At 48.9% G+C, this 144,179-nt stretch overlaps 1 protein-coding gene across 1 annotated transcript; it reads left to right on the forward strand.

Moving 5' to 3' along the window:
* Window positions 1-5,570: 5,570 nt before the first annotated feature.
* OCEL1 (occludin/ELL domain containing 1) lies at window positions 5,571-112,333 on the forward strand. The gene is made up of 6 exons (XM_086946806.1): window positions 5,571-5,744; window positions 13,229-14,490; window positions 22,448-22,638; window positions 56,080-56,251; window positions 111,330-111,380; window positions 111,905-112,333. Exons 2-6 carry the CDS (start codon window positions 13,414-13,416, stop codon window positions 112,022-112,024), a joined length of 1,611 nt encoding a protein of 536 aa, XP_086802932.1. The 5' UTR covers window positions 5,571-5,744; window positions 13,229-13,413; the 3' UTR covers window positions 112,025-112,333.
* Window positions 112,334-144,179: the final 31,846 nt, after the last annotated feature.

Raw genomic sequence — 144,179 nt, forward strand, 5'->3', positions numbered from 1 at the left:
AAACTTGAGAACTACCCACATATGTCTTTCTTTTATAGCCTAATTCTTGCAGCACGTTAGTTATTGTCCCTAAAGTTTGTGTTTCCATGGAGGACAGGTGTCGTGTACACATAAACTGGGTGCTTCCTTGGGTAGGGACAGAGATATACCTCTCCGAGGGCTTTAATGAGGGCAGCGCATGTAAGGGGTTGTCCTCTAATTATGTCAGTTTGGATGGGAGGGTATTTTACCCAAAGCTAAGTGGATTTCTTATTGAAATCTGAGGTGCTACCTCTGAGCGAGGAGCCCTGTTTTTGTCTGCGCTGCTTACATTTTGTTTGTAGTGTTACTCCTTTTCCTTGAGCTGATCTGTAGATGGTTCAGAAGGCCTTAAACATTGATCTAGCCAGATCAGGGAGCCATTGAGGTGCTTGTGGGCATAGTGTGAGAAGGTTGCCTGGCATATGCTGTCCGCTATTCTAGGGGGCACATGGCACCAGTCCAAACGACCCTTATTGATGGTAGGTTAAAGACAACCTTATTAGAAAGCTATCCTAGTGGTAGCTGTGGAGAGCAGCCTTCAGGCTAAGTCTTGAAGGAATGTAGAGCAGCTTGTTTTACCAGTGTATAATCTCATGAATGAGTAAATGAAGAGAACCACGACAGGTGTATAACAAATATATGTATTTGTTCTAAACACATCCCTCTAGCAGTAAACTTATTTAAGCTTTTATCTCACAAGTACCCTCATTTTTAGAACTCTTATCAATGGCATCGACCAAACTGATAGTTACAACAAGCGTGGGAATTTCTCCACGCTAATGGCCTCTTTCTTGGGTGCTGATACTACGACACACCCTGGCCCCTGTTATCATACCTTCAAAGTTGTCCTGGTGCCCAGTCGCGGCATCACACAGGCATTGGTGGGACGGTGTCTAAAGCCCTAGGCTCCATGTACAGGTAGTGTGTTTGGTATTGACATCAGGTATATATGAAGTATATGTAGTTGTTCTAAACACATCCCTCTAGTCCCTTTACCTTAAAAAGGCTCTGTTGCCATGTTACAGCCGACGGGGTTAATGCCAGCTAGGGCTTAGCATCTGAGGCCAGGAACCCTACCCATCGTACAGCGCTATTGCACGACATTTCACACTGTGTATTGTCCTGAAGTAATCATTAAGGGGCTATCGCATTTATGGTGGACTACAGGTCTAGGCTTTCATGAAGGTCATACTACCAGGCACCCTCACGGAACACTTACAGTTGGAAGTGTTAATGAGTATGCATCGGGCGCTAATTTTTTATCTAAAACTTAGCATGTGATGGCAATGTAAGACGAGCACGTATACGGCAGTTATCGCCAGAAACACTGATGGTTTGTGTTTATCTTTTCCATTTATGTATGGCCGGGCCCATGGTGGACATCCGTGAAGTGCTCCACACCACAACGGCGGCAACAGGTGGACAGCCCAAGGGATGCGTACGTCAGGTAGAGGATGGCAAGCAACAACGCAAGTCTCATGGCCGAGCGAGCAAGGACGCAGGAGGTGCCAGCACAGGGTTGATTGTTTTTGGTGTGTAAACCCTAGATTGGGCTGGCCGCAGTAATGTAGCGGGATGTTGCTTCACATAAAATGGCAGTATTTTCCTTAACAGGAAATTGTATCTCTACAGTAACGGCGCCTGCGCTCGCAGGGCCACCAGTGTCAGCATGGTATATTCATAGGTTACCAATTGGTAGGGCCAACGGTAGGGATGGGGCAGTGCACAAGGATGTGCAATGCTAGCCTTGGCAACCCCAGGAATAATAGGCCTATGCAACGCCTCATCACCCCTAGTCGGGAAGTGGGGACTTCCATAGTAAAGTAGTACCATACACTTAACATTTCCCAGAGCGTAGTGGCCAGGTGTGGGTGGTTAGCAGACTTCACAATACGCCAGTGGGAGGGATACACTGATAGTACCAGGATACCCCCGGTCACAGCATCTACAGGGACCCTCGACAGGCATGCCCCCACACCCTCAGTCATTATATGACATGGGGTACAATGATAGGGGTTTAATTTGGCAAAGGGGTTCTGGTGGAAGGGATAAATCGCACTGGCAAGCAAGTTAGCGAAATATAAAACCCAGACTGCACCATAGGGGGGGCTCAGTTTTTTCCCAGGCTGCAGGTAAAAGGGGGGGTGGACTCGGCGAGTGCACGGAGTCACTCGGTGAAGAATCACTCGGTAAAGAGGATCAACACTTGGATTGAGAAATTATTTCAAACACCTTAATTGCAGTATATCCCACAGGGGGGCATCTGAGGGGGACAATGTAGACTAACAGTCAGCTGATAATGAAGAGTTGACAATTATTGGAGGGGTTGTCTCTACTCACAGGGTGGGGGGCCCAGTTGACAGAGTCAAGGAATGCCCTATGACCTTTCAGCGGTTACCGGGGACCGTGATTGTATGGTCACAGCTGATACCGAGAATGCAGTAGAGAGGGGGGGGACTCAGTTAGCGCGTTGAATCACTCGGTAAAGAGGGTCAACAACAAGCTGGACAAGTTACTCAGAACTCCGGTCTTACAGACCATACCTCGTGGGTGCATCTGGGGGGAGCACTTCCACCTGCGGGACGGGGTCCATTAACAGAGGCGGGGAATGCCCCTTTTCATAAGGTATATCCTGGCATGGGTAGAGGTCTTTGGAGGTAAGTTATGACCTTTCTATAGGTAGGTGCGGGGGGGGGCCAGATAGTCGGTCAACTATGCTGGCCTGTGGCGGTAAGGTCATAATCGGTGAGCAGCATTTTAAGGTCCTTAGGGGGGGGCGGGCCCATTCACGAAAGGGCCGCCCGTCGGGAGGGATTGGTCTCTCCCAGAACTTCAGGGGCAGGATATGATATCCATTACTTAGAAGGGTGCGGGGGAGGGAGTCCACGCTTTCCTCAGGCTGGTAGCCACCCCTCACAGACACTATGACGTCATCAAGGTGCGCAAGTGTGGGCCCTCCTGTTATGGTTTAATGGAGTTCAGAGCGCACATGGGTGAAACGTGCCCTGGGTTGCGCATGCGCCATCTCGAACGTGAGAGCGTAGCTGTAAAGGATCTGACACCGGTTAGCGACCTTGCCGTCCGACTTAATTATTAGAATGCATTTAATTTTCAGGATGTTTAGATTTGGTTAGGAAACACGCTGTACTAGATATTTGTTAAGGTTAGCCCATCATACAATGTCAAAATGGATGTTAAATCTAATGTTCTGAAATGTGCATTTAATAATTGTCAAAATGTTTATTTTATTAAAATTTTCATTTTATTTCATATTTTAATAAATACGGCCAGGGGGGCCCTGTCCCCCTGACTTCCAAAGACCCATGTCTTGACTTGTTGAATTAAGCTAATGCATTTTGTGAAGTAAGGAGGGGGGTGGCCGGTAGTCCCAGACCATGAGAAAAGGGGGGGCCAATCGGCCCCCACGCATGCATGGCGGGGCCCGGCCCCTCCCATATCCCGTTCCCTTCGTGGTGGCTTGCCCCCGGCCCCTCAAGTAGTTGTGCACTTCCGGGCCGAGAGGGCGGGGCCGCGACCACGAAGGGGTTAAGAGCCTGGGGAGCGCGGGTAGCGGCCTCTTTGTGCCCGCGCTCCCCAGGCTCGCTCCTCGCCCCACCGTGGGGCTGTTTAATTTTCCCCACCCTCCATCCCCTTGGTTAGCGGAATCGGGGTAAAGACAATGGTAGGTATACTGTCTAGCGATGTCCAGGATCATAGGAAAGGAATGCTTGCTGCCTTAGGCCTTTTTCCCCCGTTTACAGGTGAAATGTGCATATGTATATGCTTTGTGCTTTGCTGTGGTTTTCTAACTAATTCTTTCCTTAGGCTTTTTTCCCGTTTACAGGAAAATGTACATATGTAGATGTGTTGTGCTTTGCTGTGGTTTTAACTAATTTTCTCCTTAGGCCTTTTTTCCCTCTTAGATAGCAATGTCGTATTTATTATGTGGGTTTGGCGGTAAGGTCATAATCGGTGAGCAGCATTTTAAGGTCCTTAGGGGGGGGCGGGCCCATTCACGAAAGGGCCGCCCGTCGGGAGGGATTGGTCTCTCCCAGAACTTCAGGGGCAGGATATGATATCCATTACTTAGAAGGGTGCGGGGGAGGGAGTCCACGCTTTCCTCAGGCTGGTAGCCACCCCTCACAGACACTATGACGTCATCAAGGTGCGCAAGTGTGGGCCCTCCTGTTATGGTTTAATGGAGTTCAGAGCGCACATGGGTGAAACGTGCCCTGGGTTGCGCATGCGCCATCTCGAACGTGAGAGCGTAGCTGTAAAGGATCTGACACCGGTTAGCGACCTTGCCGTCCGACTTAATTATTAGAATGCATTTAATTTTCAGGATGTTTAGATTTGGTTAGGAAACACGCTGTACTAGATATTTGTTAAGGTTAGCCCATCATACAATGTCAAAATGGATGTTAAATCTAATGTTCTGAAATGTGCATTTAATAATTGTCAAAATGTTTATTTTATTAAAATTTTCATTTTATTTCATATTTTAATAAATACGGCCAGGGGGGCCCTGTCCCCCTGACTTCCAAAGACCCATGTCTTGACTTGTTGAATTAAGCTAATGCATTTTGTGAAGTAAGGAGGGGGGTGGCCGGTAGTCCCAGACCATGCTCATTACATGGCAAAGTGGGCTGTCTGGGCGAGCAGCGGTCAGGCTGTGCCAGGCCCCGCAAGGGAAGGAAGACTGGGGTCATCTTTATTGCTTTAAGATCGATTTCCTGCGCGCCCTGCACATATAAACCCAGATAAAGCTGCGTTTCCGCGGCCTCGGAGTGAAAGCCGCAATAAAATAAAACACTCTCTTCCACACAATTTAACTGCAGCACGCGGAAGAGCAACTCTGGCCTCTTCACCGGCGAGGGAAAGAGCTGGGAGCGCTGTGACGTCACTACGGTATGTCACTGACAGCGCCATGACGTCACTTCCGTGTATCACACACACACACACAGCTTCTAGCACTAATCACACTTAGATGAATTGTCACCCCACTTAGATGAATTGTCACCCCCTCACGCTCGTTACGTCACTGTAGTATTACGCTTTCTAGAAAACAAATATAATTGACATTTTATTAGCAATGCATGTTCCCAAATGTATGTTCGGACTACCAGTACCGGAATGCAAGGGGGCAATCAGGAATGGCTGTTCTGCTCACATATGTCGTTCGCTAAAGAGCCAGGGCAGGCAGGAAGCACCAAACAAAGCAGCGCTATGCTTCCTCTGGTCCCCTCAAGCAGGCACTCTTTGTTGCATAGACAGGATAACAGAGAATGCATCATAGGTTAGGGTCAGAGGTCAGATTATGGGCCCCAAGAAAGGAGGAAAATAGGGATTCAAAAGAAAAGAAAAATTATCTCTATATGTTTCTTTTAAATGAGAGTGTGGGGAAGAAATGCTCCAATCTCATTCGGTAAACAAGAAGTCAGATAGAGCACTGTTTGACTGTGACGAATCACCCGCCGTCCCACTGGTGCGTGGTTGCAGTTAATATTTAACACCACGTTATAGATTAGCACAGGAAAACCACCCGAGGAGAAGGGGGGAGGTGGCCAGGCCCGGAGTCGACTGGAGGCATCGGCTGTGAGGACTTCAACACACCCGGGGGACGAGGGGCAGTCCGCAGACACAGCCCGGAGACCATCATGGCCAACACATTAAGGGGCCGGACTGCCTAAATATTGGCGATCCCAAGGAAGCAGAATGACAAGGTTTGTGCGGGGTCACGTTACGGGATTCACGAGCGGAGGGGTGGATGTTTGCATACGGGGTCCTGAAGAAGAGTTCAGTGAGGCCGAAACACGTCCAAGGTTGTCCTGTATAGGCTTGACCTGCACTTGGGGTTGATATCTGTTTACTGGACAATAGAAATAAATATCTTTTGCATGATGGCTTCTAATCCGAAAATAAAATGACCCTTTCTTTTTTATGTTGCTCATATTGTTGCCTCTCAGCCTGCTACTAAGCACTCCCAACTGTACCAAACATGAGAATTAATAATCCTAATAAATAAACCGTTTGCACTGGAGCACGCGTTACGCTCGCGAAAAAGATTATAACATAGTCCTTTGGTCAGAGTTATTCACTCACGCCACCCACGGTGTCCTTTCTGGACCCGAGTTAAAACAAGCATTGGAAATGCAATAGGTCTCGCATTAGGAAAGTTTGAGCGATTGGTATTGTAAATGACACTTTTTTTTTATTTGTGTTGGTTTTAAAAATAGCAAAATTAATAGCTTTGTCAGTTACAATGTCAATAGTTTTAACTTTCGCAAATGTGACACCTATAGCATTTGTAATGCAATATGTGTTGTATTTACGTGACTTAGATGTATTGATATTACAAATAACAATGGCTTTTAATTTTGTAAATAATTAACACTTAAATAAAAGTTATTGTAATTTATAATGGCAATAGCTTAAACGTTTGTAAATAACTTTTGTGAAGATTATGTTCAGTGTATTTTATTGTGACGAAAATCCAAGAACATTGCATTTGCACCTACACACACACAGCCACACACACACATAGATGTGGTGATGGTGGATCTGGGGGATGTGGTGGTGGTGGATGTGGTGGTGGTGGTGGTGGTGATTGTGGATGTGGTGGTGGTGATTGTGGATGTGGTGGTGATGGTGGTGGATGTGGTGGTGGTGGTGATTGTGGAGGTGGTGGATGTGGAGGTGGTGGATGTGGAGGTGGTGGTGGTGGATGTGGTGGTGGTGGATGTGGTGGTGGTGGATGTGGAGGTGGTGGATGTGGTGGTGGTGGTGGATGTGGTGGATGTGGTGGTGGTGGTGGATGTGGTGGTGGATGTGGTGGTGGTGGATGTGTAGGTGGTGGTGGGTGTGGTGGTGGATGTGGAGGTGGTGGATGTGGAGGTGGTGGATGTGGTGGTGGTGGATGTGGTGGTGGTGGTGGATGTGGTTGTGGTGGTGGATGTGGTGGTGGATGTGGTGGTGGTGGATGTGGTGGTGATGGATGTGGGGTGGATGTGGTGGTGGTGGATGTGGTGGTGGTGGTGGAGGTGGTCGATGTGGTGGTGGTGGTGGATGTGGTGGTGGTGGTGGAAGTGGTGGTGGTGGTGGAGGTGGTCGATGTGGTGGTGATGTGGTGGATGTGGTGGTGGTGGATGTGGTGGTTGTGGATGTGGTGGTGGAAGTGATGGTGGTGGGTGTGGTGGATGTGGTGGTGGTGGATGAGGTGGTGGATGTGGTGGTGGTGGATGCGATGGTGGATGTGGTGGTGGTGGTGGATGTGGTGGTGGTGGATGCGGTGGAAGTGGTGGATGTGGTGGTGGATGTGGTGGTGGATGTGCTGGTGGATGTGGTGGTGGTGGTGGATGCGGTGGATGTGGTGGTGGATGCGGTGGTGGATGTGGAGGTGAAGGTGGATGTGAGGTGTGGCACCACGGCTAGGGCGACTGACTCCGGAATCTGGGGATCACAGTTCGATCCCCGGCACCGGCGGCAGATTAGCCTAGCACCATGTGACTCTGGGCAATAGCTTGCTTAATCTTCCCAACGGCCCCCAGTGCCTAGAAACCCTTACGGGTGAGTGTGCGCTTTACAAATATGGATTATTATTATTATTATGGTAGATGTGGTTGTGGATGTGATGGTGGATGTGGTGGTGATGGTGGATGTGGTGGTGGATGCGGTGGATGTGGTGATGGTGGATGCGGTGGTGGTGGTGGATGGGGTGGTGGTGGTGGATGGGGTGGTGGATGTAGTGGTGGTGGGTGTGGTGGATGTGGTGGTGGATGTGGTGGTGATGGTGGATGCGGTGGTGGTGGATGCGGTGGATGTGGTGATGGTGGATGCGGCATTCCAACCCGTCACACAGCTAGTACTTGTGGTTTAGAACAACAGACATATGAACTTCGATTATTTCAAAAGCCAATTTCCAACATGAAAATATTACCTTGTCTGACACCGACTCTTCTCACTGTGGTAAGTGTAATGCCGATAGTTAAACAGCACGCAGGCTCCTGTGATTATTGTTGAGCACGTTTGGCCCACACCCTTATCAATAAAATACACTGAGAGTGTCGTGGCTGACCAACTGCCCAACACAACAGTAAGGGCACATAGTTAACTGGCTCTCGGAGTGTCAGCTAGTCTTGGATATTTTAACGAATGGGTAAAGTTACACCACAAGTCCCGACGTGCTAATTATAGACTTAAAAGTCCGAAATTGTTATGCATGGTTTTAGAAGCTGCAGCTCACTGTCAGGAGATGCCGGCCCCAGACCAATGGTGACCAACCTCAGACCACAAGAGGCACATTCTTATGGTTTCAAGTTTTCCACATTGGATACATTTGCGTACCATGAATTTGAATAGGATAACTCCCATTATGCCTCGGGTGTTCAGAAATCCGTGTGGTTACTCCGAATACTCCGGTTTCCCGGCTCCATGTGAAAGGTAAAGGGTTGGAGGCTTGCAGAATCCAGTGTAACAAGTAAACTAAGCACTGGAGTCTGACCGGTTGCTTTGAAAATAGTATAAAATAAGTGCTGGAGACAGATTTCAGTGTAAGTGATAAGCTAAGTGTTGGAATGTGAACATTTTCCATAAGTGACGGAGGGCATTGCTGTGGGGAGGGGGGAGGAGAAATGCGACACGGCGGGCAGGGGAGGGTGCGGAGCAGGGGTGTGGGAGGAGGGAGAGCGATGCGGCGTTCCAACCCGTCAATGAAATACACCGAGAGTGTCGTGGCTGACCAACTGCCCGACACAACAGTAAGGGCACATAGTTAACTGGCTCTCGGAGTGTCAGCTAGTCTTGGATATTTTAACCGAATGGGTAAAGTAACACCACAAGTCCCGACGTGCTAATTATAGACTTAAAAGTCCGAAATTGTTATGCATGGTTTTAGAAGCTGCAGCTCACTGTCAGGAGAGGGAGAGCGGATTAAGGAGAGTGGGAGAAGGCAGCGAGTAGTTAAAAGAACAGCGAACCAAGACGTAGGGCATTGCTGTGGGGAGGGGGGAGGAGAAATGCGACACGGCGGGCAGGGGAGGGGGCGGTGCGGGGGTGTGGGAGGAGGGAGAGCGGATTAAGGAGAGCGGGAGGAGGCAGCGAGTAAGCCAAGACGGAGGGCATTGCTGGGGGGAGGAGAAATGCGACACGGCAGGCAGGGGAGGGGGCGGAGCGGGGGTGTGGGAGGAGTGCGGCTGAGGGAACAGACGGCGATTTGGTGCCAGATTTCAGTGTAAGTGATAAGCTAAGTGTTGGAATGTGAGCATGTTCCATAAGTGACGGAGGGCATTGCTGTGGGGAGGGGGGAGGAGAAATGCGACACGGCGGGCAGGGGAGGGTGCAGAGCGGGGGTGTGGGAGGAGGGATAGCGATGCGGCGTTCCAACCCGTCAATGAAATACAACGAGAGTGTCGTGGCTGACCAACTGCCCGACACAACAGTAAGGGCACATAGTTAACTGGCTCTCGGAGTGTCAGCTAGTCTTGGATATTTTAACCGAATGGGTAAAGTAACACCACAAGTCCCGACGTGCTAATTATAGACTTAAAAGTCCGAAATTGTTATGCATGGTTTTAGAAGCTGCAGCTCACTGTCAGGAGAGGGAGAGCGGATTAAGGAGAGCGGGAGGAGGCAGCGAGTAGTTAAAAGAACAGCGAACCAAGACGGAGGGCATTGCTGTGGGGAGGGGGAAGGAGAAATGCGACACGGCGGGCAGGGGAGGGTGCGGAGCGGGGGTGTGGGAGGAGGGAGAGCGAACCGGCGTTCCAACCCGTCAATGAAATACACCGAGAGTGTCGTGGCTGACCAACTGCCCGACACAACAGTAAGGGCACATAGTTAACTGGCTCTCGGAGTGTCAGCTAGTCTTGGATATTTTAACCGAATGGGTAAAGTAACACCACAAGTCCCGACGTGCTAATTATAGACTTAAAAGTCCGAAATTGTTATGCATGGTTTTAGAAGCTGCAGCTCACTGTCAGGAGAGGGAGAGCGGATTAAGGAGAGCGGGAGGAGGCAGCGAGTAGTTAAAATAACAGCGAACCAAGACGGAGGGCATTGCTGTGGGGAGGGGGGAGGAGAAATGAGACACAGCAGGCAGGGGAGGGGGTGGAGCGGGGGTGTGGGAGGAGGGAGAGCGGATTAAGGAGAGCGGGAGGAGGCAGCGAGTAAGCCAAGACAGAGGGCATTGCTGGGGGGAGGAGAAATGCGACACGACAGGCAGGGGAGGGGGCGAAGCGGGGGGTGGGAGGAGTGAGGGAACAGACGGCGATTTGGTGCTGTGCACGCGCATTTTAGGTCAATGCGCTTGCGCATTGACCTAAAAGCCACGGGCACAGCACCAAATCGCCCAGTTAGGTAAAGTCTGTTGAAGACGCTATAGTCTCGCTCTGCTCAATGCGCTTGCGCATTGAGAGGCGAGACCTAAAAACATTTTGAAACTTTTTACTTCCAATGTGAGTGAACTGTTTTTCCAGAAAGGCATAGAACAGTGCCTCACACTGGCCATCCTTCTGTTCCTCCGATCCTATAATACAGCGCAAACAGGACAAAAATAGTTCCCCAAAAGGTGACCTCAAACGAGGGCAGAGCACCATGAAACACCCCGACACAAATGCATCTGTGCAGTCTACTTTGGAAAGCCTAATTCTGTTGCAATGTTCAAAATAATGACACAAGTGCTCTTCATTATCAATATTAGCAGTGGTCGTAGTACTTTCATTAGTATTATTCTTTAGTAATTCTACTCTCGTTATTTCATTACTTTTATTTTTCATAATGATCAGTTGCTCTATGTAGCTGGGAGCTCCGGGTTCGCCCACGCTTTGCCCTTTGCAATTGTAATTCTAATTGTATTTATATAGCGCTTACTACTCCTGACGAGGTGGTGAGGCGCTTTTTGAGGAGTAGCACGATAATGTAACCCAAAGTGGATTAGTATAGTAAAATCTAAGTTGTTAATTTGAGCGGTGGACATGGGAGCCTGTTAGTTGGATTTCATGGGATAAAGGAGGGATGGAGTGGGGAAGCGTCTAGAAAGTGTTATCTGGGAGACAGACCACAGTAGTAAAATTAGGCTTGGGATGAGTCAAAGGGGCGTCTTAAATCCCTGTTATTAAGTATTTGGGTGCTGGCAGCCCATGATGCACTAACAGATAAAGGTCTCCGGTAAACTGCTTACTATTTTTTAGTAACATTGTTTAATGTCGAGCCCTCATTTTGTTTTTAGCAGGAAGTATTCATCTGTCGTATGCCTGTTTCATTTGTGGGTGTGCCTAAGTGGCATTGGTAGGCCCTGTGTTGGCGCTGCTGGGAGTACACCCACGTGTGACGTCACACACACCTAGGGGCAGATTTATGATAACTGGCGCATCCCCAGGGATGCGCCAGTTATTTTGCGCCGCTCCTACGCCACTCATGGTGCGCCGCATTTACAATGCAGTACAAAAGGGGGTGGTGATGGACGGAGCATCTGAATCAATCAAACACTCACACCCAGTCAAAAGATCTGGGTTTAATCCATCACCGTTCTTTAGCCCACTCCGCCACCCCAGTTCAGACATGGCTATATGCAAATCAGTCTGACCCTGTGCCTCATGGGAACATTCCAGCCCAAACTGCCAAGCCATGTCTTCCCTGGACTGGAAACAAGCTTCCGAGGACCGGTTTCTGGCATTCCAACCGTCTTCAGCCCGGCTTGCTTGAATCCAGTGGCAAAGTGAGCAAGGGACTCACGTCTGAGCATACCCTGCCACACTTATGGCGGCCAAAAGCGGTACAAAAGGGGGTGGTGATGGACGGAGCATCTGAATCAATCAAACACTCACACCCAGTCAAAAGATCTGGGTTTAATCCATCACCGTTCTTTAGCCCACTCCGCCACCCCAGTTCAGACATGGCTATATGCAAATCGGTCTGACCCTGTGCCTCATGGGAACAGTCCAGCCTGAACTGCCAAGCCATGTCTTCCCTGGACCGGAAACAAGCTTCCGAGGACCGGTTTCTGGCATTCCAGCCGTCTTCAGCCCAGCTTGCTTGAATCCAGTGGCAAAGTGAGCAAGGGACTCACGTCTGAGCATACCCTGCCACACTTATGGCGGCCAAAAGCGGTACAAAAGGGGGTGGTGATGGACGGAGCATCTGAATCAATCAAACACTCACACCAGAAACCGGTCCTCGGAAGCTTGTTTCTGGTCCAGGGAAGACATGGCTTGGCAGTTTGGGCTGGACTGTTCCCATAAGGCACAGGGTCAGACTGATTTGCATATAGCCATGTCTGAACTGGGGTGGCAGAGTGGGCTAAAGAACGGTGATGGATTAAACCCAGATCTTTTGACTGGGTGTGAGTGTTTGATTGATTCAGATGCTCCGTCCATCACCAACCCCTTTTGTACCGCAATTACAATGCGGCGCACCATGGGGCAAAAACGGCACAGATGCGTGACGCATCTGTGCCGTAAACGTGGCGCATTGCTGGAGTTGCGTCGCAAGCGTGACGCAGCTCCAGCAAGGCTCGGGGGTGACCCATCTTTACAATGCTGCGTCAAGACCTACGCCTGCTTCAAGCAGGCGCAGGGTTTTGACGCAGCATTGGCCTCAGAGTGACTGAGTGCAATCTTATAGATTTCACTCAGCCACTTTTGCGAGGCGCACCTGCCCCGGAACGCCCACCCTGCGCCGGAACGCCCACAAGTGGCGCAGGGCTTTACAACGTGACGCTTTTGCCTAGATGCGTCACGTTGTAAATGGGTCGTAGGGATGCGCCACGTTTACGCCGCAGTTGCGTGACGCAAACGTGGCGCATTCCCAACATAAATCTGCCCCTTAGTGTCATTACGTACTCCTTCGTAGTTGTACATTACAATCATCCTGTGCGTGCTCTTACACTTGTGACATCACCAGTGTGACTGACTGTAAAGAAAGGACGTCACAGAAGAGTGTGTGCGTTACACTTACATCACTATGGAGCCCCACCTTTATTAATGTGGCGCACAATTGGAGTTGCCTTTAATGCAGTGACATCACTATGGGAGATACTGTTAATGCTGTAATGTCAATTTGGGCTGCCTTTAATGCTGTGACGTCACTTTGGGGCTGTTTTCAATCACATTACGTTATAATATTGGATTACTGAATGCTGGGATGTCTTTATTGCACATGTTGAGATTAGATCTTAACTGTTTCCTCAGTCACGCGTACCTTTTTTTCCTAGATTTGGATTTCCTGCCTCCCGTTCTCTGTACGTTCAGATGAGGGCATATCCACCAGGAGAAGGAGGTTCTGGCACGTGGCCATTGGACGTGGCAGGACACGTGGATGGTTAAGTGAGCCCTAGGGTGAAGGCCACTTGAGGCAGAACTCCCATCCAGGGCTGAGGAGGACAGGAAGAGGAGGGCAATGGTCAAGCAAGAGGCAGCCCAGGGCGGGGCAGCGAGGTGGTCCTCACAAATGTGGCAGAAAGTGTTCGGCCAGCCCACCAATTCAAGCTCTTCCTTTGACTATTATGACAGCTCAGCCGATGAGTCCAAGGGCCAGACGAGGACCACTGCTGGCAGAACATCCCCGCATTTGAAGCCCATTAGACGCTTCATCCCATCATCCTGGAAAATCTTCCAAAGAACCAAAGAGCAACCGGAAGAAGACTCTTGGGCCAGATATTCTACTAAAGGCTTAAAGTGCTCTCCTCCAGTAAGCCCGTTACTTGACCCCCGGAAAGGCCCTGTGGAATATCAGAGTGGGTCAGATAGTGACTGCAAGAAGCATTCATTGGTCAGTTCTAAAGATTCAGAGAAGAAAACAGGACCATCTCCATCCAGCTCCACGGATGACCTCCATGAATGGAGAAGTCAAGCATCCTTGAGTTACGGGGAGAAGGTTGAGGCTTACAATGCTAAATACTCCTACATGAAGTCTTGGCCCGGCCTCTTGAGGATCCTCGCAGGCGTCCAGCTTCTCCTCGGAGGGATGGTGTTCGCCTGCGTCTGTGCCTACATCCAAAAGGACTACCAGTGGTACAACCTCTTCGGCACCCAGATACAGACAAGTTATTTCGGAATGGGTGGGGGGTACAAGTACTATGGCCCAATGACACCCTTTGTGATGGTGGTCACAGGTCTCGCATGGATTGTCACAGTCATCTTGTTGGGCTTGGGGTTGACCATGTACTACCGGACCATTCTCCTGGACTCCCCCTGGTGGCCCATCACAGAGTTCGTTATCAACATCATCATGTTCCTGCTCTACATGGGAGCTGGCATTGCATATGTTAACGACATCAACCGTGGCGGCATGTGCTACTCCATCTTTTCCAACAACCCCCTCATTGTAGCCTTCTGTCGAGTGGAAGGGGGGCAGATAGCAGCCATTGCCTTTCTCTTCGTTAACATGGTGCTCTACCTAATCAGCTCCTTGGTGTGCCTACAAATGTGGAGGCACGAGCGGGCGCGGCTGCAAAGAGACGTCATTGAAAAGCAGGTAAGTCTAGGAATGCCGTGAAGTTAAGAGAAAAGCCAAGAATCTGGCACTTTCTCATCACTACCCCAGGATATCTCAGGAGGAATGAGGGTGGAAATACTTACCTGAAGAGTAGTAGTACAAAGCAGAGGACATATTGTGATGCACCCTCCTAAGGCGAGGCGTGGAACAAGCAGGAGGGATAACACCAATGCAGGTTCATGAATTGAATATACGGCACATTATGTCACATTAGCTCAACACGTAAGATACAGTAATGGAGCCATTATTCAAGGAAAAGAGGTGCCTCACATGCCCTGTATGCAGCATTGGTATTGGTTGGACAGAGGAGTATACTGCCCTATGTTCAGGTACGGTATTGGCTGGAAATAGAAGGGGCTCACTGCATTAGATCAAACATGGCATTGGTTATCCTGAGTTCAGGTTTCTTATCAGTTGGACAGAGGAGTGATCACTCCCTGGGTTGAGGGATGGTATTGGTTGGAAAGAAGAGTAGACCATCTGCCTTGGATGCCGCACTGGGTTGTCCATGTTGATATATTTTGATTATGTTTATGATCCTGAACAGGCGTAGGTTGGCCAGAGAAAAGATCAGGAATTTGGTGGGATGGAGGTCAGTACAATCACACTTTATATGATCATCGTTATCAGAAGCCAATAAGTGGTCATAGAATGTGCCTGGTTGGGACCCGCAGTGGTGGACTAGATTAGAAACTTCTGGTGGCCAGTGGTGCCTGGCACATCTCTTCAGTTATTCCATGCCTCTCACTTTGGCAATGGCTGGGTTATTTCTTATTTAGGTGTTATAGGGCCAAGAAGAATAAGCAAATGATTATGCAGCCTGTTTGAACTACAGTCGGCTGCTGGACCGCTGAGTGTTATAGTATTAGCATTAATGAGGGTGTAGAGGGTTATATATAAGTTTACAATAGTTTGTAATATCCATGCTAGTCTCAGGTCAGCTGTTCACAATTAAACTCAACAGAGAAACTTGTTAAGAGTATTTTCAGATGTGAGGAGTGTGTGCTGTTCCATATCTACATTAAAGAGGGATTCATGTTGCTGGTTTTATCCCCTTTGGAAACAGCCATGTTTCACCACTCATCTGAACAAAATGATTGTGGATGCTTAAGATTTTGGCTGGTAGTGAGTTTCAGAGCTTAGCGGCTTGTACTAAGGTCTTCTTATAGTAAGGTGGTATGATAATCTGTAGCACAAGCCTGGAGAACAGTCTCCTATTTTGTGGTATTGCTTGAATTTAATTCATAAGTAGAGTGGTCCTTTTCCTTCCGATACTCTGTGAACGATGTGAAATGCATCGAGCATTGCTCTTCTAACTATAGGTAGTAAGTGGAGTGATTCCATGACTGGAGTTGCGTTCTCTTGGATGAAGGTAGACATGGAGTCTTGCAGTAGCATGTGGATGAATCTTATTTTGTGTATGATGAAACATAGGTTGGCATGTTACAGGCTGTTGGCATAGTCACGCTTGGAGATCATAAGTGTGAGGAAAGATTGTAGCTTTTGTTGGCACTCAAGTCATGGAAATATGCGTCACAGAGTTTTCATTGTGCAGAAGGTGCTCTTTGTAACCTTTTTGGACATATGATGTAAAGGACAGGTCTGAATCTATATGCAGACCTATATTTCTTACCTCTCCTGAGGGACATCACATTGTTGGACCTATGGCGATAGGCTGGTGTTAGCGCTGCTGTCCACATATGATCTGCCTTTGGAGTATTGGTCTTTAGGTAGGTACTCCTCATCCATGCATACAAGGCATTGAGTCAATCGTCTCATCTCAACTTGCAGAGATGAAGTCTTTGAGGTAGCATGTGTTAGTGTTAGATGCAATTGATCTGTTCAAAAGTAATAGGGCAGCCATTCTATTCTTGTCCACTGTGAGTTTTAGGTTATCCCATATGGCGATGAGGGATTACTCTGTGTCTGGTCTTAATCCAGATTGTTGGTTTGCCATTCAGTAATTTTCCTTGGTAAACTTGGAAATCTGAGTACAAAACTATTTTCCCTATGAACGGGTTGTTACATATTGGTGTACAGTTTGCTGCCCTGGATGGGTTGATGTTCTTGTTCTATAACACCTTCCTCGACTTAAAAAGAAGTGCCCTGACAGAGGGAAGTAGCAAGTACTCAATTCAGGAGGGTTTAAAAAGGTAATCCTGAATGCTGAACTGCACACCCCCAGCTCAGGGACATCTAAGAAGGGCTAGAGCTGAAACAGCTGCACTGGCACTTTGTGGTCATGTGGGGTTGAAGGTTAGGTTTAGTCTTACATATTTGAGAAGGGTGGAGGTAGGCTACGAGACTTCAGGATAGTGACTAGTTGGACAATTCACTAACTCTTGGTAACGCCTTATCTGGTAGAGATATGATCTAGAAACAGATAACTTATCTTTGAATTGCCTAGGCATCAGGCTGGATCCGGAAGACTTTTGCTCAAGCAGTACCTTTGAAAGTCAGTAGGTAGTGTCGGCCAGCTACATGTGACATCCACTGAGTCGCCCGTGCAGAAGGTGATGAATGCATCACCTATATAGGTGCCACCTCAAGGCACTTATTTCAGTTACTTTTCACGACTTTCCAAGCCAGGAGCACGGAGCCATGAAGTGCGCTCACAGTGGTGTGTTTAGAACAACTAGGGCCCTGAAAGGGATCGCCCTGACCTTCAAAACCTGTCAGCAGTGCGGGGAGGATGGGTGGGTCAGTAAGGAATCTGCAGCTAGATCCTGCCTCTACCAGATAAGGTGTTACCGAAGGTAAGCAACTTGTCCATCTGATAGAGACATCTAGCCGCAGGTTCCTTCCCTTTAAATAGATGCCCAATCAATACCATCCCCGGAGGAGGGACTGCAGATAAGGTTAGACCAGGAAGTCCAGCAGGAGAGAGTGTCCAGGCAGCAGTGTTCAGTAAACGTGGACAAGGATGCCCACATTGTTGCCTGGTAAATATCGAGGACTGAAACTCCATGTTGTAATGCTGTGGTAGCAGCCTTAGCTCTGGTGGAAATAATCCTTAAGCCTTCAGGAGCCTGTACCTTGGCAAGAGCAGAGGGCGACCCATTGTGAGATAGTGCTCTTCTGCACTGCAAAATCTTTCTTTGATCCAACGTACCCCACGAAGAGTTGGTTGTCCATCAGGAACTTTTTAGTGCAGTCAAATTAGAATGACAACGCTTCTTTTGGGTCGAGATGGTGGTCGCTCCTCCTCTGTAGAGGAGGGTGAAGGAGCATAGAAAGTGAGCCAGGTGACTGATTGCCCAACATAGAATGGTATTACCACTTCGGGTAAGACAGGGGACCTAGTGCAAAGCACCAACTTATCAGGGAAGATGGTCGGGTAAGGAGGCTTGGATGACAGAGCCTGCAATTTGCTCACCCTACTGGTATACGTTATTGTAAGCAGCCGGAGGGTGCAGTTGTGCAGAGGTTCGAACAGAGCACACAGCAGGAAGGTGAGAACCAGGATTCAAATAAAGAGGATTTGTTTGACAGCCTCAAGAAGGCAGACAAGGCCAAAAGGTACCCTTTAAGAGTGCCCAGGGTTGAGCCCTGCTCACAAGGGTCAAAATAAAGAGAGAGGGAAGCAGAAAGAGGATCAACATGCCTTTCTGTACAATATTTTTTAAATAAATTCCACCGGCATGCATATAGTGGTAGAGGAACGCCTGGCTGCCAAAATAACATTACAGACTTCGAGAGGAAGGTTGAATGCTGCCAACTGCCATCGCTCAATCTCCATGCAAGAAGGCAAAGAGTTGACAGGTTCGGGTGGCAGATGCTCCTCTGTTGGTGAGACAGCAGATCCTCCTGAAGGGGCAGCCTGATGGAGTATTGATACTCAGTTGGAGAAGCTCAGGATACCAGACTCTCCCTGTCCATTCAAGAGCCACAAGAATGACTTGGACCTTGTCGATCCTGATCTTCTTGAGCACTCTGGACAAGAGTGGTATTGGTGGAAAGGAGTAATGGAGGCCTGAGCTCCACTTGAGACGAAAAGCGTCATAGAGGAAATGCCTCCATGGAAACTCCAGCTCGCAAAACTGCTGGCATTGCGCTTTCTCAGGGGAGGCAAACCTATTTAGCCAAGGCTCTTCCTAGTTTTGAAAATGACCATGTGCCACCTCCAGCTGGAGATGCCATTCGTGGTCTGCTAGGCATCAACGGCTAAGTTAGTCCGCCCTGGCATTCAGGGAACTTGCCAGGTGTTGAAAGACCACGGATATGGCCTGCTGTTCCAGCCCTGTCCAGAGACACAGGGCCTCTTGACACAGGGCCCACGACCCCACCCAACCTGTCTGTTGTGGTACCACATGGTGGTTGTGTTGTCGGTGAACACCTGAACCATCTTTCCCTTGATGGAAGGAAGAAAAGCTTTCAATGCCAAGCAAATTGCTCAGAGCCCCAGTAAGCTGATGTGAAGTCTGGATTCCGCCGGAGACCAGAGTCCTCTGATCTCCACCTCTACCAAGTGGCCACCTCATCCCAGGAGTGACGCAGCTGTCACTACTGTGTGATCTGGTAGGGGAAGGGAGAGGGGTCTGCCTCTGACCCTATCGTGGTTGGTCAGCCACCACTACAGGTCCTGTACAGTTTCCTCTAAAATCTGGCCCATGTCAGAGAGATTCCCCTGATTCTGTGCCCACTGGAACTTCAGGTTGCACTGCAGAGCCCGCATATGACATCTGACATGTGTCACTAGCAGGATGCAGGAGGCCATAAGGCCCAGCAGCTTCAGAGTCAGTCTCACTGAAATTCAGGATAGCGGCTGAAACATCAGTATCATAGCTTGAATATCCTGGGCTCGCCGCTCGGGAGGATAGGCCCGGAGCTGCACTGTAAGCAGAACAGCTCTGATGAAAGGGAGTGTCTGAGAGGGCGTCAGGCGTGACTTTGGCGCATTGTTAGAGAATCCCAGTGAATGCACAAGGTTGGCAACAGTCTGGAGGTAGGAGAGGACAGTCTGGGGTGAGCTTGCCTTCAACAGCCAGTCATCGAGATAGGGGAATAATGGCACTCCTGATCTGAGCAGATGAGCTATGACCACGACCATCACCTTGGTGAACACCCAAGGGGCGCTGGTAGGGCCACAGGGGAGCACTGTCAACTGAAAGTGCTTGTGACCAACAGTGAACTGCAGGTAACACAGATGAGCAGGCAGGACAGGAATGTGAATATAGGCATTCTGCAAGTCCAACACTACCATCCAGTCTCTGGGGTCTAGGGCAGACAAGACCTGAGCCAGAGTAAGCATTTTGAACTTTTCCTTTTTCAGGAAGTAGTTGATGGCTCGCACATCTGGGATAGGATGTAGGCCCTTGTCCCTTTTCAGAACCAGAATGTAGCGGGAATAGCAAACACAGGCTACTTCTAGCATCAGAAACCTCTCTATCGCAGCCTCGGCTAAGAGAGTCCTGACTTCCTCAAGTAAAAAAAGTTCAGGTGGTCCTCCATCAGCTGGTCATAAGTTGGAGGCATGGAAGGAAGTTTAGTCTCAAAGAGGCGGGACAAGCCCCTTTGGACTATTTGAAGAACCCACCTGTCTGATGTGATGTTTTGCCAGTGGTGGAGGTGATGGCTGATCCTGCCACCAACTGACCGGCCATGATCTTGAAGGGTCGGACTAGGAAGGTTTGGAAGCTGCACGGGGAGAGGTGGACTGACTTAACCTCTGACCGCCTGACTCACGGGGAGGAAAGGAGCCCTGCCCATGACCGCCCAGAGGTTGTTGAACTTGCCCGGTCTTCTGGTTGGCATTTGGCTGGTGCAGCTGAAAGCCCCTTCCGTGCCCACAAAAGGGGTGAAAGATAGAAGGGGGACGGGTGGATATTGACAGGCCCAAGGACTTGGCCGTGACCCGTGAGTCCTTAAAGCGCTTCAGAGCCATATCTGCCTTGTCTCCGAAGAGTCGGGTGCCATAAAAAGGCATCTCCATAAGGGAAGCCTGGACATCCCCAGAAAAGACAAAGTTCTCAGCCAGGTGTGGTGTTGAACAACCACTGTCAAAGACATCGCTCTGCCCAGCAAGTTACTCTTATTAAGCCCACAACGAATAATGAATGTTAAACTGTACCACATCCCTCCCATCTGATACTGCTTGGGAGAGAATGGCCGGGGCCTCCTCTGGGACCTGTGGCAGCACTAGCAAATCCGTTTCCCACAAGGAGTGGGAGTAGCATCCCAATAGGCATGCAGTGTTCACTGACCTCTGTTCAAGGCTGACAGAAGAAAAAAGCTCCAACTAACCCGCTTCTTGGATTGCCTGTCCGGGGGTGCGGAAGGGAATGCTCCTTGTGAGGTAGAGGCTTGGACCACCAAGATCTCAGTGGTAGGGTGGTTGGCAAGAAATTTTGGGTTGCCCTGTACAGGGCGATGGCGGCGGGCGACTGTCCTATTCACAGGAGCCCCTGAGCTCGGCTTGGACCAGGTTCCCATAAGGAGATCAGTCAAGGCCTTGTTGAAAGCTGCAGGACCTCTATCAAGAGATTAGTCTTGATTTCCACAGAAGGGAGCTGAAGGTGCAGGGCTTTACCTGCCTCTCACACCCCCATGACACATGAACCTTTCTCCACTGTGGCCACAATAGGGGGAGAAAGAAAACCAGATCTGGAGAGGTATCCAGTCCACTGACCTCACCTTATTCCTCATACCAGCCCATTTCATGCTCAGACTGGTCTTGTAAAGGGTCCAGTGACCCCCTTCCAATCTTCCTCCATTTAAAGCCCTTCAAAATAAGGCTGAGGAACTGACCTAGGACCCAAGGGTGCCATCAACACCGGTAGGTGGCGATCCATTTCCAGGACATTGGGTATAGGAATGGGGCTGGTGCCACTGGGGGGCACTGGCAGTTTCAGAGTCTCGTGCAGGGGCTGGCACTCGGGAAGGTCACAGTGGCATGGCTGGCGGCGGTATGAATCCACCACTGGATCCATTGGGGGGCATTGGGCCGGAGTCCCTGGTGTGGAGCCCGATGGGGCCCCCTCTGAGCCTTTGGGGCCTGCATTCTTATGTTTTTTACGCCTCATACCATATTGACCCAATGACTTTGAGTAGGAGGTAGAGTACTTAGGACAGCCAGGGTGGTGCCCAGACATTCCTCAAAGCTTTCGGAGCCATGGCCTGCAGTCAGAGCACAACTTTGAGTCGTGGTTCCACCCCAGGCACCAGAGACAAATTAAGTGTGGATCTGTCACCAACATAGCACATTGGCAGTCGCCACACTGTTTGAATACAGAAGTCTTCTTTGACAAGTTTGGAAAAAACCTACACACTAAAAAATGTCGACAAAACATTGAACAATGCCTGTCAAAAAGAGAGGGTAGCTCTCTTCACGGATATACACTAGCTGACCCAGAAGCAAAAGAACTGATGTCAGCGAGCTGTGGTTGTACCTATATAGGTGACAAAAATGTCAACTCTGGCACTGACGATGCTGAGGACATCACACTGACCAATGCCACCTACTAGCGTGCAAGGGTATTGCTCAAGCAAAAGTTTTCTGGATCCAGCCTGATGCCTGGGGTATTCAAAGGCAAGGAATCTGTGGCATGATGTCTCTACAAAATAATAAGTAGCAGAGATTCCAACAGGTAAAATCTGAGGAGGCCTTGACCTTTCTGCAGGTAGAGCATGCACAGCTAGAGCTACACACAGATAAAAAAAAGTAGTCTAATAGACAACAATGGAACAGCCCTTTTCTGGAATCATTGCTTGGTGGATTTTATTTTTACTTATCTTTTCTTGCGTGTGCTAAGACTCACACATTTTTCATTAGCAAGCAGGTAATGAGAATTAGATGCAGCTTGCTGCACAAGAGGCCCAGCAGGTGCCATTTATAAAACCATTCATTCATGCCTTTTCCATTTGCAGAATAATGCTGAATGCCTGCAAATGTAATTGTTCTTTCTTACTGTGGTTCTTGTTTTTTGATTCCCTACAGAGACCGATTCTTATGCAAGAGAAGCCAAAACACATTGCTTTCCAGGATGAGGTAACTGCATCAAGGGGCTTTTCTGGCAAAGTCACCAAAACCCTAAAGTTTTCCGAGTTTGGAGCTACCCCGGAGTTACTCAATCAGCCGGTCCCCACAGGGCACATCCCAAAGCCACGTGTCTTGCCAGACTATGTACTGTAAGTCCATCTCTTGTTTAAAGAACTATTTGGGGTTTGGGAGGTCATCTTCCTCGTTCATCACAATGACCGCCTCTATACTGCTCTGCAGAGCTTTATGATTGCCATTGTCAGGGCCACTAGGATTGTGCTGTCTCTGTCTCTGTCTCTGTCTCTGTCTCTGTCTCTCTTTCTCTGTCTCTGTCTCTCTTTCTCTGTCTCTGTCTCTCTTTCTCTGTCTCTGTCTCTGTCTCTCTTTCTCTGTCTCTGTCTCTGTCTCTCTTTCTCTGTCTCTCTTTCTCTGTCTCTGTCTCTCTGTCTCTCTGTCTCTCTGTCTCTCTGTCTCTCTTTCTCTGTCTCTCTTTCTCTCTGTCTCTCTCTCTCTCTCTCTCTCTCTCTCTCTCTCTCTCTCTCTCTCTCTCTCTCTCTCTCTCTCTCTCTCTCTCTCTCTCTCTCTCTATATATATATATATATATATATATATATATATATATATATATATACACGCCTCCCAGCAGCCGACTTGTGTAATAAAATCTTTGAAAAGCAGAACATGGCGTCGTCTTCCTGTGCTTTTAGAATACATTAAGGACGTGGTCGAGTCAGTCCTTCTTCGACGACGCACTCTTCAATCAGGTGCTGCGGTGGTTGGTGACTCGGCAACTGGAGCAGTTTATATATATATATATATATATCTATACTACTATTATAAAGAGAGAACACAAACCTTTGAGCCAGGTAAACTACAAAAGTAATGCACCAATCACTACACCCAATACACCATTTGAAAGGGGAGATGTGGCAGAAGGACATAGGCTATAGATATGTACACCATATACGTTAAAAAAGCAAAAACGCCAAAAGTGGTAAAGTAGTCCCTTGGGGGCGTGGTCGTTGGCGTCTCAAACAACAAATGTGGGCGTTTACAGGGCCGTGCCAAGTGCAAATAACAAACATAGGCCAAGCGACTTCACAACACACTTACATATGCACACATAGAGCGGAAATGCGCTTTCACTGAATTTAGAACGCACAATATGCAGACATAGAGCGGAAATGCGCTTTCAATGAATTTAAATTCACACATACAGCGCGGTAACACCAATATACAAAAACAGCAGAGGTGCGCGCTATAAGAAATGTACACACATTTGTTGCAGTTACCCAGACAATATTGACGCCTTCGCATTAAAAACTGGGCGGGCCTTCCATCGACGAGGAGTGTCAAATGACGCCACACAGGGGGCAGGATTAATCGCATACTACACCAATCACAACGCACTAAAGAAAACACACACACGACTTCCGCTTACCAAAAAAAAGTCTTTAACCATTGGCCATTGGCCAACGACGTCACAGGGGGGTAAACACGAACAAAAAAAGCTGGCATTTCTTAACGGAGAAACGCAATCGACTGCGCATTCACGAGACTTTCCTCACATCTTGCGGACAAAATAAAACGCTTACAATAAGACATACGAATAACGAAAATAACACAACTGCCCATAATCACTCGAGCACTGCCAGGACTTCACCACACAATTGACAAAACAAAAGGGAAACTTCTTTAAAGGGATACAAAAATGAACACACAGAAAGAGCCTTCGAAAGAAAAAAAAAACATTAAACAGGTGACACAACACTTTCCTCACATCTTGCGGACAACATAAAACGCGGAAAACAATACATACGAATTATAAAAATAACACAAGTGGGCCAAATCAGTTGAACAGGGCCAGGACTTGCACGGACAACTCTTCTGCGGGGCGGGCGGGGGTTCTGAAGCAGCCTTTTGCTCCCGGACAACGTTGGGACGGGCTGCTAGTATATATATATATATATATATATATATATATATATACTAGCAGCCCGTCCCGACGTTGTCCGGGTAGGCTTTGCGAGAGTACTCAGCAGCATCGCCGCTCCTCCCCCACCAGCCTTGCCGCTCCTCCCCGCCGCAAAAAAATCCCAATCGTAAACTTCTCACCAGCATCACGCATTTTAAAATCTGTGCAAAATGTAGTTTATGTGAAAGTAGAGCAGAAACATCGTCACAAACCACGTCCATTCAGGATATTGAGTTCAGCCAGTACTGCGTGACAGAAAACACGTGCACACAACACACAGCTACGATTTCCGTGAACCACGGCCCACTGGCTTCTTCGGATCCTAAATTCGCTCCATGAGAACCCCACATATTTTCCAGCTGCCTGTCATACTGCGGTGTGCATATGATCGGATGGAGGGAACCGGGCTGCCTCCTAAGCAGACAGTGTATGTTTGATTACAGCCTTTCAAGTTCACACCATGGGCTTAAATGATGCCTTTTTGAAACCCAAGTCCCCTCAAGTTACACCCTGAAGGAGCTCGGGTGTACCAGCTATTGGACAATGTGCAGCATGCAGGCCGCTGCAGCGATTGACTCCACAGCCTCATAACGCATGGGTTTCCTTTCAAACATTTAGCGCGACAGTACTGACCCGCATCGCCGCTCCTCCCCCACCAGCATCGCCGCTCCTCCCCGGCGCTCCTCCCCGCGCTGGGCACTCCATCAGCTGGGCACTTGTGTCGGTCCCGCGCTCCTTCCAGCGCTCTGTCCGGACACCTAACGCCGCGTTTATGTAACGCCACACCCACACGCCATTGCGCCTCTGGAACGCCGCGTGCATATCACTGTATGCATACGCCCGGACTACTTTTCCCCTAACATTCTTCCCCCCCTAAATGTATATGGTGTGGTGCTGTGTAGCCTATGTCCATCTCCTGGACCTCCCCTTTCCAACGCTGTATTGGGTGTTGTGATTGGTGGTGTACTTTACGAGTTTACCCGCCTCAAAGGTTCCCAGTTCTCGCTAACTCACAGTTCTCTTATCGATATTCTATGCCAAGATGCATTGTGGGAACTGTGGTGTCTTCGTTGAAACCCTGAATGGGTGCACAAATCAACTGCTGGATTAAGAGTACTTGGATAGTATTTCTTTGCCACGCCTCTGAGGAAGAAGATTTATTTCGAAACGCGTCAGGCGGATGGTGATTAAGGGCTGTATGGATGCAGCTAACTAGACTTTGCCCATCCCTAATAAAGGTTTTTACCTTCAACGCTGGTGTCTGAGTGCTGCTTGTCCTGTGGGCACTTTGGAGCGAGAATCTATACACGGCGGCCCAGCCGTGAAGCGAGCACCACCCTAATACTCTTGGGGGCCGTGCGGCTCGGTATCCAACCGAGTTGTATTACGGGGCAGTAATTATGGATTGAGGGCAAGTTTCGACGGCGGAGTACTATCCAAGTACTCTTAATCCAGCAGTTGATTTGTGCCCCCATTCAGGGTTTCAACGACGACACCACAGTTCCCACAATGCATCTTGGCATAGAATATCGATAAGAGAACTGTGAGTGATGCACTTCCTTTGCCACGCCTCTGAGGAAGAAGATTTATTTAGAAACGCGTCAGGCAGATGGTGATTAAGGGCTGTATGGATGCCGCTAACTAGACTTTGCCCATACCTAATAAAGGTTTTTACCTTCAACGCTGGTGTCGGAGTGCTGCTTGTCCTGTGGGAACTTTGGAGCGAGAATCTATACACGGCGGCCCAGCCGTGAAGCGAGCACCACCCTAATACTCTTGGGGGCCGTGCGGCTCGGTATCCAACCGAGTTGTATTACGGGACAGCAGTTATGGATTGAAGGCAAGTTTCGACGGCGGAGTACTATCCAAGTACTCTTAATCCAGCAGTTGATTTGTGCACCCATTCAGGGTTTCAACGAAGACACCACAGTTCCCACAATGCATCTTGGCATAGAATATCGATAAGAGAACTGTGAGGGATACACTTCCTTTGCCACGCCTCTGAGGAAGAAGATTTATTTAGAAACGCGTCAGGCAGATGGTGATTAAGGGCTGTATGGATGCAGCTAACTAGACTGTGCCCATACCTAATAAAGGTTTTTACCTTCAGCGCTGGTGTCGGAGTGCTGCTTGTCCTGTGGGCACTTTGGAGCAAGAATATATATATTTATATATATATTTCCAACGCCAAGTCCCACGGTCCTCGGGACTCGATTTTCAAAAAGAGCACTCAAAGCCGCTCCAGCGTGGTTTCGCCAAGTAATTTTATTGCAGAAACTTGTTGCAGTTTTTTGGCAAGGTTACAAACGTGTTTCGGCGTTGCCGCCTTCGTCAGTGTAAACCAGCATTTTTTTGTTAAGTGATTTAAATAAAATTCATAGTGACAATCTGTCACGTGTTTCTAAAAGGGTAAACATAAAAAACGGCACAGAGCTTGTAATTACAACATTACTTATGGCGGCCATCTTATAGTGATGTCCGATAAATTGACTATGGTGTTTTGTGTCGACATTGTCGTATTAATTTCCAATTCTTCCCTCGGGTGCTCCTCGTCTCCACCGGGGTAGATCTTCCTTGCGCGGTTCCTCCTGCCCCTCCTCGTTTTCCTCTTGATGCTTTTGGAGGGTGTGTTGACGCCGCTGGCCGTTGTCTGAGTCCTCTTATGACCTCGTACTCCTCGAAAAAAGAATCGGATTCCAAAGCAAGTGTAGATGGCCCTGCTTCTGTATGGCGTCCGCCACCTTCAGCAAAAAAAATAAAAATAAATATATATATATATATATATATATATATATATATATATATATATATATATATATATATATATATATATATTCCTCCAATGCCGCTTTCTGACAAACGGGTCTGGCACATGCTTGAGTTTTCAACAAAGATTTAATATCACCAGGTCGCACATTGGCATCACGCGTTGTCATCGCCATCAGGCGCTGGCAGACGCATTTCGGCGGTTGCCTTTATCAATGCCGGATGTTGCTGAGGGTTCGGTAATTATGGAATTTCGCGGGGCTATGTTTTGTAGTCCTACCGAGGGTTCCTGCTGGCTGGTGATGGTCACCATAGAAAGAGGACAGGGAAAGTTCCTCTCCGCCAGTACTTGCCTCTTTATGCCAACAACCCTCGGATCTTGTGCAACTTGTCCCGCTGAAGGAAACTGGACAGTCCAAATTAAAAAGACAGGTACAGTGACCCTCTCTTTGCATACAATAATGCTTTCGGCTCTCCTTCTCCTTTATAGTTGCGGGAAAGTTTTTGTGGCGATATGTTTCTCTGCCGTACAACCCACTTAGCAGTCCATCTGCTCCCTCTCCCCGATACCTTTGCAACATCCAGGTCGGGGGGGCACCGCAATGTGCGGTTCATGCACGAAGACCAAAGTTTTGTCGCTTCAATGCGGAGCTCCAGAACGAGGGGCGTGCCAGATCAAGCTAAGCCGACTTTCGCTGCACATACTCCTCCAATCCCGCTCTCTGACAAACGGGTCTGACACATGCTTTAGTTTTCAACAAAGATTTAATATCACCAGGTCGCACATTGGCATCACCCGTTGTCATCACCATCAGCCCCTGGCAGGCGTGTTTCGGCGGTGGCCTTTATCAATGCCGGATGTTGCTGAGGGTTCAGTAATTGTGGAATTTCGCGGGCTATGTTTTGTAGTCCTACTGAGGGTTCCTATTGGCTGGTGATGGTCACCATAGAAAGAGGACAGGGAAAGTTCCTCTCCGCCAGTACTTGCCTCTTTATGCCAACAACCCTCGGATCTTGTGCAACTTGTCCCGAAACTGGACAGTCCAAATTAAAAAGACAGGTACAGTGACCCTTTCTTTGCATACAATAATGCTTTCGGCTCTCCTTCTCCTTTATAGTTGCGGGAAAGTTTTTGTGGCGATATGTTACTCTGCCGTACAACCCACTTAGCAGTCGATCTGCTCCCTCTCCCCGATACCTTTGCAACATCCAGGTCGGGGGGCGCTGCAGTGTGCAGTGCAGTCCATGCACGAAGACCAAAGTTTTGTCGGTTTAGATGCGGAGCTCCAGAACGAGGGGCGTGCCAGATCAAGCAAAGCCGACTTTCGCTGCACATACTCCTCCAATCCCGCTTTCTGACAAACGGGTCTGACACATGCTTGAGTTTTCAAAAAAGATGTAATATCACCAGGTCGCACATTGGCATCACACGTTGTCATCATCATCAGCCCCTGGCAGACGCGTTTCGGCGCTTGCCTTTATCAATGCCGGATGTTGCTGAGGGTTCAGTAATTGTGGAATTTCGAGGGGCTATGTTTTGTAGTCCTACCGAGGGTTCCTATTGGCTAGTGATGGTCACCATAGAAAGAGGAAAGGGAAAGTTCCTCTCCGCCAGTATTTGCCTATTTATGCCAACAACCCTCGGATCTTGTGCAACTAGGTCCTGCTGAAGGAAACTGGATATATATATATATCCGGCAATTTTTACATCTGTGGCATTGTTTTCTCCCTCTCTTTAATTATGTTTTATCACTATGTAACTCGTCACTACACTTACTTTTATATTCTTTTAAGAATAAGAAATCATGATGAAATTACTGTTTTTAGAATTGCATTTTATATTTACCTTTAATTGAATAATATGGCTTAGTTCCTGATTTTAATGCAGGTAATATGTATTTTCTAAGTGCATTCTCTTTTATCAATATAATATATATCATGAATTTTATCACTTTTTAGAATTGAAAGTATGCACTTTATAACAAGCCTCTTTGCACACTAGGCAGGGTTGCCTTAGCTTTTTGGTCGTTAGTATTGTAGCACTTTTTTGCCCTTTTTGCACAACTTTGCTCTCCCTTCTTGTGTCCATACAGACAAAAAGCAAGTCGAAATTATCATTACTTTTATTCTGTACGAACATGCATGTTGGTTTCCGCTTTATGATTCACTGGATTTGACCAGTTACTACACCAATTGTAATCATGAAATGTTCCTATGATTTGTTTTGTGTAAAATACTGACACAATGATATGTACAAAATGCATTTATGCAAAGGATTGTAAATATGCTAATTTCGAAGTGTGTTTTTTATTTCTTAATTGCTTTATCCTCAGCAATAGAACCATTTAGAAACGATTCTGTCTTCTTAATAATGGACACCCACAACGATAGTCTGTTGTCCATATAAGATTGGTCACATGACTATCTTTGGAGGCGGGTAGCAGGCGGGGCACTAATGCACTTTAAATATCACAAAAATTCAGCTACTCCCTGCATGTGAACAAGGGCTGCAAGGTCCGAAACGCGCTATGGTTGGTTGGTCCACGAAAAATTGAAAATAAACTTACCTGAAAGAATTTGTGGTCTGTCTCCTGCTTCGCCTGCCCTGGGGGATCGGAGGTGGTAATGCGGAGTTCCAGTATATATATATATATATATATATATATATATATATACTTTTGAAATCTCCCGCCCTTCTTTCAGCGCTCCCAGCCGGGCTCGTCACGGAAAAAACGGGAAACAGACTCTGTAGTAGTATGTGGTTCAGCAGGTTTTTTTTCAATTGCCACCACCGTCAGACGCGTTTCGGGTAACAGGTACCCTTGTTCATATATATATATATATATATATACATATACACACACAGAACTCCGCCCGATATTCCCAATGGTGTCGGAAAGACGAACACAGACCCAAAACTTCATGCAAAGGTTCTTTATTCCATGAATACACCCAGCACCACCGCCATGACGCGTTTCGGCCTTCAAGAGGCCTTGATCACATGACGCCATGAGGAATGAGCCACACATTTAAAGTGATAGTGCAATACCACGTAAATTAATGCAGATAGACATAGAAGAACTATTTCTTCTAATACATGTGCTTTTTGTAAACATCGTAGTACCAAACAAATTTAAACATTAGAGCAATTGTGCAAATACGCAGACAGTGCTGAAAGAAAAGAAAACAAGTTACTTACCTGTAACTACAGTTATCCAGTATCAATATCTTACATAGATTGACATGCCTGAATCATTCCCCGTCGCCGAGGCGGGAGTCCCACGGTAAATAAAACAGGAGTGTCAAAGGTAAATAACAGTAGTAGACCCTAAAGAAACAAGCATTTGCAATGCAATAGGTCTCGCATTAGGAAAGTTTGAGCTATTGGTATTGTAATTGACAAATTTTTTATTTATGTTTTGTTTTTGAAAATAGCAAAATTAATAGTTTTGTCATTTACAATACCAATAGTTATAACTTTTGCAAATGTGACACCTATAGCATTTGTAATGCAATATGTGTTGTATTTATGTGACTTACCTGTATTAGTATTACAAATAACAATGTCTTTTACTTTTTTTTAAATAATTGATACTTAAATAAAAGTTATTGCAATTTATAATGGCAATAGCTTAACGTTTGTAAATAAATTTTGTGAAGATTATGTTCAGTGTATTTTATTATGTCGAAAATCCAAGAACAGAAGTGAAATATTACCATCTTTTTGTTACATTTGTAATAAAGCTTGAAACATTGAGAGAACATATTTGAACCAGTTTTTGTTGAATGGTTGCACAGATTAATGCTTTGGTGGCGCTGAGTGATGTTGTGATGTCGAACGAGTGATGCTGTGGCGTTCAGTGATGCTGTGGTAGCGCATAGTGATGTTGTGGTGCCCCTGAGTGATGCTGTGGTGTGCTGAGTGATGCTGTATGCTATGCTATGTTTTGTTTTGCTATCCTATGTTTTGTTTTGTTATGCTATGCTATGTTTTGCTATCCTATGTTTTGATTTGTTATGCTATGCTATGCTGTGTTTTGTTATGCTATGCTGTGTTTTGTTTTGCTATGATATGCTTGGTTTTGTTATGCTATGCTATGTTTTGCTGTCCTATGCTTTTTTGTTATGCTATGCTGTGTATTGTTATGCTATGCTATGTTTTGTTATGCTATGCTGGTGAGGGTGAGTGAGGGTGTGGGAGGGTAGGGTGTGTGATGGTGAGGGGGTTGTGAGGGTGAGAGGGTTGTGAGGGTGAGGGGGTGTGAGGGGGTGTGAGGGTGAGGGGTGTGAGGGTGAGGGGGTGAGGGGGTGTGAGGGAGTGGGTGTGGGTGTGAGGGGTTGGGAGGGTGTGATGGTGAGGGGTTGTGATGGTGAGGGGGTGTGATGGTGAGGGGGTGTGAGGGTGAGGGGGTGTGAGGGTGAGGGGGTGTGAGGGTGAGGGAGGGTGTGTGAACATAGGTGAGGGTGTGTGAGGGTGAGGGTGGGTGAGGGTGAGTGAGGGTGTGTGAGGGAGGGTGAGGGTGACAGGGTTGAGGGCAACAGGGGTGAGGGTGAGGGGATGTGAGGGTGAGGGTGTGTGAGGGTGGGAGGTTGTGAGGGTGAGAGGGTGTGAAGGTGAGGGGGTGTGAAGGTGAGAGGGTGAGAGTGTGTGAGGGTGAGGGTGTGTGAGTGTGAGGGGTTGTGCGAGGGTGAGGTGTGTGAGGGCGAGAGGGTGTGTTAGAGCGAGGGTGAGAGCGAGGGTATGTGTGAGGGTGAGGGTGTGTGTGGGTGAGGGTGTGTGTGAGGGTGAGGGGGTGCGTGAGGGGATGTGTGAGGGTGAGGGGGTGTGAGGGTGTGGGGTTGTGAGGGTGAGGGGGTGAGGTTGAGGCTGTGTGAGGTTGAGGGGGTGTGAGGGTGACAGGGTGAGGGTGTGAGGGAGTGAGAGGGTGTGTGAGGGGGTAAGGGGGTGTCCTTCATAAGACATAGAAACAAAGAGGTCTGCGGTGAAGCAAGGGAGCCTTCAGTATACACAGCCTTGTATTTGTAAGTCGAAAAAGTATATACCATGGCTCAGAGGCACTAATGAGAAGCTCGTGGGAGAGAAGGGAGATAGAATAAGGAGGAAACAAGGGGAAATAAGGAGTGATGGAGGGAAGGAATAAGGGCTGTGACTGGCTGGAGAAAGAGCAAGGTACATGGGAAAAAGCGCCAGGGAAGGAGGAATGAGGGGCTTTTGCAGGTCTGGTAGCGAAAACCAGGGAGGGGAAGAGACGACGGCATTAGGGAGGGAATAGAGGGGGCAGGGGGCATAAGAAAAACTAGTTTCTTATGCATCCTTCTATGTCTGGGAATGTGTGTGATCTTGCCAAAAGCACTATGGGATTCAAAGGGGCTACTTGCAAGCTTGCTCTGACCTCCCTCTCTTTCTCTTAACAATCAGCAGTTGGCTTTCAGTGTCAGGAAAGAGTCGGGCATTAAGACTCCTCAGGTTGTGACGGAGACAAAGGGCACCAGAGAAAAAGCAAGGCTCTACACGTTGAAGAGGCTTGTGACACTGTCCATCAACTTATACATTGGGAGGGTGGCTGCTCAAGCTCTGAGTGCAATGATCAGCGACACCTGTCACAGAAGGAGCGACTGTCTTAATCACACACTGGACATCTCAAGGAAGGCAATCTGTCAGACTCGATTAGATGGCGTCCTGGAACAAGGCAAATATATCAGCTGACAATGGGTCAGGCATTCTGCTCAAAGGTGCGTTAGCCAGGCACCTTAAGCTTCTTCAAGAAACCTGCCAAGGGCAGTGATGTTAACCTACATATGGGAGGTTGCCAGCATGTGGACTGGACGCTTCGCTGCTCACTCACAGAAATGGTACTCAGTACCGTATATACTTAACTTCTCTCTCAAAGAATGAAACCCAAAGACATCTGACGGATAGGGTCTAATTACAGTCGTATTAGGAATCCTTCACTCTCATTCCAAGTGCCCCCATTTTTGAAAAGTACATTTAATATCGCACTCTGGCTAGTAGTTACACACTAGGTTCATTTATGCTTTCTAAGAGACAACTTGGGGTTTAGTCTCGGGCTTAATCTTTAGGCAACATAGAGTTGAACTATGTAATGCCAAGGAGACTGACAAGCTTCACTTGTTTCTTTACAGCGAGAAAGGCGACATGTGGACGAATTTGGATATTGGCCAGAAAATTATCATTTTTCTTAGTGGGAGATAAACCACTCCGGTGGGGGAGGGGGGGGAGTGTGTGCGCGCGTGTGTGCGTGTGTGCGCGAGGGACTGTGTGTGCGCATGCGTGACTATGTGTGATTGAGAGAGAATGCGAGGTAGGGGATAGTGTGCCTGTATGTGTGCCGTATGCCTGCGTGTGCATGCGCGTGCCTGTGTGTGTGTGCGTGCATGCAGAGGGGTGGGGGCTGCCTGTGTCTGTGTTTGAGCAAGGGCTTTGCACCGCGCATGCGCAGCTACCAGACGCTCGCTCCCGAGGTGAAATCTGACCTCGTCAAAGCGCGCGTCTGGTAGCTGTCCACATTCCTAAATACGGGCCACAAAAGGTCTGAACCAGACACTCTCAATGCTCACGCACTGAGAGTAGGTCTGCTCGACCTAAAAAGGCCAGAGGCCTAACTCTTAGTACAAAATACATAATTAACAGGGGGTCCAAGGGGATTATATTTAAAGACCAAGCAGCAATCCAGCCTCCATTCCACAGTATACAAAACAAAATGAAAACTATTGGTCTAGCAACTCAAAATGTACAGCTAAGGAACACAGTAAAAAAGCAGTTAATCCTGTGATAGTTTGGAAATGAATCCCATCAGCCCACCAAATGGCAGAACCTCATCATCTGGGATTGTGTAGCACCGGTGTATGATAGGCATCTCACCTGATATAAGTATAAGATGTCCTAACAAAACCCACCAGTGATGGGACGGGCCATATGATGTTAATTCTGTGGTGCTGAAAAATTTGCAGTGTAACTTAAATGTGAAAAAACGAACAAAGGGGCCTATTATGATGGCGGACGGACCTGAGTCCGTCCGCCACCATAGAGTAGGAGGGACCGTCCGCAGGGGCAGCGGGGGTCCCTCCGTGCAAATTAGGATGTGACCGCCACCCTGGCGGTCACATCCTGTATTTTTATCATTGCGGCGGGTGCTGCTTGAAGCAGCACCCGCCGCAATGATAAAAATGTAAGTTGTGCATTTGTGCAGGCAAATACAGGGGGGTACCATAGGTACCCCCCATGTGCACCCCCCACCCCCCCTTCACCCCTGGGGGCCCGCAACGGGCCCCCAAACAAAAATCCGTATGCCTTTGCACGGCGGAAATGCCGCCGTGTAAAGGCATGTTCCTCCAGACATCCTAATATGGCTGGCGGTGTCTGATAGACACCGCCAGCCATGTTAGTGCTTTTCCGCCGCGGACGGGAGGCGACCGCGGCGGAAAAGCTGCAGACTGAAAAACGATCCCCCAGCCATCCTAATCTGGCGGGGGTCTTTTTCAGTCCGCTGCGGTTTTCCCGCATCCTCCGGGCCGGCGGAAGCCACCGCCGGCCCGGAGGATGCGGGAAAACCGCCATCATAATCGAGTTCATATTGTGATTAAAATTTACTCTTATGATACCAAGGGTAAGTTTATTAGGAGAATATCATAATGTCAAGACTAAAAACAGAGTGTATTGGTAGTTTGACATCATAACTACCGTATGTTGACTTATGGCCTGTCCCATCACTGGTGGGTTTTGTTAGGACATTTTATACTTATATCAGGTGAGATGCCTATCATACACCGGATGGTGGGAGACCTGTGCTGATAAACTCCCACTTGCTCCATCATCTGTTAATAGAGGTATGAAAATACCAAACCTTAAGATAATACATTATTGCTCAGAAAAAAGAGACATGTATAGTAATATCAATACATGAACATGAAAGCCTTAAGCACATATTATGTATGTGTGTGTGTATATATATATATATATATATATGCAGAAAACTCCCTTCCAACGAAAAGAAGCAGAGGCCAAGTGGGGATTACAGGAATCGCTTTAATGAAGTTGAAACTCATGTAGGGCGGATGCATTTCGGCGTGGTAGCCTTCGTCAGCGCCTAGAGTCAATATGCGGGGTGTGGGCGAAAGGAGATAAAGAACACAGTCCTGCCGCACACCGATTGGGTAGCATCTGACTCCGCCTCCCAGATAGTCTTTCACTCACACCTGTTGGCCTCGAGGACACTGCATGCACTGCAGATCCCAGAATGCAGTTCTTCTGTGAGGTGGGTGATGCGGGGGGAATTGGATGCATGGCACGGTTTACAGGGCTGTCCGTTTTCGCTTGCACAGGTGTCCCGTCGAAAACTTCTAAAGCATTGTTCCCTCGGGTCCCCAGGACCGCAAAAACCCCGGAGTGCAGGAAAGATAATGTCGGGGGTTCGTCGGGTAATCCAGCTTGCCCAGCGTTGGAGCGTGGATGCTCCAACTCCGCTACTATTGCTTCCTGCTTCCGATGGTGAGCCTGGTAAGTTCAGTGTCCTGAAGAAAAAATTGCCGAAGCAGTTGCCAGTGAATCCCAGGCCAACTTGGATGCGGAGGCCTCTGTAGCGCGATACTGGCAATCGCGCATAAAAATGCAGAAAACTCCCTTCCAACGAAAAGAAGCAGAGGCCAAGTGGGGATTTCAGGAATCGCTTTAATGAAGTTGAAACTCATGTAGGGCGGATGCATTTCGGCGTGGTAGCCTTCGTCAGCGCCTAGAGTCAATATGCGGGGTGTGGGCGAAAGGAGATAAAGAACACAGTCCTGCCGCACACCGATTGGGTAGCATCTGACTCCGCCTCCCAGATAGTCTTTCACTCACACCTGTTGGCCTCGAGGACACTGCATGCACTGCAGATCCCAGAATGCAGTTCTTCTGTGAGGTGGGTGATGCGGGGGGAATTGGATGCATGGCACGGTTTACAGGGCTGTCCGTTTTCGCTTGCACAGGTGTCCCGTCGAAAACTTCTAAAGCATTGTTCCCTCGGGTCCCCAGGACCGCAAAAACCCCGGAGTGCAGGAAAGATAATGTCGGGGGTTCGTCGGGTAATCCAGCTTGCCCAGCGTTGGAGCGTGGATGCTCCAACTCCGCTACTATTGCTTCCTGCTTCCGATGGTGAGCCTGGTAAGTTCAGTGTCCTGAAGAAAAAATTGCCGAAGCAGTTGCCAGTGAATCCCAGGCCAACTTGGATGCGGAGGCCTCTGTAGCGCGATACTGGCAATCGCGCATATAAATGCAGAAAACTCCCTTCCAACGAAAAGAAGCAGAGGCCAAGTGGGGATTTCAGGAATCGCTTTAATGAAGTTGAAACTCATGTAGGGCGGATGCATTTCGGCGTGGTAGCCTTCGTCAGCGCCTAGAGTCAATATGCGGGGTGTGGGCGAAAGGAGATAAAGAACACAGTCCTGCCGCACACCGATTGGGTAGCATCTGACTCCGCCTCCCAGATAGTCTTTCACTCACACCTGTTGGCCTCGAGGACACTGCATGCACTGCAGGTCCCAGAATGCAGTTCTTCTGTGAGGTGGGTGATGCTGGGGGGAATTGGATGCATGGCACGGTTTACAGGGCTGTCCGTTTTCGCTTGCACAGGTGTCCCGTCGAAAACTTCTAAAGCATTGTTCCCTCGGGTCCCCAGGACCGCAAAAACCCCGGAGTGCAGGAAAGATAATGTCGGGGGTTCGTCGGGTAATCCAGCTTGCCCAGCGTTGGAGCGTGGATGCTCCAACTCCGCTACTATTGCTTCCTGCTTCCGATGGTGAGCCTGGTAAGTTCAGTGTCCTGAAGAAAAAATTGCCGAAGCAGTTGCCAGTGAATCCCAGGCCAACTTGGATGCAGAGGCCTCTGTAGCGCGATACTGGCAATCGCGCATAAAAATGCAGAAAACTCCCTTCCAACGAAAAGAAACAGAGGCCAAGTGGGGATTTCAGGAATCGCTTTAATGAAGTTGAAACTCATGTAGGGCGGATGCATTTCGGCGTGGTAGCCTTCGTCAGCGCCTAGAGTCAATATGCGGGGTGTGGGCGAAAGGAGATAAAGAACACAGTCCTGCCGCACACCGATTGGGTAGCATCTGACACCGCCTCCCAGATAGTCTTTCACTCACACCTGTTGGCCTCGAGGACACTGCATGCACTGCAGATCCCAGAATGCAGTTCTTCTGTGAGGTGGGTGATGCGGGGGGGAATTGGATGCATGGCACGGTTTACAGGGCTGTCCGTTTTCGCTTGCACAGGTGTCCCGTCGAAAACTTCTAAAGCATTGTTCCCTCGGGTCCCCAGGACCGCAAAAACCCCGGAGTGCAGGAAAGATAATGTCGGGGGTTCGTCGGGTAATCCAGCTTGCCCAGCGTTGGAGCGTGGATGCTCCAACTCCGCTACTATTGCTTCCTGCTTCCGATGGTGAGCCTGGTAAGTTCAGTGTCCTGAAGAAAAAATTGCCGAAGCAGTTGCCAGTGAATCCCAGGCCAACTTGGATGCGGAGGCCTCTGTAGCGCGATACTGGCAATCGCGCATAAAAATGCAGAAAACTCCCTTCCAACGAAAAGAAGCAGAGGCCAAGTGGGGATTTCAGGAATCGCTTTAATGAAGTTGAAACTCATGTAGGGCGGATGCATTTCGGCGTGGTAGCCTTCGTCAGCGCCTAGAGTCAATATGCGGGGTGTGGGCGAAAGGAGATAAAGAACACAGTCCTGCCGCACACTGATTGGGTAGCATCTGACTCCGCCTCCCAGATAGTCTTTCACTCACACCTGTTGGCCTCGAGGACACTGCATGCACTGCAGATCCCAGAATGCAGTTCTTCTGTGAGGTGGGTGATGCGGGGGGGAATTGGATGCATGGCACGGTTTACAGGGCTGTCCGTTTTCGCTTGCACAGGTGTCCCGTTGAAAACTTCTAAAGCATTGTTCCCTCGGGTCCCCAGGACCGCAAAAACCCCGGAGTGCAGGAAAGATAATGTCGGGGGTTCGTCGGGTAATCCAGCTTGCCCAGCGTTGGAGCGTGGATGCTCCAACTCCGCTACTATTGCTTCCTGCTTCCGATGGTGAGCCTGGTAAGTTCAGTGTCCTGAAGATATATATACCTGTACGCATGAATAAAGACAATGATAAATGATATTTTTAAAAGTACAGGGTACCTGAGAGTGGTGTCACAGAAACAGGTGGCGTAGGACAGCCTGTCCAACTGCCGAATCCTCTTGACATGCAGATTGAAGACAGCAATGTCTGGTGAAGGTGTGGACATTTTTCCATGTCGTAGTACGACAGATATTTTCTAGCGTCACTCCAGCGTATAAAACTGTTGACGCTGCCACAGTTCTTGTAGAGTGGGCCTTGACCTTCCTTTGCAATGGCCTGTTAGCCCTTGTCATGACAGAAATGGATAGTAGACGCTATCCAACGGACAATCATGGCCTTTGTGACTGCAGTTCCCAAAGTGGCTTGACCGTAGGCCACAAATAATTAGTCAGATTTTCTAAATGTGCCTGTTCTTTGTAGATAGAATTTTAAGCATATTTTGATGTCAAGAGAGTGTAAAGCTTTTTCTGCTGGTGTAGATGGTTTTGGAAAGAAAGTCCGCAACTTCATTGGCTCATTGAGGTGAAACTGTGACGGTACCTTAGGTATAAATGTAGGATTAGTTCTTAGAGTCACGTAATCCTGAGAGAAATGTAAAAATGGTTCCTTTATTGTAAAGGCCTGAATTTCACTTACTCTTCTGGCAGATGGTATAGCTAGAAGTAAAGCGACTTTCCATGTGAGAAATCTGAGCTCGGCTTTGTGGATGGGCTTAAATGGATGTTTCATCAATTGTGTGAGGACTGTGTTAAGCTCCCATTCCGGAGGAGGGGGACGCACCGGAGAAAATGCTCTGAACTGACCTCTCATGAATTGTTTAATTAATGAAGATGAACATAAGGAAGGCTGTGCAGCACTTTTTTATAATCTGGATAGTGCGGCTAAATGGTCTTTAACCGATGAAAAAGTGAGTCCAGACCTAGCTAGATGTAGTAGATAGGGAAGAATCTGTTCCGCAGAAGCTTCCGTTGGATGAACCTTGTTATTCTCACACTAGCAGCAAAACCTCTTCCATTTAGGATGATAAGTCTTAATTGTGCTTTGAGTTCGTGATTTAGCTAAGATATCACGACAATCCTGAGATATGTCGAGGTCCTTGAACTCTAGGAAATCAGGAGCCATGCGTGTAAATTTAAAGACTGAGGTTCTGGGTGAACCACCTGTCCGTTGTTCCTCGAGAGAATTGTGGCTGTTGGAAGAAGACGGATCGGCTGGTCCTGGGACAGCAATAGAAGCTCTTGAAACCAGTACTGACGTGGCCATCAGAATGCAATCAGGATGAGACTGCATCTTTCTGATTTTATCTTGCGTAACACTCTCGGTATTAGAGGTATTGGGGGAAGGGCATGGGCACAAATCCCTGACCATCGCATGGACAGGGCATTCCCTTTTAACACAACACAAATTTTTTTAAGAAAAAGGGGTCCAAGGGCAAGTTTAAAGACCCAAAACTAGATACACGTCCCCACTAATATCATAAACAACAAAAAGTATCTAGTGGTCAGAGAGAAAAGAACTCAACTCAAAATTTAACCTCGAACAGAACCCAATTTTTTATACTTATAAAAAATGTGTAAAACCCCAGTGCTCGATTGTGCCAAATTCAATACACGTGGGCAATAAAACCTTCAAGGGCAGATGAAGTTTACCCATCAGTTGCCGATCTGTACCGCCCTTTTTACATCATCTGGGAACTCCTTACCCAGGAATAAATATGTCCACAGTCTAAAGGCGTAATAGTGGCTGTGACAACCCAGTTATCAGGTGAATTAACAAATGGGTGGTGCAGATATAAAATTAATGTGAATTAGGCAGCTGAAAAAGCAGTGCAAGTGATGTGAATAGTGATATGATAAAATTGGATAGAGCTGGGTAGAGGTCTGATTTTAATGTTTTCTGTCAGCTCCTCCAAGTTTAAAATTAAGTGAAAAAAGGAACAAACAACAGATTTAACAAAATATCTGTTCAGTAATGAAGGTCAACATGTTTCTGCATAAAAGACTTATGTGCCTATGCTTTCGTCAGGACCTAGGTTGTTGCTACTGCTATGTAGTGAAATAATAACAAGAAAAATGAAACTTATATCACCTGAAAGTACAGGCTAAATAATCCACCACAATCCTGTTGTAGCGAGAAGTCCGAGGTAGAAAAGTGAGGATAAAGTAAAACATATTAGAAACATATCACAATACATTGCAATGTGACTGATATGCCATTTACAAATTAATCAAATGGTCATTACCACAAAGTTTAGTCAACACTCACCAAATCTTTGTGAGGATAGCGCTTCACCCAACCTGGCTGCAGCTCAGGTATAGAGGAGCACCGCTCTAATTAATAAAAACAACATGAAGACATTCAATAATTCATTGAGTTCGCATTAAGAGATTGCCTAAACAATGCCCATGACTGAGCTCGATATATTTTTTAAAAAGTGTTTGATGAAATGAAAACAAATCTGTTCCAAAGAGCTTCCACGAAGCGAGTCTCAAACTTCACTCAAGCCAATCGTAAGACTCCTCTCTATTAGAAAGCACTTAGTGCCTCTTTGCTTGTGAACACGCTATCCGATATACAGCCATTAAAGAAATGGGGTAACCCAAAAGGTACTGGACCTGGGTATTATACTGATATAAACAAACAACGGTCCAAGACCTATATATTTCTAGACAAGCAATGAATCAAAACTTATTCAATTGAAAGGCATAAATTATTTACACAGCCCTGCTCAATTAATGATTTGAAAACGAATTCACAGTTTATACATGTGTATAAACTGTGAATTCGTTTTCAAATCTTTAATATGACAATAGATTAAAAATATTGCATATATATTTGGAGTTTGTTGCTGTTGCCTATTCTTTTCTTTTGTGTTCATCATTAATTGAGCAGGGCTGTGTAAATAATTTATGCCTTTCAATTGAATAAGTTTTTATTCATTGCTTGTCTAGAAATATATAGGTCTTGGACCGTTGTTTGTTTATATCATCCGATATACAGAGCTGATCACGATATCCGATATACAGAGCGGATCACGAAGTAGTTATTTGTACTCCATCCTGTATACGCAAAGTGCCCTAAACGCGCATTTTCTAAAATTACCATGTCGGCGCTCTAGCTGTAACCAGCGCATAACATGTCAAAAACCCAGTGCGGAGCACGTATATCAAAAGGCTGGGCATCAAAACTACGAAGAGTCCCAGTAAATACTGGGGGTCACGTAACTAACCAGAAGCGTCTGCAGCTCATACCTGTCCGTCGGTGTCTCCCAGCGTCCCTCTTCGCTGACTGGGGAGGCACCGAACGGCTAGTGAGCGGCATATTTGTGAAAGACTTCCGGGCACGTGGACCAATCGTATGATTGTAGTCTGAATGAGATGAAAAATAGTGGCCGCTCACATTTTTAAGAAACAACTTTTGATTCTGTCATAAATACGGTCATTTGGTCATACATTTTCATAATTGTTGTATTAGTATGCACCAATAGATCTCGATAGTTCTACACGTGATCTGACACATTGCGATCTATTTTACGTGTCAGAAGGTGCATGGGAGATGTAGTCCACAGCGAGAAGTATGATTTGAGAGGTCAAGATATCAATACCAGTATCGGTATCTTTCAAATGATAAATGTTAAACAAGGGCCGATTGATCTAATAGACCTAAATTGTCAATATTCAATTAATTTAATATAGAAATTAACAAACCCAAAGTATGTGTGTTTTTTTTGTGTGTATTTTTTCTAAATAGACGCTGGTATATACACAGGGAGACAAAAATCTCTAATAGCGTGTTCACGAGCAAAGAGGCACTAAGTGCTTTCTAATAGAGAGGAGTCTTACGATTGGCTTGAGTGAAGTTTGAGACTCGCTTCGTGGAAGCTCTTTGGAACAGATTTGTTTTCATTTCATCAAACACTTTTTAAAAAATATATCGAGCTCAGTCATGGGCATTGTTTAGGCAATCTCTTAATGCGAACTCAATGAATTATTGAATGTCTTCATGTTGTTTTTTAATTAGAGCGGTGCTCCTCTATACTTGAGCTGCAGCCAGGTGGGGTGAAGCGCTATCCTCACAAAGATTTGGTGAGTGTTGACTAAAATTTGTGATAATGTCCATTTGATTAATTTGTAAATGGCATATCAGTCACATTGCAATGTATTGTGATATGTTTCTAATATGTTTTACTTTCTCCTCACTTTTCTACCTCGGACATCTCGCTACAACAGGATTGTGGTGGATTATTTAGCCTGTACTTTCAGGTGATATAAGTTTCATTTTTCTTGTTATTATTTCACTACATAGCAGTAGTAACAACCTAGGTCCTGACGAAAGCATAGGCACATAAGCCTTTTATGCAGAAACATGTTGACCTCCATTACTGAACAGATATTTTGTTAAATCTGTTGTTTGTTCCTTTTTTCACTTAATTTTAAACTTGGAGGAGCTGAGAGAAAATATTAAAAATCAGACCTCTACCCAGCTCTATCCAATTTTATCATATCACTATTCACATCACTTGCACTGCTTTTTCAGCTGCCTAATTCACATTAATGTTATATCTGCACCACCCATTTGTTCATTAAACTGATAACTGGGTTGTCACAGCCACTATTACGCCTTTAGACTGTGGACATATTTACTCCTGGGTAAGGAGTTCCCAGATGATGTAAAAAGGGCGGTACAGATCGGCAACTGATGGGTAAACTTCATCTGCCCTTGAAGGTTTTATTACCCACGTGTATTGAATTTGGCACAATCGAGCACTGGGGTTTTACACATTTTTTATAAGTATAAAAAATTGGGTTCTGTTCGAGGTTAAATTGTGAGTTGAGTTCTTTTCTCTCTGACCACTAGATACTTTTTGTTGTTTATGGCATTCCCTCTTAACCCCTGTTGCAGATATCTGCTGGTGTAATATCGGCATTTCTTTTTGTGTTTTGTTGCGAACAAATCCAACGTCGGTTTGCCTCAAGTCTGGAATATCCTGCTCATTTGAGATTGTTCTAGTTCCCACTCGTGACAGTCTTAGAGGGACCTGCTGAGTGTGTCCGCCAGGGTGTTGTTGAGGCCTCTGACATGCTCCGCCTTGAGTGTTATGTTGTGTAGCGTCAACCATTCCCACAACTCTTGAGCTCTCTTGACAGAGTTGCCGATCTTGTCCTTCTTTGCTTGTTCACATAAAACATGCTGGTGGTATTGTCTGTCCGAACCAGCACTGATGAGCCGGCAATCCTTGGAAAGAAAGCTTGCAGGGATAGAAAAATTGCTCGCAATTCTAGTCTGTTCATGTGTTGTTGTTTGTACTGTTGCGACCATTTGCCTTGTATCTGCAAATCTTGGAGATGACCTCCCCATCCTTCCATGGAAGCATCTGTGGTCAGAATAAAATCTGGAACCTCCTGAAGAAACGTGAGACCTTGTGCCAAATTGACTCTCTGTGACCACCAATCGAGAGTGTTTACCATGCGTGGTGTGACCTTGATGATGTCGCTGAAGGAACCTACAGCTTGCTGCCACTGAAGGTGCAGTTTCTCCTGTAGAGGTCTCATTCTGAGTCTTGCAAAAGGGACAAGGTTTATGGCTGAAGAGCACATCCCCAGGAATGAGGCGAACATGGGGACCAAACTGACTTTCTTCTTGAGACCTGAAGTGCTAGCTTCTGAAGATGAAGCTGTCTTTCTTGTGACAAGAATGCTTTGCACTGAACCATGTCCAGCCAAGCCCCAAGGAAGGGAAGAACTTGCATCGGACGTAACTGGGATTTGCTTATGTTCACAGTTATCCCCAGAGAGTTGAAGAGATGTTGACACGTTGCAATGGAAGTTCTGACCGATTTGCTTCGAAGGACCTTTGATTAGACAATCGTCCAAGTACGGGAATATATGGGTTCCCCAGGATCGCAATGCTGCAGCCACAGGAGCTAGGCACTTTGTGAAGATCCTTGGAGCAGATTTCAGTCCAAACGGGAGCACTTTGAACTGATAGTAGACGCCACCCACAGTGAAGCGGAGATACTTGCGATGTTTGGGATGTGGAAGTAAGCGTCTTCCATGTCCAGAGAAGCCAGAAAATCTCCCTTGTTGAGGCAACCTAGGATCTCTGAGAGTGTGACCATGCGAAATCCTTGTTTTTTGAGGAATCTGTTCAGGTTGCGAAATCCAGGATCGGTCGCCATTCCCCTGATTTCTTTTTGATCAGGAAAAAACTAGAATAGAAACTTGTCTGTCTCTGATGTACTGGGACCTTCTCTATGGCATTCTGGAGGAGCATTGTACAAGCTTCTTTGAACAATAAGTGAAGACGAGGGCGGGAGTCCCCTGGGCAGAGTGGAAGGTGGCTTGGTGACAAATTCTAGGTATGCCCGTTTTTCACCAGGTCAAAAACCCACTGATCGGTGGTAATTTCTTGCCACCTGTCCACAAATGTTGAAATCTTCGCGCCCACGGGAAGGGGAGAAGGTGTGAATGGCGTCCTGCTGAGATCACTGCTTCCTGCTAGAGTCTCGCCCTTGGTTCTGGGATCGCTTTCGACCTCACTGGCAAGAGAAACTAGGCGTATTGGGTTGGCGATACGATGATTGATAATTCTGCCTATATTGGGGCTGGTACTGCCTGTTCTGCTGTTGGTAACCTCCTCTTGAGGAATAACCATGCCCCTTAGCACCTCTGAATGTTCCACTTCTGTATTGTAGGGAACCCAAAGATCTTGCCGTGTCCGTATCGGTTTTAATTGCTTGGAGAGCCTCATTGATGTGCTTGCCGAACAACGATTCGCCATCGTAAGCCATGTCCAATATCTTTGTCTGGACTTCTGGTCTGAAGGTGGTGGCTTTAAGCGAACCTTGACACCTGAGAACTGCAGCTCCAGCTAGCTGTCTAAAGTTCGTATTTACGATGTCCAGTGCGCAGTCAATCGTTTCCGATACAGCGCGTCCACCCTCCAACAAGATCTTCCGTGCTTTCTGCCTTTTGTCTTCAGGAATGAGATCAATCAAACCAGCTATATCTGACCACATTTGGCAGTCATAGCGCCCTATGATGGCCAGGGAGTTAGCAACTCGGATGGAAGCAGCTGCCATTGTTGAAAACTTTTTCCCAATGAGGTCTAATCGACGTCCCTCCTTATCCGGCGGCATAGTAATTGGTGTTGCCGGATTCTTAGACCTTTGTTGGGCAGCCTGGGAGATGACCGAATCTGGTCTAGGGTGACCAATGAGACAAGAGGGGCTAGTAGCTGTGGCCCGATATTTCTTGTCTATCCGTGGAAGCACCGCAGGCACAGATGCAGGGTTTTTCATGATCTTGACGCCTTCATTCAATATGTAGTCCATTATAGGTACGGCCCTGGTGACCTTCCTAGACTCTTCTTTAAAATCATGAAGGAAACAATCTGTGATCTCCACGGTATCCTGGAGTTGAAATCTGGCAGCAGCCCTCTGCATGAGATTGTGAAAACCCCCTATATCTTCTGGTGACGAATCAGATGGTTGGGTAATAGGTGGCGAAGGCATAGGGATAATATATGAATCTCATGGATCCACATGAGGATTCTCTTGTAATTCTCCTTCTTCAGCTTCCTCTTTAGAGGAGGTGTCTGGATCCTGAGGAGGTTGCGAAGGTGGACGTTCCTCAGAAGGCTCTGTATACAGAGGCATCGGTATCGGAGCCTCAGGTGGAGGTAAATTATCTGGAACTGCCACAGGAGGAGGTGGAGGGATCACCTGCTGTGGTGGAAATCGTTGTCCATAATCTGCGAGCATGGCTTGTAAATCCTGGATCAGATTAGGAGGCAGATGGCTGGTGTCGGACTGATGAACTTGTCTATGATCCACCTTATGGTGTGGAACCACAATGTCTCCTGGTAATAATGCTCACTGCAATCCTCTTCTTCTTCCTCTTCATCCTGACACTTTATATGTAGCTCAGAAGGATGATGAGCTATTCCAAAAGGTCCTTCTTCATCCTCGTAATCGTCATCCTCTTCTTGCGCATATGTATCTAAAAGATGCCACGGAGTAAGAGGCGAAAAAGTACAATATTCATGTCTTTGAAATGTCTTCAGTTGAAAACTCCTAGAAGGAATAGGAGTTGAGTAAGTTGGAGCTGCAACTAAAGCCTTAGCTGCAGCTCGTAATAGCATTGTAGATGGTATGGTCGTCGACGGGATCTCCGTTGATGGACTTATCGTCGATGGGCTCTTTGTTATTGTTGTCGATGGAATTGTCATCGACGGGATGGTCGTCGATGAGATCGTCGTCGACAAGATCGTTGTCAACGAAATCATCGTCGACGGGCTCGACGTCGACGGCATTATCGTCGACGGACTAGAGGTCTTCGTCGATGGGGCAGTCGTCGATGAAGCAGTAGTCAAAGGCGCAGAAGGTACCTGTGTCTTCGTCAACGGTACGTCCCTCGTTGACGATGCAGGCTTCGTCGATGGAGCTTTCGTCGACTTATGCTTCGATGAAGATTTCGTCGATGGGGCTTTCGTCTACGATTCTTCGAAGACGTTCTTCTTAGAAGCCACAGCAATCCTCGTTGACAAATAGGGAGATGTGATTGACAACGTAGATATAGTCTCCGTCGACAATGGAGCAGAAGAAGTGACAGAAACTGTTGGCGATGGAGGGAAAGCCATAGGTTTTGAAAAGCTTTTACTCACTGTTTTTATAGATTGTCTGTGAGAGTCCTTGAGAGCAGAAGTCTGTGGAGACTTTGAAGGCCCAGAGGATGCAGAAGGAGACCTCTGAAGAGAGCCTGAAGTAGAGTGGGAGGACTTTAGATGTTTTCTCCCTTCACTAGAAGAACTGTCCTGAGATACGCTCTCTTGCTGGACGTTGAGGCTCTGTCATCCTCTTCAGCTGAGGAGAATTTAAGCCACAACAGGACTCTAGCCTCTCTAACCCTCAGAGTCTTAGAAGGGAAGGTGCAGCAGATTTTACAATCTTTTGCCTCATGCTTGGGGTAGAGGCAGTAGATACAGTCCTTATGTTGATCATCAACATGGACTCTTTTCTTGTTGCAGGTTCTGCAGGGCTTGAACAAGGCCTTGTTATCAGACATCTTGAAGAAAAACTGAGCTGGCACTCAGGGAGACTCCCTTCCACACGACGTGCGGTGAAAATCTGAGGAGAACTGGCTCTGCAGAGAGGGTTCTAGAGGGTGCTGATAGCTGATTGGTTGTACCAAAAGTTTGGTTCTTTTAGCATAATGATGTAGATAGGCTACTAAGAGAAGGGCTCAGGCCTATTTTCTTTAGGACCTACTACTGTTATTTACCTTTGGCACTGCTACTTTATTTTCCGTGGGACTCCCGCCTTGGCGACGGGGAATGATTCAGGCATGTGAATTTATGAAAGATACCCCAATACTGGATAATGTGTAAATACGCAAATTTTACTGAACCATATTGAAATGATCCTAAATTGTCGAAAAACTGTAAATTACTACAAATTTTAAAACAATGGGTAGCTTCATAGGCAATCAATATCTTGTGCAAATAAGCTTTCAGTGCTGCATAATAAAGTGAAAATAAGAGAGAATTCATGAATCATAAATATATATTCAGATACAAAAATTTATATATATATAAATATATATATGCTCGCAAATCTTCTCACAACAATGTCGCACACATCCAACAAACGGGGTGAGTGCAAGTCAGCGAGTGTGCGAGACCCACTTATGAATGAAAAGTAAAGCTGGGAAAATATGTAAGATTTAAAAGGCCAGCACAAAACATGTCAATTTCATGGAATTTTAATGGCAATGCGTTTCAACCATGCCGGGTCTTCGACACTGCCTAATTACAAAAACACTGTGCTCAATCTCCCTTAAATAATACATTTTGTATAATAATAATATAATTTTGTGCACTGGCAAGATTTATCATAATATTTATATGATATATGCTGTGAGAAGTTAGCCTGGCATATGATGTCCACTATTCTAGTGGGCACCTTGCACCAGTCTAAACGACCCTTATTGATGGTGGTTGTAAAGTCAACCTTATAGACAAGCTATCCTAGTGGTAGCATGGACCAGCAGTCTTAGGCTAAACTCCAAAGAGCATGTGAAGCTGTTTGTTTTACCAATTATAAATCCCTTGAATACCAAATGAAAGGACACCACACAAGGTATATATAAAATATATATGTATTTATTTCTAACACAACCCCTCTGACTTCTTTATGAGTTCAGAGATCGAAGTACATCACAAGTTACTCAATTAGCATACGATAAGTTGCACAAATACAGTTTTGCCCTAGGGGCCTCACAAACCATATACTAAGTAAGTAGTAAAAGAACCACTTCAGGAATAGGGAGTAGGCCTAGGGAATCGCTGGGGCTACACTAGACAACCAAAAGGTTAGGAAGTAGGAGACCCAGGGGAGACGCGTGCAGTGTCTAAACACAGTCGCAAGTTACCGTTGACTTATAATGGAGAACGAAGAAGTTACAAAGTTACTGATTAAGGACACTTCCGGATGGACTACGGTGAAACCCTTTTTAACTAGGACACTTGAAGAATCAATACCCACGGGAGCACCGGGGTACTCAAGTTACCTCACCCAGGGAAGCCGGGTGCATAGGTGTCTTTTCGTGTCAGGTTTCGTCGATGCTTTCAATAGAGATCTGCAAAAGAAGTGCTACAGGCGGCCAGTGGAAGAGTGGATCGAAGAAGTGAAGAACTTGAAAGCAGAGGGGACAGAGTCTGGGTCACTAGCCTGTGACCAGGAAGGAACCAGGCGATGTCGCAATGATCTCAGGTGAGGAGGTGAAGCTTGTCTATGCAGCCACGAGGACCAGGAGGTGTCGATGACGAGCAGGAGCTGGATTCGAGCTGGCCACGAAGGATCTAGTTGACTGCGGTGTCGGTATCCGCATTGGTCCCAACAAGCCTTTGCAAACGCAATCCAAGCAGGGAAGGGAAGCTGGAGCAAGCCTGGAGCAACCAGGAAAGCAGTGTAGTTTCAAAAGAAAGTCTTCGGAGGGCTAACTAGCCAGCGGGCTAGCAACCGGAAAGACGCGTCGAGCTGAAATGCAGGAGCAGGCCCCACACGGCACTCGTGGAGGGCTGAGCTTTGGTGCAAATGGCACTCGGGTCTGGAGCTTCTCATACCCTAATGCACAACTGCGAGGGTACCTCAGGAGTCGAGCAGTTAGCAAAATGCAGGAAGTCCAGGGTGTCCGGTTCCACGTCTCTCGTGTTCGCCACGGGTCTCAGCTTTGCTGTGGATGTGGATCTGAGTCAGAGAAGTCTGAGTCCAGTTCCTGAGTCACTGAGTCTTCAGGTTCCGGCAGGAGCATCGACAAAGCAAACCGGCAAGTTACTGGTGGTGCCTGTTTGCACAGGGAGGTCACTCCTTGCCCACAAGGGAGATGTCTTCAGTCTTCTAGTCGATGTAGAACGTCGAAGGTCCAAGAGTTTTGTTTCAGAGTTTCCGTCCAGGATAATGTAAAGTCTCTAGGCACAGCTCCTATCTTTATACTGATTTTAGGGGCTGGATTACCTGCTAGGTCCGTCCTATGGGTGGACCTGGGAAGGGTGTGGTTACACCCCTTTCCCTTTGTACAGTTTCGCGCCAGAGCGGGGCTGGAGTGCCCCAGCAACTGGTTTGAACCGGGCTATGCATGGAGCACCTTGTGTGCCCCAGGCAGTGTCTGGAAAAGCATCTTTCCATTGAACCCACCCTGCCCCAATACACTACAGGCTGTCTGGGGAGGTGCTAGCACCTCCCCTGTCAGGAAAGCTATTGTCCAGGCCTCCCTTGCCGGAGTATCGTCCAGCAGCAGGAGGTCAGACTCGTGTCTGTGGCAGCAGCATCCATTTTGTGATGCTGAGGTTTAACTTTAACCGGGTAAAGCAGTAACTACATGTCTTCTCCCTCTAGAAGGGTGGAATGCTACCTCCGCCGCCAGGACTGGCGGGGGGTAGTATTCCAAATTGTTTGACACCTTACACGACATGTTTTGATAAAGCCAAACCAAAGTTAGCATTAACCGCGAGGATTATTGTGAGAAGTTGGCCTGATATGTGATGTCCACTATTCTAGTGGGCACCCTGTAACAGTCCAAATAACTCTTATGGTGATGGTTGTAAAGTCAACCTTAAAGACCAGCTATCCTAGTGGTAGCATGGACAAAGCAGTCTTAGGCTAAAACTTCAGAGAGCATGTGAAACCAGCTGTTTTACCATATGTAACCCCTTGAATACCAAATGAAAGGACACCACACAGGTTATATATAAAATATATATGTATTTATTACTAACACAACCCCTCTGAACTCTTTATGAGGTCAGAGGCACAAGTCCATAACAAGATACTTAATTATCATACAATAAGTTGCACAAAATACAGTCGAGCCCTTGGGGCATTGCAAACCATATATTAAAATAGTGGTATAAGAACCACGTCACGAACAAGGAATAGGCCTACGGCCTAGGGAATCGCTGGGGCTACACTGAACTACCAAAGGTTAGGAAGCAGGATGCCCACGGGAAGCGTGTGCAGTGTCTTAACACACACGCGGGTTCTCATAGGAATACTATTAGAACGTAAGAGTTAGAAACTAGTTGATTTAGGACACTTCCGGATGGACTAGGAGAAAGCTACTAAAAACTAGGACACTTGGATAGTCAATACCCACAGGAGCACCGGAGTACACGCGTTACCTCACCCACAGGAGCCGGGTGCATAGGTGTCAAGTTGTGTCGGGTTTCGTCGCTGAATCCTACGGAGACCTGTGAAAAGATGCTGCAGGCGACCAGAAGAGAAGCGTCTGGTTGGATCCAAGGGCGGATCGAGGCTGAAGAGTACCTGAAAGCAAAGGGGACAGAGTCTGGGTCACTAGCCAGTGACCAGTAAGGAACCAGGAAGGAACCAGGCGATGTCGTGAAGCAATCAGGTGATGTTGTGAAGCTTGTCTCTGCAGCCACGTGTACCAGGAGGCGTCGACGATGACCAGGAGCTGGATACGGACTGTCCCACGAAGGATCTAGTTGTTGGCGGTGTCGGCTTCCAGATTGAAGTCAACAAGCCTTGGCAAAGGCAACCCACGCAGGAATGGAACATGACTTCTGTTGCAGACCAGCAAGGTCTGGGGGGCTTCTCCTTTTCAGGGGCGCAGGGGCCAGCCTGGAGCAACCTGGCCAGCAGTGTAAGTTCGAAGGTTCAGCGTCACAGAGGCCACTAGCCAACGGGAAAGTGACCGGACAGAAGCGTCGAGCACAAAAACACTAGCAGGCCCCACGCGGCATTCGTGGAGTGTGGAGGGCTGTGCGTCGGTGTAAAAGGTGCTCGGGGCTGGGGCTTCTCAATCACCAATTCACAACTTTGAGGGTCCCTCATAAGCTGCACAAGTAGCAATGAGCAAGTTTTCCAAGATGGCCGGTCCCACGTCTCTCATCGCCTCCACGGGTCTCAGCTTGCTGTGGCTGTGGATCGGGGTCAAAGAAGTCTGGAAGTCTGGTTCTTGTCGGGCTCTGTGCTCCGGCTCCAGCGGGAGTGTCGACAAAGCAAACCGCATATCGCTAGATGGTGCCTGTTTGCACAGGGTGGTCACTCCTTGACCACAAGGGAGATTCTTCAGTCTTCTAGTTGCAGTAGAATGTTGAAGGTCCAGAGTTTCGTTTCAAGTTTCAGTTCAGGATAAATCTCAAGTCTCTTGACTCAGCTCCTACCTTTATACTAATCAAAGGGGCTGGATTACCTGCTAGGTCCCTCCTATGGGTGGGACCAGGGAAGGGGGTGGCTACACCCCTTTCCCTTTGTCCAGTTTCGCGCCAGAGCTGGGGCTGAAGTGCCCCAGCAACTGGTTTTAACCGGACTATGCATGGAGCACCTTGTTTGCCCCAGGCAGTGTCTCATTTCATTCAGGCCTCCCTGCCCCAATACACTATGGCCTGTCTGGGGTGGTGCTAGCCCCTCCCAAGACAGGAAACCTATTGTCCAAGCCTCCCTCGCTGGAAGGACTCCCAGCAGCAGGAGGTCAGACTTGTGTCTGTGGCAGCAGCATCTATTTTGTGATGCTGAGGCTCTGGTTAACTTTAACTGGGATTAACAGGAACAACATGTCTTCTCCCTCTAGAAGGATGGAATGCTACTCCCGTCACCAGAACTGGTGAGGGGGTAGTATTCCAAAGCGTATGACACCTTACACGACATGTTTCGATAAAACCAAACCAAAGTTAGCATTAACCGCGAGGGATATAATGCACTTAAGAGTATATGGTATGGCTATATAATAGAACAGCTATAAGGACATGGTTTCGAAAGCTGCAGACAGGCTCAGCTCATGCTAGAGCCTCATCTCACATAAAACCAAGCACTCTGCCTCCAGGATTGTTAAAGCCTGCCATAGGAGTGACTTATAGGTATATATGTGTCTATATGTAATGGTAGGTATAGGGATGCTATACCTAAGCAAGGGGTGATTACACGACCTTGCCCCAGCTGAGTGATCAGCCAGTTGTGTCAATGTGGATGGCCAGCCAGGGGTGGCATAATACATGCTGCAGCCCCTGGTAGGCCTTGGATGCACCTATGCCCTGGGTACCTATAGTACACTTTACAGGGGCTCATAAGGTGACCCAATATCCAATTGGAGATGTACCTAAAGTACATGGAGTCCATTTTACAGTGAGAGCAGATAGCCTGGGGCCCTGATTAGCAGGATCCCAGGCCAACTAAGTTGAAAACCAGCTAAACACTAGGCAAAAAGTTGGGGTAACCATATAGTCAGATATCCACCTTCCTACAATTATAATGCACTTAAGAGTATATGGTATGGCTATATCATAGAACAGCTATAAGGAGATGGTTCTGAAAGCTGCAGAGGGGCTCAGCTCATGCTAGGGAACCCTCTCACATAAAACCAAGTACTCTGCCTCCAGGATTGTTAAGGCCTGCCATAGGAGTGACTTATAGGTTACTATGTGTCTATATATAAGGTAGATATAGATATACTATATCTAAGTAAGGGTTGAATACACCACCTTACCCAAGCTGAGTGATCAGCCTGTGGTGTCAGTTTGGATGGCCAGCCAGGGGTGGCATAATACATGCTGCAGCCCCTGGTAGGCCTTGGATTCACCTATGCCCTGGGTACCTATGGTACACTATACAGGGGCTCACAAAGGTGACCCAATACCCAATCAGGTTTGTACCTAAAAGTACGTGGTGTCCATTTTATAGGGAGAGCAGATAGCCTGGGGCCCTGAATAGCAGGATCCCAGGCCAACGAAGTCAACAAGCTGCGAGCAAATACTTTAGAGAGCCAGCCCTGCCAGCAATAGTGTTAATGTATTGGCAGTGTGTGTCCTGTGTTCGCACTGCTGGCCTCAGACCAATTGTGAGTCCTGTTAACGGCTGGAAAAACATGGTTGGGGTGTTGGGGGGGGGGGGGGGGGGTTAAGCAGGCAAAAGCATACGTTTTCAAAGCACGAGCTAAGTGAGACGTACCTGCAGCATGTAGGGGGCCACCAGAAATGCATTAACACCTTGCTTGTAAAACAGGGTCAAGTGTAGCCGCCACCAAGTCTGGAGTGGTGTGAAACGTTGCAATAGTTACTAAATGTGTTTGAATGCGAGTCTGCCATCGCACAATAAAGAGAAAATTGTCTCCTTGTAAATAAAGATCGTTATCATAGGTAGGAGATGCAAATGTGGCTTTGATGCAGTTGCACATATGGGTGATGTTTACACAACAATCTGGCAAATTTGTACCAGAGATAAAAATGTTGTACGAAAGTTTTTTTTTTGCGCCTTCACAGTTAATTTTTTAAGAAAGTGTAAGAAAATACTCTACCCAACACTGCTTCCTTAAGTAAAATAGACTCGACATCATCATGGACCAGAAACTATTGAAAGTAAAGTAGTAACGGAGAGATTACGTTATTTTTGCGCAGGATGACAAAATATTGATCTGATGCCAATATTTTTGTATTTTTCAGTAAAGAGAGGAAACAGGGTGTTGCTTCTAGCAGTCCTACAAAGGCCAACGTTATTGGCAGTGTTAATTTGTAAATCAGTGTTCAACAGCTAAAGCTCCGTTTTACAGAAGAGTTAAGTTCCATAATATGAACATCTCAAAGTCAGTCTAAAACCACAATTTACAGGAAGGGCATCCTGCTGGACAATGACAACAAGCTGTTTGCCGCGAAAGTGAAACGAGACGCATGGGGAGCAGCAGCCTTTGATGTGCCGGCCGGCCATGCAGTGAATAATTAGGGGAGGAGAGATGCTGGCCTGAGGCAGAGCGCACCATATGGAGAGGGAGGGGGGTGGGCCGAGTGCAGGAGAAATGCTGCTGGCAGGGGGAAGGCTCGGGCAAGCTCGTGCATGAGGAGCTTGTCACGTGATTCTATTCTCGTGAACTGTTTGAAATCCGCCTGTTAGGAATTTTCTGGTTTAGCAGTAATAGGTTCGAGTAAACTCGACCTAAAAACCAGCTAAACACTAGGCAAAAAGTTGGGGTAACCATATAGTCAGATATCCACCTTCCTACATATACCACCTATTTTCTGATTTAAATTCCATTTAATTTTTGCCGATGTGTCTAAATGCATAAGCCTGCACTGACAGAGCTAGTGCATATTATGCATTTCCTCCCACCTTTTATGTTTAGTATTTTTCCTGTGTTGAACACAAAATGTATTCTTTGAGGGAGATTGAGTACAGTGTTTTTGTAATTAGGCTGTGACGAAGACCCGGCAGGGTTGAAACGCGTTGCCATTAAAATTCCATTAAATCGACACGCTGTGTGCAGGCTTTTTGAATCGTCCATATTATATATATATATATATATATATATATATATATATATATATGTATATATATATATATATATATATGTATGTATATATATACATATATATATACATACATATATATATGTCAGGAACTACATAAACACACACACACTTGCCACTGAATGAATGAATGAATACTTTATTTGTGTGGTTACTTAAAACCATTACAATAAAACAAAGTAAAAAAGAACACTTGCCACTGTGTGGTTTAGTTACAGTTAGGCTGTTTCTTAGAATGATTGTTTTTCTGTTTGCTAATAACTTTGGCTCTGTTTAACAAATCTTCACCCAGCTTTCCAAAAAAGTTCATCCACATCAGGTCGTTCTAGGAAAGTCTCAGGGTGATCCTTCAAGTGGGGGCCCAAAATGGAATTTCCCAATGCAATTTCCATAGGGATTTTTTAACAGAGCTACAGTACAAACGGCTGAATGAATTACACAAAGTTTGGCAGAAAGCTAGATCTTCAACGAGAAAGTGTGCTTTTTGTAAATTAGTGTAAAGCCGGTCAGTAGTTTTTGAGAAATTAAAGTTAAAAACTTTATGTAAACCTGGACAGTTGGGTTAGCAGGACTCCAGCAGGAGTCCCACTGGCACACAACTTCTAACAATAGAGTGTTCTGATTGCCTGAGGGCGCTTTTCTACCTATCAGCTCTGTTGCATTCACAGCTGAACCTTACATTTGAGCAAAACATGTATGTGCATTATGAATGTACAGTCCTTGTGTTCTGAACATTGTTTCATAAACCCTGCAATCTGTGAAAGTGTCTATTGTCCCATTTCCCTCTAACTTCAAGATATTTTAAGCCTGACCAAAATGTATGATTTTGAAAGGTTGGCCCAACCTTTCTCTGAACATTCTTACTGTATATATATCTCTTGCTGTCTTAAGTAACTGGGGGTTTCTATGTTTTTGGAAGGAAGTACCCTGAGATTTTCTGTCTGGAAGAAAGAGAGAGATACAAAGCGGTGTTTAACGACCAGTACTGCGAGTATAAAGAACTATTTGCTGAAGTTCGGGCTACTCTCTCAAAGTTTACAGAACTGGATAGCATGATGGGTAAACTGCCCCGACAGAGTGACAGAGCAAAGGTCAGTATGAGAGTTGTGGACAAATCCAACATCCACTTGTTTGTAATTTGGAAAAGAGAAAAATATGCTACTGATTCCCATGCTGTATTTGATGGTGCATGTTAGAGAAACCTCCCAACTACTGCTGATGGTGTACTTTGTATATATTAGGGAAGCTTGGCATTCTGCTGATAATGCTGTACTTGTTCGGTATATTAGGGAACCTTGCCCAGCTTTGGCTGTTGGTCTACTTATTGTGTATGTCAGTGAAGAAAACAAGTTACTTACCTGTAACTTTGGTTCCCCAGTATTGGTAACTTTCATAGATTCCCATGCTTTTGTATCATTCCCCGTCGTCGGAATGGGAGTCTCGGTAACAAGAATAACATAGCAGTAGGTACAAAAGAGAAAGAAAAAGGCCTAGGCCTCATTCCCTTTTGTAGCATATCCACCTCTTTTTGTAAAAGAGACCAAACTAAGCATTAGCCAATCAGAGGAGCCTCACCCCATGGAACCCTCCTGAAGGAACCTCAGAGCCTCAGATTTTCGTAGCCGTTGTGTAACAGTAACCACATCTGCTGATGGCTGAGCTTTCCTCGGGGAGGAGGGTGGGCGCATTGGAAAGTATGAAAGTTGCCAATACTGGGGAACCAAAGTTACAGGTAAGTAACTTGTTTTCTTGCCCCAGTATTGGAACTTTCATAGATTCCCATGCTTTTGTATCAGATTAGCAAGCAGTAGCCATAAACACAATTTGTGGCATAAATATACATTACAATAGCCATCATTACATGAAAACCAAAATGTGTAGAATAAAGGAAGGTGGGATAGAAAGGAAAGCTCACCAATTAGTGCAAGAGGTTCCTCAGGACCGCCTGGCCCACGGCTGTGTACTCCTGTTGCAAGGATTCCAAGCAGTAATGCTTTGTAAAGGTGTGCATACTACTCCAAGTCGCAGCTCTGCAGATGTCTGTGCACTCCCGCGAAGAGAGCTGTTGAAGAAGCCACTGATCTTGTGGAATGCGCTCTAACTTTGCTGGTCAGTGGCTTACCCGCTGCAGTATGGCAATGTAGAATGGCACTTGTAATCCACCTCACAATACCCTGTTTGGATAGAGGGAGGCCCTTGCAAGGACCACCAAAAGCAATAAACAATTGGGAGGATTTACGGAATCCCTTGGTGCGATCCAAATAACATTTTAAGCACCGTTGTACATCCAGAGAATGCAGTAACCTCTCCGCTGGTAAAGTAGGGTGAGGAAAGAAAGCTTTAAGAATAACCGGCTCATTTAAATGGAAGTCCGAGGGCACCTTGGGTATAAACTTTGGGTTAGTCCTCAAGATTACTGTATTCCTTTTGAATTGGAGAAACAGCTCTTGGATTGTGAGAGCCTGCAACTCCCCAATGCATCTTGCTGATGTGAGGGCAAGAAGGAGAGCCAATTTCCATGAAAAGTATTTCATGTCTGATCGATGTATTGGTTCAAATGGGCCCTTCAAGAGCTTTGTGAGGACCAAATTTAATTGCCAAGTAGGAGGCGGAGGCCTCACCGGGGGATAGACATGGAACAATCCTTTGAAAAACTGTTTAACTATCCTGGAAGACCAAAGAGAAGGTCCAGACTCAGAACGTCTGTACCTAGAAATCGCTGCCAAATGAACTTTTATGGATGAATGGGCCATCCCAGTCTTAGCTAAGGACAAAAGATAAGGCAGCAATTCATGAGGTTCTCAAGAAAAAGGGTCCACATTCTCTTTTCTGCACCAAATGCAAAATCTCTTCCATTTGAGACGGTAAGTTTTGTTCGTGGAAGGGGCTCTAGCCTGGGAGATAACCTCTTTCATTTCATTTGAGATGGGAAGGTTCATAAATTCTCGCTGTTCAGGAGCCATGCTGTCAGGTGCAATGACTCTGGATCCGGATGTCAAATTTGCCCTGCGGACATTGTGAGAAGGTCTGGAATGGCTCGCAAAGGAAGAGGAGGAGCCAGCGACAACAGATGGAGTTCTGTGAACCAGAACTGTCTCGGCCAAGCAGGGGCTATCAAGATCATCTTGCATGGTTCTACTCTGATCTTTCTGATAAGGCTCGGGATCAGTGGAATGGGGGGAAAGGCGTAGACAAATGTCCCTGACCAGGCTATCGAAAGTGCATTCCCCAATGATCCTCGGTGGTGAAGCCTGCTTGCATGAGACCGGCATTTCTTGTTGGTCAGTGTGGCAAATAGATCTATTGCAGGTTTGCCCCACTGTTGGAAGAAATCGTCCATAACCCGCTGATTCAGTTCCCACTCGTGACTGATCGAGGATAATTTGCTTAGTCTGTCGGCATGCTCGTTTAAAATCCCTTGCAAAAAACACAGTTGATGGACAGAATGCAGAACAATGTCTTACATTCACCCCAGTACAAAGATTTGGGCCTAAATCCATTGTTTTTTTTGCACTCCACACCACCCTAGGTCAGACACTGGCTATATGCAAATCAGCCTTGACCCTGTGCCACATGGGAACAGTCCAGCCCAAACTACCAAGCCATGTCTTTCCTAGACCGGAATCAAGCATCCAAGGACCGGTTTCTGGCTATCAGCCTTCTTCAGCCTGGATAGCTTGACTCCAGTGATGTGAAGAGCCCTTTAAAATCCCTGGCAGGTGTTCTGCCTGCAGTGACATCCGGTGAAGGATCGCCCATTCCCAGATTTCTTGAGCTTCCTGAGACAACAGGAGAGACCTGGTTCCCCCTTCCTTGTTTACGTAATGCATGGCGGTGGTGTTGTCCGTCCGGATGAGAACCTTTGAACCTCTTAGGCAAGGGAGAAAAGCTTGAAGAGCCAGTTTAATTGCTCTGAGCTCCAAGAGATTGATGTGGAGCCGACGGTTCTGAGGAGACCAATGTCCACTGACATGCAGGTCCTGAAGTACTGCTCCCCAACCATCCAACGACGCATCCGTCGTCACCCCCTGAGAGACGGATCGCTTACGAAGGATAGACTTTGGGACAAGTTTTCCTGCTTTGTCCACCACAAGGCCACTTTATTCATTGCTGAGGTGATGGCCACCTTGTCGTCGAACGACCCGTGAATCTGTTTCCATTGGATGTCCAGTTGTTCCTGAAGAGGACGCATCCTCAATCTGCAGTGTGGAAATCGAGGAATGCATGAAGAAATTAACCCCAGAAGAGATCTGTAGCGGCGTACTGGAAGACACCTTTTTCTTTGTAAGTCTAGCGCCATGGTCTGCAGTTTTTTCTGCCTCTCCAAGGTTGGAAAAGCTTTCTTGAGATTCGAATCCAAAATGGCTCCCAGGAAGCGTGCTGTCCTGGACAGGAATAGAGATGACTTCTCCTTGTTTAAAGTGAGACCTAAATTCTGATACAAGTTTGTACATGCGTCGACCGCATCCCTTGCGGCCCCCCTGGACGGAGCTTTCAGCAACCAATCGTCCAGGTAAGGCAAGACCTGAAAGTGATTCTTCCGTAGAAACGCTGCTACTGGTGCCAGCACCTTTGTGAAGATTCTCGGGGCTGAGCGAAGACCAAAGGGTAAAACCCTGAATTGAAAGTGGCTCTTGGCTACTGTAAATCGTAGAAACCTTCTGTGTGCTGGGTGACTCGGTACATGAAAGTATGCATCTTCGAGATCGAGCGTGGCCATGAAATCCCCTGGATTGATGAGAAGTAGAATGTCTTGAAGAGAGACCATCCGGAAAGACAGGGAGATGAGATAGGTGTTGAGCTCCCTGAGGTCTAAAATAGGGCGCCATTTCTCTAGCGTGTTCCTTACCAAGAAGAACCAGCAATAGAATCCTTCTCTTCTTTGGGCGGAGGGGACCGGCTCTATAGCACCTTTCAGGAGCATCTGATGAACCTCGAGCCGCTGAAGACGCAGATGTTTTGATGGAATGGCAGCAGGGGGCTTGGATGGTGGGATTTGCGTGAATTCCAAAGTATGGCCCTTTCGAATAATGTTTAGCACCCATCAGTCTGATGTTATCTTGGACCAATTCTGAAGGTATTGTGACACCCTGCCTCCTACTGATGATCTTGCGGAGGTGGGCATAGTAGGAAGAGCCAGGAGGCTGCTATTGTCTCTTGGCGAGCCTGCTTCCCTCTGTTATTAGGTCTTGAGAAATTCGAGGACTGGCCTTGCCTTTGCTGATAAGGTTGGCGGTACTGTTGCGAACCTAAGCCATATGATGAGTACCTTTGCTGCTGGTAAGAGCCTCTGTAGGTGGTACTTTTGCCCCTGGAACCTCTAAAAGAATCTTTACGGTACTGAAGCGTACCCAGAGACTTAGCATTCTCAGTATCCTTTTTAATATCTTGGAGAGTGTCATCTATCAATTTTCCAAATAATGCCTCTCCATCAAAAGCTAGATCCAGGATTTTATTCTGGATTTCGGGTCTAAACCAAGTCGCCTTAAGCCATCCCTGGTGACGAAGGACTGTAGCCCCAGCCAAAGAACGAAAAGCCGTTGTGGCAATGTCCATGGCACAGTCTATGACTTCCATTGATGTTGCCTCCCCTTCTTGCAAAACCTTTTTAGCTTCTGTCAATGACTCTGGAGGAAGTTGATCCAAGTATAGCGAAACATCACACCATAGTTGAGGTGTTAGGAATCGGGTAGTCCCTTGTTTATGATCATGCCTTGTGATCACATGACTGGGAAGTAGTATAAAAGGTGGTCCTACCTTTAGCTCGATGCTTGATATCTGCCAGTGTTTGGATTTCTACCCTGGTTGTTGGCTGTCGTTTTGCTGCTGGATCGAGTTTTTCCCTGCTGATTTTGAATCCCCATTCTTTTTGTTCTTTGACCATCCACCTTTCTCACGGGCTCGTGAGAAAGCTTGCCGTTTTTTCCCCCTGTGTAGACTGTTCATCCCTGGCTTAGTTAGAGAGGTGTGTGGGTTTTCCTGGGTTCCCTTCCCGTCCTTTTTTAATTCCGTTTTTGTTATCTGCCTTCTTTTTGCAGTGTGTCCGGGGGCCCCCGCTCACACGCGCGTTGCACTGAGTAATTTTCTCTCGTTTAGAGAAAAGCAACGCGGAGTTTGAACGGAGCGCCGGCTGTTCCAGCGCTTCTTTGCTGGTACTGCTCTCCGCTTCGTTTTGAGCGGAAGTGACGTTTCGGGTCACTCCGCGAAGGCAGCGCTGGGTTTGTTTTGGACTCTGCGCGAGTCTATACTCGTCTCCGCTGTTCCTGGGAGACGAAGCGAAGGGTTTTTTTTAGGCGGTGACCTTTTTCCCCTCATTGGCCATTATTCATTTGTTTATTTTTGGCTTTGCGACGACAGCATCCTCTCCTTCCCTGCAAGTCACATTATCATTATTGCAGGAACCGGAGTGCTGTGCACATTAACTGAACTCCTATTCTTTACGAAGCAAAGCCTGCACATTAAAGCGGTAAGAGGGGGTTGACTGTTTTCCAAGGCATGATCATTGAGGGTTGGTGGTTTTTCTGTCAGCAGTGATATATGAAGGGATTGTTTTGTCTCCCCTTATACAGTGTGGTGCAGAAGCGTAAAGCAGGAGGGAGCTGTTTTCTTTTCGTCGCCAAGGGTGGAAGACTTGGTGTCTCCTCATCACCACCACCCTCTTTTCGGGTCCCCTGGTGCCCACATAGTGTTTGACCTGTGGGGGTCCACGGGGCTAGTTAAGGGGATTGGTGCATGCTACGTTCCTGCAGTGCTTGGGCCAGTTGGAATCTAACATGAGGATCGTATCCCCCCAATATCGCCAAGGCATTTGCTGCCCACACTAGAAGACTCGCCATTGAAGAGAACCTCTTCCCGGCGTTGTCTAACCTCCTGCTCTCTTTATCTGGAGGAGTTGTCAAATTTATTTATTTATTTATTTATTTATTTTGCAACTTATAACGCGCAGACTAAACCCGAAGGTATCAAGGCGCCTATCAAAATCAATAAACAGAATATACAAAGCACCACTACGGGTATGCACGTGTAAAGAGGTGAGTCTTTAGCGCGGATCTAAAAGTTTGCAGAGAGGGACTGGATCTTACTTCCAAAGGGAGGGCATTCCACCATTTAGGTGCCAGGAAGGAAAAGGCCTTACCTCCCCATCTTGCTTTCCTGACACAGGGTACAGAAAGGAGAAGTTTGTGACTGGAGCGAAGATTCCTACTGGGGTTATGCCGAGAAAGAATGGATCCCATGCTTGTAGGGCTGGGTTTAGCTAAGGCTTTATACACCAGGCACATGGATTTGAAAAGGATCCGGTACTCAACGGGGAGCCAGTGAAGTTGTTTTCGGGCTTCAGTGGCAGAGGCACGTTTCGGTAGGTCAAGAGCAAATCTCGCTGCCGCGTTCTGGACCACCTGCAAGCACTGTAGATGACTCTTGTTCAGTCCTGCATACAGCGCGTTGCAGTAATCCAGTCGCGAACCCAAGAAAGCGACAGCAAGTTGCTTTCTTGCCTGGGGTGACAAAAAGTGCCTGATTTTCCTCAGAATGTGGATAATCCCCCAGCAGGTCGAAACAGTCCTGTTGACCTGATGGCACATACTAAGGTTAGGGTCGATCATAACTCCCAGGTTTTTTGCTGACGAGGTGGGCTCGGGACATACGCCCAGCGAGTTCGGCCACCACTCCGCCGACCAGATCGTTTCCTTTCCTCCAAAGACCATCACCTCCGTCTTCTCCCCATTCAGTTTTAGTGAATTGTGGATCATCCACTGGCCAACTGCCTCCATGCAAGATCTAAAATTGGCGGCAGTTGACGTAGCTGGCTGGGAGAGAGAGACTAGGATCTGAGTGTCGTCCGCGTAGGAAACTACCTCCATCCCAAAGGATCTAATGAGTCTGGCAAGGGGGGTCACATAGATATTAAAAAGGGTAGGACTGAGCGCTGACCCTTGAGGGACCCCACATTGCACAGACAGGGATGGAGATAGAAACGATCCCAGCATTATCCTTTGTTCTCTATGGTCGAGAAAAGAGGAAAGGAGTCCCAGAGCAGGCCCGCGGACCCCAATCTCCCTCAGGCGAGATGTTAACACCACAGGAGACAGGGTATCGAAGGCCGCTGTGAGGTCTAGAAGGATCAGGAGGGAGGTCTGACCCTCATCAACTCTAGTGCGGATGGTATCCAGCACTATGGTGAGGGCAGACTCGGTGCTATGTTCCCTCCTGAAACCGTGCTGGGAGAGATCCAAACAACCCGAGCTCTCCACAAATGCAGCCAGATGTTTATTCAGATGGGCTTCGAGCATCTTTGCGGGAGCCGGGAGCAGTGAGATGGGGCGAAAGTTCTTTAACACCCCGGGGTCCAGAGAAGGCTTTTTAAGCAAAGGTTTTACTACAGCATTCTTCCACTGCTGGGGAAAAATGCCTTCCTTCATCGCTCTGTTCATGATGTCAACCAGAGGAGGAAGGAGAGATTCTCTGCACTGCTTGAGGATCTTTAGCGGGCAGACATCCAACGGAGAGCCAGATTTGGTTTTATCAAGCAGGATTTCAAGATCCTGACAAGAAAGGGGAGGAAAGGAAATCAAATCCTGATGTTGAGAGGATTCAACAACACCGGGCTCAGGGAGAGCAGGCAGCAAAGGAGCGGCGGTCAAGGATTTTTGGACCTCCAGAGCAGCATAGATGTCGGCGATCTTTGACTGAAAGAAGGCAGCTATCTTGTTGCACAGGTCCTGAGAGGCAACCACAGGATCCGGTGTCTGAAGGGTCGTAAGGGAATCAACAATCCTAAAGAGTTCTCTAGGAGATGACAATGAGGAAGTGAGTGCCGTGAAGTATTCCTGCTTGGTCTTAATAACTTCCAGTTTGTAATTTTTGAGCAGGACCCTATGGGCTTCTCTATCCTTAGGGGCCCAGCTAGAGTGCCATAAGCGTTACTGCCTTCTTACTTCCTGTCTCCGAAGCCGGAGCTGTTCGGAGAACCAGGGAGCTGAGGGTCTTTTCCTAGCAGAATAGCAAGACCTTGCAGGAGCGAGCTCCTCTAAGGCCTCAGCAATGGTATTTTCAAATATAGAGACCGCAGTGGAGGTATCTGCCTCCCGAGGAATGGACAGACTGGTTGTCCATGGATGGAAGGAATCTTCCCTGATCTTTTTGAGGTTCCTTCGCACTTCCATGGTGCTCGAGGCCCTTCTAATATAGCCCCGTGAGGGATACATCATATTGAAGGGAACGGCCAGATGGTCCGACCAGGAAAGATGGAAGGGGCTGGCAACTGTCAGCCTAGGGTCGTTAGAGAAAATGCCATCGAGTGTGTGCCCGGCTCGGTGGGTGGGACCGTTCACCAGTTGGGTGAGTCCGCAGGCTGACATTATTTCTACCAGGGAAATAGTGTCGTGAGCCTCCAATAGCTCAAGGTGGAAATTGAAATCACCTAGAATGGTCAGATTTTGTCGGCCAAAATAGGGTTCCAGAACCTGCATCAATGTCAGCCCAAATCCTGCTCTTGGGCCAGGGGGGCGATAAACCAAGATTCCATTAAATGCTAGATTAGCAGAATCAGAGAGGGAAAAATATAGGACCTGGGATGTGTCCTTGGGGTCAGAAAGGGGTATAGTGTGGCAGTGAAATTTGTCCTGATACAAAATAGCCAGACCACCGCCAACACGGCCTAATCTGTCATATCGAGTTAGGCAGTAACCCTCAGGGACCGCTTCGACCAGATCAGGACCAGAAGAGTCTTTGGCCCAGGTCTCCGTAATAAAAACCCAAGAAGGTGTTTTATCTAAGACCAGTTCCTTGAATACAATATTATTTTTAATGAGCGAGCGAGCATTGAGAAGAAGACAGGACTCGCTGGGATTTTTAGGTGTTGATAAAGAGCGGAGCTCCGGAGGAGCAGAGGAAAGAGCGAGCTGAGGCTCATCCGCATCACTCAGAAAGCACGCACAGCCAGGGCGTGTCAAAAAATCCTCAGGTCTGTAGCGATGTGAGCATGGGGCAGGAGCGGGCTTAAGCCGCAGCACCTCCTTTAAAGAGTATTTCAGGACAGGAGCGCCTGCCTTGTATTGTCCAGTGGTCCAGCCGTCCAGCCCGTCCTTAGCGCGGACGGGCGCAGACGGGCTGGACTCTGGCGTGACTCCAGCGGGCATCCGGCGCATCCGCTACCGCGTCCGCTGCGCGGAGCCGCTGGGTACTCTTTTATAGAAACTAGAGCGCGAGGTCGCGCCTACCCTCAAGATGGCTGCCAAACAGCCCTCGCCTCCCCGGGACCAGCTCTCAGCGTCAACACTCAGCTGAGAGCGGCCCAGGAGGTAGAGGAGGTATGGAACAAAGGTGCAGATAAAATCCGCTTTTAAAAAAGCAGGAGCGAGTAAAATACACGCGTCACTCAGGACGCGATAAAAATGCACGTGACCCTTTAGAAATGTGTCTGAAATCAATTAGAACAAAGAATAGGAGAGAGGGACCTCCGGCTTCCGCCTCAGAGGGTGAAAAGCAATCGTTTGATGATCCCTGTCTGAGCCCCCTTTATAGAAACTAGAGTGCGAGGTCGCGCCTACCCTCAAGATGGCCGCCAAACAGCCCTCGCCTCCCCGGGACCAGCTCTCAGCGTCAACACTCAGCTGAGAGCGGCCCAGGAGGTAGAGGAGGTATGGAACAAAGGTGCAGATAAAATCCGTCAAAGGAGCTGAGGGGTTGCGTGACTTCCTTTGTGCCGCTTGTGAAATTACCGAGTCCGGTCTTGGGTGTCCCGTCAAAGACGCCATACCATCCTCAGGCGCTTTGTATTTTTTGTCAAGGCGCTGTAGTACAGGGACCACCGTCGCTGGATTCTTCATTGCCTTAAGGCCTTCATCCCACAGATGCTGGACAATAGGGATAGATCTTGTTGTCTTCTTATAAGGTTCTTTAAAATCATATAAGAAATACTCGGTGGCAACAGAAGGCATTGATAGTTTGAATCTGCCAGCCGCTCTCTCCATTAGCTTATGAAACCCTCCTATATCTGCTGGATCCCGACATGGAGATGCTGGGTCTGGGATGACATATTCATCCCATTCTACACCTTGACCAGACCTGTCATCAAAATTTTGATCCTCATCCGAGGAATCATCATGAGTGTCCAATGGTATTGAAGGCTCCTGTGGAACCGGTGTCTGTGGCTGAGATGACACCAGGGCCGGCAATTCGGGAGTAGCCATTGCTGGAGCAGCAGGGACATGCATGGCTTGCGCAAGCGGAACAGCAGCAGGTTGTGAACATCTAGACTTGTAATCCTGCAGCATGTTGTGAAGGTCCTGCAAGAAAGATGATGGTACAGACACCATGTCTTGTCCTGAGTGCTACTGAGGCTGGGCAGAATGATGATGATAACCACATTCCTGGTTGTGCTCTCCGTCAGAATCTGTCTCTTGGCATTTAACCAGAAGCTGGGATGGACTGTTTGCATAGCCATGTGAGTCCTGATCATCATCCTCGGATTCATCATCATCCTCCTCTAAAAGTAGACCTGGAGGCAAGGGGGTAACTCTCCTAGGAGATGTCATGTCCGGTGTAATTCTCGTCATAGAAATCGTAATTCTTTTCTCCGACAATAAAATTGTCGACGATCCCGTCGACAATGGTGCTGATAATACCGCCGTCGTCGGCTTCGTTGACGGAATAGGCGTCGTCGACGAAAGAACACTCGACGACGAGATGGGCGTCGTCGATGCTCTCAACGACGAGACCATCGACGCTCCTGCCGTCGTCGTTGTCAATGTTGTCGTCGTCAAAGTCCTCGACGACGACACCGTCATCGTCACCACCGTTGACGAACACTTCGTCGTCGTCGTCGACATCCTCGTCAACGTCGCAGTCGTCGTCGATATCTTCGTCGACGTCGCTGTCGCCGTCGACACCTTCTTCGACGTCGGTATTACAGCCGTTGACGACTCCGTCTTCGTCGACGATCCCGTCGACGTCGATTGTCCCGTGGACGAGCCCGTCGACGGTACCATGTTAAGCTTAGGCTTCAATTCCTTTGTCGATGGAGCCTTTGTCGACGACGCCTTCATCGTCGACGACTTGGAACTTCTGTCAGATTTTCCAGAAGACTGAGAAGAGGGTTTTTTGAAGGCTGGATCAGTCTCCATACCCGAAGAAGGCGTAGATGGTCCTACCCTCTCCTTTTCACCATAGTGAGGAGATTCGACTGGACCTTGGCTCTCAGACTCTCTGTGGGTCTTTTTTGAGGCCTTAGAAGGACGCTCCACAGAAGGAGAAGGGGAACCCCTACCCCTTTTGACTGACCTTCTAGTCGATGACGCTGATGAAGAGTCCTCACTGTCACTGGAGACTGTGTCCTTTCTGGACTTCAACTTCTGGAGCCATGTAAGAAGCCTACCATCACGATGTTATGTGTGTTAGGGAGGCTTGCCTAGCTGCTGCAGATGGTGTACTTGTTGTGTGTGTTAGGGAGGCTTTCCCAGCTGCTGCAGATGGTGTATTTATGTATGTTTTGGAAGTTTGCCCTGCAGCTGCTAATGCTGTTCTTATGTATGTTAGGGAAGATTGTCCAGCTACTGCTACTGGTGCACTTGTTGTGTATGTTAGAGAAGCTTTCTCAGCTGCTGATGATGGTGTACTTGTAATACATGTTAGGGAAGTTTTTCCCCCTGCTGTTAATTGTGTATTTCAGAGAAGCTTAGCCTCTTGCTGCATGGACTGCCTTTGTTATGTATGTATTTATGTATGCATGTTAACAAACCTTGGCCTGCTGTTGTCTCCACTGTACCTGTGCTGCGGTCAGGTGATTAAATGTAAATGTGAAGTATTTGTAAAGCGTGAACAATTACCCGAAGGTGTCAAGGCGCTTGGGGCCGTCGGAAAGATTAAGCGTACTATTGCCCAGAGTCACATGGTGCTGGGCGGATCTGCCCCCGGCACCGGGGATCGAACCGTGAGTCCCCAGGTTCCGGAGTCAGTCGCCCTGGCCGCTGCACCACACCTCTTCCACTGTGAGCCTACACCTGTGGCATTACTGGGAATTGAAATTTACTACTAATGTAATACATAGCGATGCCTCTCTCATCTCCCTTTCAGCTCCCTTGTTGTCTTCTCTTCCGCTCATCGCTCATCTCTCCTCTCTCTATAGCTCCCTATGATCTGCACTGTCTCCCTAGCTCCATCCCACTGTTTCCCTGTTGCAACCCTTCAGCTCAGGGGATGCCACTCCCCTTCAGTGGACCGCCATTCAATCCAAGGCCTGTGGATATCTGTGTGTAATGGAACTGTCAGGAGCCCCTCACCACATTCTACAGGTGCCCCCTCATTTTGTGTTACGCTACTGTCCCTGTCTCTTCTAGGGCTGGGTGACATTTTAATTATTCAGGAGTAATCGGAATAACCATGGCAATTTCGTGTTACTCTTTTGATGCAAAACTACCGAAAATTATTATTATTTCTCTTTCTCCTCCAAACCTGTTTCTCCCCCTTTAGTCCCAGATAGTGTCACAGCAAGTCATTATTCTGTTAGCTTGCCTCAATTTTCAGGCTTGTGTCTGCCCTGTAGTCCTGAGAAGCAGTTCTTTTCTGCACTCCACATGCCCTCCTCCAACAAGCAGTTGTTCTCTTTCTTAGGTTTGCCCAGTGTGAGGAAGTGGGATTCCTGTTCCACGGGCTGAGGTTGCACACTACGAAATGCAGTTCACAAACATGAGACCTGAGACCTCCCCCGCCTCTCCTTTTTTTCTGTACAGTGGCCTCTGCCACATGTGCAGAGATACCAGCATACTTAAGTGCACGTCGAGGGAGTGGCTGGAAAATGGGGACTACTTACAACTAAATGGGACGGGTGCAGGGAATGTAAGGAGGTGCTTGGGAGGGAAATGCTAACACAAAACACACACCCACAAAAGAATATGACCACTGGGATTCACAAATAGACTTCTAAAGTTACTACGGCCCTAAAAGTGTCGAAAGAAGTGTAAATGCACTCTATCTCTGCCTTGGAAAAAGTCAAGCACCATACACGGCTGCTAACAGGTACATCAACACACTCCTATAGAAAACAGAGGAGGCAGGAAAATAAAATAACACCCTCTAGGAACTAATGCTCAATAAATGAAATTAGTTCAATGTTTGGAAACAATGTAAGAAAGTTTCAACTGAGTTTATAACTGAGTAGACTAAATTTTAAATAAAAATAAAAATGCTAGAGCAATTTTTTTTAATTAATAGTTAACAATTTTAATATTTACAAATTATTTATTTTATTATTTAATACAGATTTAATTTGAAAAATTAATGCGCTGTAAAAGGAATAGTTTCTTAACGGTAACTCTTGTTCTCTCGTAGGAGAATCCCCATTGAAGTCATAAGGGTTTGAATAGTTCTGCCCACGTGCAGGAACTCCAGAGCACTTCTTCATAGAATATCTTCTGAAGTGTACACGTTCACCTTTCTTCAAGAAGGACTGCAGAAACACTTAAGAAAGAACATAATGTGCAGCCTAGAAAACAGGTTACAGTGGAGAAATACTTCAGATTGTACTTACAAAAGAGTTAAAATACCCCTGTATATGAATAATTTTCAAGTGAAAATGTTATAAAACAGCTTAAATCTTTCACAAACCCTTTTTGTTAAGGTAAAAGATGAAGGATAGCAGCACAGAGTAGGCTCATTGGCTGCCATTATCTGAGTTTAAAACAGTGTCTGCGCCTTTAAGGACTCAAACACCACCAGTTTTCCATCATGCCTAGCATGTGGCATTTGACTCAGTATTTTTTGAAGGAATGAGTTACTGAGAGGTAATTCCAATAATTTCCTCTGTTATGTCCTCCAAGAAGGCAGGTGATTTGCTTATGACTTCAATGGATATTTCCCTACGAGAGACCTGGAATTACAGGTAAGAAACTATTCCTTCCCTCGTAGGGGATCTCCATTGATTGTAATAAACGTTTGAATAGAATAGTAAGCCCAGCCCCACCAAGAGTGGTCAAAAACAACAGAGGAAAGACAATAGGCTCGAATTAAGCAAATACATTTCTGAAGGAAGCTTGTCCTACTTGAATGTCTGCTCGAGCATCCAAATCCAAAAGTAATACTTGGTGAATGTGTGAACAGACCTCCAAGTAGCCATTTTACAGTTCTCCGCTACAGGGACATTCTCATCCAAGCAGCAGTAGCTGTTTTGTCCCTAGTACAATGACCGTGGGTATAGCCGACAAGGTCCTGTTGGCCTTTTGGTAGCGTAAGAGTATGCAAGATATAATCCATCGTGAGAGGAATTGTTTGGATGTGGCTAAATCTGCACTGTCCGGGTCATAATTAATAAACAAATGGTACTTGCTATGTATGTCGCGTGTCTTGTATAGAAAAAACTTTAAGACCCGCCTCACAACCAGAGAATGAAGAGTGCTCTCAATAGGGTTTCAACAGTGTTGAAAGAAGGTTGTCAATTAAATTGTTTGATTAACATGAAAGTCCAAAACTACCCTGGGGAGGAAATTAGGGTGAATCTTCTTAACTACCTTGTTATAGTGGAAGACAGTGTAAGGCTTGTGAGAATGTAACGCCTGGATTTCTCTAACCCTACGAGCTGATGTGATTGCTACGAGGAAAGCATTTTTCCAAGAGAGATGGTGTAGGGATGCCTTATGAATAGGTTCAAAAGGAGCCTGCATGAGACGTGAAAGGACTATGTTAATCTCCCAGGGAAGGGAGGGCGCCTAATCAGAGTTAACCCTTCTAGAAAATCCTTGATCCCTGGGATAAAAAAAAAAGAAAAAGGTTTGAGAAGGACATTTTCTGTAGGCAGTGAGTGCAGTTTAGGCAAGTAGAGTCTTATGGAAGAGAATTGCAAGCCAGATTTTGCCAAAAGGAGAAGATAGGGAAGAATGACAGCTTCCTGGCAAGTTTTAGTATCTACGTTCTTGGAGGAACACCAGATGCAAAAGCTCTTCCACTTGACGGCATATGTTGAACGGGTTAACAGCCATTTAGCCTCCTTGAGCATATTTGTGCATTCTTGGGGCAGGTTCAAGTATTCAGAGTGCACTAGCTCTGGAGCCATGGGGTCAAATTTCAAGAGGAGAGATTGGAGTGAAACATCTGGCATCCAAACTTTTTTAGCAGGTCTGGTCAGCATGGCAGCTTGAGATGTGACCACTGAGACTGTTGAAGTAGGTAGGTGAACCACCATTAACGTGGTGACTCCGGGGCTATCGGGATCAGTCTGGCTCTTGAATGGGACAGCTTGAGGAGGACTGCAGAGATCAGAGAGATTGATGGACAGGCTTAAAAAAATTTGCCTGACCAGTCGATCCTGCATTTGGAGATGATTCATGTGGCTCCCCACCCCAGTAACAATGCATCTGTCACTATGGTTTGAGAGGGAGCCTGCTGGTAGAACGACACCCCTGGAAGGAGGTTGGTCGGAGAGCACCACCATTGTCAGAGATTGCTTCACATGATGGGGAGAGTGATCTTGTCTTCCCAGTTACCTGTTGCCTGGTCCCACTGGTCCGTGAGACATTCCTGAAGAGGACGCATGTGGAGGCGTGCATTCACAGTGAAGAAGATACATGAGGCCAATGGAGCTGAGGAGGGAGGACACTACCTCACTGTGGGATAAAGGCTTTCATTAGAGAGTGACATTTCTGATCAAGTGATGAAAGTCTCTCCTCCGAAGGAGACGCTATTGCCTGCACTGTATCGATGGGGGTCCCTAAGTATTGCAGAGTCTGAATCGGAGTGGAGATTGATCTGTTGTAGTTGATGTGAAGACCCACCCTTAGGAGGACATTGCATGCCCAGTTATAATCCCAACGGACTTCGTGTAAAGTTGAAGCCTTGATTGACCAATCGTCTAGATAGGGATAGACAAAGATACCGGGCCTCCTGAGAGGAGCCGCAACTACTGCCTTGCACTAGAATAAAGTCCTGGGAGCTGACTTGAGGCCAAATGGAAGGAAGTGATTTTGATAATGGCCCTGACCCACTACAAATGTCAAGAACTTGTAGTGTTTCTTGGGAATGGGTACATGAAAATATGCATCTTGGAGGTCTACGGAACAGGGCCAATCCTCCTGATGCATTTGGGGATCGATCTGATGCAAAGCTAGCATCCAAAAACCTTCTTGTTAAATCCATTTATTGGCTTCTTTCAAGTTGAGAATGGGTCTGAGTTCGTTCTTGTCTTTTTTCTTCACCAGAAAATATCTGGAGTAGATGCCTGTACCTCGTTGTTTGTGGGGGATGACCTCCACCACCTGCTTCTGTAGCAAGATGCTGACTTCTTCCCCAAGCATGTACAGATGATGGCTGGATGGTTTTGGTGAAATGGACTGGGGAGGACTGACGAATATGAGACAATAGCCATTTTGAACAATATTCAGAACCCAGGTGTCTTTTGTGAATTTTTGCCACTCTGCCAGAAAGTTTGAGATGCTTCCCCCTACCAGAGTGGAGGAAGGGAAGATTCAAGGCTTGGCGCCTGTTGTGTGTTTACCGACCTTGGGTGGGCTGTTGGTATGGACGCTACTCTTGTAGGCTGCTGGCTACTCTGGTACTAATGAGGGGTTTGAACCCTCTAAAGGTAAAACTGGAGTTGGTAAGGCCTAATGGAACGCCTTTGCTCATTTGGTCTTTCTAGGCGGCGACAGGCTCAAGAATCTCCATTTTCAACTTCAAGCGAGCCATCTCATCATTGGTGTGACTGCCAAAGAGGGTAGACCCCGAAAAAGGAAGATTTAAAATACTTTGCTGCGACTCTGATTTAAGAGATGCGAGGCCGAGCTATGATGCCACCTTAGGGCAATCCCATGACAATATTAATGTGGTGCTAACAAGGAGTCAGCAGCGGAGCTGGTGAGTTGGTTGCACTCCATGAGACCTTTGTTAACGATCTCTACTAAGTCTCCTCTTCTGTCTCTGGGAAGATCTCCCGCAAATTGCTGAATAGAGTCCCAGCGTGCTCTATCATATCTACCCAGGAGGGCAATAGCACTGGCCGCTTTTATGGTGATGTTGTTGGTGGTGTAGGAGGCAGAGAAGGAGGAGGAGGTGGAGAGTCTGGTAGTACTATCAGGGAGGAGGGGGACTAGGCCCTTGAATACTCCAAATCAAGTGACAAATTGTGCCCTCGACATTGAGACTGATTTCAACATCGACCGCCATTGACAACTTGATGTCGACCTTTTCCTCGACAGTGATTTCCTCCGATGGCACGCCGTCAAACTGCTCCTCAGCGTTGATGGATCACCCCGCCTCAATACACTCCACGACGTCGATCTTACAAAGCACATTGATGGCGCATGAGTTCTACCTTCTCTGTGTCCATCTGTAATGTAACTGGTGCTCATGTAAAGTGCTCTGATACCGGTGGGTCGAGTTTGTGCTAAGTAAAACTCTAATAAAAAACTCCCTCAACGTCGGCAGGGAAAGATGTAATTTTCAGGCTGGCACCCTGTGTTCGCACTTTACACCTCTCTCATAGTTAGATGTAAGTGCCCTGGTAGAAGACTGGCCCTCTCCTCGCTCTCAGGTCTCACCTTGAGACTGGAATTGCTGTTGGTGCTGTTCTTCCATGCCATGAAGGCAAATGTTCTCACTCTCTCAGGGTGCGACATGATCTTTTTGCAGAGATGGCCCTGGAACATCTGTAGATGGAAGGCAGAGTATACAGACATTGTGAGGATCTGATTTGGCCTTCTTCCTCCCACAGGCGGGCACTTATCAAACAGAGAAGGATAATAAATGGCAAAATGCCTCTAAATTCTGTCTGAAACGGCTTAAAACAGTGAGAGGATGATGAAAGGTGTCAAGTGAATCAAAGAAAACAAAATTCCACAGGTGAATTTTGAAGAAAAAAAGCTTAAAAGGCAGACCTCAATGCTCCAGGATCTTGTCACCAGGTGCCGGAAAAAAGAACTGAAGCAACTGCCACCTGCTTGGCATGATGGGATACTGGTGGTTCTTAAAGGCACAGATAATGTTTTAAACTCACATAATGGCAGCCTATTGGGCTACTCTGTCCTGCTATCCTTCACCTTTTACCTTTACAAAAAGGGTTGGTGAAAGAGATGTAAGCTGTTTTATAATATTTTAAGTAGAATCTGAAGTATTTCTCCACTGTAACCTGTTTTCTAGGTTGCACATTATGTTCTTTCTTAAGTGTTTTTCTGCAAGCCTTCCTGAAGAAAGGCGAACGTCTACACTTAAGAAGATATTCTATAAAGAAGCACTATGGGATTCTCACATGCGAGCGGAACTATTCAAATGCTTATGCTTATGACTAGCAACGGAGATCCCCTACGAGAGAATGTAATTTTATATTTCCAGTTAAATAATAAATATTTGAAACAATTTACATTAAAATTATGCGTTAAAATATTTGTATTGGTTTAAAAAAAAATAACTAAATTTGTCTTTGCTTGAACAGTAAATGGACTCCGTTGAAGCACCTATCCATGGTATTTCCTACCCCACCACGTAACAAGTCCCTGAACAGAGACCAGTGTCTCCATATCTTCATTTCTTCCTTTCTCCCCCAAACACAATTCCCGTGGCCCCATATTCCCCTATGCCACAGCCCATACTCTAACACCCTGCATGACTCCACCTTACCTCTCTCTCTGTGCCATATCTTTATTATTCCCAATCTGCAGAATGGCAGGCCTTTAATGGACGCAACTGTCTGCAGACTGGAAAACGTTTTCAAGGTCCCTTTTGATGGCCTTGTTGCTTTTAGCTGCATTAGCCCTGTCTACGATCTAAAGCTTTTTATAGCCGGATCTAAAATGGTCTAACCAAAAATAAATAGAGAAGATCAGGAAGCCTCGCCCACCATGCTGGCTTTGAAGCAGATCCAGAGGGAGCAGTCACAGGAAGTGGGCCTTGTAGAACACTATGAATGGGCGTGCGCTGTGACCTCATCAGCTGCCCTTTCCTGCTCCTGGCGCGACAGGAGGAAACCTGGTCTTCAGCAATGTGCCTTCACTCTCAAGTGCCTAGAAGATGTTTTCAGAGATGGACTGGCCTACAGGGAGATAGATAGTATTCCCAGCAGGCCGGACCCGCAGGAAGGCTATGAGGACTGGGATGCAGTTGTTTCCATGTTGGGCATATTCAGATATGGTCACATGTCAGGTATGTCCAGACGAGCGACTGGCTGCCCCAGACTGACACACTTTTCAGAGGCAAAACTTTGTTTGGGATTCTCCCTATACTCTTTTAGGGTAGGCTATATCGAGTCCCTTGCTCCTATTTCGGATTGTATGCCCACTAGGCCATATCTCCTTTCACTTAGCAAAATATCCTTCCCCATGCCATCCCACATTTCCCTGCTCCACTCCTCTTCCCACTAGGGCCTATCATCTTCCACTAAGCCATGCACACTTCCGCCAGTGCTTAATTTGTACAGAAAATAAGTGCCAGGGCTCTCCTCGGGAGGCGACTTCAGCGTGCACCATATATTGCACCTTCCAGCCTGGCCAAAACAAAACTATTAAACTATTAACCATCACACTCCTAAAAGTGTGATTAGACAGATTATACCTGACACCCAAAGCTATAAGAATGTCTTGGGCAGCAGGCAATAGTAATTTTAATGTATATTGAATTAATAATTACCTGTTGTTATGGTCATCTCTAAATTATCCAGACTGGGCCATCTTGTGGCAGACTGTCACAAGCGCCAGTGTTGACAATTTAGTGCCTGTGCCGAGCACCGGAACCACGGGTTCAAATTAAGCACTGACTCCCCACCAAAGCACGTCCTCCCACATGACCATTCCTGCTTCAATATTTGTTACCATAATATAGCCTGTTAGTCACTGTGTGCATTACCAAGCATTTGCAAAGTCAAGAGGCCTGGAGTTGGAAAGTCTACATATTTATATTTACATCTTCAGACATATACAGCAGGCACTAAAAGTCTGAGTAATAAAAAGTACAAATGGTGCCATCTAAAGGTGGTGTGCATGTTTTTTAAAGGGCAGGTAAAAATGACCCATTGCAAAAATGAATGTAAAAGAAAATGAAAGCAGAGATTGGCTAACCAGCCCTGGCACTGAAGTGGACTACTTTAAAACGGATATGCATGCACAAGTGCATAAAAAATGCTGTTACGATGAAGAGAGTCATTGGCTAAATTGGCCTGATCCATCGCTCCACAGCAGAAACAAAATATGAAGAACACTTGTACAGACCAATTTATGAAGAGGCCACCCACAGAGAGTTGGGTTGAGGCCAACCCCAATGCACATAACCGAAGGCCTGGAGGTCAAGCCCTGCCACCATCCCTGGTGAACATGATCATGCACAGCGGGGCATGTGCCCATAAAGGGTAGAGCACAGGGTCTTGGCCAGAGGACAGACCCTGAGTTCAACCCCTTAGAACAATGGCAAAGGTAGTGAACTGAAGGTGTTCTCTGGCTGCACATATTGGTTGCAGAAGCTGGCAGGAGGCCAGGCCCTCCCGTCAATCCCGGTTCACATAGCCAAAGGCCACAGGGCCTGCAGGCCATGCTCTGTGGCTATCCATGGTACACATGGCCTTCAGCAGTGCACAGCAGGGGTTAGTTGCATATGGAGTGTTGTGCATACAGGCTGGTCGGAGGTCATCCCCTCCACCTGACCAACCCGCTGCACATGACCAAAGGCTGAGAGCTGTGGGGATGGCCACCTGAAAAGGGTTAGGCGCAGACCTGACTTGAAGCCAGGCCCTGTGGGCAATCCCCACCGCTGCATAGGGCAAAGGCCGAGCACAGCTGGGCCAGCAGGTCACCATTTGTAATCCTAGAGGTCATGTGTAACCTGCAGGGCACTATTTCTAATCCTTGAGATTTTGAGTAATCTGCAGACCACTTAATCTAGTCACAAAAATCAGATTTCATCTGGAGGTCATCGATTCTAATCCTACCTGTCGTGCAGACCTAAGGGAAGGCACATGGGTAGTTGGAGTATCATCACACAGGCCTGGTTAACGAGAGGAGAAATGCAGTGTTTACAGGTGAGAGGGTGCACTGTGTGTGTGGGCAGGGGGCTGATGTTGAAGTGAAGGTGATGCAAGGAAGTACATGCAGGAGAGAGTGAAAAGAGGGCAGTGAAGGAAGGAGATGACACGTGAGTTACACATAAAAAGGATTTCAGATATGTGGGGCAAAAACGACTCAGGGTGGAGCAGGAGGGGCTTTCACACCGTGTCATGGAGTACCACGTCAAGTGGTGCTCCTTGAAACAGTGGGGCTGTCTCTGGCCTCAGTGAGGTCAGACTCTGCCCCTGGCCACACTCTGCACATTATTGACATTCACCACCCTTGTAAGTGTGTATTTAACGTCCCTATGGCATTAGCAGGGGGCACATCACTAATGTGGCGGCAGGGCCTAGCCACTAGCACACCCTTGCCACTCTGCAACCAAAAACCCACTGACACTATGAACCACACCTTTGATTGTCACTAGGGCAAAGATCTTATGCTATCTAACCCCCTTTTATGTATAACACCCGGTCGCGCCCAGCCAGAGCATGTGGTGCAATAACATCCGGGGCAAGAATCACCATTATAACATCTGGGTGATTCATTATATCCATTACCCACTTGGTTCTAAAACATGTACTTGGACATGACTCACAAAGTCTTTAAACTTTGGGTTCGATTTCAGGTTGGGTCTTAGGTCATTTCACTGATGCTGTGAGTGGCCAAACCTTTCCTCTCTGTCCTGATGCACAAGTTACTTACCTTCGGTAATGATATATCTGTAAAAAACAGTAGTTAGTGTTAGATTCCTTACCTTAGAATATCCCCAGGCGTCAGACTGGATCCAGAAAGTTTTGTGTAGCAATATCCCTGCGCGTCGGTAGGCGTCGTCTGGGGCTCCGCGTCCGTCGTCGGTGTCGTGGTCGCCGGGATGACGTCATCAGAGCACTTAGACGCAGCCCTCGCGCGCTGACGTCAGTTCTTGTACATAGCATTCCGCGCCAGGAACACAGAGCCATGCCAGAGACCGACACTGGTGCCGTGACTAGGGCCCTGAAAGGGATGTCCTTAACCCTAGATATTGGTTCGCAGAACGGGGAGGATGGGTGGGGCGGTAAGGAATCTAACACTAACTACTGTTTCTTACAAATATATCGTTACCGAAGGTAAGTAACTTGTGCATCTGAAAGAAACAGGTTAGTGTTAGATTCCTTACCTTAGAATAGATACCCCAGCAATACCAACCCCGGTGGTGGGTCTGCGAACCAAGATCACATCAGAAAGTCCTGGAGAATGGAACGGCCGAAAAAGCCATCTCTCCGGACTTGGCTGTCCAGGCAGTAGTGTCTAGCAAACGTGTGCAGCGAGGCCCACGTAGCTGCCTGACAGATGTCCTGCAAGGGGACTCCTCGACCCAGGGCAGTTGTAGCCGCCGTAGCCCGAGTGGAATGGGCCCTCAGCCCAACAGGGGGCTCCTTTCTAGCCAAGGATTAACAGACCTTGATGCACAACACGACCCACCGAGAGATGGTTCGTTTGTGCACCGCCCGTCCCTTCTACGCACCCACGTAACCAACGAAGAGCTGGTCGTCCACAAGGAACTGGCGTGTGCAGTCTAGATAAAAGGAGAGCGCACGTTTTGGGTCTAGACGGTGGAGCCTCTCTTCCTCCTTCAAAGGATGCAGAGGCGGAAAGAAGGTGGGCAAGGTGATGGACTGCCCAATATGAAAGGCTATGACCACTTTGGGCAGGAAAGAAAGACGACTTTTCAAGACAACTTTGTCCGGATGGACAGAAAGGAAAGGAGGCTTAGAAGAAAGAGCCTGGAGCTCACTCACTCTCCTGGCAGAGGTGATGGCAATCGGGAATGCAGTCTCAAGAGTCAGAAGACGGAGAGGGCAATTGTGAAGTGGCTCGAAAGGAGCGCACATCAAATAGGTTAGAACAAGGTTCAAGCCCCACTGAGGCATCACGAAAGGAACAGGAGGAAACATTGCGTGATGCCTTTCAAGAATCTATTTACAACAGGGGACTTGAAAAGAGAAGGCTGATCAGGAAGCCTCAAGAAGGCAGAAATGGCAGAGAGGTAGATCTTAAGAATGCCCAGAGCAGAGCCCTGCGAGCAAGAGAAAGAAGGAAGAGGAAAACCTCTAAAAGGGGGGCAGAGAGAGGATCCATAGCCTTTGCTGTGCACCATGCCACAAATTTGTTCCACCTGCAGGCGTATACCGATTTTGTGGAGGGACGCCTGGCAGCCAGAATCACATCACAGACTTCAGGAGGTAGGTCAAATGGCCTCAACTGCCGCCACTCAATCTCCACGCATGGAGGTGGAGGCTGGACAGGTTCGGGTGGAGGACCGTCCCCTGCTGCTGCGACAGAAGGTCCTCCTGAAAAGGCAGACAAATCAGGGGATTGACGGACCTGCTGAGTAGCTCGTGATACCAGTACCTTCGTGCCCAGTCCGGAGCCACAAGGATGACTTGGGCCCGGTCGCGCCTGATCTTCTTCAGCACTCTGGGCAGAAGTGGTATAGGCGGAAAGGCGTACAACAGACCGCAGCTCCACTCGCGACGAAAAGCGTCGCCGAGCGAGTGCCGCCTTGGAAATTCCAATGCACAGAACTGATGACATTGCGCATTCTCTTCGGTGGCGAATAGATCTAACCAAGGCTCTCCCCACTGCTGAAAGAGACCTTGCGCCACGTCAGAGTTCAGACGCCATTCCAGATCCATCATGCACCGGCGGCTGAGTTAGTCCGCCCTGGCGTTCAGGGAACCTGCCAGGTGTTGAACCACCAGGGTGACGCCCTGGTGTTCCAGCCATGTCCAGAGGCGCAGAGCCTCCTGACAAAGGGTCCACGACCCCACCCTGCCTTGTTTGTTGCAGTACCACATGGCGGTGGTGTTGTCTGTGAACACCTGCACTACACTTCCCTGAATGAACAGAGGGAAGGAATGCCTTCAGTGCAAGCTGGATCGCCCGCAGCTCCAGAAGGTTGATGTGGAGCCGGGACTCTGCCAGAGACCAGAGGCCTCTGATCTCCCTCTCTCCCATGTGGCCCCCCCATCCCAGGAGGGACGCATCCGTCACCACTACGTGCTCCGGTTGGGGTAGGGAGAGAGATCTGCCGCTGACCCAATCGCTGTTCGTGAGCCACCACTGCAACTGTCTTGCAGTGTGAGAAGTTGGCCTGGTATATGATGTTCACTATTCTAGTGAACACCTTGCACCAGTCCAAACAACCCTTATGGTGATGGTTGTAAAGTCAACCTTATAGACCAGCTATCCTAGAGGTAGGGTGGGAAGAACAGTCTTAGGCTAAAAGACTCTTGAGGGCGTGTAAAGCCAGCTGTTTTACCATATGTAACCCCTTGAACATCAAATGAAAGGACACCACACAGGATATATATAAAATATATATGTATTTATTTACTAACACACTCCTCTGAACTCTTTATGAGATCAGAGGCAAAAGCACATCACAAGATACTTAGTCAGAATACGTTAAGTTGCACAATTTACAGTTAGGCCCTAGGGGCGAAGCAAACCATATATTAAGAAAGTGGTATAAGTACCATGTCACGAGAAAAGAGAAGGCCTTAGGCCTAGAGAATCGCTGGGACTACACTATCTGAACCTTAGGTTAGGAGTAGGAGGCCCACAGGCGGCCCATGCAGTGTCTTTACACACACGCGTGAGTCAATACAAAGTCAATGGGAACTTAGAAGTTAGATAAAGAAGGATTTAGGACACTTCCGGTTTAGCTAGGAGGAAACAACTGGAAACCTAGACACTTGGATAGTCAATACCCTTGTGAGCACCGAAGTACTCGCGTTACCTCACCCACGGACGGCGGGTGCATAGGTGTGAAGATGTGTCTGGTTTCGTCGTCGAATCCTATGGAGCCTTGAGAAAGATGCTGCAGGCGACCAGGAGGAAGATGTCCGGGTGGATCCAAGGGTGGATCGAGGATGAAGAGGACCTGAAAGCAGAGTGGACAGAGTCTGGGTCACTAGCCAGTGACCGGGTGGAACCAGGAAGGAACCAGACGATGTTGAGGAGCAGTCAGGTGCTGTCTTGAAGCTTGTCTTTGCAGCCACGCGGACCAGAAGGCGTCGACGACGACCAGGTGCTGGAGAGGAGCTGTCCCATGAAGGTTCTTGCAGATGGAGGGGTTGACTGCCGGGTTGGAGTCAACAAGCCTTGGCAAAGGCAACCCACGCAGGATTCAAAGAAGGCTTCTGGTGCAGACCAGCAAGGTCTGAGGGGCCTCACCTTTGCAGGGAGGCAAGGGCCAGTCTGGAGCAACCTGACCAGCGAGGTGATTCAAAAGGATTGTCGTCACAGAGGCTACTAACCAACGGGCCAGCAACCATACAACGCGTCGAGCAGAACACAAGCAGAAGGGCCCCATGCAAAACCGTGGAGTGTGGAGGGCTGCTCTTCGGGGGTTTCTCAGTCCCCAGTGTACAGCTTCGAGGAGGGCTCAGGAGCTGCACGGATAGCAAGTTGCAGGCTTTCCAAGATGTCCGGTCCCACGTGTCTTGTCGCCTCCACGGATCTCAGCTATGCTGCAGACGTGAAGAGAGGGTCAGAGAGGTCTGGACGTCTTGGTCTTGTCAGGCTCTGTGCTCGGGTTCCGGCGGGAAAGTCGACAAAGCAAGCCGTTGATTTGATGGATGGTGCCTGGTTGCCCAGGGTGGTCACTCCTTGGCCACAAGGGAGATTCTTCAGTCTTCAGCTTGAGCAGAATGTTGAAGGTCCAGAGTTTCGTTTCGGGTTTCAGTCAGGATCTAATCTAAAGTCTCAGGACTCAGCTCCTACCTTTATAATACTAAAAGGGGCTGGATTACTGACTAGGTCCCTCCTGTGGGTGGGACCAGGAAGGGGGGTGGTTACACCCCCTCTCCTTTGTCCAGTTTCACGCCAGAGCTGGGGCTGGAGTGCACAAGCAACCGGTTTGAACTGGGGTATGCATGGAGCACCTAGTGTGACCCAGGCAGTGTCTCATTCTATTCGCCCTCCCTGTCCCAATACACAAAGTCCTGTCTGGGGCGGTGCTCGCACCTCTCCAGGCAGGAAACCTATTGTCCAAACCTCCGTGACTGGAAGGACTCCCAGCAGCAGGAGGTCAGACTTGTGTCGGGCAGCAGTATCCATTTTGTGATGCTGGGGCTCTGGTTAACTTTAACCGGGTACAGTAGTTTCAACATGTCTTCTCCCTCTAGAAGGGTGGAATGCTACCCCCGTCGCCAGAATTGGCGAGGGGGTAGTATTCCAAAGCGTATGACACCTTACACGACATGTTTGGATAAAGCCAAACCAAAGTTAGCATTAACCGCGAGGATTATAATGCACTTAAGAGTATATGGTATGGCGATATCATAGAACAGCTATAAGGATATGGTTCCGAAAGCTGCAGACAGGCTCAGCTCATGCTAGAGCACCATCTCACACATAACCAAGCACTCTGCCTCCAGGATTGTTAAGGCCTGCCATAGGAGTGACTTATAGGTTACTATGTGTCTATATATAAGGTAGGTATAGGGATACTATACCTAAGCAAGGGGTGATTACACGACCTTGCCCCAGCTGAGTGATCAGCCAGTTGTGTTAATTTAGGTGGCCAGCCAGTGGTGGCATAATATATGCTGCAGCCCCTGGTAGGCCTTGGGTGCACGTATGCCCTGGGTACCTATGGTACACTTATACAAGGATTCACAAGAGTGGCCCAATATCCAATTTGGTATGTACCTACAGTACATGGAGTCCATTTTACAGAGAGAGCAGATAGCCTGGGGTCCTGAATAGCGGGATCCCAGGCCAACTAAGTCGAAAACCAGCTAAACACTAGGCAAAAAGTTGGGGGTAACCATAGTCAGGTATCCACCTTCCTACATGCAGCGCCCTCCGAGATCCGGACGTGGTCGGACAGGTTGCCCTGATGCTGTGCCCACTGAAACTTCAGGTCCCACTGCAGAGCCATCCGCCACCTGGCGTGATGCACCAGAAGGATGCAGGAGGCCATCAGCCCCAGGAGCCGCAGCGCCAACCTGACCCAGACTCGGGATAAAAGCTGAAAGATCGGAATCAGAGCCTGAATATCCCGAACCCGCAGTTTGGGGGGATAAACTGAGTCCAGAACCGCTCCAATGAAAAGGAGCTTCTGAGAGAGGCACAGGTGTTACTTCGGCACGTTGATGGAGAACCCCAGCGAGTGCTGGAGGCCGGCCGAAGTCTGGAGGTGGGAGACGACTGTCTGGGGCGAGCCCGCCTTCAACAACCAGTCGTCGAGATAGTTGAAGAATGAAACCCCTAATCTGCGCAGATGAGCTGCGACCACTGCCATCACTTTTGTGAACACCCGTGGGGCGCTGGTAAGGCTGAAGGGGAGCACGGTAAACTGAAAGTGCTCGTGGCCTACCGTGAACCGCAGGTAACGCCGGTGGGCCGGCAGGACGGGGATGTGGAAATATGCGTCCTGCAAGTCCAACGCTACCATCCAGTCTTCTGGGTCCAGGGCAGCTAGGACCTGAGCCAAGGTCAGCATCTTGAACTTCTCCTTACGGAGGAAGCAGTTGACGCACCGAAGGTCCAAGATAGGGCGTAGGCCTCCTTTGCCCTTCTTGGGTACCAGAAAGTAGTGGGAATAGCAACCACGTCCTACTTCTGTCCCAGGAACGCGCTTGGCGGCCCCCTTGGCCAAGAGGGCCGTAACTTCCTCCTGTAGAAGTCGCAAGTGATCCCCTGACATGTGGTGGTACTGCGGTGGCATGGCTGGAGGGGCCGCCTCGAAGGGGAGGGAGTAGCCCCTTCGGACGATTTGCAGCACCCACCTGTCTGATGTGACAGTGCGCCAGTGGAGGTGGTGATGGCGAACCCTGCCGCCCACTGGCATCGTATGGGCCTGAAAATTTGGACTAGGAGGATTTTGAGGCAGATGCTGGGGGGGGCGGCGTGGACTGACCTTGCCGGTGTCCCCCGGCACTGCCACGGCGGTTACCACGTCCGCGACCGCGTTGAGGCTGGTTCTGCGGCCAGTAGCTAGCTGGACGTGTGGGGGCGCCCCTTCCTTGGCCACGAAAGGGACGAAAGGCAGATGTTTGCTGGTGTTGGCCGAAGCCCAAGGACTTGGCGGTAGCCCTAGAGTCCTTGAAATGCTCTAGCGTACTGTCCGCCTTATCGCCACTTGCCTGCTAGACCCGGCCCGATCCATCTCCACCCTCCGTCCCAACCCCTTCTTTTTTGCTGGCGTCAGCGCATTCCATGCGCCGTCCTATGGCTATTTAGCACTCTCCCCAGGCTTGTGGTTGCCCTAGCAACGCCGGAACTGCGATCCATTCGCCCTACTCGCCAGTCAAACAGAGGTACGGCTCCATGTTGCTTGTCAACAGCTAGTCCCTCCCTTCTGTGCCCTTTCCTCACGGACCCTTCCCCTCTCCCTTAGATTGAATCCTGTTCGTGAACCGATTACTGTGGACTTAGTTCCGGACCCGCCGACTTCGGCCCGACCTTTGGGTCCCTTCGAGACCGTGATTTTGCGAATCAATACTGATGCACGATTGGTGAGTGGGCATTATAACCACCCCTATAACCCACGCGTATCAAACTCCCCCCCCCCCCCCCCGCCACCCCCGTCTTTCCAGCTAACTTTCATTGACGGGCATGCTCCTCTCCATCCAGCACTATCAATCTCTCTCTCTTCCTAGATTTGACATCAAAACCGATACCCTCCAATTGAAATACATTGAAGTATTGCTCCACGTGGCGCCCACGGAACTCGGATCTCACATAGGAGCCCGACCACCACTCCTTACTTTCGCCTACCCGGGTGAGATTCTTTGCCTTGCACCCAGTAGCATTGGTTTCTTCCCCCCGCCCCCCTCCCCCCTCCTCCCTCCCCTCCTTCTTGTCTCCCCTTTCTGCCCCCTAATTACGTCTCCCTTCATTCCCCCACAGCACTGCATCTACCCATCTAGTCCTGATGATGATCCTAAATTGCATGGATCGAAACGCCGTCGACTCTTCAGACAGACTCTAGGCGCTTTTGCATAGTGGTTCTCTGTTAAAATGATATACAAAAGCAATTGTTGAAAGTGTATTGAAACCTCTATGTTCGAAGTCACTGTATATATTCTTGCACAAAGCACTTTGCGCCGTCCACGCTGATTCTTCTGTCACTTGCATTGCCGTAGTGTCACTCACCTTCCACTCGTGCACCTTGTACACACTTGGGTTATAATAGAATGTTTGTATTTACAATTGCAGTGCTGCTATTAAATGTAAATAATGTTTCTTTCCCACTTCTAAAATGTTGATTAAAACTGATGCTTTTTTTAGCACATATAATGAGTAAATAGAGTCTCCTTGTCCCTCCCTGGATAATGTTCATATATCCTTACTAATTGTCCTCCAATCATACCAGTTGGGATATTGTTTTTTATATATACCTTATCGCCAAAGAGGCGACGGCCATCAAAGGGCATGTCCATAAGGGAGGCTTGAACATCCCCCGAAAAGTTGCGGCCACCGACGTCGCAATCGCCCTGCCCAGCGAGTCCGTGATATCCAGTCCACACCAAATTGAATAGCGTGCTGCATCCGGTCCCTCTGCTAGGGCTTGGGTAAGCTTTACCTGGACCTCCACCGGGCACTGTGGCAGCACTTCCGCAACCGTATCCCACAGAGAGTGGGTGTAGCGGCCCAAAAGGCAGGCGGTGTTGACAGACCGCAACCCCAAACTCAGTGAGGCGAACAGTGTCTTCCCAAACTGATCGTACCTTTTGGATTCCCGATCCGGAGGAGCGGTCGGGAATGCGTTCTGGGAGGTAGAGGCCAGATCACAAGGATCTCAGGGGTGGGGTGAATGGACAAGAAGCTGGGGTCGCCCGGAGCCGGGCCGTGGCGTCGGGCCACGTTCCGATCTACAGGGAGGCCTGTAGAGGGCTTGGACCAGGTGCTCAGCAGATCGTCAGTGAGGGCTTCGTTAAACAGCAGGAGAGGCTCCGAGGAGCTTGCCTGCGGTTTGAGCACCTCAGTGAGGAGGTTAGTCCTCACGGCCGCGACCGGGAGCTCAGGAGCCAAGGCCTTTGCTGCCCTAATCAACACCACACTGTAAGCAGCCCCCTCCTCCGTAGCCACGGTAGGAGGGGAGACAAATCCAGTGTCGGGCAAAGTGTCCAGACCACTGGCCTCCCCCAGCTCGTCGTCCCAGTCCGGGCTCAACTGACACTGCAGTGCCCGAGGGTCCTCAGACCCCTCCCAGTTCCCCTCGTCATCCATCTCCTGATAATCAGGAATAAATGATGGAGCCGGGTCGTCGGTGAAGGGCTCACCAATCGGCATCGAAGACGGTGCCGGTCCGACGTCGGATCCGGACCGGGTTGGGACTGGGGACTACGCCGTCCGGGGACAGCGCCGGGGGCGACACCCTTGGTGACGGCGCCAGCGGAGGGGTCGTAAGGTCGACCGGCGTCGTCACGGATCCAGGCCTGGATCCTGAGGGGCCCTGCGGCATCAGGATCGGAGTCGTAGACGGCGCCAGGGCCGAAGCACCCGACGGCGCTGGGGCAGAGCCGCCAGCCCGCTTGGGCTCCCAGACGGACCCGTGGGCCCAAAGGCGCCATGGCGGATTCCGACAGAGGGAAGCGCAACCTCATGGACGTGAGGAAGACGCTGATCTCCTCCGGCATGGGGTGCAGCCCAGGGACCGGCAGGTGTGGAGCTGGACGCGGCGCTTGCGGCTCCGGCGAAGCCTTGGGGGGGGTGTCGCCGAACCCCCGGCCACATCGCGCGAGCGTCGGGTGTAGAGTCAGAAGAGTGATGTTGCTTCTTCGACTTCTTGTGCCTCGACTTACTTGAGGACTTCGAGCCTGACAAGTGGTGTAGACTCGCCAAGCTGTGATGACTATGGCCCCACGACCAGTCTCTCGACCTCCTCATGGACCGGGACCTCGAGCGGCCGACTGCCGAATCTCGAGACGCTTAAGGGACAGCTCCTGCCTAGCCTTCGAGGTCAAGGCCCGGCAGTCGGGGCACGACTTGTCATCGTGGTCGGCCCCGAGACAGTAAAGACACCGACGTTGGGGGTCGGTAACCGACATCAAGAGGTTATAATCGTCTCAGGGTTTGAACCCGGGCATCCCTATCGGCACCGAGAGTCGAGGTATCGGCTCGAGAAGGATCCAAAAGAGATCAAAAAGTTTAGTAAAAAATAGGACTAGGTGTACTGCTCTTCCCGGATCTGCTCTTGCTGGCGCGGAAAAAAGAACTGACGTCAGCTCGCGAGGTCAGCGTCTAAGTACTCTGACAACGTCATCCCGGTGACCACGATGCCGACGACGGACGCGGAGCCGCAGACAACGCCTACCGATGCGCAAGGGTAAGGCTGCGCAAATCTTTCTGGATACAGTCTGACGCCTGGGGATATTCTAAGGTAAGGAATCTAACACTAACCTGTTTCTTTCAGATAGCCCTCTCTCTGACCACAGGTTCTCCTTGTGGCCCTCTGCACTGAGGCTGGCTTGCAGGTTCCTCAGCCACAGGAGGGACATCCATTTCTGTGGGCTTGTCTTCCTCCCGTTCTTGCTGACAAGGCATTCTCACCTTTTGGAACTAAGACATATTACGACACACCCCTTCATCTCCCTTGTGGGCCGTTATCATGGTACCGTTGACACTCATCACTGTTCATACTCTGACTTCAAACAGTATCCTGAACTTCCATCCGGGTCTCTGATATTTAAGAATAACTCTTTCCCCCTGCACTAGCTGTCACAGCGTTGCTCTCCTCCTGAGGCTTGCCCTTGTGTTGTTTGGCGTTCACGGTGCCTGGACACCCACAGGATCATATTCTGGCAGAATACAATCTGGGTGAACTGGGCTCATGTCCCTCCTGGTCTCTTCAACATCAGAGACCACAGAGACATCGAGTGGTGCAGTGAGGTGTTCTTCTGTATTCATGCAGGAACCTCTGGAGGTTTACTTCCGGGGAGACTCCTTCGACCATGGCAATCCTTAGAGACATGTTCAGAGTTCACATGAAGCGTTTTACTTCTCTGTTTGCTCACAGACAATGTGGTGTGAAAAGTGGATGTTTGATCCCTAGATGTTCCCAGCAGATCTTTAAATTCGTACCCCTGGAACGGTGGCCCATTATCTGTTTTGATTTCTTCGGGCAGACCGTACAGCGCAAGCACTTTTTCCAGCACCAGTGTTACATTCACGAATGCTGTTGACTCAACTAGTTCGACCACTGGGTATTTCGAATACCTATCCATGATGACCACGATGACCCTTCCACCCAGAAAGCTCCCAAAGATCATGCTCACCTTGTTCTACAGGGTGGTACATGGTTCCTCAGTGATGACTGGCGCTGGGGTTTCCGGACAGCTGGTAAGCTGACAGGTAGGACACTGTCGCACCAGGTCATCCACCACGGCTTCCAGTCCCAGAAACCACACTTTCTCGTGCAACCGCAACTTCATCTTTGCCATCCCTAATGCCCTCCATGGACTAGCACAACCACCTGGTGTTGCAGGCTTGCAGGGATTACCAGTCTGCACCCTTGCAGAATGAGGTCTTCCTGGGTGGCGCTCAATTTGTCTTGAACCCTCCACATTTCAGTGAGCCGCTCTTTGTCTGACCCATTCCATTTGTTGCCGTTGCACAGGAGGTTCTGCCTTGAGCCTTGCTGGGTGCCTCCAATACTCTTGTTAGCACTGGGTCACCTGCAGTTGCTGTTTCATTCTCACGTAGGCTTAAGGTTCTCGGGCAGGCCAACTTGGACACCATTTGGATGTATTCTTCTGTTGATTCTACCTCATCACCTGAATGCCCAGAGGTTGGAGATGAGAAGCACAAAAGGAAGTCTGACAGGTTTTTGGACCCTTGCCACCTCGAGCTGGTAATGTTGCAGCTGGATGGCCATAGTTTGATGCAAGGTGTGGGATGAGGCGCCGTGCCCTGGAACAATGGAACCAATGGCTGGTTATTAGTAATTACTCAGAAGGGCCTTCCACACAGGTACAAATGAAAATGTATGTTTGCCGATTTGATGACCAGAGACTCCCTTTCAAGCTGAACGTACCTTGTCTCAGTTCACATAAATGCTTTGTTTACAAATGCTAGAGGTGGCCACCTACCTGGCTTTACCTTCTGCGTGAGCACTGCCCCCAGGTCCATGGGCTTGCATCAACTAGCAATTCAGTTAATTTCTTGTGGTAAAAATATGCCATAGTCGTTTTGCTCCTAAGGGCTGTCTTCACTTTCTAAAAAGCCTTTTTCTCATTCGGGCCCCACATCCAAAGAGCATCTCCCCTGGTCAGAGCTCTCAGAAGTTCTGTGATGGTTGCTAAGTTTGGGATATACCTTCCACAATAGGTGGCTATGCCCATGAAGCTGTGCACTTCCGTAGTGTTGGTTGGCACGGGGGCCTGCTTAATGGCTTGTGACTTCCTGTGGTCAGCCTGCTCCCCATCCTGGATGAAGACATATCAGAAGAATTGTATAGAAATCTGGGGCAAAAAGAACACTTCTCTTAGTGGAGTGTGACTCAGTGTTCCCACAAACGCTTCAGGGTAGCTCTCATGCCCTTATGGAATTCTTCTGCTTTTGCAGAATAAATCAAAATGCCATCAATGCCATTCATGACGCCTTGCAAACCTGAAAGGGTCTCTCTTAATGCATCCTGGAACACTCCTGTCACTGAGGAAATGCCAAAACTCAATCATTTGTATCTGTGCAGGCCTAGGTGTGTGGAAAAAGTAGTTATGTGTTGACTTTCTTCTGACAGCTGAAGTTGGTAGCCTGCATTTAGGTCTAATTTTGAGAACCACCTAGCTCCATTTAGGTCAGTAATAATATCTTCCATTGTGAGCGTTATGTGTCTCACTCATTTGATGTCCTCATTCAGAAGGCGCATATCTATGCACAGGCGCATCTTACTAGGCTATTTTGGTTTCTCAGCAATTACCGTCGGGGATAACCAGGGTGTTGGCCCGGATATCTTCTCAATTAGTCCTAGGCTCTCAAGCTTGTGGATGAGAACGGCACAAGCCAGTGACGCAGTGCTACCAACTTGACTGACTTGTCGATATACAGCTTAATCCATGGGGCTAGTAGACATCTTAATCTGGTAACTAGCTCTGGAAAATGACTCAGCAATTCATCTATGTGATAGGCCTGTACGTTCTAGGCGAACAACACGAAACCCAGATCCCTCTGTGGTGTGGCTACCTAGTAGGGGGTCAGCTTCTTTGTTGACTAATTGGAACGTTTCCAGGAGTCCTTTGAGGGGTGATTGGGTCTGAATCCCAAATGTGTAGATCTTGATGTTGGATGGCGAGAATGTGGGCCTCTTGTGGAGGCCTCGATACTGTTGTACCCCCATTAAATTTACTGAGACCCCTGTGTCGATGAGGGGTTTGACTTCTGACCATGCAATTTCAACTACACATGTGGGCTGCGGTCACCTGTGTCACTTCAGGTCTCCTGCAAATTAAATAAGGAAGAATTCCACTTCATCTTCCAAAGGCAATTCTTTCTGCCATTCAGCGATAGCTGGTGCATAGCTCTCGTTGTTGCCCGTCTTCTGCTACCTACCCTTCCCTTCGTACCACTGCGGCACACCCTTGTGAAGTGGTTGCCCTTTCTATAGTTTGAGCATGTGCGCCTTGCGCTGGGCAGTCATCTAAGGAGTGTTCCTCACAGCCACAGTACTTACAGTGAGCCCCAATAGGCAACGGCGTTGGCCTTTTGAGCTTGGATGTTTTTAATTTCGTGTTTATGGCATCCGTTCGTTTCAGTTTCACGATCAAGGCTTTCACTAGTGTTTGGGCAATTGCAATGTCCATTTCTAAGGCTCTTGCAGCAGACAAGTCATGAAATCTGGCCATGATCAGAATGTCATGCAGGCTAACATTAGGTTGCCGTAACGTCAGGCCTCTGAGAGTCTTATTTCAGCACCCTTGAATTATTTGCGCTTTTATTTCTTTAGGTTGATCGTATGCTGTCCACGTACTGGGGAGCTCGCAAAGACGTGTATAGAACGCATCAATGGGCTCACCTTCACACTGGCAAGCCTGGCAGAATTTAAACATTTTGAAGTCTGGATTCAGTTGCAGGTCAAAATGCGCATTTAGGGCTCACACTGCTGTATGGTAGTCAGTTGCTGCACCAGTGTTGGGAAGGTGTTCAAATAACATATAGATCTCTGCACCTGCATAGTGTAGTAGCTAGTCATGCTTATCTGCACCATCAGTGCAATAAAATAATTGTACAGCCTTCCCACCCATGTTGTGCACTGGGGTTCCGCAGTGGCCGGGTTGAACATCTCACTAAATGGTTGTAGCATGCCCACCAGTGCATACTGCTGAGGAACCAGTCTTATTTGTGGCCCCCGCATTTGCATCATCCGCCATAATCTCCTGCTAATCTGGGCGGTGCATCAAAATGCACGGGCACTGTACGGCACTCGCAGCCAATTCTAGAAACTAGGTCAGGTATACCCCAAATGTTATGTTCAATCCTGTGGCGCAGTCCAAAACTACTCACAGTTCCCACAGGGCCACTCTTTGGGCACGCTGGGCGAGATGAGCAAACACACATGTGTAGGAAGGTGGATATCTGACTATATGGTTACCCCAACTTTTTGCCTAGTGTTTAGCTGGTTTCTGACTTAGTTGGTCTGGGATCCTGCCATTCAGGGCCCAAGGCTATCTGCTCTCTCTGTAAAATGGACTCCATGTACTTTAGGTACATATCCAATTGGGTATTGGGTCACCTTGTGAGCCCCTGTATAGTGTACCATAGGTACCCAGGGCATAGGTGCATCCAAGGCCTACCAGGGGCTGCAGCATGTATTATGCCACCCCTGGCTGGCCATCCAAACTGACGCCACAGGCTGAACACTCAGCTTGGGCAGGGTGGTGTAATCACCCCTTGCTTAGATATAGTATTCCTGTATCTCCCCCTATATATAGGCACATATATATCTATAAGTCACTCCCATGACAGGCCTTGACAATCCTGAAGGCAGAGGGCTTGGTTTTATGTGAGATGGTGCTCTAGCATGAGCTGAGCCTGTCTGCAGCTTTCAGAACCATGTCCTTATAGCTGTTCTATGATATAGCCATACTCTTAAGTGCATTATAATCCTCGCGGTTAATGCTAACTTTGGTTTGGCTTTATCAAAACATGTCGTGTAAGGTGTCAAACACTTTGGAATACAACCCCCGCCAGTCCTGGTGGTGGGGGTAGCATTCTACCCTTCTAGAGGGAGAAGACATGTAGTTACTGCTTTACCCGGTTAAAGTTAAACAGAGCCTCTGCATCACAAAATGAATGCTGCTGCCACAGACACGAGTCTGACCTCCTGCTGCTGGACGAAACTCCAGCAGGGGAGGCCTGAACATTAGGTTTCCTGTCAAGGGAGGTGCTGGCACCTCCCCAGACAGCCTGTAGTGGATTGGGGCTGGGTGGGTTCAATGGAAACTGCTGTTTCCAGACACTGCCTGGGGCACACAAGGTGCTCCATGCATAGCCCGGTTCAAACCAGTTGTTGGGGCACTCCAGCCCCAGCTCTGGCGCGAAACAGTACAAAGAAAAAGGGGTGTAACCACCCCCTTCTCAGGTTCCACCCAAAGGAGGGACCTAGCAGGTAATCCACCCCCTTAGATTAGTATAAAGTTAGGAGCTGTGTCTAGAGACATTAGATTATCCTGGAAGAAACTCTGAAATGAACTCTTGGACCTTCGACGTTCCATTTCGACTGGAAGACTGAAGACATCTCCCTTGTGGTCAAGGAGTGACCACCCTGTGAAGTAACTTGCCTGTTTGCTTTGTCGGCGCTCCCGCCGGAACCTGAAGACTTAGTGACACAGCCTCTGGACTTCCAGACTTCTCTGCCTCCGACCCACATCCACAGCAAAGCTGAGACCGATGACGGACACGAGAGACATGGGACAGGACCTCCTGCAATACCTGCTTTTTGCTAACTGTGCAGCTTCTGAGGCGTCCTCGAAGTTGTGCATTGGGGATTGAGAAGCCCCAACCCCGAGCAGTAAGTGCACTGAAGCTCAGCCCTCCACACTCCACGAGTGCCGCGTGGGACCTGCACCTGCATTTCTCCTCGAAGCGTCTTCGCGGTTGCTAGCCCACTGGCTAGTGGCCCTCCTGAAGACATCCTTTTGAAACTGCGCTGCTTGCCTGGTTGCTCTGGGCTTGCTCCTGCTTTCCTGTAAAGGGGAAGCTACTCAGACCTTGCTGGTCTGATCAAGAAGCCGATCTTCCTTTTCTGCGTGGATTGACTTTGCCAAGGCTTGTTGACTCCGATCCGGAAGCCGACACCGCCAACAGCTAGATCCTTCGTGGGACAGTCCGTATCCAGCTCCTGGTTGTCGTCGATGCCTCCTGGTCCACGTGGCTGCAGAGACAAGCTTCACATCTTCACCTGATTGCATCTGGACATCTCCTGGTTCCTTCCTGGTCACTGGCTAGTGATCCAGACTCTGTCCCCTCTGCTTTCAGGTTCTTCACTGCTCCGATCCACCCTTGGATCCACCCGGACATCTTCCTCCTGGTCGCCTGCAGCATCTTTTTGCAGCTCTCCATAGGATTCGGCGACAAAACCTGACACGAAAGAACACCTATGCACTGGATGAGGTAACTCGAGTACTCCGGTGCTCCAGTGGGTAACAACTATCCAAGTGTCCTAGTTTAACTGGGTTTTCCCGTAGTCCATCCGGAAGTGTCCAAAATCAACTACTTTGTAACTTTTACGTTCCCATTGAAAGTCTAGGGTAACTCGCGTGTGTGTTTAGACACTGCACACGCATCCTGTGGGACTCCTACTTCCTAACCTTTGGTGGTTCAGTGTAGCCCCAGCGATTTCCTAGGCCCTAGGCCTACTCACCTTTCCTGAAGTGGTTCTTATACCACTTACTTAGCATATGGTTTGTGAGGCCCCTAGGGCAGAATTGTATTTGTAAGTCAAAAAGAAATCCCTGGGCACACACTCACTATACTTTCATACCACTCTAAATAAACATTCAGACTTAAACAGGGAATACTGGTTCAATACACTATGTAAATTAAATATTAATTTCCACACCAAAATTGGAACGTTCACAGTCTATTTTTAATAAAAAACATGTATATAAAAAGTTTAGCGCTTTACAACACAATTAAAATTTCAAAGAAATTATTCTTTGAAAAGGGTAAAATAAAACAATTAATCATAACATTTCATTGGATATGTTGCCAAATTCAACTACTGATCTCTGGATCCAAAGGCCTTTGGATCCAGAGATCAGTAGTGGCAAAGGCACCAATAGGCCACAGTAAATATAGGGGGTTGTTTACTAATAGGTCTCTGATAATTGTTTCCATGTGTAATCTATGACTTGATGAAATGACATTTAAGTGTTTCTCTTTGTGAATTTGGCAACATATGCAATGAAATGTTATGATTAATTGTTTTATTTTACCCTTTTCAAAGAATAATTTCTTTGAAATTTTAATTGTGTTGTAAAGCGCTAAACTTTTTATGTACATGTTTTTTATTAAAAATAGACTGTGAACGTTCCAATTTTGGTGTGGAAATTAATATTTAATGTACATAGTGTATTGAACCAGTATTTCCTGTTTAAGTCTGAATGTTTATTTAGAGTGGTATGAAAGTATAGTGAGTGTGTACCCAGGGATTTTTTTTTGACTTACTGTCACTGTACCCTGTTCCCTGGAGATAGTGGGGTACCCTCTCTCTAGATACCCAGAATTGTATTTGTGCAACTTATAGTATGCTTATTGAGTAACTTGTGCTGTATCTCGAACTCTGACATAAAGAGTGCAGAGGGGTTGTGTTAGTAATAAATACATATATTTGATATATACCTTGTGTGGTGTCCTTTTACTTGGTATTCAAGGGATTATAATTGGTAAAACAATTGGCTTCACATGCTCTCTGAAGTATTAGCCTAAGACTGCTTTGTCCGTGCTACCACTAGGATCGCTGGTCTATAAGGTTGACTTTACAACCATCACCATAAGGGTTGTTTGGACTGATACAAAGTAACCACTAGAATAGTGGACATCACATATCAGGCCAACTTCTCACATTGGTGTGCAGCGGTTGGGATAAGAGCTTGCTGATTGTTTTACCATATAATCTTGAAATATAATTTGAAAGATCACATTAAGGTACCTAGATGTACATATAAATCAAGTCTTAAATACCTAAGTTCTACTGAACTTAGTTGTTGTAGAGCAAAGGGCCTAGCACACCCTGATTACAACTCCTACAGAGGTTTAGTAGGTAACACTTAGTGTCTGTAGGTGCACACACCACACCTCACTAGATCATGTCTCTGAGAGCAGAACCTAATGGATCTCTCCCAGTGGAGGCAGACCCTTTAAGGGTACCTTCCAGATATGAAACTCTTACCTTCCATGAGTTGAGACGCGTGTGTACACCTAGGAAGTTAAAACAGGGTTCAAACCCTACCCTCAAGCACCTGATAGAAATCATAGAGGAGTATGATGCTAAGAAAGCATCTCATTCAGGTCCTTCAGGCAATGGAGAAGAGGGTCAGCCCTCAGCAGAAGATTCCCCTGATCACAATCTAGTTGAGGACAGTGAAGTGGATGAGGGCGCTGAGGATGATGATGGCCAGGTACAAGTAGGAATACTTAGCCAGGCCAACCTAAGCCTACATGGGGCTGGAGGGGGCATAGCCCAATACAGACCCCCAAGCAGGCTTAACTCTGAGCACAGAAGGAGGAGATCCCTTTCCAGGGAGTCTCAGCACTCTGGTGTCTCAATAGGGTCAGAAGCCCTCAGGAGAATGACTTCCCCTGAGAGACTAGTGCATCAAGCAAGGATGAGAGAAGTCAAGCTTAGGATCCAGAGGCAAGAACTTGCCCTGGCCAAAGAGACCCTGGCTTTCACAAGAGAGCAACAGTTGAGTGGGTCAGAACCCACTGTTGGCAGCAATACCCCTAGGAATAGGGAAGGGTCATTTGACCAGAGAAACCTAAGTAAGAGTGTCCCTCCCTACAAGAGTGGGGATAACATCCATAAATGCATAACTGCTTTGGAGAGGGCCTGCAAAGTACAGCAGGTACCCCAAAGTCAGTGGGCAGCATTCTTATGGCTCTCTTTTTCCGATAAAGGCAGAGATAAGCTCCTCACAGTTAGTGATGAGGATGCTAATAACAACCTAGCCCTGAAGAGTGCTCTGATAGATGGGTTTGGCTTAACCACTGAGCAATATAGGTTGTTGTTCAGGGATACCCAGAAGACACAGACTCAGGACTGGACTGATTTTGTAGATTGTGCTACTAAGGCCCTGGAGGGCTGGTTATTGGGCAGCAAAGTACATGACTATACAGGATTGTATAATTTGATTATGAGGGAGCAGATCCTTGGTAATTGTCAAAACCAGCTTCTACACCAGCACCTGGAGGCCTCTGATCTGACCTCTTCCCAAGAATTGGGTGAGAAGGCAAACAAATGGGTCAGAACCAGGATTAGGCCTAAAATTCAGGGTGGGGACCAGAAGAAAGATTCTACCAAGCCTCAAGAGAAAGGTGGGGATAAATCCAAGGACAAGTCCCCTACAGGGCCCCAAAACTCCAATGGGGGGGTGGGTCCCAAAACATTTCCTCTAACCCTAAGAAACCTTATTGCCATGTCTGTAAACAGCCTGGCCACTGGAAGACTGACAGTAGTTGCCCAAAGGACAACAATAAGGAAAATATTCCTCCAAGTAGCACACCCAGACCTCCTGTTACCATTAGTAATAATCCCCCAGGTGGTGGGAGTACCCCCCAAAACTATGGCTGGGTATACTTGGGGAACTCAGGTGGATTCTGGACTAACCAGGTCCCTTAATACAGAAACTCTAGTCTATAAAAATGGCATGGGGTTTGCCAACTTCACTGCTTGTCCCAACACTTTGGGCAAGTACAGACAGGAGCCCCTCATCAATGGCCAGAAAGCTGAAGCCTTTAGAGACACAGGGTCTAGCATCACTATGGCAACTGACAGTCTAGTCCCCTCAGGACAACTTTTACCTGGGGTTACCTATCAGGTGATCAACATTGATGGAGTGCAGAAAGATCATCCCATGGTAGTAGTAAATCTCAGCTGGTGAGGTGTCACTGGCCCAAATAGAGTGGCAGTGTCTACAAACTTGCATGTAGATTGTCTACTGGGAAATGATCTACAGATCTCAGCCTGGGCTGGAGTAGAACAAGAAACCCATTCCAAAATGGTAGGCCTTCCTGAAAAGGTTAGAGGGGCTGTGATGGTCGCAGCCCCAGCTCAAGCAGATTTCCTCCCTGAAAAGGTTGGAAGGGCTGTGATGGTCAAAGCCCAAGCCCAAGCAGACTTCTCTGAAAAGGGTGGCAGGGCTGTGGTGGTCACAGCCCACACACAAACCGAGTTCCTTCCTGAAAAGGTTGGTAGGGCGGTGATGGTCACAGCCCATACTCAAACAGATTTTAGTGTTGTGTAGCCTGAAACTATGGATCACTCCACTCAGACAGAGAGTATTGGGGAGATAGAAAAGTCTCCCTCCCACCAGACATTAGGTGAGAGTCAGCCTCCTCATGGAACTGACCCTACCCCTTGTGAGGAAACTGCCCCAGAGGTAGTCAGGCCTAGCCTGGCAGAGCCCCTGATGTCAGTGGACCCTTCCAAGGTGGGACCCAGTCTGGAGCAGGTACCCTGCCCCTCTCTACCCTGCCTCAGTCAGCCCAGGGCTGTAGAGGTCAGGGAGGCCAGTGGACCCAAAAGGGCCCCCTGTCCACAGGAACACCCTCATCAGCAGATTAGGGGCACCAAAGCTAGCAGCCCTAGCAAGGTGAAAATTCCAAAAACTTCTGAGGGATCTCTCTTCCCCTTAGGTAGGAACATCCCCCAGATGGACTCTGTTGGGCACAGCCAAACATGGGACCTGGTGGCCCCAAACCTGACCTCTCCCTCCAGTAAGCCAACAAAAGGGACCCAGCCTCCAGCTGTAGGTAGCCAGAGGTTGACCCTGAGAGCACAGTGCAACTCAGTCATGGAAAGAAAGGCATACATGGTGAAAAATTATTGGAGGAAGCTGAGCCCTACCTTAGAGGAGCCTCACTTCAGTACTCCATCTCAACACCAGCCTTTTACTTTGCCAAAACACACCACAGGTAGAGATTCCCTATGGTGGAGACCCTATGATACCCTAAGGGTAAGGGATTGCTTAGTGGACCATGGGATAGGGGGTAACCATGCTAGTGCAGGTACTTCCTTCTATGGCCACTTAGGCAATGGTGTACAGACAAAATATCGACTCCAAAATATCGACTGGACATAATATCGAGTTTTAAATATAGACTGGACAAAATATCGACTGGACATAATATCGACTACAAAAATATTGTTTTTCAGGTAAGTGAAGTAATATCGACTGTATAAAATATAGATAGCAAAAATATCGAATTTTTAATAATATATAATATTTTATAGTGTATTTTTATGTAATAATATGTGTGAAAAGTGTGTCTTAATGTTATAAAATATTTTATTAAATGAATTTTGTTTTTATAATAATTGCGTAATGTAATTCTGTAGCGGGTTGTGGGTTTATAGGGGAATAGGGTGGGAAGTAATTTAATAATAATTAATTAATTAATATATGTTTGTTAATATTTTTAATTAATAATTAATTGATAATTAATTAATATTAATTAGTTAATTAATTAATATAATTTTGAACATATTTTGTATTAGTAATTAATTGGTAATTAATTAATTGTAATTAGTTAATTACATTAATTAGAGTAAAATTTTAATATATAATTTTGTGTTATTTTTAAGTAATTAATTGGGAAAAAATAATATTAATTATTAAAATAATTACAGCTAATGTGCTAATATATTTACTTTATTGTTATTGTTAATTAATAATTAATTGGTAATTAAATAATATTGATAAATGTTGGGTAAAGGAGCATTTTTAGGGTTCAGGGTCAGTTTTCAGTTTTAGGGTAAAGGGGTATTTTTGGGGTTCAGGGTCAGTTTTCAGTTTTTGGGTAAAGGGGCATTTTTAGGGTTCAGGGTCAGTTTTCAGTTTTAGGGTAAAGGGGTATTTTTAGGGTTCAGGGTCAGTTTTCAGTTCATGGGTAAAGGGGTATTTTTAGGGTTCAGGGTCAGTTTTCAGTTCATGGGTAAAGGGCTATTTTTAGGGTTCAGGGTCAGTTTTCAGTTCTTGGGTAAAGGGGTATTTTTAGGGTTCAGGGTCAGTTTTCAGTTTTTGGGTAAAGGGGCATTTTTAGGGTTCAGGGTCAGTTTTCAGTTTTTGGGTAAAGGGGTATTTTTAGGGTTCAGGGTCAGTTTTGGGTTTTTTGGGTAAAGGGGTATTTTTAGGGTTCAGGGTCAACAAATAAGATTGTAAAAAATTATTTGTATTATTTTCATTTATTATTTAATTATTATAATTTAATTTAAGTATTTTTAAGTATATTTTAGTAATTAAAATTTAATATTAATTTAATTTAACACTGTTTTTAATAAAGTCGATATTTTTTACATCTATATTATTGTTAACGATATTTTGTACTCAATATTTTTGTACTTACCTGTTTGTAGATACAAACTCGATATTTTGACTGTCGATATTTTGTCCACGATATTTTGGCAAGTCGATATTTTGTCCCTCGATATTATTTCAGTGATCCTTAGGCAATATAGGCTTACCTGGTCAAAGATAGCCTTATCTCCTTTCGTTTGGGGGGCTGTGTAGGAAGGTGGATATCTGACTATATGGTTACCTCAACTTTTTGCCTAGTGTTTAGCTGGTTTTTGATTTAGTTGGCCTGGGATCCTGCCATTCAGGGCCCCAGGCTATCTGCTCTCTCTGTAAAATGGACTCCATGTACTTTTGGGCATAGGTGCATCCAAGGCCTACCAGGGGCTGCAGCATGTATTATGCCATCCCTGGCTGGCCATCCAAACTGACACCACAGGCTGAACACTCAGCTTGGGCAGGGTGGTGTAATCACCCCTTGCTTAGATATAGTATTCCTATATCTACCCTTATATATAGGCACATATATACCTATAAGTCACTCCTATGACAGGCCTTGACAATCCTGAAGGCAGGGTGCTTGGTTTTATGTGAGATGGTGCTCTAGCATGAGCTTTGCCTGTCTGCAGCTTTCGGAACCATGTCCTTATAGCTATTCTATGATATAGCCATACCATATACTCTTAAGTGCATTATAATCCTCGCGGTTAATGCTAACTTTGGATTGGCTTCATCAAAACATGTTGTGTAGGGTGTCGAACACTTTGGAATACTACCCCCCCCCCCGCGAGTCCTGGCGGCGGGGTACCATTCCACCCTTCTAGAGGGAGAAGACATGTAGTTACTGCTTTACCCGGTTAAAGTTAAACAGAGCCTCAGCATCACAAAGTGGATGCTGCTGCCACAGACACGAGTCTGACCTCCTGCTGCTGGACGAAACTCCGGCAGGGGAGGCCTGAACAATAGGTTTCCTGTCAAGGGAGGTGCTGGCACCTCCCCAGACAGCCTGTAGTGGATTGGGGCAGGGTGGGTTCAATGGAAACTGCTGTTTACAGACACTGTCTGGGGCACACAAGGTGCTCCATGCATAGCCCGGTTCAAACCAGTTGCTGGGGCACTCCAGCCCCAGCTCTGGCGCGAAACTGGACAAAGAGAAAGGGGTGTAACCACCCCCTTCTCAGGTTCCACCCATAGGAGGGACCTAGCAGGTAATCCAGCCCCTTAGATTAGTATAAAGTTAGGAGCTGTGTCTAGAGACATTAGATTATCCTGTAAGAAACTCTGAAACGAACTCTTGGATCTTCAACGTTCCATTTCGACTGGAAGACTGAAGACATATCCCTTGTGGTCAAGGAGTGACCACCCTGTGCAAACAGGCACCAACAGTAACTTTCCGGTTTGCTTTGTCGATGCTCCCACCAGAACCCGAAGACTTAGCAACGCAGCCTCTGGACTTCCAGACTTCTCTGACTCCGACCCACATCCACAGCAAAGCTGAGACCCGTGGCGGACACAAGAGACGTGGACCAGATCTCCTGCAGTACCTGCTTTTTGCTAACTGTGCAGCATCTGAGGCGTCCTCGAAGTTGTGCATTGGGGATTGAGAAGCCCCAACCCCGAGCAGTAAGTGCACTGAAGCTCAGCCCTCCACACTCCTCTAGTGACGCGTGGGGCCTGCTCCTGCATTTCTCCTCGACGAGTCTTTGCGGTTGCTAGCCTGTTAGCTAGTGGCCCTCCTGAAGACATCCTTTTGAAACAACGATGCTTGCCTGGTTGCTCTGGGCTTGCTACTGCTTTCCTGTAAAGGGGAAGCTTCTCAGACCTTGATGGTCTGAACAAGAAGCCGATCTTCCTTTCCTGCGTGGATTGCCTTTGCCAAGGCTTGCTGACTCCGATCAGGAAGCCGACACCGCCAATAGCTAGATCCTTCGTGGGACAGTCCGTATCCAGCTCCTGGTCGTCGTCGACACCTCCTGATCCACGTGGCTGCAGAGACAAGCTTCACATCTTCACCTGATTGCATCTCGACATCGCCTGGTTCCTTCCTGGTCACTGGCTAGTGACCCAGATTCTGTCCCCTCTGCTTTCAGGTTCTTCACTGCTCTGATCCACCCGGACATCTTCCTCCTGGTCGCCTGCAGCATCTTGTTGCAGCTCTCCATAGGATTCGACGACGAAACCCGAAACGAAAGAACTCCTATGCACCCGGCTTCCCTGGGTGAGGTAACGGTGCTCCCGTGGGTAACAACTATCCAAGTGTCCTAGTTTAACTGGGTTTTCCCGTAGTCGATCCGGAAGTGTCCGGAATCAACTACTTTGTAACTTTTACGTTCCCATTGAAAGTCTATGGTAACTCGCGTGTGTGTTTAGACACTGCACACGCATCCTGTGGGACTCCTACTTTCTAACCTTTGGTGGTTCAGTGTAGCCCCAGCGATTTCCTAGGCCCTAGGCCTACTCACCTTTCCTGAAGTGGTTCTCATACCACTTACTTAGTATATGGTTTGTGAGGCCCCTAGGGCAGAATTGTATTTGTGCAACTTATAGTATGCTTATTGAATAACTTGTGCTGTATCTCGAACTCTGACCTCATAAAGAGTGCAGAGGGGTTGTGTTAGTTATAAATACATATATATTTGATATATACCTTGTGTGGTGTGCTTTCATTTGTTAGTCAAGGGATTATAATTGGTAAAACAATTGGCTTCACTTGCTCTCTGAAGTATTAGCCTAAGACTGCTTTGTCCATGCTACCACTAGGATAGCTGGTCTATAAGGTTGACTTTACAACCATCACCATAAGGGTTGTTTGGACTGATACAGGGTGCCCACTAGAATAGTGGACATCATATATCAGGCCAACTTCTCACAACATGCTTCTGGGTCCCGCGGGATTTACCGCTTTGGTCAGGGTGTGGTCAACACTGCTGCAGGCCGCTTCACCTTGGCCGAACATGGAATGCACCACCAAAACCCCACCGGTGTACAGGTAAATCGTGGATTCCAGCTCCACACGGATCAAACCAGCGCCATCTCACGATCGCTGTGTCTGACTGTGCACGACCTCCGCGCTTTGCTCGTGGGTGGAGCTGCTGCTGCTATGGGTGCACTGAGAGCCGCTCCTTGAGGTAGCCTCCGGGCTCTGGGGGCTTTGTGGGTGCTACCTTGTCGCCAATGTGGTGGCAGGGCCTGGCCACTAGTGCACCCTCGCTGCACTGCAACCGCACCTGCTGACACAATGAACCACACCTTGGATTGTCACATGGGCAAAGACCATGTGCAGTCAAACCACCTTTTATTGATAACCTCCAGCCAGAGGATGCGGTGAAATAACATCCGGGTTAAGAGCCACCATTATAAAGCCTGGGGGCCTCATTTATGAGCCCTTGCGTCACTTTTACGCCGCCGGTGCGTCACTTTTTGTGACGCACCAGTGGCGTAAAAAATGCGCCTTGTTGCGTCATATTTACAAAGTGACGCATCTAGGTAGATGCGTCACTTTGTAAACCCCTGCGCCACATTATACCTGCGCCAGGTATAATGTATGCAAGGGGGCGTATTGACGCAAGGAAGGGCCATAGAAGTGACACAGTGAAATCTATGAGATTTCACTGCGTCACTTTTAGGACACCGTTGCGTCAAAATCCGGCGCCTGCCTCACAGCAGGCGTAAGACTGACACACGCCCTTTCACATGGGGCTTGCCCCATGTGAAAGGACGCATTGCTGGAGTTGCGTCACTTTTGTGACACACTCCAGCAATATCTCACTTTTGCGCTTACAGATACGTCAGAAATACTGAAGTATCTGTAACTCCTTGCGACATGATGCGTCATACATTAAATATGACGCATCAGGAATGTCGCAAGGAGTCCGCACTGAAAAGTGACTCATCATTGCTTTCACGCAGCGGTGCGTCATTTCTCATAAATGAGGAACCTTACTGCACTGGCCTCAGCGTGTACACGTGCTGTCTATGTTCACCTACTTTTTCACTTTTTATATAGCGCGGACTTTACCCAAAGGTGGCAGAGCACTTTACAATAGAACCAAGTAGGTTACATAAAGAGAATTACACACTAACAAGTAACAAATACAATCAGGCTTAGGCTAATTAAAAAGATAAAGATAAAATAAGAGGTGCATGATTTAGGTTAATACAGGCATAGGAGGCATATTTACAGCTACCTAACATATTTTGTTTAAGTCACGGAGACACTCGCTTTCTATGTTCACCACCCTTGTGAGTGTGTGTTGGGAGGGGAAGTGTCCCTTTCTCAGCGTGCACAGACACTCACTGTCTCCCGAAGGCCGAGGCCCACTCAGTGAAGGTCGGAGGACAAGAGGCCTCAGAGACAGTGCCAGCGTCGGGGCTCCGTGAGAAGATCTCGCCTCCCGATAAGGGGTGACGCCGATAGCTCGTGTGATCTGAGGCGCCTGACAGCAAGGACATCAGCGTTATCTGTCGGTCACCGGATTTCCTGCGAGTCAGCGGCGTCCGGCTCCTTACCCTGAAGGTATTGATTTTAATTAGTCTTATCTCTGCCGAGCACGGGCCGTTTAATCCACAGCCCCTTCGGCTTCGTGTGATGGACAGACTACTGTAAAGGGGCTGCAGCGACGCCGCGGGTCGAAGCCACCACAGGGTGGCACAGATTAAAAGAAACATTGCCAACTATTGGGTGTCATGGTCTTTGTGTAATGAGGGGCTGCCGTCAAGCGCTTCCCAGTGAGCTGACGTTCGCTTAACTGACAGCATCATCACCACAGGTGACACCAATGGAAACTCTGGCAGTCTCAGCAGAGAAGCCATAGAATGAATGGGCATAGCGCGAGACCGGATCTCAAGACTGAACTCGGCCAAGGATAGATGAGCATAGGACTGCTTTAGGCCTGGCTTTAACCAAGACCTTTTCCTTTTCACTTGACTAAATTTACATGTATGATATCATTTTTCTGGCTGTTAGTCCGCCCCGTCTATTCCCTGATTTACTGTTTTGTCATTCACATTTTCCTTCAGCCCGCTACAGCATAATACAGCATGGGGCACCTAATTTACTATGCTTGAGGCATTCTGCTCTTTCACATGGGGTTCCTCCACATGCAAAGCAGTTCCCGTCAGTGCCAGTAACTACCATGGCAAAGTGTGCTTTTGTAGGACAATTTTTTCTTTTTTTCTTTTAGCTCCTGATTTTTTATGTTGTAGGGACCAAGCAGCTTCCCCCATAATAAAGTTTGGAAAAACCCTGAAAAAACAAGACATACTTAAAAAAAAGCGAAACGCCTGGCAGCCAAAACCAGACCTATTGGCTTTGCCAATGTTTTTTTAATCATGTTGCTGTGTAACCCTCTTAAAACCTTGGACCATCATAGGGAGCTTTCTAATGTATCTTCTGTGTCAGTCACATTAGGTATATTTTGGTGAGTTCTGAGCTCTTTGAGAAGTAAATACATTCCAGTGAGTTCCCAAAAAGTACCACAATACAGCGCTTGGAAACCATAGAACCCAGGAGAAAATATGTGAGAAGTAACCTGAAAACCAAGCACAGGCTCAGTCAGTAGGGGCCAGTTGAAGAGGTTTGTTCCCTTCTCGTAAATCTTTTGAAAGTCCCGTCCCTGGATAGAACCTTTTTTTACTCAATACCTTATGTGTATGACAAATATTGTCCTCTGGCTGCCTGTGCTGAAACTCGCTTGTGTGATGGAGGCCTGGGCCCCTGATGCCAGTGCAGTCCCTGTCCCGTGTGATGGAGGCCTGGGCCCCTGATGCCAGTGTAGTCCCTGTCCCGGTGATGGAGGCTTGCACCGCTGCTGCCAGTGCTGCAATTGTTCTGTGTGTGAGAGAAGCTTGCACCTCTGCTGTCAGAGCTGTACTGTCCTGTGTGTGATGGAAGCGTGCACCACTGCTGCACCTGTCCTGTATGTAAGGGAGACTTGCACTGCTACTGTCTGTGCTCTTCTTGTTTTGAGAGTGAGTGAAGCTTGCACCCCTGCTGCCTACGCTCTCCCTGCTGTGAGAGTGAGCAGGGCCGCACTGGGAACCCAAAGCAGCCCTGGCAATTTCGTTTGACTGGGGAGGGCAAGCCTGAATCACTGCTGCTTAACAAAACCAGCCCCAGAAGTGCTGCTTTTGTTACTAAGGGCCGATACTGCAATATCGCTGCAAAACTGGGCCCGATAACAAAACCGGCCCCCACCGCTCCAAAACCAGTCCCCACCCTTCCAGACTCCCGGGCAAATGCCCAATGCCCGCTACGGCCAGTCCAGCCCCGAGAGTGAGTTTTGCACCACTGCTGCCTGCACTGCACCTGTTTTGTGGCTAACACACAAGTTACTACTTGTGTAACTATATTATCTGTAAGAGACATTAGTTAGTGATAGATTCCTTAGCTTAGAATATCCCCAGGCGTCAGAATGGATCCGGAAAGATTTGCTAGCAGTACCCCTGCGCGTCAGTTGGTGGCGTCCTGCGGCTCTGCGTCCGTCGCTGGCGTAGTAAGCGTCGAGATGATGTCACGGAGACTACTTAGGTGCCACCCATGCACGCTGACGTCAGTTCTGTACACAACTTTCTGTGCCAGGAACGCAGAGCCATGCAAGAAACTGACCACTGGTGCCAAGAAACTAGGGCCCTGAAAGGGGATGACCTTAACCCTAGAAATCAGTTTGCAGGATGAGGAGGACGGGTGGGTTGTAAGGAATATATCACTAACTAATGTCTTACAGATATATCGTTACACAAGTAGTAACTTGTGCATCTGAAAGAGACACATTAGTGATCGATTCCTTACCTTAGAATAGATGCCCCAGCAATACCAACCCCGGTGATGGGTCTGCGAACAAGATTTCACCAGAAAGTCACGGAGGACAGAACAGCCAAAGAAGCTGTCTCTCCGAACTTGACTGTCAAGGCAGTAATGCTTGGTAAACAGGTGCAACGAGGCCCACGTAGCTGCCTGACAAATATCCTGCAAGGGAACGCCGTGTTCCAAGGCAGTAGTGGCTGCCATTGCCCTGGTAGAATGGGCATGCAGCCCCACAGGAGGCTCCTTCTTAGCCAACGCGTAATACGCTTTGATGTGCAGAACAACCCACCGAGAGATGGTTCGTTTGTGCACAGCCCAACCTTTTGTGGCACCCACATAGCCAACAAAAGCTGGTCATCCACCCGGAACTGTTGTGTGCGCTTCAGATAAAACGAAAGCACACGTTTTGGGTCCAGATGGTGGAGCCTTTTTTCCTCTTTGAAGGATGCGGAGGCAGAAAGAAGGTGGGCAAAAAGGAGGTGGAGGCTGGTCAGGTTCGGGTGGAGGACCGTCCCCTGCTGCTGCGACAGAAGATCCTCCCGAAGAGGCAGTCGGATCGGGGGATCGATTGCCATGCTGAGTAGCTTGGGATACCAGTATCTTCGTGCCCAATCCGGAGCCACAAGGATGACTTGGGCCTGGTCGCGCCGAATCTTCTTCAGCACTCTGGGCAGAAGTGGTATAGTCGGAAAGGCGCACAATAGACCACAACTCCACTCGCGACGAAAAGTGTCGCAGAGCGAGTGCCGCCTTGGAAATTCCAACACGCAGAACTGATGACATTGCTCATTTTCTTCGGTGGCGAGTAGATCTAACCAAGGCTCTCCCCACTGAAGAAAGAGACTTTGCATCACGTCCAAGTTCAGTTGCCAATCATGATCCAGTAAGCACCGGCGGATGAGTTCGTCCGCCCTGGCGTTCAGAGAACGTGCCAGGTGTTGAACCACCAAGGTAATGCCTCGATGTTCCAGCCATGCCCAGAGGCGCAGAGCCTCCTGACATAGGGTCCAGGACCCCACCCCGCCCTGTTTGTTGCAACACCACATGGCGGTGGTATTGTTCGTGAACACCTGCACTACACTTTCCCGGACAGAGGGAAGGAATGCCTTCAGTGCAAGTCGGATCGCCCGAAGCTCCAAAAGGTTGATATGGAGTCTGGACTCCGCCGGAGACCAGAGGCCTCTGATGTCCGCCTCTCCCAAGTGGCCTCCCCATCCCAGGAGGGACGCATCCGTCACCACTGTGTGCTCTGGTTGGGAAAGGGAGAGGGACCTGCCATTGACCAAATCGCGATTGTGAGCCACCACTGCAATTGTCGTGCAGTGCCCTCCGAGATCTGGGCATGATCGGACAGGTTGCCCTGATGCTGAGCAACTTCAGGTCCCACTGCGATGCCCGCATATGCCATCTGGCATGTGTCACCAGCAGGATGCAGGAGGCCATCAGGCCCAGAAGCCGGAGGGTCATCCTGACTGAAACCCGGGACAGAGGCTGAAAGATCGGAATCATAGCCTGAATATCCCGGACTCGTTCGGGAGGATAAACCTGAAACAACGTCGAATCCAGAACCGCTGCGATGAAGGGGAGCTTCTGAGAGGGACTCAGGTGTAACTTCGGCATGTTGATGGAGAACACCAGCAAATGCAGGAGGTCAGCCGTAGCCTGAAGGTGGTTGACGACTGCCTGGAGCGAGCCCGCCTTCAACAACCGGTCATCCAGGTAAGGGAAGACTGACACCCCTGACCTGCGCAGGTGAGCTGCGACCACCGCCATCACCTTTGTGAACAGCCGAGGGGCGCTGGAAAGGCTGAAGGGGAGCACAGCAAACTGAAAATGCTCCTGGCCTACCGTGAACCGCAGGTAATGCTGGTGGCCCGGCAGGACGGGGATGTGAAAATATGCGTCCTACAAGTCCAACACTGCCATCTAATCTCAAGGGTCGAGGGCAGCCAGGATCTGAGCCAGTCAGCATTTTGAATTTCTCCTTCCGGAGGAAGCGTTTGACGTTCCGGAGGTCCAAGATGGGCGCAGGTCCCCCTTGTCCTTCTTGGGGACCAAAAAGTAGTGGTAATAGCAACCACTCCCTACTTCTGGCCCGGAAACGCACTTGATGCCCCCTTGGCCAAGAGGGCCGTGACTTCCTGCTGGAGAAGCACCAAGTGATCCCCCGACATGCGGTGTCACTGAGGTGGCATGGCTGGAGGGAAGGACGGAAAGGGAAGGAAGTAGCCCCGTGGATGATCTGCAACGCCCACTTGTCCGATGTGATATCTCGCCAGTGGGGGAGATGGTGGCGGATCCTGCCACCCACCTGCGAGGGGTGCTCCACAAAGCTGAGATTAGGAAGGTTTGGAGGTAGAAGCAGCGGGCGGAGGTGGACTGACCCCCACGCTGATTTCCAGACCCGCCGCTGAGGCTGGTTCTGCACAGGCTTGCTGGAGGAACGTGTCTGGGCGCCCTTGCCGTGGCCAAGAAAGGAACAAAAACCAGGAGTGGCCGGACCCGGCGCAGAAAGACCTAAGGAGTTGGCCGTGGCCCGCGAGTCCTTAAAACGCTCCAGTGCACTGTCGGCCTTATCGCCAAACAGGCGAGTGCCATCAAAGGGCATGTCCATGAGCCAGTTCTGGACATCGGGTGAGAACCCAGTATAACGCAGCCAGGCGTGGCGACGCAGCACCACAGTCGTAGAAATCACCCTGCCCAACGAGTCAGCGATGTCCAAACCACACATCTTTACCCTCAGCAACCGCTTGGGAAAAAACAAGCCTGAACCTCCTCAGACACTGTGGCAACACCTGAGCAATGGTATCCCACACTGCGTGGGAATAGCGGCCTAATAAGCAGGCGGTGTTCACCGACCGCAGCAAGCTGGCCGAAGAGAACAACCGCTAACCAAACTGTTCCAGCTTCTTAGAGTCCTTATCCGGCGAAGCCGTGGGGAAGGCACTCTGCGACATCGAGGCTTGGATGACCAGGCTCTCAGGAGTTGGATGAGTGGTGAGAAAGGCGGGGTCACCAGGCGCCGGGCAGTGACGCCTGGCGACATTCTTATCCACAGGGGTCCCGTGGCCGGCCGTGACCAAGTGCCCAACAAGACGTCGGCGAGGGCGTCATTGAAGGGAAGCAGCGGCTCCGACGAAGTAGACGCCATTTGGAGCACCTCAGTGAGGAGGTTAGTTTTGAGGGTCACCGTAGGAAGGTCGAGGTTGAGGAACTCCGCAGCCCTACAGAGCACCATCATATAGGAAGCGCCCTCCTCCATCGTAGGCGGAGAAGAGGCAAACCCCGGGTCAGAAGAAACATCGAGGCTGCCTGCGTCCTCCAGATCGTCCACCCAATCCTGCTCGGAGTCACGCTGAAGGGCAAGAGGGTCCTCGGACCCCTCCCAATCATCCTCCATCTCCGTTGCAGGAGGAACCGGCTGCGGCGGCAGAGCCGGAGCCGAGAAGGGACATACGCCGTCGGAAACAGCGCCGTGAATGGCGCCGGCCATGGTTGTGCCGGCGCCGTGTCGCAAAGCGGATCCCAGGCGGGAAAAAAATGGTCCTGGAACCGGGGCAAGGGTGGAACGAATGGCACCCACTACGGCGGCGGCGCCGGAATCACAGCGCCGGACCCCCTGGTGCCAGGGCCAGAGCCAACGGCGTAGGATCCTGTGGCGTCGAAGTTGTATCCACCAGCAGGCCAACAGGATCTGGGCACGGGACCGCGGGGCCCGAATGCGTGCCGGCGGGAGCCCGAAGCCTAAAAAGGCGGTCCATGGTGGCAAGAAACTCTTGCACCTGTTCGGGAGTCGCTGACGGACCCGGGAAAGATGGGTAGGCCGCGGGACTCCCAGGCTCCAAGGGAGCCGCAGGGGCAGAACCCCTGTCCGCCTCATCCGCATCCGAGGACCGACGGAGGGACGTCGGAGAGCGAACACGCTTCTTTCAATTCTTTTTATGTCGTCGCTTACCGGAATCCGAAGGCGAAGACTTGGAGCCCGAGGAGTGACGACTGCGGCCCCGGGAGCGGTCCCGGGACCCAGAGCGGCGTCGGGGCAAGTGACGGGCCTCCAGCAGTTTCCTGCGGCGCTACCTCAAGGCCTTCGGACCATAGCTTGACAGTCCCGGCAGTCCCGGGAGTCGTGGTCGGTCTTCAGGCAGTAGAGGCAAACATCAGGGGGGGGCGACATATTGCAACAGTAGGCCCCACAGGACTTAAAACCAAGCATCTCTACGTGCACCAGGAGAAAAAAGGGGGAGACAAAAGTCTCAAAAGTGTAGTCAAAAAGTGACTAAGGTACGTGCTCTATCCGGATCTGCGTTTACTGACGCGGAAAAAGAAAGAACTGACGTCAGCGCGCATGGGTGGCGCTTAAGTAGTCACTGTGACGTCATCTTGGCGCTTACGACGCCAGTGACTGACATGGAGCTTCAGGAGGCCACCTACAGATGCGCGGGGGTACCGCTAGCAAAACTTTCCGGATCCAGTCTGACGCCTGGGGATATTCTAAGGTAAGGAATCTACCACTAATGTGACTCTGTCAGATAGAAGCGTATTCCTGCTGTATGTACTGCAGTTGGCCTGTGCATGAAGGAAGCTTGCACTACTTATTCTGTGATAGATTGAAGGTTGCTTTGATGGTCCTGTATTGCACCTTTTCTGTGAGTGAAGCTTGCACTGCTGATGCCTGAGCTGTACCTATTTTGTGCACGAGAAGATAGCATTTCTGCTGAACATATCTTACCTGTCCCACAAAAAGTATTCTGCCTCTTACCCACAAAACCTCAGTGTATTCAAGTAAATTAAAGACCTCGTGCTTAAACAGTCACATGACTGGGATGTCCTTTACACCCCACAGGAGAACGCCAGGATCAACCAAGTCTTATTAGATCTGGAGAGGAGAAAAAATGTAAGTACAGAGTGCTGGCGACAGGAGAGGCATGTGTGGGGGAGGGGAGAGGGGAGAGAGCTTGGATGTTGTAGTTTTCTTTTTTTTAACATTGAACTAATAAACCACCCTTGAAATGTTATGTAGATGAACAGAGTGAAATGGTTTTTGACATTCGTGTCACTGAATCACTTTTGGTATCCAGGGACCCTCCCACCTAAGCAATTTCCATGATTTGAACCTCAAAACAATACATACAAATACGGAAATAAGGATACGTCACACAGCGTCTGTGCGATGCAAACAGGGAAAAGAATACGACTACTAAAAGTTATGTTTAGAAAATGACTGGTGTACTGTAGCATCTACCTGTTTGCCCCTCTTCGCATGCTTTAAGGTCCAGGACTTAATAATATGGAAGGATCAGTCTTTAACGCTTGTGCTAAAAAGTAAGGCAGGTGTTTGTGATGATGCCACCAAAGCACGTTTGCATCTATATTTTACTACTAAAATGAGGTTGATGTCTCAGAATCTTCTCCCCACAGGATCCTGCCTTCCTGGAGAAGAAGGACCGCTGCGACTACCTGAAGGCGAAGCTATCACACATCAAGAGGCAGATCCAGGGCTACGACCAGGCATCAATCAAGGGATCAGTGTACTTCTGAGCCAGCTACACCCGGCCTGCAACTTTTTTGTTTTTTTGTTTTATATACTGCGAACTTGACCCAAAGGCATAAGAGTGCTTTACATGAGCGCCAGTTGCATTAAAGACGGACACATTCATTTTGTTAGGCACAGGGAGATTACGTGATTTGCCCAGAAACACAGGATGTTAAGCGTCCCTGCCAACACTCAACCCCGGTTCCCCAGCATTGAAGTTGACTGCTCTAGCCGTTAGGTCACATGGGGTTGTTGGTGTGGACGAACTTACAACAGCTACTCCAGGTGTATGACTGGACATTAACCCCTTCCAGGCTCATTACGAGCTGGGCTCGTCATGAAGTAGCCTCCTGCCAGGCTGATGACGAGCCCAGCTCGTCATGAACAATGGGATTTTGAAAATTCCAGCATAGGAGGAAAATATCACTAGCAGCGATGGTGTTAAACTAGGGTCATAGTCATTTTGAGCCACTACAACAGGAATATTTCTGTTTTCAAACAAGAAACCAGTGTACTTCTGAGTCGGGCATACCAGTTCTATGACTGGACACCAAACAAGGTGTTGATGTACCTCTGAGCTGGATACACCAGGTGTAGCACTTGATAACAAACAAGGGGTTGGTGTACTTCTCAGCCAGCTTCACCAGGTCTAACTTGAGCCTCAAATGAGGAGTTACAGTGCACTTCTCAGCTGGTTACACCAGGTCTGCACCTGAATACCAAATATCGGGTTGGTGTAGCTGTGAGCTGGGTACACAATGTATGCAACTGGAAACCAAACAAGCGACTGGTGTATCTGTGAGCCGGGTGCACCAGATCTACCACAAGACATCAATCAAGGGATTGTGTACTTTTGAGCTGGCTACAGCAGGCCTATGATTGGACTTCAACCAAGGGGTCACTGTAGTTCTTAGCCGGCCACACTGGGACTTCTGTTGGACATCAAAAAGTGGTTAGTGTACTTCTGAGCCAACTACACCAGGACTAAGCCTGGGATGCCAAGCAATAGTCATTGTAATTCTGATCTGGCTACACCTGCACTTCCACTGGACACCAAATACTGGGCTGGAGTACTTCTGAGAAGTTACACCAGGACTACTTCCGCACATCAAGCAACAGTCTGGTGTACGTCTGAGAAGGTTACTGTAAAAATGTGGGTTTCCATACCAGTATCGATGCCCGGATGGCCGGCGCAAGACGCCTCTTAGTTTCCATTCTGAATAGTTACCAAATAAAGAGACGGGCGCTGGAGGTAGGGACACAAGAACAGGGTTTATTTCTCATGAGGAGAGCCTGTCATTTCAGACACGAAACAAGGTGTCATCGGGAGGTGCTCTAACAAGTGAGCTGAGAGATCGTCTTTTATACCTTACAGAACACTTTAGCATTACAATCATGACATTGTGCAACACGGAAAAGACATCCCCATAATCCTCGTGTCAATCCTACCCCACATATGTTCACAATAGGGACCCTTGACCTGCTGATAAGAGGGGAGGGTAATCATGCAGCTGAGTGTTCCGCCAACTTTTAGGATGTGTGCGCCTGATCATAGCCCAGGGGGTGGGGTGGCCAGGATCAATAGTGGGTCCTTTGAAGAGGGGTGATTCCATACAATAAGCAGTAAACAGTATCTCCTGGCTTAGGAGATGACCTCAGACATGTGTGGACAGTCAATCGCGGAGGGAGGGTTTACTAACAGAGGGGTTATTCATGAAAGGAGAGGAGGCGCTGGTCAGGCGCGGCCGTGACTCCCAAGGACAGGGTCTTGCAGAGGAAGAAGGTTTATGACTTGCCCGTGTGAGGAGAAGGGAGGGGGAGCCAGGGTGGACACAGGGACAGAGTCGCATAGAGAGGGAGAGATCTTATGACCCGTACATGAGAGAGTGGGGGCAGTCGGGTGCAGCTGGGGAGGGCTATGTCAGTTAAGGCGAAGGATGCCTCTTCAAGAGGGAATGGGGGGTCTGCGTGGGTCAAGCAGGAGGGTTGCCTTTCAGGGCAGGGTCGCGCAGAGGGAGAGGGTTTCATAATCCCTGCATGTGAGAGAGAGGGAGGGGGGTCCAGATACACGCAGAAGGGAAGCCGGTGATTCTAATGAGCAGGAAAAAGGGCCAGGGTGCCTAAAATGGTTGTCATGTACATATGGGTGCGGGCTTTTACTGACAGAGTGATGCGGTCAATATTTCACGGTATTCATGGTGCTTACAGGGAGAGGAGCGGGAAAAATGGAATAATGAACACTGTTTATGTACATTAATTTCTCTAATTTCAACAGTCGCCCCTTTTTACATGACAGAGTTCATTATTGTAATTGATGGGGGTACAAAAGTACACAGGCGTAGTTGAACAATTAGCATTTGTCAATATTAACATTTGGTATATAATCATGAACAGTTGACATGATGGGCAGAATGCAGCACAGAGAAAATTGCATTTGTCGAGTTCCCAACATTCAGACGCACTGCATAGCATAAATGTATCTGACTTAAAAAATGCGACCAATGAACATTTTGACCAAGTAGCCGAGGGCGGAATTCAGTTCAATACACAAGGTCTCTTCGTCACAGTGTCTTTTTAACAGTGAGCCATCACTGGTAGGCTCTAGTCCGTGTCCTCTCGTTGGCGCTGTTGAGCACCGGCGGTGGAGCTATAGGTCCAGCTCGTATTCAACCTTTCGCGTTGCAAGGTGCGGTCTGTCCTCTGCTGTTAGACCACAGTCCTGTTCCCTAACCAGTCCTTTTAGTGGCGCCTTATGCTCGGCACCTATATTTCCGTAGCAACACCCTATTTCCACTCGAATGCCGTTCCTTTTGGCGTGAAGTCACATGGAAAAGAGGGTGGGTGTGGTTCAAATAATCGATAGGAGAGAGAGCGGAGTTGGGTCAGAGTTCCTGGGACACAAAAAAAGGGACCAGGGGAGCAAAGGATAACAAGCAGGCAGGCCCATCAATCGGGCCCAAAGAAGGGGGACGGAGACTCCAGGCACACGTGGGTTAGCAGACGGAGGGCTTCAGGGCAGCCCGTCATTTTTCATTTTCCACGTTTGAAATTGCTGTCTCGTCCCGTATCTTGTTGCTCTGCAGCTCCACCTTTGGTCGAGGTCGCATGTATCTCAAGATCTGCAGCCAGGCACGTCCGACCCTTCTCCTCCGGTGATCGCAAATCTTTGAATAGGTACAAAACAAGTTTTTAGAGAACTGACAGAAGAAGTCATTTATGCAGGTGAATTCCTCCCTCAATCCTGCGCACTTGGGAGATATGCTCATCGGTCACAGTCAGAGGTCTATTACCAAGCAGTGCATATGTCAACATTCCTACTGTGTTCATGCCAAGGGTATTCATCGTCTATTCATGACATAAATGTATAGAAATAATATTCCCATCAACTGCGCATTTCATCAATTTCAACATTTTGGAACTTCCAGTGTAGACTTGCCTTTCAAACCCAAACCTTTAACAGTCTAACATTTCCCTTCAAGGCTGGCTAACCCTTCCAAACAGGGCGGGGGCGCTATCATCGAGAGTCACGTAAAACAGGTTTTTCTCGAGGGACGACAGTTACTCATGGTCATCATGTTTATATCCGGGACAGCAGCTGGGGTCTATCAAGTGGGGCGGGGATGCTTCGGGCGCTCGCACTTGGGTGCAAAAAAGGGGGGTGGGGCAATCTGGGCATTGGGGGTCAATCTGGACGTTGGCGTTCGTCTCTGATGAACAGAAAAATAAGGTGCCATTGACATACAGTTCCCCTATAAAGGCCAGATTGGGAGACCTTGGTCGTCTTACCTGTCCTTTCCTTCTCAGCCAATTCGAGTTCATTCATTTTGCAGAAAGGAGAGGTAGTAATATGGCGATATACAATCGTTTTAGTTTCGGTCAATTTCGCTGAACACCTCCGCGTTCAATAATTATCCAATCGGACTGGTGCCTGCGAGGCACGATTTTACCATAAAAAGGAAGAGGAAATAAGGAGACTCTCATAGAGTGAGAGTCGTCCGCAATCTAAACGAGCCATTTGGTACACGCATGACATGTAGAGAGAGAGAGAGAGAGAGAGAGAGAGAGAGAGAGAGAGAGAGAGAGAGAGAGAGAGAGAGAGAGAGAGAGACAGAGTGAGGGAGAGAGATAGAGAAAGGGAGAGACGTGTACAAAAATAGGTCATTTAGTGCGTTCATAACACAGAACAGTAGGGGGTCAGGTAACGGAGAGACGTAAACAAAGAAAGAACACAAACCCCTACAGTACACACACACAAACTCAGACGAAGGAAGACAGTACATGTATTACATATATAAGACATTCACAACAAAACAGAAAGCAATAGTTGGCCAACGAGATCTATATTTTTTATATCCTATTTATCTTTTACTATCCTATTTACCTACGTGCTTAGCTCTGTCTACCTTTCCCTCCTTTTCCCTCTCGCTTGTTATCTCTCCGAGCGTTCTCAATTGCCAATACTTACACCTCGGTTAGTCGATCAGAAATGAACCTGGTCGCGCTATTTACCCATGGTTGGATTTTAAACCATTCTCCAGTTTCTTCCTTTGGTGGGAAGTTCTTCAGGCTGAGGCAACGGCAAGCATTGATCGGGAGAACAGTCGGACAGCTTGGCTAGATCTATAAGAGTGTGAGAAGGGGGGCAGTACATTTTGAACATCAGCAACATTTCTAACTTCCCAGATGGTAAGAGTGTGAGAAGGGGGGCAGTACATTTTGAACATCAGCAACATTTCTAACTTCCCAGATGGGTGCAGTCTTGGTAACCCTTACCCGTGCACTTTTCTTTTGTCCTTTCCCTACCTAGTCAAACGTCTAGTTACATTCTCTAACGTGTTATTTCGAGCCAATTTTCGTCATACAGTACCCGTCAAGTCTCTATGTCAGTCCATCCTCCCAGTCGCTATGTTCTAAGGAGGAACAGTCATGTTTAAGTCTACGTCTTTTAAAAACTTATCGTCATAAGGGCTATGCTCATATCCCCTTCTTCCCTTTTCGTCGGTGGTTCGATCATCGCTCTCCCATACTTCAGCCGATGTTCCGACGTGACCTGCAGAGGGGAGGAGAAAGAAAGGGGTGGGGGCAGCATTCAAACCACATCAGCATGCAGTAATCCGAAAATGCTTTTACCTACCACATACTTGACCTTTCTCCACATAGTGCATTTTTTTACCATCTCGGCGTTTAAGCCCAGAAGGACCAGAAATGTCAGATAGATAATCATTGACGATCTGCGTATCTACATGAGTTACTTGGTCGCAACCCCTTTTGGTTGTGTGTAAGGGTGGTGGTTAGATGGCATTTCTGTGGTGTCGTTTTAAGGGCGTCTAAAAACACCTTTCCGGCTGCCTGTGACACACAATGTAGCTGCTAAATATCGGGTCCTTTTTAACCTTCAGCCTTCATCATACTTTCTCGTTGCTTACAGTAGTAATACATTCAAAGCTCATTAATGCAACCGCTACAACTATGCTTTCTTTTTCAAAAATACTTTTAATAAAAAGTGCTGGTGTATAAATACAGGCCTATAACCCAGTGGACCGGCCACGGAGCAGATTGGAACTGTACATAAGAAGAACGAAGTTGGTGGCAGTTCATTGCATAAAGTGCGGCGGTGAAATAAAATCGTATAAAACTTTACTACAGAGCAAGCATGATGCATGTCAAGGATTCAGTTTTCAATTAATTCATTAATTCATTATCCAGATGCTCGTTCACTGTCTAAATTACACCAATTCATTGTTCCCATTCATAATAAGTACCCACCCTAAATCAGTTCATTGTCCAAACACATGATCAATATCTGTATTGCTTTCTTCTCTAAGCACATTATCACTATCCATCTTATCGACTTTCATTGTCCAAAAATGCATACATATCTCAGAGCATCAATATTCGAGCAATCCGGGTGAACAGGGAGTTCAAAAGTTCTCGTTTCGTGTATCGGCGCCATTTTGGGCGAGGTCAGGCAGGTTCCGGTATAGTCAGAATGTCTCCAATGACTCATGGTTGGACCAGAACCTTCCGTTGGCAGTTTAAAAAAGTTTTTCGCAATGTGGTAACAGTCTAACAAATGGACCATCAGTCAAAGAGTGGGGAGGGCAACAACAATTTTCCTACCGGGTCATTCTGGTGTTCCACCGGAACTGAACAAGTCTGTACCTTGGCTGTGTTTTAGCCATTTCCAAACTGAGGCTGGCGCCGACAGGAGTGTGTCGATGTCGCGGGTCCCAGTGAGGGGGCGGGGGCACCCATGCAGAGGGGTCGGGGGGCCCCCCCCGGCTCTCATAGAATCTTCAAAGTTGAGGAGAGAAGGCATGGGGCGTGTGCCCGTCCCGGGCAAAAGACCGCTTTTCGATGTGGACCCTCTTTAAGTAAGAGCGTTGGGGTGTCGCTGGAAGCCTCCACCTGGAGGGAGGTGGGGGAGGCTCGTTCGCGCCACCTCCCCCTTCCAGCGACCCCTCGCCGATCCTCGGCTCCGCCGTTTCGATATTGGCCGTGCCGGCTATTGAAGATGGGGGGGGGGTCGGTGGCTGAGGCAAGACAGCCCCCCCCCCCTTTTGACATGTGGCGGGACTACCTGCAACTCTCCAGGGGTTGACATGTGGCGGGACTACCTGCGCTTGTCCAGGCGTCGACATGTGGCGGGACTACCTGCGCTTGTCCAGGCGTCGACATGTGGCGGGACTACCTGCAACTCTCCAGGAATTTGACATGTGGCGGGACTACCTGTAAGCGCCGCCGTTCTCGCTTTGGCTTCGGCCTTCTTTGCGGGCCGGACCAGGCGAGAGACAGAGGGGGGGGTGGTCGGTGGCTGAGGCAAGACAGCCCCCCCCGTGGCCTGCAGGGCAGCAGAAGAGGAGAGAAGGAGAGGCCATCACGGTTTTCTGGGCCGTCCGCCCCACAGCCTCCCCTTCCGACTGCGGCCAGGCGAGCCCCGCATGCCTCGAGGCCTCGCCTACCGGATGGGCGTAACCGCGGACCTGTTGCACTTCGGGAGTTTCCGGAATGGGGGTAGGTACCTATTGATTTGTATCTATTTCATGTGACCGTTATTTGGGCGTGGTGGGCAATGAGGCAGACATGTTTAGGGCAGGAATAGGCAACGGAACCTAGCTACCTCGTGGCTGCCTTGGTGTCAAGCTTGTCTTCCCTCGCCATTTTTATGTTTCTTATTACGGGTTATTTCTAACGTTTCTTATTTTATTTTTAGCGAAGTTAATAACTCCTCAGTGGCCTACTGATTTCGCTCAACTCTTTTTCTTGTATTTTTATGCCATAACCTATTATAAGCTATAGCGACTAGTCCACACTTAATGAACATGTCCTTATTAGGTGTGCCCTCCAGTGGAGCTGGATGGTTCATCTCTAATAAGCGGTCCGGGCTAAACAGGCTACCAATCAGTGGGGAGAAGATAGGCATGACGGATTACAACGGGGACAAAAGTCTGCATTACCTATCTTATCACGGCGGGCAAAGACTAGACAGAATATTTCTATTCTCCGTTGTTTGCAGGCGGTGAATACCTCAAAAGAACCAATACCGAACAATCAATGTTCGGTCAATCAAACAATCAGTGGGGAGAATAAGTAGGTACGACGTGTTAAAGGTTTGCGTTACCTACCTTTTCGCTACCTACAAAGAGAGACCTTGTTCTTCCCTGTTTGTAGACAGAGAATCTCCAGACAATAATCCACGAACAATAGTTCGGGAAACAGTGGGGGAGGAAGATAGGCACGACGGATTACAACGGGGACAAAAGTCTGCGTTACCTATCCTTCACTGCTTGCAAAGGGAGAGCCTGTTGTTTCTCCGTTTGCAGACGGTGAATCTCCAGAGGTACCAACAAAAGAGTAATACTAGTATTATCCAAACCAAACAATTATTTCACAATTTGTCGCATTTACGCGACCTTACCCGGACCGGACCGTGTGGGCAGTTCTTCGCCTTCCTCCTTCCAGCGCCCGATCGTTCTCTTACTCCATGATTTTACCGCAGCAGTCCTGTGGGATTCCAGTCAGGACAGTGGGTCACTCGAGAGAGGTCCGTTCAGAATTGGTGAAGTTCATTCAATCGGCAGCCGGACGAGGGCCCTCTCAAGGCAGGTATACTCCGATCATTTAGATGTTCACCTCATCGTCTGGATCTCTCTCACTGGACCTTATGTCACTGATGGGCCCCACGTTGGGCGCCAATTGTAAAAATGTGGGTTTCCATACCAGTATCGATGCCCGGATGGCCGGCGCAAGACGCCTCTTAGTTTCCATTCTGAATAGTTACCAAATAAAGAGACGGGCGCTGGAGGTAGGGACACAAGAACAGGGTTTATTTCTCATGAGGAGAGCCTGTCATTTCAGACACGAAACAAGGTGTCATCGGGAGGTGCTCTAACAAGTGAGCTGAGAGATCGTCTTTTATACCTTACAGAACACTTTAGCATTACAATCATGACATTGTGCAACACGGAAAAGACATCCCCATAATCCTCGTGTCAATCCTACCCCACATATGTTCACAATAGGGACCCTTGACCTGCTGATAAGAGGGGAGGGTAATCATGCAGCTGAGTGTTCCGCCAACTTTTAGGATGTGTGCGCCTGATCATAGCCCAGGGGGTGGGGTGGCCAGGATCAATAGTGGGTCCTTTGAAGAGGGGTGATTCCATACAATAAGCAGTAAACAGTATCTCCTGGCTTAGGAGATGACCTCAGACATGTGTGGACAGTCAATCGCGGAGGGAGGGTTTACTAACAGAGGGGTTATTCATGAAAGGAGAGGAGGCGCTGGTCAGGCGCGGCCGTGACTCCCAAGGACAGGGTCTTGCAGAGGAAGAAGGTTTATGACTTGCCCGTGTGAGGAGAAGGGAGGGGGAGCCAGGGTGGACACAGGGACAGAGTCGCATAGAGAGGGAGAGATCTTATGACCCGTACATGAGAGAGTGGGGGCAGTCGGGTGCAGCTGGGGAGGGCTATGTCAGTTAAGGCGAAGGATGCCTCTTCAAGAGGGAATGGGGGGTCTGCGTGGGTCAAGCAGGAGGGTTGCCTTTCAGGGCAGGGTCGCGCAGAGGGAGAGGGTTTCATAATCCCTGCATGTGAGAGAGAGGGAGGGGGGTCCAGATACGCGCAGAAGGGAAGCCGGTGATTCTAATGAGCAGGAAAAAGGGCCAGGGTGCCTAAAATGGTTGTCATGTACATATGGGTGCGGGCTTTTACTGACAGAGTGATGCGGTCAATATTTCACGGTATTCATGGTGCTTACAGGGAGAGGAGCGGGAAAAATGGAATAATGAACACTGTTTATGTACATAAATTTCTCTAATTTCAACATTACCCCACAACTAACACTGAACATCAAACAACAGTTTGGTGTACTTCTGAGTCAGCTACACCAGAACTACCACTGAATATCAATCAACAGTTTGGTTTACTTCTGAGTCAGCTACACCAGAACTACTACCGAACACCAAACAACTGTTTGGTGTACTTTTGAGAAGGATACAGAAGAACATGAACATCAAACAACAATTTTGTATATGTCTGAGTCAGCTACCCCAAGACGAACAGTTAACTTCAAGCAAAAGTTTGGTGTACTTCTGAATAGCCCACACCAGGGCTACAACTGAACGTCAAACAGCAGTTTGATCTACTTCTGAGTGATCCACGCGAGAAGAGACCATTCATGAGCAGGACAGATCCCTCATCGGCAAGACCATTCCACACCAGAGTGTTACCTCATCAGCAGCACTAATCCACACCAGCAGAGATTCATTCACTGCAGGACTGATACACACTGGGGGAGATACCTCTTCGAACGGAATGAGCCGCACCAGGAAAGACAACTCATGAGAAGGGTTGATCCCCACCTGCAGAGATAACTCATTGACAGGAGTGATCACCACAAGAAGAGATCATTTAATGCAGGACTGATCCCAGTCAGCAGGGGTCATTTATTGGCAGCACAAAGACTGCTGTCACACCCCGACTAATCCCTTGGAGGCATCCAGATATGACCAGACAGGGTGGGGGACGTCATGGGGTTGGGGTGCCTATAGCACCATATACCTTTTAATGTGTTCTTGGACAGGCCCGTAACTCTCCAATTTGCCCAGCGGGAACCCTCCTGACTGGGGGTGTTTTTAAGTGAAGGACTGAATAAGTAATCATTTTGTTGGCAAAACCTCACTCATTCGCAGGTTCTGAGTGTGTTTAGGAATGCAGCTCCATCTCTGTTTCAAATATTTGGCCTGGTGCCAATCGCAGAGGTTCAATGAGTCTTTAAAATTATGTATTTTTGTCTGTCATGTGAATCAAGCCAGAAACTCACCGCAGGAGCTAAGAATGCAAGTTTGAAGTGCTTGGCCCAGACTGTCTGATTTAACCTGCATCCAATCAGAGCAAAGTTTGCTTTTCTTCAATTCTAAGAGTGTTATTTTTCCCTTGACAAAAACGTGGAGGTTAACCTAATAAGACCTAGCTAATATTGATTTTACAGATTCATCCTTTGATAGTTTGGGGTAGATCACAATATGTTTGTGAAAAATGCTCTACTATGTAACAGCACTGTTTCAGGTTGGGTGGGGAGGATCAAATGGACAACTGTGTTCCAGTGTTTTGTCGAGGAGACACCACTGCCTATATATTGTTTCAGTGCTGATATTAAGAAATAGAAGGCGCCACAATATGAACCTCACATTGTAGTGCCCTGGGGCAGATCAGGCGTTTAAGGAGGACAATAAAGAGAGGGCTTGTAAAGAAGACCTAGAATTGAAATTATATATATATTGACCCAGCCCCCTGGGCCCTTTTGGGATGTGATGCAAAGTCTTTGAGAAAATGACCCTCACTCAAGGTATTTGTTTATTTGTTATGGAATTACTAATGGTGGTCCAGGAAGAAAACAAGTTACTTACCTGTAACTTTAGTTCCCCAGTATTGGTAACTTTCATAGATTCCCATGCTTTGTATCATTCCCCGTCGTCGGAATGGGAGTCTCGGTAACAAAAATATCATAGCTGTAGGTACAAAAGACAATGGAAAAAGGCCTAGGCCTCATTACCTTTTGTAGCATATCACCCTCTTTGTGTAAAAGAGACCAAACTTTGGCCTCAGCCAATCAGAAGTGCCTCACCACTTCCTGAAGGAACCTCAGAGCCTCAGATTTTCGTAGCCGTTGTGTACTGGGACACCATCTGTGCTGTAGGCTGAGCTTTCCCCGGGGAGGTGGGTGGGCGCATGGGAATTTATGAAAGTTACCAATACTGGGGAACTAAAGTTACAGGTAAGTAACTTGTTTTCTTACCCCAGTATTGGAACTTTCATAGATTACCATGCTGTGTATCAGAGTAGTAAGCAGTTAGCAAGATAATCACATTTTGCATTGCGAATAATAGCAATAAAGAATATGACATTAGATACAAAATGTGAAAAATGGAAGGTGGGAAGAAAGGAAAGCTCACCATTAGTGGAAGAGGTTCCTCAGGAAAGCCTGTCCTACTGCTGCATCTTCCTGTTGCAGAGATTCCAAGCAGTAGTGCTTGGTAAAGGTGTGGACGCTGCTCCAGGTTGCAGCTCTGCAGATATCCTTAATTTGCACCCCTGCGAAGAGTGCTGTGGAGGAAGCCACAGATCTTGTGGAATGTGCTCGTATCTTTCCAGTCAGAGATTTACCAGCAGTCCTGTGACAATGTAATATAGCTCTTGTGATCCACCTTGAAACACCCTGTTTGGATAGTGGAAGGCCTTTACTCGGTCCCCCGAAGGCCACAAACAGTTGAGTAGATTTTCGAAAATCCTTAGTACGTTGTAAGTAAAACTTCAAGCATCGTTGCACATCCAACGAATGCAATGCTTTTTCCGCTAATGTGGAAGGCTGAGGAAAAAATGTTTTCAGAATGACCGGTTCATTCAAATGGAAATCCGAGGGAACCTTTGGCATGAACCTAGGGTTAGTCCTCATGATGACAGTGTTCCTCTTGAATTGAAGGAAAGGTTCTTGAATGGTCAAGGCCTGTAACTCCCCTACGCGCCGAGCCGACGTGAGAGCGAGGAGAAGAGCCAATTTCCACGAAAGGTATTTGATGTCAGAACGATGGACTGGTTCAAAAGGGTCCTTCATGAGCTGAGAAAGGACCAGATTTAAATGCCATGTTGGAGGAGGCGGTCTCACCGGTGGATAGACCCTGAACAGGCCCTTAAGAAATTGTTTGATTATTCTCGAAGACCATAATGAAGGCCCAGATTCTGTCCTTCTGAATCGTGACAAAGCAGCCAAATGGACCTTAATTGATGAATGGGCTAGACCAGACTTGGCCAAGGACAGTAGGTAAGGGAGGACCTGATGAGGTTTGGAATTGAATGGATCAATGTGTTGCTGTCGACACCAACAACAGAACCTTTTTCCACTTAAGGCGGTAAGTTTTGTTAGTTGAAGAGGCCCTTGCTTGGGACAAAACTTCTCTAACCTCGTTTGATAATGGCAGGTTCATAAATTCTCGCTGCTCAGGAGCCATGCAGTCAGGTGTAACGACTGAGGGTCTGGATGCAAAATCTGTCCTTCGGACATCGTGAGAAGATCCGGCAGAATTCGTAGAGGGAAGGGAGGAGCAATCGACAACAGATGGAGCTCCGTGAACCAGAACTGCCTCGGCCAAGCCGGGGCTATCAGGATCATCCTGCACGGTTCCACCTTGAGTTTCCTGATTAGCCGTGGTATCAGAGGAATGGGAGGAAAAGCGTAGACAAATGTCTTCGACCAGGCTATCAAAAGGGCATTTCCCAGAGAATTTGGATGGGGAAGCCTGCTTGCGTAAGACCGGCATTTCTTGTTGGTCGGGGTGGCAAACAGGTCGATGTCCGGTCTTCCCCACCGGCTGAAGACTTGTTCCAAGACTTCCTGATTCAACTCCCATTCGTGGCTGACCGAGGATGACCTGCTCAGTCTGTCGGCGTTTTCGTTGAGGACGCCAGGCAAGTGTTCTGCCATCAGAGACATTTTGTGTCGGATCGCCGATTCCCAAACCTGCTGGGCCTCTTGTGACAATGGGCGCGATCTGGTCCCTCCTTCCTTGTTCACATAGTGCATGGCCGTGGTGTTGTCCGTCCTGATCAGCACTTGTGAACCTTCCAGGCGAGGAAGAAACGCTTGCAGAGCCAGACGTATCGCCCTGAGTTCTAACAGGTTGATGTGGAGGCGTTTTTCCTGGGGTGACCAATGACCACTGACATGTAGGTCCTGCAGCACTGCTCCCCAACCCTCCAACGACGCGTCCTTCGTTATCACTTGTGGAGACGGGTCGCTTGCGAAGGATAGGCCTTGGGACAAGTTGTCTTGGTCTGTCCACCACAGGGCCGCATTCTTCATCTCCGGAGTGATAGCCACTCTGTCGTCGAAGGAACCGTGGACTTGCCGCCATTGATTGTCCAGTTGTTCCTGCAAGGGACGCATTCTCAGTCTGCAATGAGGGATCAGTGGAATACACGATGATATTACTCCCAGCAGAGACTTGAAGCGGCGAACTGAAAGAGACTTTTTTGTTTGTAAGTCTTGGGCCATCGTCTGTAACTTTTGCCTCCTTTCCAGAGTAGGAAAAGCTTGTGAAAGCCTTGAGTCCAAGATGGCTCCCAGAAACCGGGCTCTTCTGGACGGGATCTGGCAAGATTTCTCGTCGTTTAGAGTGAGACCCAGGTTTTGGAATAAATTGGTACATGCCTGAACCGCTTGTAGCGCTGCCTCTCTGGACGGAGCTTTCAGTAACCAGTCGTCCAGATAGGGGAAGACTTGAAACTTGTGCCTCCGCAGGAAAGCTGCTACTGGAGCCAGCACTTTCGTGAATATTCTTGGGGCTGAGCGGAGTCCAAAGGGTAAAACCCTGAATTGGTAATGGCTCTTGGCTACTGTGAATAGCAGAAACCTTCTGTGCGCTGGGTGAATCGGAACGTTAAAATAGGCATCTTCGAGATCGAGTATGGCCATGTAATCCCCCGGGTTGATCAGTTTCAAGATGTCCTGGAGGGACACCATCCTGAAGGACAGAGAAATGAGATAGGTGTTTAGCCCCCTGAGGTCTAAAATGGGGTGCCACTTGTCGAGCGTTTTCTTCACCAGGAAGAACCTGGAATAAAATCCCTGGCCTCTTTGGTTCGATGGAACTGGCTCTATCGCCCCTTTTCGGAGCATTTGTTGAACTTCGAGCCGAAGGAGACGCTGGTGTTTTGAAGGAGTGGCTGCCGGGGGCTTGGGTGGCGGAACTTGAGTGAACTCTAAGGTATGCCCTTTCCGAATGATGTTGAGCACCCAATGGTCCGATGTTATTAGGGACCAGTTGTGAAGGTATTTGTTGACCCTGCCTCCAACTGATGACTTCCTGGAGGAGGGTCTAGTAGGAAGAGCCAGGAGGCCGCTATTGGCGCTTGGACGAATCTCGTCCTCGCGCCCCCTGCTTTCCTTTACCGTAAGGCCTGGAGTAGTTGGAAGACTGGCCCTGCCGCTGCTGGTAAGATTGGCGGTGTTGCTGGGAACTGGATCCTGTGTTGGAATAACGTTGTTGTTGGAAGGATCCTCTATAAGTACCACCCCTGCCTCTAGAGCCCTTGAAGGGAGACTTCCTGTACTGAAGTGTTCCTAAAGACTTAGCGGTCTCTGTGTCTTTTTTAATATCTTGCAGGGTGTCGTCAATGAGTTTGCCGAATAGAGCTTCTCCATCAAAGGGGAGATCCAATACTTTATTCTGGACCTCAGGTCAGAACCAAGTAGCTTTAAGCCACTCTTGGCGACGGAGCACTGCTGCTCCAGCCAGCGAACGAAATGCAGTAGTCGCAATATCCATTGCACAATCGATGATTTCCATCGACGTCGCTTCTCCCTCCTGCAAAACCTTCTTTGCCTCCGACATAGATTCAGGAGGCAACTGGTCAAGGTACGGGGCGACATCGCACCAGAGTTGACGGTAGTACCTACCCAGGATCGCTAAGGCATTAGCTGCTCGCACCAGCAAACTTGCCATCGCTGAGAATCTTTTTCCCACGTTATCTAACCTCCGTCCTTCCTTGTCCGGAGGAGTTGTCAGCGGTGCTGAAGGGTTGCGCGATTTTCTCTGCGCTGCCTGCGAGATCACAGAGTCCGGTCTTGGATGACCTGTCAAGGCCGCTGGGGCATCATCGGTCGCTTTGTACTTTTTTTTCGAGACGCGGTTGCACCGGCACCACCGTCGCCGGGTGTGTCATGGTCTTTATGCCCTCTTTCCATAGGTGATCCACGATTGGAATAGACCTGGCAGTTTTTCGAAAGGGTTCCTTAAAGTCATATAAGAAACAATCTGTGGTGACTTTAGGCATTGCTAACTTAAATCTTGCCGCCGCTCTCTCCATTAGCTGATGGAAACCTCCAATATCCACTGGGGGGAGTCCGCCGGGTCCGGATTTGGTGATGCGGGATTGTCAATAACGTACTCATCATATTCCGTGTCGGGATTAGAGACGTGATCCGACTGCTGATCCTCATCCGAGGATTCATCAACATCATGTGATCCTGGTAATCCAGAGGAATCCTGAGGAACGGCTGCTTGAGGCTGTGGAGAGGTTGGAGCCGAGAAAGTAGGTGGCACCAATGACGCCTGAACCCTTGAAGGTGTAGCAGGCGTTGATGTATTTGGCAAAGGTCTACTGGCCTTAGATTTATAGTCCTGTAGCATCCTATGTAGATCCTGCAGGAAAGATGTTGGCACTGAAACCATTTCCTGGTCAGTTTGCTGCTGTTGCTGTTGACTATGACCATGTTCCTCGTGGGTGTATTCGCCCTCTGAGTCAGTGTCCTGGCATTTGACAAATAGTTGTGAAGGACTATTGGCATAGCTATATGCATCTTGGTCATCTTCCTCTGATTGTCCCTCTTGAAGGAGCATTGTTGGCAACAGAGGGGACAATGTCCTTGGAGAGGTCATCTCCGACGTGATCTGCGTCACAGAAATGGTGATTCGCTTTTCTGTGGACAAGATCGTGGGTTCCGTCGTCGACGGTTGTATATACGCCGTCGAGATAGGGGTCGTAGACGTCGTCGACGAGGAAACTGTCGACACACCAGCCGTCGTCATAGTCACTGTAGTAGTCGTCGACGCCCTCGTGGACGAGACCGCAGTCGTCGACACCGTCGTCATCACCGTCGACGGGACTCTCGTCGTCGACACCGTTGTCATCGTCGTCGACGGGGCTTTCGTCGTCGACGGAGCTTTCGTCGTCGGCGGGGCCTTCGACGTCGACGGGGCCTTTGTCGTCGACTGAGTCTTCGACGTCGACGGGGCCTTCGTCGTCGACTGGACTTTGGGCGTCGACGGGGCTTTCGTCGTCGACGGCTCCTTCGTCGACACCTGTGAAGCTGGTACCTTCGTCGTCGGCGTCTTTAGCTTCTCCGTCGACGGTGAGGACTCCGCCGTCGACGGTCTCGACGTCGACGAACCTCCAGTCGACGGAGCCTTCGATGTTCTAGTCGACGGGCCTCCCGCTGTCGACGTCTTCGTCGTCGAGGGCTTAGAAGTCCTCTCAGAAGACTGGCCTGAAGGTGTTTTGAAGGCTGTGGAAGTCTTCGCACCTGTAGACTGCGTAGAAGGTCCATCCCTCTCCTTTACACTTCCGTGAGGAGATTTGCTGGGACCTGGGCTCTCAGACTCACTGGGGGTCTTTTTTGAGGCCTTAGAAGATCTTCCCACAGAAGTAGAAGGGGAACCCCTACCCCTTTTCACTGACCTTCTAGTAGAAGCCATCGATCCAGCATCCTCACTGTCACTGGAGACAGTATCCTTCCTTGATTTAAGCTTTTGCAGCCATGTCAGGAGCCTACCCTCTCGGTCCCGGAGGGTCTTGGCAGAAAAAGTGCGACAGATGGAACAGGCAGCCGCCTGGTGGTCAGGATAGAGGCAATAAATGCAGTCCTTATGCTTATCCTCCACAAAATGCCTTTTCTTGCCACAGGAGGAACAAGGCTTGAAAAGCACCTTTTTCTTCTCAATTTCCGACATCCTGGAATCCTGAAGAGAATCTGAAAGATTCTGAAGAAAATCCTGTAGAAAAAACCTGAAGAAATCCTTTAGAAGAGTAGAAGTTGAGCAGAGCTCAAAGGAGACTCCCTAGCACAACGTGCGGTAGAAAATCTGAGGCTCTGATGTTCCTTCAGGAAGGTTCTAAGTGGTGAGGCACTTCTGATTGGCTGAGGCCAAAGTTTGGTCTCTTTTACACAAAGAGGGTGATATGCTACAAAAGGTAATGAGGCCTAGGCCTTTTCCCATTATCTTTTGTACCTACAGCTATGATATTTTTGTTACCGAGACTCCCATTCCGACGACGGGGAATGATACAAAGCATGGGAATCTATGAAAGTTCCAATACTGGGGTAACAGCAATGGTCGTATGAAGACCGGCACACTCCTTCTTCATCCATGTCACGAGAAGTGAAGACATATTTGCTGCAGCATTAGTTTGTCGACTAAATCTTCACTGGGAGGAGTTACGCAAACAAGATAATTAACTCCCCAGCCCACGTCAAATTAAACAAATGGTCTCCCAGTTTTTACAACAGCAAACAAATAATAATGTATCACACAGTGGAACACATGTAAATGTCTTGTGTTCTCTTTTTCAAGATTTATTCATATAGGCTTCAGAATCAGCTCTCAACAGCCAACACGTGTTTCGTCACGTTTGGGGGTGTTGTCCCGCAACTTCCTCAAGGCTATATACTCCAAATAGTCATTCTTCTGATTTGTGGTGATACTTCCCGACCACAAAGGGTTTCTGTATCTGAGCGGCGTGTCCCACGTAAAATTTTGTATATTTCTCTGTATCACTCTATGCTTCAGTGTGCAGGTTTCCCAAGTCCGTATCTTCGTGTTAATCGACGTTCTTGTTGTTCCCGAGTGTGGCAACAAAACGGCGTTTTGTTGCCGCACGCGGGACAACACCCCAGACCCGACGAAACACGTGTTGGCTGTTGAAAGCTGATTCTGAAGCCTACATGAATAAATCTTGAAAAAGAGAACACAAGACATTTACATCTGTTTCACTGTGTGATACATTATTATTTCTTTGCTGTTGTGAAAACTGGGAGACCATTTGTTTAATTTGACGTGTGCTGGGGAGTTAATTATATTGTCAAAGAGAGCTGAGGCTTTTGATCTGTGGAGTTTGGTGGTTCTCCATATGTGGTAAATAAAAAACTAATTATTTACGCTGTCGGAATTTCTATAATTACCCAAGAAAATGGTAATGCATAAAATGAGGAGCAGAGTCCGTGGTCTTCGAGTTGAAAGGGTTTTATTCCAGAACTCGAGTTAAGGGAGAGCTCCTTCACCAAGCGGATTCAGGAGTAGTCTGCTTTACTTGGAACATAACAGCACTTATATTCATTATGAGTACAATCAAAAGAAGGAGTTCCCCCGGACTTGATTCAATCATTCATGATGTAATCATACGGAAGACATAGCATGCTTGTTCTCGTTTAAAGAATAACTTGAATTATATTTACACATAGACAAACATATTGCATCGGGGTGATTGTGGTGACAGGTTACAGAGTTACTAGTGTCTGGGGACAGAGAATCGAGGCATTGTTACAGGGCCATTTCTATCGGAAAGGTAACAAGCACTGGCGTTGCCAATAGGTCTCGCAGTAGGAAAGTTGGAGCTATTACAATTGCAAATAACAATGCCTTTTATTTTTGTTTTCATTTTAAAAACATAAAGGGCTTTGTCATTTACAAAACCAATAGCTCCAACTTTCCTACTGCGAGACCTATTGTGCACTGCACAGTACGGGTGAAAGTGGCACTGCGTGGGTGTGAGTGGCTTTGAGTGAGTGGCGTTGCGTGGGTGAGTGGCGTCGCATGTGTGAGTGTTGTTGCGTGGGTGAGTGGCGTTGCGTGGGTGAGTGGCGTTGCGTGGGTGAGTGGCGTTGCGTGGGTGAGTGGCGTTGTGTGTGTGAGTGGCGTTGTGTGTGTGAGTGGCGTTGTGTGTGTGTGAGTGGCGTTGTGTGTGTGAGTGGCGTTGTGTGAGTGGCGTTGTGTGTGTGAGTGGCGTTGTGTGTGTGAGTGGCGTTGTGTGTGTGAGTGGCGTTGTGTGTGTGAGTGGCGTTAGGTGTGTGAGAGGCGTTGTGTGAGTGGCGTTGTGTGTGTGAGTGGCGTTGTGTGTGTGAGTTGCGTTGCGTGTGTGAGTGGCATTGCATGGGTGAGTGTGGCGTTCCGTGTGTGAGAGTGGGCTTGCGTGGGTGTGAGTGGCGTTGTGTGTCTGAAAGTGGTGCTGTGTGGGTAAAAGTGGCACTGCGTGGGTGTGAGTGGATTTGCGTGAGTGGCGTTGCGTGGATGAGTGGCGTTGCGTGGGTGAGTGGCGTTGCGTGGGTGAGTGGCGGTGCGTGGATGAGTGGCGGTGCGTGGATGAGTGGCGTTGCGTGGATGAGTGGCGTTGCGTGGATGAGTGGTGTTGCTTGGGTGAGTGGCGTTGCTTGGGTGAGTGTGGCATTGCATGGGTGATAGTGGGCTTGCGTGTGTGTGAGTGGTGTTGCGTGTCTGAAAGTGGTGCTGTGTGGGTGAAAGTGGCACTGCGTGGGTGTGAGTGGCTTTGCGTGAGTGAGTGAGTGGCGTTGCGTGGGTGAGTGAGTGGCGTTGCGTGGGTGAGTGGCGTTGCATGTGTGAGTGGCGTTGCATATGTGAGTGGCGTTGCGTGGATGAGTGGCGTTGCGTGGATGAGTGGCGTTGCATGTGTGAGTGGCGTTGCGTGGATGAGTGGCGTTGCGTGGATGAGTGGCGTTGCGTGGATGAGTGGCGTTGCGTGGATGAGTGGCTTTGCGTGGGTGAGTGGCGTTGCGTGGGTGAGTGGCGTTGCGTGGGTGAGTGGCGTTGCGTGGATGAGTGGCGTTGCGTGGATGAGTGGCGTTTCGTGGGTGAGTGGCGTTGCGTGGGTGAGTGGCGTTGCGTGGGTGAGTGGCGGTGCGTGGATGAGAGGCGTTGCGTGGATGAGTGGCGTTGCGTGGATGAGTGGCGTTGCGTGTGTGAGTGGTGTTGCTTGGGTGAGTGGCGTTGCTTGGGTGAGTGTGGCATTGCATGGGTGATAGTGGGCTTGCGTGTGTGTGAGTGGTGTTGCGTGACAACTGCAATAATCTGATCTTCTATGTTTAAAAGCTTCTATATGTTAAAGACGCTTAAAAAAATAAAAACGTTTTTCTTTATCATAGTGTTTGTTGTTGTTTACGCGCCAACCATTTTCAGGGCTCGGCTCGTGCATGGTCACATTGACTCCTCAAACTCTCGGCTCGCCGCTTAATTTTGGGCTCGCACATATCCAATTCTAACTACAACCCCCAATTCAAACGTGGGCAGAGCAACGCGACACTTCAGCAAGCCCACGGAATGGGACAGGGCTCCTCAGCAGTTGATTACAGAACACATCCCCCGCCCTCATGTGTCTGCTTTAGGCATAGGCGAGGGACAAGGATAGGTTATGCGAGAGCGAGGGAGAGAAACGGAAATATTAGGTGTGTTTACGTGAGAGAGAACCAGAGGTCGGGAGATGGGAGACAATTTAAGAAGGGGCGAATAGAATATGAGTAGGAGAAAGAGGGGCAAAGTGAAACATAACAGGGACGAGGAGAGAAGGGCATGGGAGAGAATGAGGAAGCAAGCAACGGAGGCATAAGTATAACGAGGGACAGCGGGAGAGAAAGGTGAAGAATATAAAGTGTTACAAAAAAGTGGAGACAAATTAAAGGGGCAAAGAGAGCGAGATAGAGGAGCGGGAGAATGAGTTAGATAGAGACAGAAGAAACAGAGAAGAAGATGGCGCTAAAGAAAAGGATTCAGTGAGAAAACGGGGGGGGGGCGAGCAGTACAATACAAACAAAACACGAGAGAAAGATCTAACACGGAGTCAGACAGAATGATCGACAGTACAACAAAAATATACAACAAGACGGAGGGGAAGGCAGAGAAGGCCAGCTAGCTCAGTGGCAGACAGTTTATCAACCACGGAATGGTGAAAGGCCGGACTTGAAAGCATGTGGTGAAATGGTAGTAAACCAGACGGCAAGGCTGTGATTGCGTGGAGAGAGAGGGGAGGTGCTGAGGCTGGGCTTGCGAGAGGCTGGGTTTGCATGCGATGCGTGTGCATGTACACGGGAACTGCATGAAAACCGCGGGGCTGAAAGCCCTTTGTTTTCGCCACTTGAATTCTCGCTCCGCTCGATGCGCTTGCGCACATCGATAGGTCGCGAGACCTAAAAAGGACGAGGAATTGTGCGTTCTTTACTTCTTACACAAGGGCGGTGATGTCTCACAATGGTATGTGTGTGCAGCTGGGAGGAAGGAGAATGGGCTGTGGTAAACTATTCTCCTTCGTGGCAGTCTTGTGTGCTTGATCAGGTTTTCCCTTGATTGTTGACCCAACCCATGGCTGCCCCCGCAAGCTGAGAGATCATTGACGAGCAAGAGCTGCTCGTTCTGTGACAGAGTTGGAGAGGGGGGGGGGGGGTTTGGCGAGGCAACCATCTTAACTGACTCCGTTCTATTTTAAGGGAAAAATATCGAACGGGACGGAAACCCGTAAGACACACGATGACTGGCCATTATTTCTTTGCATGTACCAGTACAACGAAGAGAAAAATAGGCAAGAGGAGGTATAACAGGATTTGTGCTTGAAGTAGGGAAATCGGCTTGCCTGGTCGGTGTTAGGGTGGATAGGGTGCATGATGGGACACCAGGCGGAAAAGGGAGTTTTTGGTCAACTTCCACATTCCCTCCTTGTCCCATAGAAACCCTATTACAGAAATTCTTAATCAATTTCTATATTCATTAGGTCATATACTTGTTCTTGCAACATGATCATTTCATTTTTCTTTCCTCTGTTTCGTGGACGAGGAGTACAGGAAGTGGCACACAGTCCACAAAGGGCGGGGCCACACTGGACACAGAGGCAGCAGGTGAAAATAGTGGCTAAAACGAGGCCCAGGACTGTTAGTGCCTTCCACCCCCAGGTGGACAGGAGGTCCCACAACCAGCCGGTCAGGGACCATGTGCCAGTGTCCATATCCAATTTATCGGATAGTACATGGAGGCGGGAGATAGCAGAATAAACTGATGGGGCGTTGTCTGGAATAAATACACAACAACTGGATCCTATTACCTTACACACACCACCACGGTCGGCTAACAGGACATCTAAAACTATACGGTGCTGCAGTGTCATGAGCCTGTCTGCAGCTACCTCAGCTGTAATGTTATTTAAGGCGCCGGTTGTTTCGTCTATGGCGGCCTGAACTACACGGGTTAGTTGTCGGATGTGGCGACTATTTGCCATAGGTCCCCAGAAAGGGAGGAAACCTTTAAAGAAGTCTCCAGCTTCTTGTCCTGCAGTATCTTCTGCATCTATGACCCCCCTTCGCTGTCTTCTAACTTGGGTCAGAGGGTCAATCAGGTGGTAATTGGCAGGGGCTGTGTAAGTTGGTGGTAATAGGAATGCGATGTAGCACTTTCCAGACCAGCCTTGAGGCAACCAGGTGCGCGCATGGGGTCCACAGATGAAATAAGTTTTTGGGGCAGCTACTATGGTCGGAAAATCAGGAGCGGGCAGTGTATATGTCCTATCACACTCGCTGTTCCCCATTACTTTCCCTTTTCCTTTCCCCCTTATGCAAAACCGGCCGTTTTGCGGTACTACCCAACCTCCTTGATCTGTCCGTCTTTGATCGACGGAAAACATTTCCCTGAAGGAAGCAATGTCATGGAACTGAGAGTAACTGATATTTTCGTGATCTTCGGCTCTCCCCCAGGTTACAGTGAGATCCACCATTTTAGAAACAGCCTTTACTATTTTTGTCTTTACCTCGTTCCAAGTACTCTCGTTTTTCAATTTTGTCGGGGGAATGTTTCTGACTGAAGCAGAGAATATCATGGCTAAGGCATAGGCGGACCCTGAATAACCAAACGGGAGGGAGAAAAAGGGCATTCCCTTATGTACGGAATGTGGCATCAAGCCACAAACCCATCAGTTTGTCTTGTTGACTATGAGTTGGTGTTTATGGAGGGTGGAAATGAAGGTATTATTTATAAATTCCTTTCTTCTGTTCTCGAGGTGTGGGGGAAGATCAACATGGGAATGCATAGTGGTATTCTTTACAAGTGTGGAAGAATGCGGAGGAAAAACTGTACATAAGATCCAACCCAGACAAGCTGCTACACAGCAAACAAGTAACATTATCAGTAGAAAAACCGAGAACCTGCTATGCAGTAATTTTACATAGTTAGTCTTTTTCCATTTGCGCATCATGTCATTTCTCCTCATATTGTCTATGAATTTAATATCAAAATGTCTCTGTACACGAGATCAAAACGTCTCCCAGCAGCCGCTTCACCAAGAGCTTGTTCCTGGGCTTAATTAGTCACCGGTGCGCTACGATCAGGTGTAATGTCTTTAGTCTATTTCTGGTGAGATCGCAGCCGCGATCTGTATTCCTGTTGAGGAGTGAGTTCTGGAAGTGGTGAAATTATATCCGGGGCGTTTATAACCGTTGAACAGGGCACAGTGTCTGTTGGTGTTGGTCCAAAACATTTTCGGCAGTGGCTAGCGTGGACCCATCCCTTGCGTCCTTCTACTTTGACGGCCGTCCTCGTGGTCAGGAGTACTAATTTTGGAGCTGTCCACCTTTTCTCCAGGGGGCTGGTACGATCGAAGTTCCGGACAAGTATCCAGTCTCCGGGCTTTATGGAGTGTTCCTCAGGCGTGGTGTGGTCTGGAAAAGCTGCTGCAACCTGTGAACGACAAGATTGGAGTGCAGACATCAAGGAAGTCAGGTAATCTGTCAACATGTTAGAATCAATTTCAGTCAGTTTCCTAGGAGAAGGGACACCCCAGATGTTAGGAGGTCTCCCGAATGTTATTTCGAAAGGGGACAGTCCCGTCCGGGAATGTGCCACCATCCGCATGTAAAAGAGAGCGACCGGGAGGGCAGTGACCCAGTCTATCCCTTTTTCTGCACATATTTTGGCTAGTTTCATTTTCAAGGTTTGGTTGTGTCGCTCTACCAGGCCCGCTGCTTGAGGGTGTCGGACACAATGAAATCTCCAGGAATATCACAGTAGAAGAGAAACAGCTTCCATTAGTTTGGAAGAGAAAGGCTGTCCATTGTCTGAATAGATGACCCTTGGCAACCCATACCTGGGGAAAAATTCTCTCACTAATTGCCTAGCGGTTGTCTGGGCACCATAGTCTGGGACAGGGTATGCTTCAGTCCATCGTGTCAGTGTACACACTACCACCAGTACATATTTGTATCCTCTACATCTGTCCATTTGGATATAATCCATTTGGAGGACTTCGAAAGGATGGTCAGGAGGCTGGAATCCACCCTGTTCTACTGGTACTCCTTTACCAGGGTTAAATTGGCAACATATCATACAAGATTTTACTTTTTGTTTGGCTGCAGCTCTTAGGTGTTTGTTAAACCAGATGTTCCGTAAACTATCCAGCATACCTTTCTCGCCTAGGTGGGCGGGGCTATGGACCGTGTCAATTATGACTTGTACCATGGAGTCAGGGAGAAACCACACTGTTCTGTCTTTGGTCATCCAACCCTGATCGGTCTGGACCCCTCCTTGTTCAGTCCATTTCTTTATTTCATCTGTGGTGGCATGTGTCTGTATGTCTTGCACATCTTTCAAGGGGTCCCTCACTATCATAGTGACAGTCTGTGTGGGTAACTGAGAGTCTGATGTATTCACTGGGTTCTGGGCTGTCTGTTTAGCAGTCCGGTCCGCTAAGTCATTTCCTTTAGATATGGTGTCTGTAGCTTTGGTATGTGCTTTGCACTTCAGAATAGCTATGGCTGTAGGCAGGTGTATGGCATCTAGTAGGGCTTGGATCAGGGGACCATGTTGTATTTTGGCCCCATGTGAGGTAAGAAAACTTCTTTCTCGCCATAACACTCCAAAATTATGAACTAGATGGGCGTGGCCGAGACGGCGATGTGAGCAGACGCGTCTCGTGTGAGCTCCGTCGCCCCCGCTGCCTAATTAAGCCTGTTTAAGAGAAGTCCGAGGGGTTTTTGCTCCTGGGGACCCCCTGTGTGCCTCTGACCCTGCCAGCGATCCCCTCTGGAGGCGAGCCCCGGACGCTGAAGTCCCTGCTGCAGTCGATCGGTGCCCCGGGGCCTCCACGATCGGCCTCCGGCCGCCATCTTGCCGCGAGGTCTGCTGCCGAGTCGCCTGACCTGGCCCCTGCGGTGCGGGCCTGACTGCCGGCCTGGGAGAGATGCTGGTGCCCCTCGAGCCCCGTATGCGGCTGACCCCTCCAACAGAGCCTGACCGCTGCTTGTGCGGCTACGCCGAGACTGCTGGTGCCGGACTGCCCCCGGCGGAGGACATAGCGACTGCCTGGGCGCCGTGGCTGGGAGAGGCCCCGGCTTTGGCGGGATCAGAAGGCCCGACTTGGAGAGGCTGCCGGAGGCCCCCTCCCCGCGAGACCCGACTCCGACCTCACCGCCCGCCGTGGGACACATCTGGTGAGCTGCAGTGCGCCGCCCCCCCCTCCCTCTGTCTTTCCCTGGAGGGGCCCGGCGAGGGAGGGCCCTGCCGCGGATTTGCCCGCCATTTTCTCCTCCTGATCGGCCCTCTGCAGCGACGCACTCGGAGGGGGTGGATCGGCCCCCTAGTGCAAGCGACCCCTGCCGGCGAGCTCCCCGCTGCCCTGGGGCTCATCGGCGGTGGGCCGGGAGACTGAGCGGACACTGTGCTCGAGTGGGGCCCGGGCCTTGGAGGGACAGGAGGGCCGAGGCCTGCCACAACTGCTGGGGGCACCAACGCTGCAAGACTTAGCTCCCGGTCGCAGCGGGACGTCTCCGATCCCCTTCTACCTGCACGTCGCCTGGCTCCCTTGGCTGGCTGTTTGGGACAGGGTGAGGAGCCACCACACCTGCCTCAACAGCCTCCCCACGCACCCTCTCCTGCAGCCCCCACGCGCCCTGGGAACTACCGACTGGGCCGCCCTGTCTCTGGCCTGCGGGGACCCTGGGCGAGCCCCCTTCCGTGGTGCTGATTGCCGCCTGGGCACCCCACTGAGGCCGCTGGCGCCGGGCTGCCCCCGGCTGCAGGCGCTGCGACTGCCCGGGTGCTCCGGTCAAGAGAGGCCCCGGCTTGGGCGGGAACGGACGGCCGGGCCTCACCACGGTCATCGGAGGTCCCCAGCCTGAGGGGCCTAGACTCTAGACGCCGCGGGACGACTGCTGCTACAGGTCAGCCTTCACTAACTCATGCGGCCCCCTGCACACTGGACCCCTGCTGCCCGTTTGCACCTTGCGGACTGACGGCGGACGGGCCCTGTCTCAGGCCTGTGGGCCCTGTCGCGCCCCGCCATCCCCTGCCTTGCGGTCTGGTGCCCCTGATCGCGGGCACTGGGTTGCTGGACCACCGGAGTGCCTGCGAGACCTCCCTTGGCCTCTTCTCCACCGCGGGCCGGGGGCTCCGCGCAACAGCTTGTCTCGCCCCCCGCTATCCCTGGACATCTTGAGTGGACCTTGACCCGTGGCAAGGGGAACAAGCCGGACCCCCCACCGGCGACGACCAGGGGTACGTCAGTGGCTTCCATGTGGGGCAAGGCGGGCTCGCCGCCATCCTCCGGGGGCCCCTCAACGTCAGGGGGGAAGCCTCTGCCGCCTGCCGACTCCCCCCCCAGTGACTCAAGCCTTCATGTCCTCCTTCATGGCTGACTTAAAGACCGAAATTGGGTCCCTCAGGACGGAGGTTCACTCGTGCGTCAAAGAACTGCGCAAGGAAGTCACCGACCTCGGAGACCGGGTTGACGGCTTGGAGAAGACGGTTGACTCCCGCACTGAAGACCTGGAGCAAATCTGGCAGAGGGTGGCAACCCTGGAAGAGCAACATATCCAGCTCCAGATCAAGCAGGAGGACTTGGAAAACAGGGGGCGCCGCAACAACCTCCGCATACGGGGTGTGCCACTCGGAGAAGAGGGGACTGATACCATGGCCTACGTGGCCCTACTCCTGCAAGAGGTGTGGGGCGAGGAAGACGCCCCCCACCGCGCCTTGACCGCGCACACCGAGTTTTTGGAGCAGGAGGCAAAGCGGGCCTCCTGCCCGACATTGTCACCAGGCTCCACTACTTCACGGAGAAGGAGGCCATCCTAAAAGCGGCCAGAGACAACCCGGACCTGCGGTATGGAGGCCACAAGATCCAGATCTTCCAAGACCTGGCTCCCACCACGCTCCACAGGAGAAAGGTCTTCCGCCCGATCACGGAAAGACTCCGGGCCCTCAACGTTTCCTACCAGTGGGGACACCCTTTTGCCCTCATCTTTAGGTGGGAGGGCAAGCGAAGGGCCCTCCGGTCCTACAGGGAAGCTGCGCAATTGCTTGGTATGCCGGAGTCCCCGGACCACAGCCCGTCCCGCCCTCATCGCCCGGAGGGGGCCCCTCCGCGCCCAGACTGGTCCACAGTGCGTAAACGTCGCCGGTCCCCCCCAGTGGATAGCCTCTCCGCCTCGCAGACCAAGCAAGACATCATCGCTCACATTCGCTCCCTCGAGGGCGACCGCGAGGAGCAGGCCTCCCAGCTTCTCGCCTCTGGCACTGAGGGAGGGGACCGTCCTTCGACTCCAGATGACCATTGAACATGATTAACGAGACTCATGCTACCCCGAGCCTGCACCCGTCCCCGGGACGCCTGGTCCTGTTCTGCCACGCCTCGGTGTCCCGACCCTGCTGTTCTTGGGGATGGAGCTCCCCTCCAACATAGAGGGCCGCCTCCGCGGCCTTCCCCCCCCCCCCCCGTGGGGTCGGGGGGAGTGGACGATGGACCTCACCCCTTCCGGGCCCTGCAACACATCGCCGGGCTCCCCTGCCCTCCTGGCGCCTGCTCTGGCCTTGAGGGCCCCCTGGCTCGCCTTACCCCCGGACTTCCTTGTGGCAGCGGGTGGCCGGGCTGCGAGACGACTGGATTTCATTTTTCTCACCCAGATCTCCGCTCCCTCCCTTTGTCCCGTAGGAAGTGACATTCCTGTGTCCATCCGAACCCTCGGGTAGAGGATGGCCGGTACCTGGGACAACGGACAATGGCCCTGTTGGCCTGTTTTGGTTGTGTTTCTTCTCTATGCCCTTTATCTTCCTTCTATCTCTTTTCTTCCCACTTTTCTCTCGCGCTGCTCTCTCTTCCTGCTCTCTTCCCGCGCCTGCAGAGGGGTGGCAGGGTGGGTCCTACGGGGGTTGGCACGCTGGGGGCGAGGTGAGGCTGACATTGCCCTGTTGGTGGGGGGTGACGCTTTATTGACACTTGCGCAGCTCCGTCCCCCCTTAATGCGATGACAGCGAATATCCCCACGCCCTTGAAGGTTCTATCACTCAACGTCAAAGGGCTCAACTCCCCCAACAAACGGAATCAGGTATGGCGCTATCTCCTGCACCACTCCCCTGACATTGTCCTCCTCCAGGAGACGCACCTCTTAAAGGGGGACACTAAGTGCATGGCGCACCCTAGATACCCCACACAGTTCTGGGCCTCCTCTGACACTAAGACGGCGGGGGTGGCAATCCTCTGCAGGGCTGGCTTCAGGCGGGGACCCACGAAACCCTTCAAGAGTGCTGACGGGCGCTTCCTCCGAGCCACGGTACAGATGGGTTGTGCAAAATTCACCCTGGGATGTGTATATGCGCCCAACCAGTCGCAGGACAAATACCTCCAGGCGCTCCTGCGAGACCAGTTCCCACCAGGTGATCCTAGCGTGATCTTAGGCGGCGACTTCAACCTGGTGTGGGACTCTGAGCTGGATCGGGCGGGGGCTTCCTTTAATGGCACGGGGGCAATGTCCTCTACCCTTAGAACACAGCTTACAGACCTGGGACTCGTGGACGTGTGGCGCTACCACAACCCGGGATCCCGGGACTACTCCTTTTATTCACACTCTCACAGAACGTACTCCCGCATTGACTACCTCTTCACCTCCCTTGAATTGACCAGAGACTCCTTGACTGCCGCGATGTCCGACATTTCCCTATCGGACCACGCTCATGTGGAACTCTTGCTGCAAGACCCCCTGGCCCGGGCCACCCGTGAGCGGAGGTGGGTGCTCCCGCCGAGTATCCTTCGGGACCCGGAGGATGTTGCCAGCATCCGTGACGCCATAGACTCGTACTTCGCCATTAACGATACCCCTGACGTGCCCTTTCATACGATCTGGGATGCCTTCAAGGCCACCATTAGGGGCCACATCACCTCCCTGGCGGTGGCACGGAGGAGGGAGGCGTTTAAGCTAGAAACCGACCTGGCTAGTGAAATCAAACAAGCGGAGGCTCGAGATAGGGACACCCCTTCGCAGGCGTCCAAGAGAGCGCTCGCCAACCTCAGGGGGCAACTCCGCGCGCTGCGCACCAACAAGGCAGAGAGCTCCTTGCTGGCACTCAAACAACGCTACTACGAGGGCGGGGACAAAGTTGGGCGCCTGCTGGCAGGCAGGCTGCGAGCGCGTGTAGCCAGGGCCCACATCGCCAACGTCAAGCGGCAGGATGGCACCTGCGCCACCTCGGAAAAAGCCAAGCAAGAAGCCTTCGTTGCCTACTATTCCTCCCTGTACGCCGAGGAGCCCATCTCTGCGGAGGCGCGGGAGGCCGTTCTAGCGGATTTTGAGGGGTCTCCGCTGTCTCCGGCATGTGCAGCTACTCTGGAAGGTCCCCTGCAGGAGGAGGAAATAACGGAGGCCGTCAAGGACCTCCCCATTGGGAAAACCCCGGGACCAGACGGTCTGCCGGTGGCCTTCTACCGCCTATTTCTGTCCCAACTCCGCCCGCACCTGCTGCGGCTGTACGGTTCCTTCTCCGACACTACTGGCCCGTCCCCCGATATGGGCATGGCGGAGATCGCCCTGATCCCCAAGCCTGGGAAGGACCCTGACCTGTGCTCCTCCTATCGCCCCATCGCCCTCCTGAACACCGATCTTAAGATTTACACCAAGATCCTGGCTAAACGGCTGGATCCGTACATGCCGGGATTAGTGGACCCGGACCAGGTGGGATTTATTCGGGATCGTCAGGGGGCAGACAACGTGCGCAGGCTGGCCCACCTAGTGGGGAAGGTACGGCATTGGGATATTCCGGCCTGCCTCCTCTCGCTTGACGCAGAAAAGGCCTTTGACCGGGTCGACTGGACCTTCTTACGCGCGGTCCTCCGGAAACTGGGTCTTGTCCCTAAGATGATCTCTAGGTGCATGGCCCCCTATCTCGGACCACAGGCCAGAATTCGGGTCAACGGCCAACTGACACCGCCACTCTCGATTCACAGGGGCACGAGGCAGGGATGCCCGCTTTCACCACTCCTGTTCGCCCTAGCGGTGGAGCCACTGGCGGAGCTGATTAGGCGCACTCCTGGCATTCACGGAATCCCCTATGGGGGGGCGTACCAACAAAGTGGCACTGTTCGCGGACGATCTGATCCTCACTCTTACGCGTCCTCGGGACTCCCTCCCGGCAGTACATGACGCCCTCTCCCTGTTTGAACGAGCATCTGGCCTCAAGATTAACCACACCAAATCCTGGGCGCTCAACCTCACCATCCCTGAGGTGGAGGTCAACTTCCTGAAAGGGGTTACACCCTACCGTTGGGCGGAGACCCACATAAAATACCTGGGTCTGGACCTAACGCCTCACCTGGACTCGTGGTCTGCGCGGAACTGGGCGTCGTGCCGCAAAGAAGTCTTGGCGGACCTGCGGAAATGGAAGCCCTTGATGATCTCCTGGCTAGGGCGGCTCAACGCGGTCAAGATGTCGGTCCTCCCCCGTATACTATATGTTTTCCAGTGCTTGCCCACCCCAATCCCGCTTCACTGTTTTAAGAGCCTCCAACGCGACCTCACATCCTTCATCTGGGGTGGTAAGCGACCCCGGTTTTCACAGAGAGTCCTCATGGAACCGAGAGACAGGGGAGGCCTCGCTTGCCCGAATCTTCTCCACTACTACTGGGCGGCGCACCTTCGGTTCGTCATTGAATGGGGTGCACGCGAGAGCGACAAGCACTGGTTCCACATGGACCGGGTGGTCACGGGGCGCACCATATGGGACCTGCCTTGGCTACCACGCGTGGCGCGATCCAGGAGTGCGTATATGGCGGTCCCGATGAAAACAGTCCTCGACGTCTGGGACAGGGTGGCGGTGCCCAAGGGCCTAACCACGTTTCCCTCTCCACACACCCCCATCGCTGGTAACCCGCACTTTCCCCCTGCAGCCCGGACCCGCGCTTTTGAGAGTTGGACGCAAGGGGACTGCAGAGTAATAGGTGACCTTTTCCTTGGTGGGGCGCCTAAATCATGGCCCGACTGCAGGGAAGAATTTGGCCTCCCCCCGACCGCCGGCCTACAGTATGCCCAACTGTGCCATTGGACTATGGGGGATGACGTGTATCGGGCTGCCACCAGGGCCTACACGCCGTTCGAGAAACTGGCGCGCTCCCTTGGGGGGCTGAAAAGACTTATCTCCCAGATCTATAACATCCTGCAGCACCCCACTGCTCCGCCCGCGCACCCCTACCAGAGACAATGGCAGTCGGTGGCCGGTGCCGATATCACGCCCTCTCAGTGGGCCCGGCTGTGGACTGACATCCCTAAAACCTTTCGCAGTATCCCGCAGAGGGAAAACGCATACAAGATGCTTACGCAATGGTACTATACCCCCCTGAGACTCAGCAAAATGTTCCCCACTTCCTCGCCGCTATGCTGGAGGTGTGGCACTGCGACTGGCGACTTTGTACACATCTGGTGGTCATGCCCTACTCTAGCTGTTTTCTGGAAGGAGGTCCTCAGTCACATTAAGAGGGTGTTGGGATTCCCCCTACCTAAAGAGGTTTGCACGCTCCTGCTGGGTATTCGACCCCCCACGCTTAGGGCCCTCACGCGCAGCGACTGGGTCCTCACACTTCACATGTTAGGCGCTGCCAAACAACTCATTGCTCTGTACTGGAAGCGGGCCGAGGCACCGCCGATAGCCTCCTGGTTTGTGCGCCTCTGGCAGGTTCTGACTATGGAGCTGCTCACGGCGCGGATACAAACGAGGGGCGTGCGCTTTAAGGCTGTGTGGGAACCCCTCGTGCGCCACCTGTGCTCCATCAGCTACGCCCGTCACATGCCCCCCAGGCTCC

The sequence above is a fragment of the Lissotriton vulgaris genome, chromosome 12 (genome assembly GCF_964263255.1).
Source record: "Lissotriton vulgaris chromosome 12, aLisVul1.2, whole genome shotgun sequence".
NCBI lineage: Eukaryota > Metazoa > Chordata > Amphibia > Caudata > Salamandridae > Lissotriton > Lissotriton vulgaris.

Coding starts and splice junctions, on each gene's coding strand:
- OCEL1 (XM_086946806.1), top strand. CDS start 13,414: ATGGTCAAGCAAGAGGCAGCCCAGGGCGGGGCAGCGAGGTGGTCCTCA. Junction 22,639..56,079: donor GTCTTGCCAGACTATGTACT/GTAAGTCCATCT, acceptor TGTTTTTGGAAG/GAAGTACCCTGAGATTTTCT. Junction 56,252..111,329: donor GACAGAGTGACAGAGCAAAG/GTCAGTATGAGA, acceptor TACACCCCACAG/GAGAACGCCAGGATCAACCA.